Here is a 144,179-nt window from a genome sequence, read left to right as displayed (position 1 = left end):
CTAAAGCTAAAAACAAGGGGGGTTGTTGGGGGGAGAACATGTGGCTTAAAGAGCAGTACATTTTAATGGATAAGCATGAACTTCGGGGCTTTGGGTGGACGTGAGTGGTAAGACGACCGAAATCACGGGGAAGCGATTGTTGCAAAGGTCGGGACAGCACTTACTTTTCTGAGAGTTTGGGGAAGTGAGTTTGGGATATGGACAGGGCAGACAGAGGGGCTTCCGAGGTCCCTGGCAAACTTTTATGTCTTGACTTGCAAGGTGATTCCAAGAGTGTGGCCTTCTGTGATTAAAATAAAAATAAGTAAAATAAAATAGAAAAGCGGGTTTTTTGTTTTGTTTTGTGTTGGCTTGGCTCTCTGTACTACCCTCCTGCGGTCATCAGTTTTTATTTACTCTTTATGTGGTGTCAAAGGTGGACCCTGACAACTCTATTTGCAGTAAAATACTAGGCTTGATAAATTCAGCATGTTCTAGGACTGTCTGAATGGCTAAAATCAACAACCTAAGATGTTGGCGAGGATGTGGAGAAAGGGAACCCTCCTGTGCTGTTGGTGGGGATGCAAGCTGGTGCAGCCCCTCTGGAGAACAGTGTGGAGGGCCTTCAAAAAAGTTGAAACCGGAACTACCCTAACCCAGGAATTGTACCATTAGGTATTTACCCAAAGGATACAAACATAGTGATTCGAAGGGATCTATGCACTCTGGTGTTTATAGCAGTATTATCCGCAATCGCCAAATTATGGAAAGAGCCCAAACGTCCAATGACTGATGAAAGGATAAGGGGGATCTGGTATATATACATACAGTAGACTCTCCCCCAGCCATAAAAAAAGAATGGATGGAATCTCGCCATTTGCAATGACATGGGTGGAGCTAGAGGAGCTAAGCGAAGTGAGTTCAGAGAAAGACAAATACCATAGGATTTCACTCATATGTGGAACTCAAGAAACAAGACAAATGAGGAAAGGAGAAGGGAAAGGAGAAAAGGAGAGAGAGAGAACGAGAGACAAACCAAAAAACAGAGTCTTAAGGATAGAGAACAGGCTTGTGATGAGCACCTGGTGCTGTAAGTGATGGGTCGCTATATTGTACACCTGAGACTAATATTACGCTGTATGTTAACTAACTGGAATTTAAATAAAAACTTAAAAAATGAACTATGCAGTGAAAGGTTCTGTTCTTGATAGTATATACTTAATAAATGGATGCCCATATATTCAGATATTCAAAATATTTCTAATCTATTATAAAACATTCAAATTTTCCCCAAGAAGTGAGCAGGGTCACACAAACATATACACAAACATTTTAATTGAAGCCTTCATCGAAGTATAAATAAGTGAGTTGATTACTCGGTTATGCAAGGTTATTGCATATGCATATATGACATATATGAAATAATAATGACGATAATAAATAAAATATTAGCTTATTCTTATACAGCGCTGTGACATGCCAGGTACTGTTTTTGCATGTTTTACTAGGGTACTGTTATTATTCCTACTTTATAGACAGAGAATATGAGGTACAAAGAAGTTAGATGATTGCTCAATGACACATAATTAGGGAGTAGGAGAACTAGGATTTGCATGTAGGCAGCCTGATTCCAGAATCACTTTAGTTTTCTAAAAGTAAATATTTCAATATTTGTTGGAGATGTTGTGGCGTAATAGACATTAAATGAATGCCTGTATATACATATATATTCATTCCAATCCTGAAACTTTGCTTCTCAAGATCCTCTTTGTCTTGACTCCTGACAGGAAAGTGCATTTTGATTTGTATTTTTAAAAACTTGGTCTTAATTTAGATATTGAGGTAAAGCCATGAGCAGACAAGGTGCAGGAGCAGAAATTCCAATTTATAAAGATATTTCAAGGAATAGTTTCACACATCCTATTCTGTCTGTATCAACTGTGAAATATTCCAAAGGTTAGCTGGTAACATTTATTAAATGCCAAGTTGATAATGTATGTATATGTATATATATATATATATATATATATATATATATATATGAATGAGTATTTAAAAATACGTACTAGGTATTATCTTTTCCCTCTATACACCTATATTCATATGCATATGGGATACATATGGAATACCCAGGGCATTTGAATCATCAATGGCAGTTAATTTATTTTGTCTTCTGTGTGCATGGCATTTAGATAAATCTTGGAGGAAAAGCTCTTGCAGGATCACAGCAGGATCTCACTATGAACATACTGATCTGAGTGGTATATAAGTTACAATTCTCTTAGCTGCACGTGGCAGAAACATAATTCAGTATAAAATAAAAGGTTGACTTTTTGGGGAAAGATTCTTCGGTACAGCCAAAAAGGAATGAATGATCAAGGAAGGACTAGCATTTGACAAATCTTTAAGAAGAGCAGGATTTGAAATGTTGGAACTTTTCATCTCCCATCTGTACCACTTAGTGTATCTGCATCAGTATTTTGCTCTCAGCGAATTGAATTCTTTTCACTGTTCTGGATCATAGGGCTGCTGGCGGCTTTCAAAATCAACATATTAAAGTCTCAGGCACTAAAAGGGGTGAGCTGAATCTCGTGGAAAGGGACTCACTGACCTAGGTCTGCTGTGAGCTCCTGAACCCATCACCAGTGGGGTGGGGGTGGGGGCAGTTCCTAGAAACTATAAGGATGGAATGTGAGTCTCGTCTTGGGGAGAATGGACCTTCCTAGGAGAAGGTGTTTGGAATGATATGCTCAGAAGAACGGGATGGTGCCAGAAAACAAAACAGTTGTCCACTCTAGAAATGAAAAATAAATATCAGCATTTAATGTGACTGTTGCCAGAAACACCATTGTGACTCTAAATATGATTTTTATCTGATGCATTCAGGTATTGTTTACAGAAAGTACAATTCAACATTTTAAGTTAGTTTGATGGGATTTAACAAATGGATATACTTGTGTAACAACCACCACAATAATGATGTGGAGTATTTCCAGCACCCCAAAAAGTTCCCTAGCGCCCCTTCATGTCAACCTCCTCTAAATTATTGAATGCATTGGCCTAAGTTGTTTATAATATTACTTTATTTTTCTTTTAAAGTATCTCTGGTGATATACTGTTTTTCATTCCCGATATTGGAAATACTCTTTTTCTCTTGGTAAGTCTGACTAGAGATTTATCGATTTGGCATTTTCAAAGAAGCAACTTTAGAAATAAATTAGGTAAAACCTTTAAACTTTAAAAATCCTTAAAAAATCTTAAAAAAACCCCTTTATGGTAGAAAAATTAAGAATTTAAATTAAAAATTAAGAATTTAGACTTTTGCAATTAAACTTTTGATAGAAATATGGAATTTCTGAATTAAAACATTCATAGCATGATGCCTCTGAAAAGATAGTGGGATAAATGTATAATTTACTGTTTTTTCTATTTCATCTTTCTATAAATCAAACACAACACTGTTATCTTTATATATGTATATGTGTTTATTTATTTGAGAGACAGAGAGAGAGAGTGAGCATGACCGTAAGTGGGCGGGGTAGGGGGCAAAGGCGGAGGGAGCAGCAGACTCCCCGCTGAGCAGGGAGCCCAATGCAGGGCTCAATCCCAGGACCCTGGAATTATAACCTGAGTCAAAAGCCGACGCCTGACTGACTGAGCCACCCAGGTGCCCCAACACTTACCTGTAAAGTTATTTTTCTACTTATTCCATGTACCATTTGCTAACATTTTTATAAAATTCAAAAACAAAGTTCCAAAGCTTCATCCTGTGTACCTAGCATGGTCAATTTTTCGAGATTTTCATACTTTTACTTATACGATCATCCACAGAAGTGAAACATTTCCTCTTCTTGTCGAAGATGTTGCATCTCTTCCTCTTTAAATTTCAAGGCAGGCTTAACTGACTTCCTTGAAATGTCCGTGCCACAAATAATTCAACTTTCTTTCAAACCTCCAACAAAATCTTTGACTCATTTAATTTATTTGAAATTCTTCCCATAGTGGTTTGTGCATCCGTGTGTGTGCATATATATACATATATGTTTGTGTATAAGACAAGAGCTTTCCTTGCCAGGTTGCCCCAGATATACTGTCTTGGAGAATATAAGAGATTCCTGTAAGAGCTCTTTTTTATAAGTAATGTCAAGATATTACTTTAAATCTTTTGGATTAAGGGAAGATAGATATTTAGAAATTATCACTTTTAGAAATAAGGTCCTTGGCAGTCCAATGGAAATATTTTAAAGGAAAGTAGAGAAGAGGGAAAGGAAATTATTATACAAAATAGCATTTTATTATATATTATTGTATATTATTATATATTATATATAATATAATTGTATATTTATATACAAGTAATATACAGTTTGCATGATTGTATATTATTATATAAAATCATATGATACATGCCTATTTTGTATCATATTATACAATATGATTTTCGTATAACATAAATTAGTAACTCCGTTGTGAAGGAGAGGTTTGAAATGAAGAAAACTACTTTTCTTTCTCTTTATAGAATTATGGTTCTTAAAAATAATTTCCCTTTGAGATATGTGTTTATATGTGGTGTGTGTGTGAGTGTGTGTGTGTGTGTATCCATGTATAACTTGCGTCGGAAGGGAACTGCATAGAAAACCAAACCTGGAGTGCGCGTGCTGATCCTGGACTGTTTAGGGGGACCTGGACAGCCAAAGATCACCATGAGTTGTCCTGCTGGAGCACCAGGAATGGTTAATGGATTCACTGGAAAAAATAATGAACATCTTGAGAGAGAAGAATGCATCATGGAATATAGATCAGTTCCAGCGGGTGTGAGGCAGCAGTTCCCTGAAAGGAGAGAGGGTTGTGCTACTGTCTTAGGCAGCATAGACCACACAACAAGGGAGCAAGATGGGGACCTGGGTAGGATGACTATGACATGTTGCTCGCCTTTCCCTTGTACGATGGAAGAAGACACGTTGAGTATTCGCTTTAAATAGTTTTAACATCGCTTAACCAAACTCTAGTAAATTCTGACTCATTCATACAATTGCGTAGAGTGAATTTGTGGATAATACATGGATGGGAAAAGAGACGGCCTGGAAGTAGGAAGTAGGCTCCACCTCCATTCAGCCAGCGTGAGGGCCCATGTGGCTGCCAAGAATGCTGTGTTCCGGAATTTGCAGGCATCGGGGACTGAGTCCTGGTTCATGGCACAGCTGACGTCACAGGAAGTAGAAGACTTAGAGGACCACCTTTAGGGTGAACGACTCATGAGGGCAGTAAGAACATCCTCCTCCTAAGTCTTCCCTTTTCAAGGGTGGATTTGTGAAGAACAGGGTGGGAAACTTTACTTTTGACACACACACACACACACACACACACGCACACTAAACACTCTTGCTTTTATTGACCTATGTGCCCTAGTGTTTATCCCTTCCATTGGACTGTAAAATTCTTAGATAGAAGTCTGTGGCTTTTATCTAATGTGTAATACAAATACTTCTGTATACTCTGAAGTACTTTAATATATACTTGTTTATTGAGTAACTGTTCTTTATTGTATTTGAGGAGCCATGTAGTTCATATTCAGGATTTCCTTCCTTCCTTCCTCCCTCCCTCCCTACCCCCTTTCTTTTTTGAGTTTTTTTGTCCTAGTAAAGGAGAGCATTTTAAAAGTCTTTTTCCAGAGGTTGCAGTTATGTGATTTTCTAGCACATCTCTTGACTCAAGTAAGTAGAATTGCCTTTAAATAGGCTATTATTTGATATCTGCCAAAGGCATTGGAGGGTCTTAAAATTGTAGCCCCGTGAACTCTCTTGCCTGGTATTACACCAATGTTAATCCACAGAAAGTAAGAGAGTTTCCATGTGTAAATTTGACCTTAAATGAAGTTTTATTGAACCCACCTCACCCTAAATTTCTTGGCTTGAGAGACACCATATGAATCTGTTTCCCTTGAGAAAAAAAAAAGAGTGCTCTGAACGGAAAGAAATTTATTTTATTCTTCAGAATCTTACTTGTGCCCTGGGTATTAAGGACGGCGAGCTATAGTATTCATTACTTGTATGGTTTGATACTTTTGCGAAGTAAAACGTTTTCAAGATAAAATTTACAAATATCCTAATATTTAAATTCAAACGTTAAACATTTTTTTGTATAATAATATTTTAATCAATACTTTCCTCTATAAAAACATATTTTTATGGTTGATGTGGGCACAAGGAAGTTTGGGGAAAATGCTTATCTCAGTGCTGGCCCAGCAACAGTGGGATGTAAGGAGAAAGTAATGGCCCACTATTAAGTTCAGGCTATGCACGTTAATGAAATCCTGACCCGTTAAAGGGAATTTCGATCTTGGGGGTCATCGTGCAGCACCTGTAGGTTGGAGAGCTGCCGCAGGTTGGGTCATGGGTGTGTAAGTGTGGTTTTAATATTTGAGTGGAGAAAAAGCGTGGTGGGAATGACCCCTCTGTTAGCTGCAGGCAACGGAGAGTCCAGTTGTCTCACTTGGAGAGGAGTGAGAGAGGAGACTCCCTGGAAAGGGAATATGTGTCACATTCTGATAATTAAGTCTTTGAAACAAGAAGTCCATTATTGGAATACCCCTCCATCATGCATGCATCCACTCATTCGTGTCATCCATTCATTTGTACATTTTCTCATTCATTCACTCATTCAATTGCTGGCAAATTTGCTCATAGCTTTTTTACTGTTAATCCCCAGAATGAGTTGTCATCTCCGATTAACCAATGTTCTGCTCTTCCCTTCTTACGGAATCTCAAGCACCTGCTTTCCTCTCCTTTTAACATTTAGAAATATAGATCTTTAAAATTATGAAAGAAATCCATGTTTAATATCATAAAATGAAAAATAACTGAAGTATTGAGAAGCCTTTGGAAAAAAAATGTCTACCACAGCTCCCCTGCACAAGTAATAAAACAAAAACATGGCTAACATTTTTTTTAGTCTCTCTTTTTAAAGTTGCAATTGTGCTAATTACATAAGGGCACAAATAATAAATTAGTGGTATGTCAGCTTTTGCCTTAGGCTCTACATTCTTGGGATCCCAGGTAAGGACACATAGCTAATTTAAGCAGAAAAATAATTTATGAAAGCTATTAGGTTGTTCACAGACTATCTTGGAGAGATGGAGAATCTGACTTGGATGCTACACAGTTGAAAACAATGCTTGCATCACACTACAGGGCTGTTCTCTTAGAGATCACGTGGTTGCCACCAGGAGCTGATGCTGCAAAGTGTGTCCGCGAACCTCTGTCAGGGTTATTTCTGCAGTTGGGTAGAGCTGCTCTCGTCTTACTGGAACAGGTCCTATGAGATGGTCCGTTTCTGCACATTGCATTTGAATCGCAGATTTGCAGTAGTGATGCTGAGCGTCATAGACAAATTCTACGTCTGTACCCTGACTGCAGGGGAAACGGGGGAAATGAGTTTCTGACATGGACTCAGAATGTGCCAAACTCCCTAAATGTAAGAAGAGCTTCAGAAAGTGCTAGAGAACCCAAAGCATGAAAAATGTCCACAGGATTCCCCCTGGCTGTGCAACATCAATATACCCTGTTTCCTGTTTTCTAAGCTTTCAAACAAGATCAACAACAGCAATGACCAAAAGTTCCAATCTAACTTAATGCTACAGACTCCCGAACAAATAATACTTGAGGTACCCTCTCTCTCTAAAAGCAAGACAACATAAAATCTCATTGGTTTTTGCATCTAGTTTTATACCCAGTGTCTTTAGCTTATAGAATTTCTCCTTTAATTTCAACATGGTACTGTCTTGCTATTTTATAACATGGACTAAATTATTAAGTAAAACACAACAATATGCCTTAGATAAAAAAAAAAGTAAGAAAAAAGGGAAGAGAAGAAAATGAAAAAAAAACCCTTTATATATCAAAAAAGAATGGGAAGAAATTTTGGATGTACATCACAGTCCTCATTTCTGCAAAAGATTATAAGGCAATGATATTTTGCTGTCCCACTTCTCCACGTATCAGTGATGGTAGTGACGTTACCTGCTTTGTTTTTTAACATCACCATTAAAGTGTGAGACTGAGCCCTTTGCATATTCAGAATCTTAAGATTGTTCCTGAATCAGTTTTGGCATTTTGTATCCTGATAACGCACAGGAAATTTTGCCTGTGTACGTTCTGTGACACATTCCAGGAATGTCTACTGTCTTTAATTGCAGTCCTGAGGTATGACTACCTTCAACAGTCAGAAAACTACCTTTACTGCTGCATCGTGGGCAATTCTTTGAAGACAGCATAGCAACAATCAGAGATCCACGCAGAAGTTAAAACGGCCTGCTATGGGGCTACTCGTACCAAAAACTTCAGTTGGGGGTGTAGTCAGAAGAGGGGTATACTGGGGCATCTGGGCGGCACGGTCAATTAAGAGTCTGACTTTTGATTTTGGCTTAGGTTGTGATCTCAAGGTTCTGAGATTGAGGCCCCCATTGGGTTTCACACTAAAAAGCATGGAGTTTGCTTAAGACCCTCTCTCCCTCTCTCTAAAATAAATCTTAAAAAAAAAAAAGAAAATATATGTTGCATGCATGGCTTAGGACTTGTATTGTGACTATTTTAATTAATCCTTAGTGATAATAGGCAAATCTCCTTTGCAGTTAGGTAAGATCTATGCCAAGTGTAGATCATGTGAAATCTGGAAAGGATGCATATAACTAAGATAACTCAGGTGTCAAGGCTCTGAAATTAATATTAGTATGTTTTATCCATCCTTACCTCTACCAAAAATCCTTTTTGAAATAAAGGGACACAGAGTCCACACAAAACTTAATTTTAAAAAGTAAAGCCCCCTTCTGCTCATGAAGATGGACTATGGCTCATAGGAAAGATTGAGCCAAGAGTGTGTGACATGTGGAACTTTCTGAGTCCATGCTTATGAATCAGACCTGTAGCAGCTGAACTACATATGGTTCTTGGGGAAGCCACATGCAGTGGGAAAGGCAAGGGCTCCAGAATGGGGGAGACCTGCAACTCGATCCTGGTGCCCCCCAATAGGTGTATGCCTTTGTGCGAGGTATTTGACAGCTGTAAGCCCCAGTTTCCTTATTTTTAAGACAGGGTCTTCATACCCTGTTCGTTGGTGACCTGCAAACATCATACGAGGTAGCCATGTACGTGTGATGCCAGGAAGAGTGCCAGGAACCCGACAGACACTTGGAAAGAATGGTTGCTGAACTACTTTACCGTCTGGTTCCTCATTCTGTCTTGCGTAGGTCCTACGTGATCTACCTCCCAAGGCCGTAGCGATAGCAGGGGGTCTATATAGTACTTGGTAGATTATGTTCTACTCCGGATAGTCTTTAGGAAAAAATGCTACCTCTTTTTCGTCTCAACATGAGGGGTTAATTATTTATTATATATCAGTGCCGCACAACAGTCACCATCAAAGTTAGCAGGAAAACAGCATAGTTCCTTGAGGGCAGGGCAAAACGGAGGCGCTGACAGACAGTTACTAGGTGAGCGCCGGGGAAAGTGACGGATGTGAGCGAGCCAGGCTGGAGAGGGTTAGAGAGGAATCGTACTGGGGAGGCTGACTCCACAGGATTCTTCAAAGGTGCAGTAGATCCTTGACCTCACGCACGTAGGCCCCGGTGATGAGCAGCTGTCTTTGTGAGAATTAACTATTGAGGCCTTAGAAGGATAATGGGGCCAATTTAGTCTACAGGGATCCTCGTCTACTCCATGGGATCTTTATTTTTCTTGGGAAAGTGATAGAGGATAATTTGCTCAGCTGATCCAGATGACTCATTTGTTAGAAGCTGATACTTAAAAAAAAAAAAAGGATTTATTTACTTATTTTCAGAGAGAGAGAGAGAGAGAGAGCATGTGCAGGGAAGGGCAAGGGGAGTGAGAGAGGAGAATCGCAAGCAGACTTGCCACTGAGCACGGGGCCAGATGTGGAGCTCAGTCTCACGATCCTGAGATCACGACCTGAGCCAAAATCAAGAGTCGGGTGCTTAACTGACGGAGCTGCCCAGCTGCCCCAGCGAGGCTGACGCTTCTGATGAGGAAATTATCTGTATGCTTTTGGGCGGAGGGCGGATACTGCCATTCTCTGGCTTCCACTGGGGCATTATTAAAATAAGAACACGTGCCGATGAAGCAATGCCGGAGATCTTTCCAGACACAATCCCCCCCCTCCTCCCATCCCTTCCTGCAGCCTGAGCATTGCCAGGTGGTCTCGGTCGGGAGGGATCACCCATTGTATGAGTTAGGGCTCTTTGGAGGACAGGGGATAGAAACTCAGTTTGAAGTAAGTGGGCCAACAGGTGAACTTGCTGGTCGTGAAACTGGAAGGGCAGGAGTACCACCGACGGTCAGAGCCAGAGGCTATAGCTCTAATTCTCTCTCAACTTATGTCTGTTTCTCTACAGTTGGTGATTTCATTCTCTTCCACCGCCGAGGGGTGAGGGCCCAAAAGGTTTCTCCCTTCACTTCCATTTGAAACATCCTTGGGATGGACTGTGATTTCGGTCACAGACTTAGGCTTCGACCACATCCTGTGCGGCGGAGGAGATGAGGTCAGTTCGTATCTGGACTGCATGATTCAGGGTGGGAGGACTTTGTTGCCCAAAAGTAGGGAGTAGTCGCTCCCTAGGAAGGGCCGCCGGGAGTTTACTGTGAGTCGGGTGATCTGCATCCCCAGTGTGGGATTTGTTAGCGTGTCGTAGCCAATCCTCTCTGATGTCTCGGTCCCTGTACGACCTGCGAGAGATGAACCTTACGCAGAAGGCCCCCCTCGTGTACGCGTTGAGTACTTCTCGTGGGGCTGGTTTTGAAAGGGACTTGGAGATACCAAGTGATGGTCTCTATCCTCAAAGGACACATGCACACGCCTTATAAATGGGGAAGTGCAGACACGATACAACCATTACTGCAAGGCCCTGATTAATGTTTTTAAACTTAACTGTGTAATTAAACTACTGTAATTGTAGCTTTAATTTATTAGAATTTTCCGTTCAATGTTTCTCCGTTTAGTTCTCTGTAGATCAAATTAGACTTAACTGAGCTTAGAACTGTGGAAGCTCAAGGGTTGAATTCTCTACTTCGCCTGTAGCCTCAAGTAGCTCTATGTCCATATAACAATCTGCAGGCTCGTTGCCCTGGTAACACGTGTGCATTTTGCCAAACCCTCAGAAAGATGTGATCTCTAATTAACCTTAAAATTAACAGGCTAACGGCAAAGATTTCATAACAACTCGGAAGAAGAGGCAGAAAATATTCTAGAAAATGTAAATCTGAGGTGACACTTGTAAACCCGCTGAGATCGTAAAATATTATGGGATTTCAAAAGGCGGAGAGACTACAACGCACCAACATCAGAACAGTAATTGAGTGTGTTTTTTCCTCCGTTCGATCCTCACATCTAAGTGCTTTGAAGGACATTAGAAAAAATGGTTTAAAAATGTATTTAGCCCAATGTCTTTTCGAGTGGCTGGTAGCGTAGGTGTAAGATCTCATTGGAAATGGAATCTACTCTTAAAGAATTATTAATTGCATATTTTGACCTGTCTCCTTCCTGTCTTAGGGGTTCATTGGACGAGGTTTCTCCAAACTACTCTATTTTCTAGTGAATAAATAAAAAGTGAAGGTCTTTTTGTGAATACCTCATCATTTTGTGTTGTAAAATTGGGTGGGAGAAGCATTTTTTTTTTACCCCAGGCTGGGACATAATTGACATATAATGTGGTATAATTTTATGGCATACAGTGTAAGGACCTATTTTGTATATTTTGCACAATTTGATTGCCACATAAGGTCAGTGAACATCCTTACCTCACATAGTTACAAGTTCTTCTACGTACTTTTAAAATCTACGCTCTTAGGAACTCTCAAATATACAACGTAGCATTGTTAGCTGTAGTCACCATGCTGAGCATCACACCCTCGAGCTCAGTCAATTTATAACCGGAATTTCGGAATTTCGTAGCTTTTGACTACCTTCGCCCATTCCCTCTACCTTCCCACTAACCCCCACCCCCCACCTCCCGCCGCGACCCAACCACCAATCTATCTGTTTTCTGTTTCTGTCAGATTGGTATCTCTTGGAGATCCTGCTTTGGCTATATGCCCAGAGTGGAATTGCCAGGTCATGTAGTGGTTTTATTTTGAAGTTTTACAGGAACTTCGTTTTCCTGTAGTGGCTACACCAATTTACACTCTCACCAGCAGTTTACAAGCCTTCCCTTTTCTCCACACCCTTGCCAGCACTTACTATCTCTCGTCTTTTTGATGATCTTCATTCTAACAGGTGTGACTTGATATCTATCATGGGTTTGATTTGCATTTCTCTAATGATTAGTGACGTTGAGAACCTTTTCATGTACCTGTTGGCCATTCGAATGCCCTTTTTAGAAAAATGTCCATTTATGTGCTTTGCTCATTTTTGAATTGGATAATTTCTTTATAATTTGAATTGTATATTACACATTTTTGATATTAACCCCTATCAGATATGTGGTTTGCAAATATTTTCTCCCATTCTGTAGGTTGCCTCATTTTATTGGTCATTTCTTCTGCTATGTAGAAGCTTTTAAGTTTGATGTAGTCTCACTTGTTTATTTTTGCTCTTGTTTGTTTGTGCTTTGGGTGTCCTATCCATAAAATTGTTGTCAAGACTCATGATTGAGGAGCTTTCCCCCTGTGTTATCTTTTAGCAGTTTTATGGCTTTAGGTCCTACATTTAATTCATTTTGAGTTAATATTTGTGAGTGGTGAATTACATTTCAATCTTTTGCATATGAATATTGAGTTTCCCCAGCATCATTTACCGAAGAGACAGTCTTTTCTCCATTGAGAATTCTTGGCGCTCTTGTCAAATACGGGTTGACCATATATGCATGGGTTTATTTCTAGGCTTTTGATTCTGTTCCATTGATTTATGTGTCTGTTTTTATGCCAGTATTAAGCTGTTTTGATTACTATAGCTTTGTAATACAGTTTGAAATCAGGAAGTGTGATGTTTCGGACTTTGTTCTTCTTTCTCAGGATTGCTTAGGCTATTTGGAGTTGTTTTGTGGCTCCATATGAATTTCAGGATTGTTTTTTATAGTTTTATGAAAAATGCCATTGGAGTTTTTGATCAAGATTTCATCAAAGCCGTGTATCACTTTTGGTAGTCTGGACATTCTAACAATACTAATTCTTTGAATTCACAAAAACAGAATATTCTACCATTTATTTACGTCTATCTCTTTCATCCTTTTTATAGTGTTCAGTGGATAGATATTTCACCTCCTTGGTTAAATTTATTTTTAAGGATTTTATTGTTTTCTATTACAGATCCCTATTGTAAATGGGATTGCTTTCCTTATTATTATCTTTTGGGGGGGGATATTTTGCTGTTAGTACATAGGAACACACCGAATTTTGTGTGCTCATTTTGTATCCTGCAACTTTACTGCGATCATTGAATAGTTCTAGCAGTTTCTTTGGTGGTATCTTTAGAATTTCTTTAGGTAAGATAATACCATCTGCAGAGGCAATTTTGTTTCTTTCTGATTCCAGTGCCTTTTCTTTCTTCTTCTTGCCTAATTGCAAGAACTTCCAGTACTCTGTTCAATAGGAGTAGGGAAAGTGGGCCCCTTGTCTTGTTCTTGGTCTTAGAGGAAAAAGCTTCAACTTTTTAACTCAGTGTGATGTCAGCTATGGGCTTGTCATATATGGTTTTATCATGTTGAGGTATATTTCCTTTGTTTTTTTTTTTAAGCTGTTAGTATTTATTTTTGGAGATAGCGCAGCATGCTCACGAGCAGGGGGGAGGGGCAGAGGGAGAGAGACTCTTGCAGACTGTGGGCAGAGGTGGAGCCTCCCAGGTGCTCCGTGTCACCACCCTGAGATTATGACCTAAGCCAAAACCAAGAGTTGCACCACTCAGGCACCCTGAGGTTTATTCCTTCTATACTCAATTTGTTGAGAGGTGTGCTTTTCTTTTTTTTTTTTTTAAATCATAAATGGGGCAGCCCTGGCGGTGCAGCAGTTTAGTGCCGCCTGCAGCCCGGGGCGTGATCCTGGGGACCCGGGATCCAGTCCCACGTCAGGCTCCCTGCATGGAGCCTGCTTCTCCCTCTGCCTGTCTCTGCCTCTCTCTCTCTCTGTGTCTCTATGAATAAATAAATAAAAATCTTAAAAAAAATCATAAATGGATGTTAAGTGTTGTCAGACGCATCGCTACGTACCTGTGTTGGAGTCAGCACAGGTTCTCTCCCAGGCTTGATAGATTTGCTTTGCCGGGAGCGGCCTTTCACCGTGAGCCCAGCTTGGGATTCTGGATGGGTCCCTGGGAGTGCCCCCGGGCAGGCCGGGCCGCGGCTGGGTCTGGGGCAAGGCTGCTGCCCTGCTCTGGGGTCGAGGGTTGCCCTGGCTGGGGGCCCACGCGCTCCCTCTCCCTCTGCGGCTAAGCTGTGAGGTCAGCTGGGCCCCCGGTGGGCTCTGCACCCCCCCCCCCCCCGCGGAGCTGCGGCCCTGCTGGGTGCCCGGGGGGCGGGGCCTCCCCCAGCAGCAGCAACAGGTGTCGCGGGGGGGCAGGCTCGCTCAGGCCCGGCTCGCGGTGACCCCCAGCTCCCGAGGGGGCCGTGTTGTGCCCAAGACTGCGAATCTGAGCGACCCCCGGGGCCACCGCGGCGCGCGCAGGGGCGGTCCCTCGCCAGCCGGGCTCGACCCGCGCACCCCGAGGCTGGGGGCGCAGCAGCGCCCGGGTCGCCCCCGGATCACCCCCGGGTCGCCCCACACCGAAGGCCGCGCCGCCACGGTGCGCCCTTTCCTGGCCCTTTGAGCATCACTCAGGGCGCAGCCGGGCGCAGGTGGGGCGAAGGGCGGGCTTTACCTGGTCCTGAGCCGCATCCCGAGGCGGCGAGGGTGCTCAGCGCTCCTAAGCCCTAGGGGTCATGTGGGGTCACGCAGGGGGGGGGCGGGGGGTAGCACAGCAGGGTCAGGCCTGCTCTGCTCCGCCGGGGCTACGGGACTTTTGTTGAATTGCTTGGGTCCCACAGTCTGCCCCCCCTGCTCATCGCCCCCCCACCACGTGAGAGAGAGCCCCGCTGGGCCTCCCCCCAGCCCCCCTACCCCCCTCCGCCCCTCTACACCCCTCCAGCCCCCCCAGGTGAGAGCCCCGCCAGGCCTCCGCCCTCTGGCTCGCTGCCCGCAGACCCTGTGTGGGGCCTCCCCCGCAGCCCCCCTAACCCGCCCTACCCCCCACCCCTCTTACTCCCCCCGGCCCCCAGCCCCCCGCAGCCTCTCGGCGCCCCCTCCCCCTCCCCTTCTTCGGGGCCCAGCTGAGGGGTGCTGAGCCATGCCCTGCATAGCCGTGGGGGCCTCCCCCTCCCCCTACGCCCCAACTCCCCCCCCAGCCCCCCATCCCTCCTACTCCCCCCGTCCCCCCCTTCCCTCCTCCTCCCCCCTCCTCCCCCCTCCTCCCCCCTCCCCTTCTGCGGGGCCCAGAGGAGGGGTGCAGCCGTGGGGCCCCCCTGCCCACGAGCCCGGCCGGGGCGATCTCACACCCCGCGCCCCGGGTTTGCCGCCGCGGCTGCCAGTGGTGCAGTCGCTGTGGGGTGGGGGTCCGCCCGCGGAGCCCCCTGGTGAGCGGCCGGGAGGCCTGGGAGGCCTGGGAGGCCTTCTGCTATTAGCCGGGTGGAGGGCTCTAACTCCCCCGTTAGAGCCTCGGAAGCTCTTTCTTGTTCTCCGGGTGTTCTGCTCCCACCTCTGTCCTCTGTCTTCTATTTGCTTCTCCATTTCAGCGCAGAAGGGAGACGGGAGCGGCCCCGAGCTGTGAGTCCTGCCTCCCTAGGGGCGGGTGAGGGTCCCCGGCTTTTGTGACACCCTGAGGGTCGCCTCGGCCCTGGGACATCTGTCCCCTTGCGATCCAGGGTCGGGAGGTCACTGCCCGTGCGCCCCGCCCCTGGGGCTAGTGCGGCCTGCGGAGGGTGCGCCGGGCCGGGTGTGGCCAGTGGGGCCCCTCCCTCGCGGACCCCGAGATTTGCACACTGTGTCTGACCAGTTCCAGGGAAGACCATTTTTTTTTAATTCTTCTACTGTAACTCACAGACATCTCCCTTTTAAGAATTAATATTTTCTTCTTCCTGGCTGGATGGGAAATTGCTTCTTCTGCAGAGCTCAAAGGTCACAGCGTATTATTGTCATTTGTCCTGAGCTGGTGGTAGTGCTGCCTTTGCTTTGCTTCCTGGCCCATTTGGGCATCAGAGCTTTGGCACCGCTTCTTGTTTCACCGCATGCATCATTTAGCCATCCTGATAGGTTTTTTTATGTAACTTTTTCTTAAGTGACGTATAGGTTTATTTTCTTAGAAAAAATAATCAACCTACCATTTTTTAAAGGTTTTTTAAAAATTTATTTTTTAGGGGATCCCTGGGTGGCGCAGCGGTTTGGCGCCTGCCTTTGGCCCAGGGCGCGATCCTGGAGACTCGGGATCGAATCCCACGTCGGGCTCCCGGTGCATGGAGCCTGCTTCTCCCTCTGCCTGTGTCTCTGTCTCTGTCTCTCTCTGTGATTATCATAAATAAATAAAAATTAAAAAAAATTTAAAAAAATTTATTTTTTAAAAGTTAATATGTGCATACAAGGAAACTGAAAAACACAAGAAGCAAAGAACAAAGTCATCCATGATCACATCTTTAAATTTTTATTTATTTATTTATTTTCAAGATTTATTTATTTATTTATTTATTTATTTATTTATTTATTTATTTATTTATTTATTTATGATAGACACAGAGAGAGAGAGAGGCAGAGACACAGGAGGAGGGAGAAGCAGGCTCCATGCCAGGAGTCCGACGTGGGACTCAATCTCGGGACTCCAGGATCGCACCTTGGGCCAAAGGCAGGTGCTAAACCTCTGAGCCACCCAGGGATCCCCAATCACATTTTTTAAAAAAAAGATTTTATTTATTTATTCATGAGAAGAGAGAAGCAGAAACACAGGCAGAGGGAGAAGCAGGCCCCATGCAGGGAGCTGGACGTGGGACCCGATCCTCAGTCCCCAGGGTCACACCCTGGGCTGAAGGCAATGCTAAACCGCTGAGCACCAGGCTGCCCCAGCCCACCGTTTTTATAGAAGAATGAGACAATTAAAAAAAATTAAGTTTAATAAACTGGTAGACTGACAATTATAAACTTCTAATAGGACTATATAACCATTTTCTCTGGCTTTTTTTCTCCCCACTTTGAAAGACCGGCGTTATTAAGAGTTTGGGTACTGTCACAATATTCTCTAGGCTTTCAGAAGTTTGCTAACAGTTTAATTCAGTTGTTTAATTACCCTAAAATTTAAGTTAGAATTAGACAGAGGTAATTTGATGATCTTAACCTAGACATATTCCAATTTTATAACAATAGATTCAAGTGTTGGCTGCTTTTCTGTTGCGAGAAATAAATGAGCTCTTAGTGAAAATCAAAGTCAATAAAATGCTAAGCATTTAAACAATTTTTATGCTACCTCCGATTTAAAGCTTCTTTTCCTATCAGGTACCCTGTTTTCCTGACGTGTTTTTATGCCTACTACTCAGATTCTCCAGGCCCCAGAGAAGCGGCATGCGGAGACCTCCCAGGATGCGCTGGAAAGGGATCCGTGATAAACACAGTCTCTAATTCCTTATCTGCACTCTGCTCTCCTCTCTTACCTTCCTTTTCACCTTTTCCTTCTCTCCTTGACCCCGAATTCTTTTCTCATCTGGCTAACCGCTAGAATTCCTGCTGCTAAGTCTCAGCTAGAGGTTGGGTTTCCTGCAGAGGGCAGGAAATGTGGCTGCTCCTCCTTGATTGATAAGAGGTGCAGAGCCCTGCTGAGCAGCTGCAATAAGCCAACCCCTGCTTCCCAGATGTGGCTGTTTTTAAGACATTGATCTCCACCTAGGAGCTTGCCTTTCTTGGGAGGCGTCAGGGAGGATGACCTGGCGTAGGGACATGGTCGCTGGTCAGTCTGTGGTCATATCCCCCGTGGAGCCATCATGCCCAATGGGAAGGGGACCATTAGGCGCTGAGATTATGGCATTCAAGCCTGATTTATGTTGATAAGGACAGCTACATTGCCATAGTGGCCTTTATATTGAGTTGTTTTTGTTATGACTATTATTGTTCAAGAATTGCATTTTCCAATTAATGGAAGCACTTTAGGTACATTATCTATAATAATCATTTTTAATGATAACAACGAATATGGAAATTAGGCCAGAGCATAAAATTAAGGATATTTGAATAATTATAGTGCAATCAAGTCGAAATTACTGACGTCTTTATTTGATGCTGGATTATGTGGAAAACAGCACAAGAACATACGTGCTTTGGAAGTTGAAAGTACATCAGATTTTGACAGCACATCTGCATAAATTACCAAGTAGTTTGGGTGACTTTTTTTCCTCCATAAATCTTCATGTATAAATAATATTTGTAAGGATGAGTTGTGAACTAAACTGGAGTGAGTCAACTAAAATTGCAAGTAACTTCTTAAGCATGTTTGCTCTTTGAAAGCATAGTTGTGTAAACTATGTTTGACATAGTGCCTAGGCAATAATGAAATATTGTTCTTAATTTTTTTTGAAATATTGTTATTAATGTTTAAAGATGTGCCATATGACCAACAGAATTGACTAGAGGGAAATGTGGTTAATTGGGTCAATGACTAAGCATATAAAATATATTTGCGGGGGGCGGGTGCCTGGCTGGTTCAGTCGGTACAGCATGTTGACTCTTGATCTTGGAGTTGTGGGTTTGAGCCCCATATTAGGGGTGGAGTTTCCTTAAAAACAAAAATGTATTTGGTTGAAGGGGTTGGTAGATAAAACAAATGATGTAGTTTTATATGTCAGATATTTCTTTTTTCCATGTTAACAATGGAATATATTATCTCAGTGGATTTAGAAGCATATGCCTTGATTGGTAATGTACGTGATGATACAGATGAAATAAGGAGGAGTAGGCTATGTATGAATATTTGACTTTCTTGAGACCACAAAATGAAGTGAGTCAAGGACATAACTGGAATAAGACCAAATGGGATAGAAGTCCAGGGCGAGGAGGAGCTGCATGCATGCACCACTAGTTTCTTTAGTAAGCGACCTCTCTTTGCACGTTACTATATTAAAAAATTATCAGAGATAATTGTGATTGTTCAAATAATGCCCTTCTTTCCAAAGATATCCACTCTTTAATCCCTAGATCCTGTTTCATATGTTACATTAAATGTCATAAAGGATTTTGCAGATGTAATTAAGGTTATGGGTCTGAAAATAAGGAGATTATACTGGATTATCCAGGTAAACCCAATGTAATCCCATGAGTCCTTTAAAGCAAAAAAGAAGGTAGAAGAGTCAGTCAGAGAGATGTGGCTGATGAGGGAGACAGAAGAGATGCTGTAGGGGAAGTCCGAGAGATTCCACACCTGAGAAGATCTGATACATTGTCCGTGGCTCTGAGATGCGAGGGCTCTGCACAAAGATGGAAGGAGGCCCCAAGAGCTAAGGATAGCCCCTCGCTGACAGCCAGCAAGGCCTTGGGGACTGCAGTCCTAGAATAGCAAGGAGCTGGCCTCTGCCCACAGCCTGAGTGAACTGGGAAGAGGATCCTTCTGAGACCTTCCTGATACGAGCCTAGCTTGCCATCGGTTTGATTTGGGTCCTGGGAAACCTGCTACAGAGAAACCAGTTGAGCCAATTTGGACTTCTTACCTATGGAACTCTGGGATAATACATTGGTATTGTTTTAACATCTTAAATTTGTGACTGCCTGTTAGGGCAGTGATGGAAACTAAGACAGTAACATGCAGTAAGATGCTCAGGTTTTCAGTTTACATCTTGATGAATTTTTCTCCATCTGCAGTCCCATGTAACCATCACACCAAGACGGAATATTTCCAGATCCTTACAAAGCTCCCTCATGCTCCTTTCCTGTTGGTACCCTCTTCTCACTTGCCCTAGAGGTAGTCACCATTCTGACTTTAGTACCACAGGTTACTTTTGCCTGTTTTTGAACTTCATCTGAAGGAATCATTATGGACTCTTGGGCCTGGCTTGTTTTATTCATTATATGTCTGTGAGGTTTTCCATATTGCTGTACACAGTAATAGCTTGTTCTTTTCTATGGCTACCCAGTAACACGCATCTGCTGTGCGGCTCTGTAAATTGCTATTCGTGGTATGAATATAGGACAATTGATTTGCTCATTCTTCTATTGGTAGATATTTAGATCTGTTGTGTTTTTTGACCATGATGAATGAAGATGTGATAGACATCTTTGTGCATATCTTGGGGGGACATACGTACTCATTTCTCTTGGGTCTATAGCAAGAAGGGAGTGGAATGGCTAGGTTATATGATAGGTTTATCCTTAGTTGATATTACCAAACAGATTCTGCTTCTTATTCTCTACCGAATTTGGACTTTCTCCAGGGAGCACCAGTGGAACAAAGGAGAGCCCAAGAAACAGAAACACATATTTATGCTTACCTAATTTATGGTGAGCAAATCATTGAAATTCATTGGGAAAAAGAAAGTCTTTTCAATAAACGATGCTAAATCGATTGGATATCTGTATGGGGAAAGATATGAATGTTGTTCTGTAGCTCATACTACTCGCCAGTTATGGTTCAAATTGGATGATAGAACTAAATCTAAAAAGAAAAAAAAAGTAAAACTTAAAGAAGAAAATGTAGAAGGAGATATTCATGACCTAGAGGTAGGCAGACGCTTCTTAAACAGGATATTAGAAAGCATAATTCATAAAAGGAATGGTTGATAAATCTGACTTCATCAACATCAAGAACTTCTGTTTACTGAAAGACATCATCAGGAAAGTGAAAAGGCAAGCCTTAGACTGAGAGAAGGTGTTTGTAATGCATATATCAGCATACGACTCAACTCGTATCTGGAATATGTAAAGAACTCCTTGAAATCTTTAAGTAAAAGATGAGCAGTTCCAAAAATAAAAAAAGGGCAAGTAGTTCAATCTAAAGGGGGCAAAGGCTTGAATGGGCATGTCACAAGAATGGATACACAAAAGGCCAATAAGTCTATAGACAGGTGCTGAACTGTTTGGTCGCCAGTGTGATGCGATAGGACAATGAGACGCTGTGTAGACAGCAGCACACAGAGAGCAGAGTGGCTAGAGTGATGAGGAGTGCTTTCAACAAGGATGCAGAGCAACCGAAACTCTCCTCTTCCTGGTCAGAGCTAAATTGGTGCAGCCACTTTGGACAAATGTTCCGCAGTATCTCTGACACTTCCGTTAATATTTTAGGAAGTCAGAATTTACCAGAGGGATAAAAGTAACCACGGTGGTGCTGGGAGAGATTTTGTGAACTCTCTTCTCTTAGGAAGAACACTGGGGTGGTAGGGAGGTGTAGACAAAAGCCCCGGAGAGGTAAATAAAGGGATATAGTGCATCTGTGTCTTTGAGGGAAGCTCAGACACTGTGTAAGCTTGTTTCCTCTACCAGCAGGGCCACGACCATAATACATCAGACGTTTGTGAAGCTACGTGGCCTCACTACCTGGCTCTTCTCCTTGGCCACAAAACAGGATTCAGAATTTGTGAGCTGGTCGGTGAGTGCTTTTGTGGGTTGGCTCGGTGGGTGGGTGGCTCCCCTTTCCCTGCTGCTGCCCAGGGCCTGGAAGGGGTGGGGTCTGCTTCAGCAGGAAGGTTGCTAATCAGTGATGTTTTTCAATAGAAATAGGAGAGAGATGTGGTCTATGTATACAATGGGATAGTCCTCAGCCATTAGAAACAACTAATACCCACCATTTGCTTCCACGTGGATGGACCTGGAGGGTATTATGCTGAGTGAAATAAGTTATTTGGGGAACATAAAAATCAGTGAAGGGAGAATAAAGGGGAATAAATAAAGGGGAGAGGAGAGAAAATGAGTGAAAGTATCAGTGAGGGAGACAGAACATGAGAGACCCCTAACTCTGGGAAACGAACAAGGGGTGGTGGAAGGGGAGGTGGGCGGGGGGTTGGGGTGACTGGGTGACGGGCACTGAGGGGGGCACTTGGCGGGATGAGCACTGGGTGATATGCTATATGTTGGCAAATTGAACTCCAATAAAACAATAAAAAATAAAAAAATAAAAAAGAAATAAAAAGAAATAGGGGAGAGTTTTACCAGAGCGGTTTCACCTTCCTCTTAAAATACTCTCTAAAATGGATCAGTGCATTTTAAATGACTATACAATAAAAATGTTACTCTTTCCAGAGTTACCATTTTCCCCTGTAAAGCCAAGCTTTAGGTGTTTAAAAATTTTTTTAAAGATTTTATTTTTAAGCAATCTCTACACCCGACATGAGGCCTGAACTTATAAGCCAGAGATCAAGAGTCCCATGCCCTACCACCTGAGCCAGCCAGGCGCCCTGATGTGTTTTAGTTTTGAAGGAGACATTCCCAAAGCTAGAATTATTTGCATCATGAGATTTCATGCTTTTTGGTGCCCTCTGTTAAGAGGCAATTCTTCTCTTTCTCAGGACTGCGCTCCATACTATGTTCACAAAAAAGGTCCATTCTGAGGATGACGTGGGGCCCAGAGAGATGAGGACAGCATCCTTAGCTGTCACTGGCACCTGTTCTGCTCTTTGTCCTGGTGCTGTTGATAGATTGCCCTAATTCCTGCTTGTTCACCATCACCTACTTTTGCCTTGTTATAGACACCACCGTCAGGCATTTTAATGTTGAAGACCTTTTGTTTTCCCCCATGTCCGTTTCTTCTACGATATAGATGAATATAGACTCTAATACTTTTCTGTTGTTCTTTATTAGCCAGAGGAGAGTAAACAACTTGATTGTTCTCAGAACCTGTCTCATGCCTCATTAGGTACTGGGGGTAAGCAGACGGCAGCAGCATTACATGGCTCTGCAGAAACATCTGATTTATTTTTATGAGCAAGTTATAGTCTTTAAGACATGAGCACCAAAGTCACAAGTGGTGCCATATACATCATAAAAATGAAAGATGTTTTCTTACATGTCATGAAATAACCCATGCATGTAATTCCTTCGAGGGGAAAGAATAAATAGTCGCTTAGAACAAATTGATTTTTTCTTAAAACCATGTTATATAGTTGTCTTTCCAAAATCAGTGATTTGGTTGCCTTGGCAAAAATTAAAAAGCACAAAAATGTTAGCATCTGTATCTGAGAAGAGTGTGAAAGTTCAAATTTTTCCTGGCTTAAAGCATGGTCTTCTAATCCTGTTTTTGTAGAGAAGCTTCTCCATTTGGAAGTTGCTCTTCCTGAGAGCAAAATTCTTTTGTTTAGAAGTGTGTATCTTTAAGTGATTTCATTGATGATGAATGAGCACAACCAAATATCCTTTGCTAGCAGAAGGGCTGGGTTTATTATTTTGGATTTATGAGACAATAATAATAACCTTGCATTTTCCAATATTTTATCATTTACAGATTGCTTTTTCTCAATAAGCGTGGCAGGTAGTTTTCAGTCCCTATTTTTCAGGTAAGAAAACCATGACAGAAGTTATTTTATATGGTTATTAAACGACAGAAAAATCAGGTTAAAATTCAGTCTTCCTACAATGGGGTCCTACAGTCTAAGTCTTAATTCTTTTTTTTTTAGATTTATTTATTTATTTATTTATTTATTTATTTATTTATTTGAGAGAGAGAGAGAGAGAGAGAGAGAGAGAAAGAGCAAGCATGTGGCCACAAGCAGGGGGAGGGGCAGGGAGAAGGAGAGAGAGAATCCCAAGCAGACTCCATGCTAAGCACGGATGCTGATGTAGGGTTTGATCTCAGGACTCTGAGATCATTATGTGAGCTGAAATCAAGAGTCGACCACTTAACCAGCTGAGCCACCCAGGCACCCCCTAAGTCTTAATTCTTTTTTTTTTAAAGTCTTAATTCTGATCTTGGTTTTACTTATAATTGCTTTTATAAGACTCTCTGAGAAGAACTGTTCCTTGAAGGCTTAGCAGACTTTGAGGATCAAACTCAGAGCTGGGAATCAAAGGCCTTGAGTTCTAGTTTGGACTCTTAATTCAGAAAGCATGCTACCTTCAACAGGTTTCTTACTCAGCAAACAGCAAAATATTTCTCAGAGACCTACGGAACTCAAAGTCTATTAGGCTCTGTGGCACCAACCAACAAGTGGGAAAAATTCTTTCTCTCTAAAGAACTTACACTTGGCTTTAGGAGACAAGATTGATTTAAAGGTTCAATTCATGCTAATGTTAGAGTGGTATAGGCAGATGAAACTTTTTTTTTTTTTAAGAAACCTGGGAGTTGAGATACGGTGGTGAATGGAACTGAGGAATGGAGTGGAGTGGGAGAGCTTTGAGAAACACCTGCCTCTGGGGGAAAGGAGGTGACGAGAAGGGCCAGTGCAGGTAGTCTAGGAGTAGCCGGGAAACAGGACAGTCAGAAAAGTATAAGACAAAAATCCAGTTTCAAAAAGAAGGAGGGGGCTGATTTTAACAAGAGAGTAAAAATGCTGTATTTTAGAAGTTTTCTGTTGCAAGAGTATTAGGAAGAAATGTAGTAATCTTTATAGAATGAGTCCAGGAAGTCTATTAAAGCTTGTTTCCCGATCTTGTAGGGGTGTGTGGGTAGGAGACATTTCTAGAACTTGGTCTGGTAGTTTTCTATATTTCCTAAAAGATAAAGAAACCCACAAAAATAAACAAAGCCCAGTCAAACAAACAACTTTGAATAGAGGTGCAAAAATACAACTTTTTGTTGATGGAAGTATCAATTTCTCATTGATTTGTTTCATCCTCATTTTTATTTTATGGTGTTCAATTTTTAGTGTTATTATTTCTCCAAGTGGTTGACTGTATGTATGTATGTATGTATTTTCAGTTCTAATATAGCTACCATACAGTGTTATATTGATTTCAGTGATTCAACAATTTTATGCATTACTCAATGCTCTTTAAGATAAATATACTCTTAATCCCCTTCACCGACTTCACCCATCCCTTCACCCACCTCCTCTCTGGTAATCATATGTTCGTTTTCTATATTTACTATTATTTTTAAAAATAGAATTCCTATTAAGAGTGTAAAAGAATTGGATGAATGTTCTTTAATTTCTCTGGGAAGTATCACTCCAAATTAAAAACAAATAGATTTTGACAAGTAGACAAAAGAGATTTATTTTCAAAGAGGACCGACTTAGTAATTATAATTTAGATGATTTGAAACACAGTATCTTCATTTCCTAAAACAGTTTGGAAAAAAGAAAAGATCTTTAAAAAGTGTGTTTAAAAGCATTTTTTTTTAATTGATGAGAGTAGAGAGAAGTGTGAAGTGTGTTACAGCTTTAGATGTGTGGAGAATTTAAGAAGGTTAGTAGGGTTACTGTGAACTTTCATTTTCTTTGTTTACGTCTGTTATCAGAACATACTTGGAATTAATTTCTACAGCTTTGCTTGCCTTCCAGCTTCCTCCTGTGCTTTATGCCTTATATTTACTATGAAATGATAGAAGAATATTTAATACACAAATTATGTTAGACATCATCATGTAAGTCAACTGAAATGAAATTTATTTTCTACATTTGTAAATAACTTCTTAAATTTTACGGACTGCTTGTCAAGACTGAAAAAAATAGACTGTCAAGATTTTTGGAGATGACATCTAAGAAGTTTTTAAAGATCAGATACATTTATCAATATTTTGTTCCATTTTTCTGATTTATATTAGAGTTATTTTTATAGCATTGATTCTTTGTATGATGATATTGAATATTATTAAGTACTTAAATTCTTTAGGCATGTAGTTTGTATAGTAGATCAACAGATCTACTATAGACTTGAAACCTGGACCCCTACATCTAATGATAACTTTATTCTTTTATATTGCCATAATTTTATCTCCTAAAATTTCCTAATTTTCTTTCTCAGAGCCTTGACATCAATGTCTTTTTCTAAATGAAAATGGAAAAAGCCCAAAGTGAGGATGTGTAGAAAGAATTTTGCCAGGAATGTTTAATTTGACCTATACTTCATACCTGCATGGCAAGCATATAGCAAGATTGAAATACAGTATCTCCCCAAACATGAGACCCCGATATAAAAATTTGTGATCAGATGAAATTATTTGGTAGCTCCTTCTGGCAACTGAAAGATTTTTGATTTCATCGTATGAGAATTGTGAATAATAATTTCTGGGGATATTTAGAAAAAAGGCAACTTGGAGTTGGGAATATTAAAAAGAGAAGTCAAGCTAATGATGGAGAAAGAACAAATTTGTATAACAACTGAGACAGACACTGAAAGATATCTGGTAGAAATACTGGGCCTTGGAAAAAATTCCTCAGTCCTCTCTAGGAGGAAGGGAGGCTACTTGGTTGAGGCTTCAGTGAGCAAAGTGCCTGGGGCTTGGGAACCTGGAGAGACCAGGAGGCTGGTGGTGGGGGTGTGGGAGTCCATTCTGAGTCATAGACTTGAAAGACCATGGTCATTTAGATGTAGTCACAGACGAAGAGAAAAGATGCACCCTTGGCAGAGTCAATGACAATTACACGGGAGACGTTAACAGTAGCGGGGATGCCAGAGTTTCCAGATGAGGAGACCAAAGTAGGATATTGTAATATTGTCAGCACACTTGTATCCGAGGACACTAACCCCCGAGGTATCCCTCAGTGCTATTTGTGCAGATTTAGAGATGAGACTCAGAACTGTGGAAACGTGGTTATTAATTTGGCTGTTCAGGTGTGATCAGTTATATTCAAGGGCTGGTACATCTGGGGACCCATAATGGTGTATGGAGCCTCACCATTATGTTCCAAGACTAAAAAGGTTGTTGTTATTGACTCTGCTAAGGGTACACGTTTCTATGTGGCCAGTGCCACCAATACTCTTCCCTTACACATGCTTAGGGTTCAACTTAGATGTTACATTCATAGGGATGCCCTCCTGGTCCCTTCTCTCTCTGCGCCTTTGTAGCTCTCTGGACTACTTTTTAAAAAAGACTGTTTGTTTGTTTGTTTATTTATTTATTTATTTATTTATTCATTCATTCATGAGAGACACACAGAAAGAGTGAGGCAGAGAGACACAGGCAGAGGGAGAAGCAGGCTCCATGCAGGGTGCCCAATGTGGGACTCGATCCCAGGCCTCCAGGATCACGCCCTCGGCTGAAGGCAGCGCTAAACCACTGAGCCACCTGGGGATCCCCTGGACTACTTCTTTGTAGACTTGCACATGTGTAATTATTTAAGTTTTTTCTGTATTTCTTCAATTTTAAGACATACCCTACCCCAATATTTTTAACATTTTAAAGTGCATGATGTGTCTTATAACTAAAAAGAATCATTTTATGTGATTGTTTTTTTTTGTTGTTGTTTTTTGATCATGGAGAAATTATTGAGATGATAATATCCCTTATGATTGAGGATATCTTGCAATTTGCTTGGAATCCCCTTGGGAATGTGATTAGGTATGAATTATTAATTACTTATTCTTTTAGATCCAGCCTTACTTGGCATTAGGAATCTGGGGAATTTCTCCATTAAATTATGGATGATTTTGCTTATAAAAACTACTACTGTACAATTGTTGAGATACAAACTTTGGAGTCAGACCTGACCCTCTGAGGTTTGGTATATGTAATTGGTATGTAGTACAACGTGGTATTTAATTGATTATGTATGTAATTATGTATATAATTGATTTTTTTAAGTTAAATGTCACAAATTTTAAAATGTTAAAAATGGAACCAGTAATGAATTACAACATTATTGGGTAAGTGCTTGAATAGAGGCGACTCTGAAATGACACAGTAGCATAAAGGGGTGTGACTAGCTCCCTGGAGGAGAATAGAAAAGTTTCACAGAATGGGTAGCTTGCAGGTGGACCTAAATGAATATTTAATAAATTCATACCCAGTCACATTCCCAAAAGAATTCAAAGCAAATTGCCAAATATATACAATGCAACAAAGTAAACAACAAAAGACAAATCTAGTATGAGTAGAAAATAAATTTTAATGATAAGATGGAGTCAGAGGGGAGACTCTGAAGGCAAAACTATGTGCTGTAAGGTCCTACACAGTAGCCCATTCTATTTAGTGTTTTCTCTCTCTCTTTTTAAAGAGGGGATTCAGAGAGTGGGGAATGGTAAGACAATCTGTTTTCAAAAATGATTTCTTTAAATTGAAGTATAATGAGCATAATCTTTTTTTATTCAATGAACTTAATCTTGTATTAATTTCAGGTGTACAACATTGATTGGACAATCCTGTACATCCCTCTGTGCTTACTGCAGTAAGTGTAGTCACCACGTAATGTTACTACAGTATTATTGACTTTTGTGTGCAGAGTGGACTGAGAGTGGAGGTAGGGAGCAAGGCTGGATATAGAGAAGCCAGGAAAACTAAGAAACTAAGAAGCCCTTGAATAAGTTAGTCATGTGTAATGAGGGTATGAACTGGGGCAGTGGCAATTGGGGTACAATGAGGAGGCCGATTCTGATTCCATTAACATCAAGACTGCTTTATTTCTGGGATTTTGTTCTTTTTGCGTTTTTTAGGTTTGTTTTTTTTTTTAACCCTAATGACCATACCTGTTGTTCAATAGATACTACTAGGGGGACCACAGATTTGACGTTCTGGTAATGTATGCATTACATTTTGGATTCTAGCCTCAGTGACAGTTACCACATATCAATCAAAATAAACTATGGGAAGCTGTGTTCGTCTGGTGGCACTGCTTAACAGAGGCAGAGTTTTTCAAGGTAATATCAACTTTGATTCTTACCATGAGATCACGGGTCTTCTTTTGATCTCCTTCAACTAAGTACATAGTTTTGCTTAATCTCTGGGATGATGAGACATGGACACGGACAGATATCCTGTTTGTAATTGCTGGGAGGCTATGGCTTGGTAATACTGAAATTTGCAGTTATAATTTAATGGCTTGTTGAGACTTAAATAGACATCTAAAGAGGAAGGAAAATGTAGATACTGCCAGTAGTGTATGTAACACACAGCATAAAGTGACTTCAGTTTAGGAGATTTGCCAAAAATTGGTTAATGCATCTTCAGGTGGGACGAGCCTAAAAGGAACTGGTTTAAGGGTCCAACAAAGTTCTCTTGACGGGTGATTCTTCTCATCATCCCACTTTCCCTCAGTATTATGCCTTTGTTCCACTTTACTTTGTCCCTTTCCTTTATAAGCATGAGTGTGTCTGTACTGAATTTAAATTGTGAAAAAGTTACATGAAGTTTAAAGTGTTAATGACTTGCTAAGCCATTATTTTGAAACAGGAAAAAGAAAGAAAGAAAGAAAGAAAGAAAGAAAGAAAGAAAGAAAGATAGTATTGCACAGTAATTTCCTGACAAAAGTGCCTCTGTTTTATGATTTATAAAAGAAGTAGGAAGCGTTTTCATTGAAAACTGCTAATTATTTTGGTTTTCCATGATGAAAACCCGTAATGTTGTTTAAATGTCTCTGTTCATTAGTTTACTCTGCGACACTGGTACATTTGTTTGCTTTATGTGTTCTCTCACTTCTCCACACCAAATAAGAGTGATACCATGATCCAAGAGCATAAAGTTTTTTGGAAATTATGACAATAGCCTCTTGACCATGAGAATCGTTGACTTTTAAGTTGTGCTACTCAGGATGAGAAGAATGTTCCAATCATCCTTTTTGGTCTATTATTTCATTTATCATCATGTATCTTGGAAGACGGCTCTTTTTTTTTCTGTTTTGTCAGAAACATCTACAAATCAAATAATTATTGATGCACACTTGGTGACTTATGTCTAAAATAAATTTAAAGGTTACTAAAGAAATTAACCTTGGTAGCAATTGTTTTTGTCATGCTAATGGCTCTTAAGGAATGATTTAATTGTGCATGCCTGTGGCAGGCGGCTCAATGACACTGCGGTTCAAACCAGAAAAGGGACAAGGTTGTAGGGTCAAATACCAGAAATAGCATGTTCCATCACTCTCATATTCAACAAGTTCAAGAGTTTTTGAAGCCCAGAGTTTTCTTAAGTTTGATCACAATAGGGATTGTGAATTTATGGATTCCGGTATTTTCCTTTTTTTTTTTTCCCTTTTTCTTCCTGCTGTCTGCTTTGCTTTTGCTTGGTGCTGAATTATTGCTGCTTCTTTTCTTCCCACAAGCCCTTTAGTACGTGGTGGAGGTATGCGGGAGAGCCTGCAGCTGGGCTCATAAACGCTGCCCTCCGGAGTGCGCGCTGCAGGTTTAGGTGTGCTGATTGATCTCCTATCTCGAGTCCAAGGCCTCTGTACCCGTCCAGCACGTTCTTTCTGCCCTCTTCGACTGTTTTCTCGCCCCTTACCCAAATGAACGCAGAATGCCATTCAGCAGACAGTGCTTGGTGTCACAGGGCCGACCCCAATCTGCCTCAGAAGATATACCATCCAGGTAATCCGGCTCTCCCAGCTGTGTGACCTTGTTTCTTAACACTAACTCTTTGGCATTTACTCTAGAGTTTATGGACCAAGACCTCCTGCTCATCAGGTCCTTTCAGAAATGGCGAAAAAATATTAGCAATCAGGGAAGAATAAATCTGGGCCATAAATGAGCGATTCCTCTGAAACTAAGTAAAATAGAGATGGGACAGTGAATACTTATTTTGTGCTGGGCTCTGTGCTTTTTCAAAAAAAAAAGTCTCATTCGAGGGATACCTGGGTGGCTCAGCGGTTTGGCACCTGCCTTTGGCCCAAGGCGTGATCCTGGAGTCCCGGGTTTGAGTCCCACATTGGGCTCCCTGCATGGAGCCTGCTTCTCTCTCTGCCTGTGTCTCTGCCTCTCTCTGTGTGTCTCTCATGAATAAATAAGTAAAATCTTTAAAAAAAAAAGTCTCATTCGAGGCATTCCCTTACTTCTCTGTCTTTTCACTTTGCTATTCTCTCTGCCAGCTTGCTCACGTCTCAGATCTGCTGGCCTGCTTGCTGTTTTACACGTTTGGCATCATCCCAGTTTAGACTGTCTCCAGGAAGGCCTGAGAATTTTCTAGGTAGAATGGCAACGTAATTAGTAAGGAAGGAAAGGGAATTACCACAAGTCATGGTTTTGCTAATGCACAGAAGAAAAACGTTAAGTAGGCATTATATTTCTTAGATGAACCCATGCGTGCACCCCTTTCTTCGCGCTAAGAAAGGCAATTCTTTTCCCTTTCCCCATCACGCGTCTACATAGTCACCTTGGCTGGCTAATGTGATAGCTGCCAATTCTGAAACGAGAGTAAAGTTGTACTCCGACAAGAGAAGAAGACTGCCTTTTACAGATTTCAAAACACCAAAGTGGCACTTGCAAGATACTTTATTTATTGCAAGAGACATTGCAATCAGTTGACGCTGGTTCTCACTGACTCACTGTTGAATGTAGTCTACACTGGCCCTCAGATCTGGGTTCTCTGGCCCCTGCAGCTTGGGTTCCGTGGTCCTTAAGTTAATGACCGTACAGGAACCTGGAGACCCTGTGCAGAAGCCTTCACAGAACTTCCTGGGGGCATTTCTGATAGTCCTAGCTTGGGGCCTCTGGGCCTTCCTAGGGCTGGGTGGGCTCACCAGAACCCTTGAGCCAAAGCAGGTTACTATGGGGAGAGTGATTCCCCAAAGGAAAAATGTACTAGGTAGACAGACGAAAGGTCTTGTTCAATAGATGTGGTGAAAATGGAGATAACTGGCTAGGGTTATTAAGAACAAAATGAAGTAAGAAAAGCTTAAACCGGACTTTGCAGCTGATACGAAGGTGGTCTTGCTGTAGGTTGTTTTCTACCCCATTGTAATGAAAAGACTCACGGTTTTAGAGGACTCCAAATGAGAACATTTCTTTTATCTGATATGGAATTTATGAATAGCATTTCAGCTTCTACTTGCTGAGTGTTTTTTTTTTTTCTCCTCTAAGGCAGTGGTCTTCAGATGGAAAAGTAATAGATTAAGGCTTCCAAATTTAGATAACACAGAATTATTAATTTTGTTTGACTTCTGTAGGCTAGAAAGCAGATTGATACAAAATGAGAAAATATGTCTTGACAATTTCCAACAGTGAATGAGGATGGCCAGCCTTATTCAGTATAGGAAAGGCAGATCATTAATGGCTAGTTAGTAGTTATTTGCATTTGTAAATGTTTAAATGCGTTCTTTAAAAATTCTACTAGATTGTAACTGTCCTTGTGGAGCAGGCAACTCTTATTACACTTATACATATGCGCACATCACTCAGAGTGACTGCTTCCTAACCTAGTAAAGAATAGGAATAGAAAAGTTTTGTTGCTTAATTCTCTGGGAAGGAGGTGACTGGGGGGACAGGAGGTCCCCTAGTGATTGAGCTGCTCTGAGAGGGTAGGAGAAACGCCACTGAACTTTCCATCCCTCGAGAGTGTCTCCATAGCTCCCGAGTCACAGCATACCGTTTGCAAAGCACTGTAAGACCAAGGATGGGATTCGAAGCACTTTATAGCATTACTCGCAACTAATTCTGTGAGATGGGTACTCATCTGTGTTTTTCATTCATGTACATGTAGAGATGGCACTAAGAATATTTGACGGTTAAAAAAAAAGGAAAAAAAAGAAAAAAAAAAGAATATTTGACGGTTGGTAGTATAGGCCTCCGTGTAGTACTGACCAGTCAGAGCAGCCTGCATCTATAAACATCTGAGACACCTGATAGGTGCTTCAACCAGCCTACCTCTAAGGATATCAAATATGCAAAGCTGTGCAAAATTCCTATTAATAAGTATCTTTATCTGTTAAAATGCATCCTTTAGCTCTGTTTCAGTCTATTTCATTAATATCAAAATCATTTTTTTTCAGAATCATTTCTAGTATAAAGTTGTATTGGGAATTTTACAGTTTCCTGGCTGTTGAAAGTATGACATATATAATTTGTATGTTATTTGTATTTATATTACTTAATATAGTTAAATATGCTACCTACCTGAAGACTGCCTTTTTGGGACATAAATTATCTAAGTAACTAAATGATTTATCCAGGCTACAGTTTTGTCCAATCAGCTGTAATGCTTTATACCTCATGTGTGTGTCTTATTTGAGGGCAGCGGCATTATCATCGCGTTATTGACACCTTGAGTAACGTCTATCACGCATGGATGTTAGGGGTTTGTGGTACTTCCTGCCTCTCCTTTTTTCTTTCTTTCTTTTTTTTTTAATTTGGGGTGTACACAAAAGGCTTACTACCCAAACGTGAATAGTATTGCCTTTGTTACTTTCTTCCAGTATCTCAAACAGACTGGATTGGGGAATGAGGCTTGGATCAAGAATTTTATGAGGGACTTCCTCCTCCCTAACCATGGAATTTGATGGGAGTTCTGTATCATGGGTCTCACCCTATCATTCAGTCACAGGGAAATCAGCAATAAACCACAGGGCTGGACATGGGTTGTGAAAAACGTAAGAGGAAGGAAGGAAGGGGCCAACTTCTTGCCTTAGGCATAGTAGCCCTGCGCACCCAGTAAAACATGAAATGTCGTCAGTGAATGTCACTGTCAGTGAATGTCAGTTCTGACCAGTCTAATTAGCCATCCCTTTTTTATTGCTAACATGATCATCTGCAAACACATTTTCTCAGCATATATATCATTATATATACTCAGTAATGGAAAATCCGCAAGTTCCATTGAAGCAAAGGCTGGGGTATTGTACATTGTTGGATGGATGATTGGATTTGATGATTTAAATTGCCTTCTAGCCCAGACACTCTATGCTCCTTTTATCTTTGACATTTCTTTCACCTGAAATTATTTAGTGTCCTTGGGATTGGGTAGATCTGGATCAGAGGGCGTTCTAGTTCATGGAAAGGGATGAAATCTATGGGAAATATCCTTGCTCTTAAGTTTGTTTTCTTTCACTCACTATTTGACCTTGCGGCAGGGTACGGGTAGCCTGGTGCAAATTGTAACCAAGCACCGTAGGTAGCGATGTATATGCATGAACACTGAAGCAGCTTTTGCTCTGTGAGAAGCTATGAGCCCTTTGGTTTATTGGCTGTGGTCTGATGACTACCAAGCTGTAGGACTGAAGTTTTAATTACTTTTTTTCATTAGATATGATCTCTCTAAACTGTCAGATAATGCTGATTGTGATTTTGGAGACTAATCTAAAATAGACAAATAAAATTGATCTTCTGCCTGAAAAATACAAAGTTAGATATTAATTCTTTAAAATATAGCATGTTTAGTGAAGATTGGGGATAAATGATCTCATCGATTGCTGTGTACTTAGCAATTTCAGATGTAGTAAGACATGAATATAGTAGGAAAGAGTAGTGAGTCTTTCCTTGAAGATGTATAGCAATCACATTTCTTCTTGCTTATTTATTCATTTATTTATTTGTAGCTGTTCTATTTAGGGTAGATTGATGGGCACTGAGGGATCATGAAGTGAAGGAGGGGTGAGCTAACATGCCAATCCTACCTTTGGTGTCTGCTTTTGTTTTTACTGAGAATTATTTTCAGTATTTATGTTTCAAAGTTCATTTTACTTTTATTTATTATAGCAACAGATGATATTTTTCTGGTATTGCTAATTCAGTTTTTTAATGGAAGTAATTCTAGATTTGTTGTTGGTTGTATTACTGTAAATACAGTGATACAGAGTGCAGTGAAAATGCTAAAGCTACAAACATTATGGCTTAAACTTGCAGCAACACTATTTTATAGGAAATATGTAAAATGTTATATATCTTTTAACATAAGTTAAGAAAAAAATATTCTGTTTCAGAGGAATTTCAGGTTAGGAAATTGAAATTTAGCAATTTTGAGGTAACAGAATTGAGCAGTTTGACATACTCACTGTCGGAGAATTATACAACCTTGTAAAGTTTCAAGATCTTGCTTCTTATCTTTTGAAAAATGTTTATGTAGCTGTAAAAAAAAAAAGGGACACCTGGGTGGCTCAGCGGTTGAGCATCTGCCTTTGGCTCAGGGCTTGATCCCGGAATCAGGGATCAAGTCCCGCATCAGGCTCCCTTCGAGGAGTCTGTTTCTCCCTCTGCCTGTGTCTCTGCCTCTCTCTCTCTGTGTCTCTCATGAATGAATAAAAAAATGTTCACGTAGGAAATATTTTTCAGAAAGATGGAAAACTCTTTGGCTCATTATGTATTATTGTATATTGTCCCTCATGGCCTTATCTAATTTTTTTTTGGATGACTCCATTGAAATTGCTTTAGCAAACTTGCCAGATAAGAGCTTCTCATAGGTTGATGATAACCTATAAAGAAAAGTTCTGTAGTGGACATATCTATGCTTGTTTTATTTGTTTAATTAAAAATTATCTTTATGTTATGAGATATAACAATCATAGGGACGATTGTAAATAACATCAAAGTATAGTGTAAAGAATTGTTACAAAACTATAACATGACCCACCATTTGCTTCAACGTGGATGGACCTGGAGGGTATTATGCTGAGTGAAGTGAGTCAATCGGAGAAGGACAAACAGTGTATCTTCTCATTCATTTGGGGAATATAAATAATAGTGAAAGGGAATATAAGGGAAGGGAGAAGAAATGTGTGGGAATATCAGAAAGGGAGACAGAACATGAAGACTCCTAACTCTGGGAAACAAACTCTAGGGGTGGTGGAAGGGGAGGAGGGTGGGGGGTGGGGGTGACTGGGTGACGGGCACTGAGGGGGGCACTTGACGGGATGAGCACTGGGTGTTATTCTGTATGTTGGTAAGATGAACACCAATAAAAAATAAATTTATTATAAAAAAATAAAAAAATAAAAAAATAAAAATGAAAAACAAACAAACAAACAAACAAACAAACTATAACATGTCCTAGGTCAAACATTAGAACATCTACAGCTTTCAAGATGCTGCTCCTCCCACGTATTCCCTGTTTTAGCTACACTCTACTGACTTTTGGAATCAACTTGCCCTTGCTTTTCTTTATATTGTTTAACCACGTATGTCTGCATTCCTAGGCAATGAAGTTTTAAAAATATATGCAAATGGAACTACCCTACATGTAATATTTTTGTGCCTTGTTCTTTTGTTCAAAATCATACTTAAAACATTGATCTTTTACTCCGTTTTGAGAAATTTTAATTGTCTTTCATGTGAAATAATTATCTGGATTGATCGAAATTTATTCTTATGTATCATTAACAGGTATTTGTCTCACTTCTTTTCAAGTTTTGTTCCTCTAGTTGATTGTTTTAATGTACAAGTACATATAGACTCTCATTTACTTGCCATGATCTTGATTCTTTTGTAGAGGATTTTTGATTGCTATTTTTTCTAGTTCTTGGATTATCATATCAATTTATAGAGTGCAAAGATTTTAAGCAGAAGGGAAAGGAATAGATGTTGCCCTTTGAAATGACTGAATAAACTTACTAGAGAAGCATATGGTATGAAGCATGGCATGAAAAGAGCTGAGTGGTAACAACAAGGTTTCAGGGAATAGGGTCTGTTTAGTTTCAAGAGGAGAATCAACAAAGGAAGAAAAACAGTTGGCATCTTCATGTTTAGTAACCTTTTGGCTTTATTGCTTGGAAAATTCAGCATTCTGCCAAAACCATTGCAAGTTTATGACAGTGTAGAGAAGTAAGTAATTGTGATCGAAGGATTTTTTACCTAGAATCCTTTCACATAAGGAATGTGATTATGTTTGGAGCCTAAATATGTATGTTACGGAAAAAGAAAAGTAAGAGCAGGTTTTTATTTTTATTTTTTAACTGGGACAGTCCTGTTGTTGACAGCAACTCGAGTCCCCAGATCCACAAATATTTCACCCTACATATTTTGAGATGCTCCCTGTGGAGTTCCAGCATAAAGATTTGGCTGACACTTCAATGACTGTTCAATTAAGTGAGTGATGTAAACAATATTGGAAATTTAGTTGAAAAAAAAAGGGCAAAATAAAACATGAGATTTCATTAAAATCAAGTTATTATTTTTTCTTTGAGAGAAAGAATGTGGGAGTTGGGGGAGGAGGGGCAAAGGGAAAGTATCTCAGGAAGACTCTGCACTGAGCACGGAACCCGACGTGGGGCTTGATCTCATGGCCCTGAGATCATGACTTGAGCTGAAATCCAGAGTTGGATACTCAACTGACTGAGCCACCCAAGTGCCCCAAATAAAGTTATTGTTAATTGAGTTCCAACTTCTCTTTAGTCTCTACTTTCGTAAGTGGAACTACCACCCACCCAAGTCCCTCAAGTCAGAAATAAGGAGTCAAACTCACCTTCTTTGGTTTATGTACTACCAACTATCAAACTCTATTGCTTCTTTCTCTTAAACGTCAGTATACTTCCTTCATGTTCTCCATTGCCATTACCTCAGTTTGGGGAAGTATTTCTCATCCAGTGGATTGTAATTTTTTTTGCCTCCTTTTTTTTTTAAAGATTTTATTTATTTATTCATGAGAGACACACACAGAGAGAGGGAGAGACACAGGCAGAGGGAGAAGTAGGCTCCATACAAGGAGCCTGATGTGGGACTTGATCTTGGGACCCAGGATCACGCCCTGAGATGAAGGTAGACGCTCAACCGCTGAGTCACCCAGGCATCCCTTTTGCCTCCTTTCAAAGATCCTTTACTTAGGTATTTTCAGAAGGAAAATTCTTTTTTTAAAATTTAATTATAATTGGCATACAATATTATATTAGTTTCAGATGTATAAGATAGTAATTCAGTATTTTGACACCTTACAAAATGATCACTGTGATCTATTTAGTTATCATGTCACCATATAAAGTTATTACAATATTTATTGGCTATATCCCCATATGCTATATAATACATTCTGGTATTCTGGAATTACTTATTTTATAACTGGAAGCTTGTACCTCTTAATTCTCTTCACCCATCTTACCTATCATCCATCCCCCTCCCCTCTGTCAACCTCTGTTGTCTGCATCTATGAGTATATTTCTGTTTTGTTAGTTCATTTGTTTTGTTTTTATATTACATATATAAGAGAAATATATGGTATTTGTCTTTCTCTGACTTATTTCACTTAGCATAATACTGTCTAGGTCCATCCATGTTGTTAAAAAAGACAAGATTTCATTCTTTTTTATGACTAATATTTTATATTATATAGGTATATATATGTATATACAGATACTAATATTATATGTGTACACACACACACACACACACACACACAAGTTTTGACACAGGGTGGCCTGAGCATGCCTTCCAGTGTAGGCTAGAGGGTGAGCACTAACGATGACACCCATTGTCATCAGCGATTAGGATGAGATCGCACAATTGGCATCTAGCATTTCTGTTAAAGTCCCTGTTGTTTCCTGCCTCTTTGATATCTACTTTGAAATTAGTGTGTCCCCCTTACTTATGGTCTATTCTGTTGCTTTTGTGCTGGATCTCGGGGGGAATGAGTTTGCTCATGAACCCTTTGAGACTGGGATCTCCATTCTCTACAGTTCTATGATTCTCCTGGTCTTATTCCTTATAGACTTGCAAGACCAGATGTATTGGGGCTTGCCTTTCTGGTGCCAGCCCTCAGGGTTGGGGTCCCTGGTGTGGGGCAAAATACCTTCACTCCTGGAGGGAGTGTTTCCTATTTTTGGGATCCATCTCACTTGTGGGGGTTACTTCAGCTGGAGTGGGTCCTGGCAAAGCTCTGGCTCTGACTCTTTGAACCTTCTCCATGCTTCCCTTTTGTCCTTTGCTGTGAAGGGCTGTTTATCTAATTCTCAGTTCCCTTTCATAGGAAAATTCTTCCAAATGTAGGTGTAAATTTATTGTGTCTATGGGAGGAGGTGAATTCTGGTCCTTCCAATGTTGCCATCTTGAACCCTGTCTTGCAGGGAAAATTTCAAATTCTTTTTTTTTTAATTTATTTATGATAGTCACAGAGAGAGAGAGAGGCAGAGACACAAGCAGAGGGAGAAGCAGGCTCCATGCACCGGGAGCCCAATATGGGATTCGATCCCGGGTCTCCAGAATCGCGCCCCCGGCCAAAGGCAGGCGCCAAACCGCTGCGCCACCCAGGGATCCCGCAGGGAAAATTTCAAAGTAATCTTAGCTGGATACTTCTTTGTTTAAAATCAGTGTTGCCTGTTTCAATTCCCTCTTCACCTTCAGGAAAAAACCTCCAATTTTGATCTCCTTGGCTGAATAAACAAGACTTATCCCTTGTTAACTCTCCCTTCCCCACCCTCCCCGTCCACCTAAGTGTCAGTCATATCCAAGGCATTGCCATGATCTTTCTTACCTTAGTGCTGTTGTGCATCCCCTTTAAACATCCCATCTCTTTCTTTCACTTGACCAACTCTCACTCATCACTGAAGACTGAAGTCAAGGGACTTTAGGTATCCTGTTAACCATTCAGTTGGTCTTAGGAGCACCTGCTTGCATTCCACATTTCCTATAAAGTCCATTATGAGGCTTTCTATGATATCATCGTTAACTGTGTGTTCTTCCTCATGTCTGTAGCTGTGCCTTGTCTGTGAGCTTCTGGAGGTCAGCCTATATGCCGAGTGTTAGGTTCCTATATGGGATATAGCAGATATTCAATATCCACATGCAGGAGTCTGGTGAATGCATGGAAGCAGAAACATCCCCAAGCATGAGGAAAAGACCTTCCCCAGCCAGAGAGCTGTGTACCTTTGAACCCTTTTGGAGAACAGCCTTACCTCTTATTATCCCAATTCACAGAAACATTACTGATTATTATTTTTTTCCTCTTTTTTTCCTCTTTTTTTCTCTCCCTTTCTGGTTCTACTCAATTTACTAAATGGATCCTCTGCTCATGCAATTGTATTTGAAATTGTCATTGAAATTCTTAAAGCATTTGGAAATGACCTGTGTTTTTTACATAACATGCTCAAACCTTGGAATGTGTTCACATATGATGTTATCTTTATTGAAGAAAATACTTTAACATTATCATATAAATCATTACCACTCACATTGTAATTTCATCATTTCTGAAATCAATATCTAGAGCCATACAGCCTTTAAAGATCTTATTTTCATATTTTCCAATGCTAGAATATTATAAAGAATGAAACTTGTGCTTTGATTGAGACCCAGAAAACAGTCTCTAGAAATTGGTATTGGAATTTTTTACGTAGAAATCTTTCTTTCCTACTCATAAAAATATTTCTCTTCTACTTTCTTTTTATTTTGGTGGAATGTCACTTTTGTTGCATACTTACATGCTGTTTTGATTTAGGACATTTTTTTCCTCTAAAAACAAAAACAATATTAAAATCTTATTATAAGATAAATTTAGATTTATTTGGTTTTTCTAATCAGCTTTACCTAAAATTATTAGTAACAAGCAAAAATTCATACAAAATACTTTAGAGAGCTCAAAATTGTTAAAATTATGTTTATATTCTGTCAAAGAGCATGATCTGTTCTTTTTACTTAACTCTGCTGGTACAGTTTACATTTTGCCTAAATTAATTTTTTTTTGACATTAGATGGCACTGCCATTAGACTGATTGTAAGATTAAGTTTACATGTGTTTCAGTAAGATACTTTCGTTTTGGCCATATCAAGAAAATATCATGTACAATCTCTGAAATATATGCAAGAGTATTATCACCAAAAACACGATTGTGGCCATGTCTTCTTGGAACAAATTTACATTATGTGCTATATACAGCCAATAGAGTGCTTCTGGATTTTTGGTTCAAATTCTGGCTTAAATGAATTTTCTTTATCAACCACAACTATCCCAGGCTTGTCATGGACAATATTTTGAATCAATGACTAAAATGGAAGACCATTACCTAAATTGCAATTTGTATGTTTTTAAAATTAAGTTTTTAATTTTAATTCCAGTATAGTTAAGATGCAGTCTTATGTTAGTTTAAGGTGTACAATAAAGTGGTTTAACAATTGCGTACATTACTCGATGTGCATCATGACAAGCATACCATTTAATCCCTATCACCTATTTTACACAACCCCCTACCACCGCCCCTCTGGTAAGCATCAGTTTGTTCTCAGTAGTTAGGAGTCTGTTTCTTGGTTTGCTTCTTTCTCTGTCCTTCCCCCCCCCTTTGCTCATTTGTTAGTTTCTTAAAATCTGCAGGAGTGAAATTATGTGGTATTTGTCTTTCTCTGGCTTAAAATGCTTAGCATTATACTCTAGCTCTAACCATGTCATTACAAATGGCAAGATTCCATTCTTTTTTATGGCTAAATAGTATTCCATTCAAAAAATCTCTTTTTTTATCCATTCATCTATCAGTGGGTACTTGGTCTGGTTCCATAATTTGGCTATTATGCTGCAGAAAACATAGGGGAGGATGTATACCTTTGAAATAGTGTTTTTGTATTTTTTGGGTAAATACTCAGTAATGTGATTACTGGATCCTAGGGTAGTTCTATTTTTAGCTTTTTGAAGAAACTCAGTATTATTTTCCACAGTGGCTGCATTTTTACCAACAGTACAAGAGGATTCCTTTTTCTCCACATCCTCACTGACCCTTGTTTTTTATGGTTTTGATTTTAGCCATGCTGCCAGGTGTAAGGTGATATCACATTGTAGTTTTGATTTGCATTTCCCTCATGCTGAGTGATGTTGAGCATCTTTTCATGTATCTGTCGGCCATCTGGATGTCTTGTTTGTGTCTTCTGCCCATTTTTAATTTGATTATTTATTTTTGGGTGTTGAGTTGTAAAAGTTCTTTATTATGTTTTGGATACTAATCCTTTATTGGATATGCCATTTGCAAATCTTTTGCCATTCAGTAGGTTACCTTTTAGTTTTGTTGATTGTTTCCTTCATTGTGCAGAAGTTTTTATTTTGATGTAGTCCCAATATTTTATTTGTGCTTTAATTTTCTTTGTCTGAGGAGACATATCTAGAAAGAAATTGCTATGGCCGATGTCAAAGAAATTACTGCCTGTGCTCTCTTGTGGGATTTTTATGGTTTCAGTCTCTGTGCCGAGCATGGAGCCTGATGGAGGGCTCAATCCCATGACCCTGAGATCATGCATGACCTGAGCCCAAACCAAGAGTTGGATACTTAACCAGCTGAGCCACCCAGGCACCCCAATAGGGATTGCTTTGAATGTGTATATTGCTTTGGTTAGTAGAGACATTTTAACAGTATTTGTTCTTTTAATCCATGAACACGGCATCCATTTCTTTGTGTCGTCTTCAATTTCTTTCATCCGTGTTTTATAGTTTTCAGAGTATAGGTCTTTTACGTCTTTGATTAAGCTTGTTTATAGGTATTTTATTATTTTTAGGGAAATTGTAAATGGGATCGTTTTCTTAATTTCTCTTTCTGCTACTTTATTGCTAGTGTATAGAAATGCAACAGATTCCTGTATATTAATTTTATGTCCTATCATGTTACTGAATTCATTTATGAGTTCTAGTAGTTTTTCGGTAGTCTTTAGGGTTTTCTATATATAGTATTATGTCATCTGTACAAAGTGAAAGATTTACTTGATCCTTACCAATTTGGATGCTATTTATTTATTTATTTATTTATTTAGTCTGATTATTGTGGCTAAGAGTTCTAGTACTTTGTTGAATAAAAGTGATGAGAGTGGACACCTTTGTCTTATACTAGACCTTAGGGGGAAAGTCCTCAGTTTTTCACCATTGAGTATGATGCCGGCTGTGGCATCATATAAGGTCTTTATTATGTTGTGGTATGTTCCCTCTAAACCTACTTTGTTGAGGGTTTTTATCATGAATGTATGCTTTTTATGCATCTGTTGAAATGATCATATAGTTCTATTCTTTCTCTTGCTGATGTGATGTCACATGAATTGATTTGAGAATATTGAACCACGCTTGCATCTGAGGAACAAATTCCCCTTGATCATGATGAATGCTTTTTTCAAATGTATTGTTGGATTTGGTTTGCTAGTATTTTGTTAAGGAATTTTGCATCTCTATCAGAGATATTGGCCCGTAGTTCTCTTTATTTGTGGTCTCTTCATCTGGTTTTGGTATCAGAGTAATACTGGCCCTTTAGAATGAATTTGGAAGTATTTCTTCCTCTTCTATGTTTTGGAATAGTTTGAGAAGAGTAAGTGTTAATTATTCTTTAAATGTTTGCTAGAATTCACCTATGAAGCCATCTTGTCCTGAACTTTTGTTACTGATTCAATTTCGTTGCTGGTAATTGGTCTTTTCAAAATGTCTATTTCTTTGCGCTTCAGTTAGGGTGGGTTATATGTGTTTACGTATTTACCTATTTTTTCCAAGTTGTCCAATTTCTTGACATATAATGTTTCATCATATTCTCTTACACTTGTTTGTATTTCTGTGGTATTAGTTGTTCTTTCTCCTCTTTCATTTGTGATTTTGTTCATTTGAATCCTCTCTGGTGACTCTGGCTGGAGTTTTATCAAATTTGTTGATCTTTCAAAGAATCAGCACTTGGTTTCATTGATCTGTTCTATTGTTTTTTTTTTTTAGATTCTATATAATTTATTTCTGTTATAATCTTTATTATTTCCTTCCTTCTGCTGGTTTTGGATGTTGTTTGTTCTTTTTTTATCTCCTTTAGATGTAAGGTCAGGTTGTTTATTTGAGATTTTTCTTGCTTCTTGAGGTAGATCTGTATTGCTATCAGCTTTCCTGGTAGAACCACTTTTGCTGCATCCCAAAGATTTTGGACCATTATATTTTAATTTTCATTTGTTTCCACATAATTTTTTATTTCTTTTATTTTTGGGTGACCTAAAAATTGTTTAGTAGCATGTTGTGTAACCTCCATGTATTTATGCTCTTTCCACACTTAATTGTGTTTGATTTCCAGTTTCACAGCATTGTGGTTAGAAAAGATGCATGTTGTGACTTCAGTTCTTTTGAAATTGTTGATACTTTTTTTGTGGCCTAATGTAATCTATTCTGGAGAATGTTCCATAGCACCTGAAAAGAATGTGTAGTCTGTTATTTAGAATAGAATGTTCTGAATATCTGTTAAATCCATCTGGTCAGTGTGTCATTCAAAGCCACTGTTTTCTTGTTGATTTTCTGTTTGGATGATCTGCCCATTGTTGTAGGTGGGGTATTAAAGTTCCCTACTATGATTGTATTGCTATTTATATTAGTTCTTTTTTTTTAATCTTTATGTATTTGGGTGCTCCCATGTTGGATGCATAAATATTTACTATTGTTGTATCTTCTTGTTGGATTGTCCCTTTTATTATTAAATACTGTCCTTTGTCTCTTGTTACAGTCTTTGTTTTAAAATCTGTTTTGTCTGATGTAAGTATTGCTGCCCTGCCTTTCTTTTGATATCCATTTGTATGATAAATGTTTCTCCATCCCCTACCTTCACTTTCAGTCTGCACATATTCTCAGGTCTGGAATGAGTCTCTTGTAGGCAAAGAGATGTGTCTTGTTTTTAAATCTACTTTGTCATCCTATGTCTTTTGATGGTGGGGTGTATTGTCCATTTACCTTCAAGGTACTTATTCTCTCTTTTTTTCTCTGCCATTGTGGTATGTGCGGTTGACTGTTCCTTGTCATATCTTCTCATAAGACTGTTAGGATCAAGGTGTTCCTGGCCAAGAAACAAAAGCAGAATTTTCTCATTCCCTAGTGAATTTGGATGAAAACTGGTAATAAAATCAGGTATAACTCAAAGAGGTGGCATTGGAGAATGCAGCTGGGCTTAAAGGGATTGCAGACATATGTACGCTGCATGAAGGTGCTGTGCTTGTATACTATCACTATGTAAACATCACTACTGCCTGAACAATAGACGTGTTTTATCGGGGAAATGATTCTTCTCTGTTACTATACTTCTGCACCAGTAGGTTGGTTCAGTGATTACATATTTATGTGAGACCTTTTGTTTGAAAAAAAAGTAATTATTGATAAATATGTATTTATTGCCATTTTGATACTTGTTTGATGGTTGTTTTTGTAGTTTTTCTTTGATCCTTTCTTGCTTTCTTTTATGATTTTCTGGCTTTTTTAGTGATGTACTTGGATTCCTTTCTCTTTATTCTTTGCATATCTATTAAGGATTTTTGATTTGTGGTTACCATTTGGTTCATATATAACATCTTCTGCATATAGCAGTCTATATGAAGTTGATAGTTGCTAAATTTAAACCTATTCTTTATTCCTCTTTCCCCCATACTTTAGGTATATGGTGTCATATTTTACACCCTTTTATTCTGTGAATCCTTTGGCAGATTTTTATAGATATACTTCTTTTTACTGCTTTTGTGTTTTCTGCTTTCATACTCTCACTTATGTCTTTTCTTTCCGTTCAAAGAGTCTCCTTTAATATTTCCTGTAGGGTTTAGTGGTCATGAACCCCTTTAGTTTTTGTTTGTCTGCAAAATTCTTTGTCTCCCTGTTCTGAATGATTGCCTGCTGAATAGAGTATTTTAGCTGCAGATGTTTCCTTTTCAGCACTTTGAATATATCATGCCATTCTCTTCTGGCCTGCACAATTTCTGCTGAAAAAAATCCACTGATTAGCCTTATGGGGTTTCCCTTGTGTGTAAGTGTCTTCTTTTCTATTGCTGCTTTAACTTTTTTTTTCTTTATCACTACATTTACCATTTTAATTACTGTGTGTCTTGGTGTGGATCTCCTTGGGTTGACTTTGCTGGGGACTCTCTGTGCCTCCTGGATATGGATATCTGTTTTCTTTTCCAGATTTGGGAAATATCCAGCTATTATTTCTTCAAATAAATTTTCTGCCTCTTTTACTTTCTCTTCTTTTTCTGGGATCCCTATAATGCAAATGTTATTACATTTGATAGAGTCACTGAGTTCTCTGACTCTATTCTCATTTTGCATATTTTTTTCTCTTACTTGCTCAGCTTGATTACTTTGTAATTCTGTCTTCCACATCATTAATTTTATTCCTCTGCTTTCTCTAGCCTGCTATTTATTCCATCAATTATATTTTTAATTTCAATTGTTGTGTTCTTCATCTCTGAATAGTCCTCTTTTATCTGTGTCTTAAGGGTCTCACTGATGTTTTCTACTCTTTTCTCAAATCCAGTGAGTATCTTTAGGATCATTACTTTAAATTCTCTATCGGGGATATATTACTTATCCCCCTTTGCTTAGGTCTCTTTGTGCTATTCTTTCATTTGGGACACACTCCTCTCCTTATTTTGCCTAACTTTCTGTGTCTTTTTCTGTGTTAGGAAAATGAGCTACATCTCTTGCTCTTGAAAGTAGTGGGCAGGGCTCTTTTAACAAAGTGGCATGGGTACTCTTCCTCAGGAGGAGTGTGGGCACTGCAGAGGCCCAGCCGGCTGAGGCCCCTTGGCAAAGTGTGCACAGGCAGGGATGCAATTTTAACAAGGTGCCTGTATCCTGCACGAGAGATCCAGGGGGACTGGAGTTCAGGAGATGCGGTGTTGGCGAAGTTTGCACCAGTGTCCTGGGAGAGAAGACCTACACTGACAGGACTGAGGTAGGCCTCGTTGGAGGGGTTGGGGCTCATGGAGTAAAGAAATTAGGTAGTGAATGCCAGCCCTGCCCTGGCCCACAGGCAGCAGTGTGATTACGCTGAAGGGTGAGGAGAGTGAAAAGGCATTTGCCAACTCCTTTGTTCCTGGAGAAATTCCACAGCCACTCTAAGATTAGTAATTAACTCTCCCTTCCATGTGCCCCAGGCATTTTTTTCAAATTGCTGCTTGCTGTGCTGTTTCTTTAAGGCAGGAATTCAGCTTCCTATTGCCCTCCAGGCTCTCCCAGAGCCAGGCCACTGATTTTAATGCTCCAGGCTTTAATTTCTGCTAGTTGTAAGGACTCAGGAAGTTTGGCCCCTGTGATTTTCAAAGCCAAATGCTGTGGGGATTCATCTTCCCTGTGCAGGCTCCCCAGTGTGATCTTCTGTTTCTGACCCCTCTCTGTGCCTGTAGCTCCCTCCCTCCAGTGGCCAGACCCTTGGATTTAGCTCCCCACTGCGTCTCTGCCCTTCAATGTGGCCTCTTCTCTTAGTTGTAGAGTTTGTTCTGCTAGCCTTCATGTTGTTTTCTGGGTTATGTGCACTGATAGGAGTGTTATGTAGTTGTATCTGTAGGATGAAGTGAGTTTAGCATACTCCTACTCCACCGTTTTCCTGGAAGTGCCCTCACAATTTGTACTTTATGTGAGAGATATAAAAGTGATGACAAGCTACAAAATTTGAACTTCTCAAGAATAAGGCTGTGGGAGTGGATCACTCTGTATGTAGGCTATAAAGGGACGCATTGTCTTTAGAGGATTCAAAAATAACAAAAGTGGCTAAAAGTTAGTGTCCTTTTTCATGGTCACCATGCACCAGCAATTCTAATATCATTGGTAAAATAATCTCTTAGAAAAAAAATTAGTCTTTTGCTTACCTAAATAATTGTTGCAGTTACTATTCAAATTTAATAATATATAATCAAATTAACATGTTTTATTACTTTTCCTTTAGTAAACTTTGCATTCTACATGGAAATTCATTTCAGAACTTTTGATTTTACTGTTGGTTCCTGACATATGAGTTGACTCAACTCCGTGCTTTGAGAGTTAGTTATCAAAAGTTTGGAATTGTTCAAACTGCTTTAGACTCTGTCTCTCCCCACCCCTTCTTTTTTGTCTTCCTACTTTCTTATTGAAATTTGCTCTTGGGAATAATTCTGGAACCTTTTCAAATTAAAGATAAAACGATTGATAAAATTTTGCAATATGCTCAGGGCTATTGATATTTTATCAAGTTACACCAAAGGAATGAATATGATTTTTAGAATTTCAGATGTCATTTAGTTGGGTGAATAGAGTAGATACTTACAGGAGGAGCAGGGCTCTTCTTGAAGTAACCTTGAACTATAATTTATTTCACCGCTACCATGTCTCTGCTTGCTTTTAAGGATTTTTAGGATTATGTAGTTTTCTCCAGCATTTGTATGCACACTATAGAAATTATTTTACCTTTTATTTTAAAGGCCATTCTTGCTTGAGCATTGATAATACTGGCATAAGCACAGTCCAGGGAAATCTTGGGGACCCAAAGCCTAAGATAATGAGAATCTACTCTGAGATTCCCTGTGAAAGTGACCTAATGACTAAAAAAATATATATACCTTTTAATTAAAAAGGAGGTATTTATTGAACGTTATCAGAGACACCTAAAGGTCCTAAAGAATGATATTTGTGTACAAATTATTTCAGAGAAAAATCACCCACTTTCTATAGGTGAAGTTTTCAAACTGTAGTTCCAACCCAAAGATTCAGTTCATCTGGGAAAAGTACACAAGGCAATTGAAGACTGTCCCTGTTAGGTTCCATCTCCGTCATCTATTAATAGATTTCAGGGTCATAGAGAATCATCGAAATGAAGTTGGGGATCTGTTTATTTTACAATTTATATAGAAAGAAATGGAGAACTTCAGGAATTTTTTGCTTAGGGTGGACAAATTACTATATCACTTTTTGATGTTGTAAACTACTTGGTGACTGCTTCATTCTTGGAATTATTAAAATGAATAGTCAACAGGAAGATACTTGAGTTTTTAGATTTAATGTAGAGAAATTGTGTATATTTCTTAACTAAGAACATTGTTTCTTCTTTCTGGTTCCAGAGAATGTTTACAAAAGCTCATTGTGTTCACTTTGAATAACAGGCCATAATGAGAGAAATCAGCCAGAAACTGCAAGCCAAATGACAGAGATCAAGAGCAGATACTTTAGGATAATGACATCTTTGATAAGTCTGTTACATTGGTACCTTTGAACCATGGGAAATCTCCATGGGGAATTAATGAATGAAGGGTAATAAAAATTTAAACAAAGAACTTTCAAGAGAGAATCTTTTATGGTAGTTGGAAACAGAATTAAAGAGCCCAAAAGCTAGTTTCTGTGCCAGGTCATATTAATAAAGGCCAAAAATAGGATCAAAAGGACCAACTATGTGAAGTTTTCCGAGAAACTGGAGAAGAGAGCCAAATTCAACAGGGAAGCTATTTGCGTTGTAAACTACAAAAATATTGAAAAGTTACATTTGAGGTGCATAGTGAAACATATATATCTGAGACTTTTAAAATATCAGTAGAAAAGTAACACAGACAGTAAATATCCTCCTTAATTTTAAATCTAAGGAACAAATTTTCTTGTAGTGTTTTTCATAGACCTATATTTTTCTGTCGGATATAATCAAAACTACATGTTCTCAAATATTATCTACATATTCAAAATATTAATTAAGAGCCCAAAGTATAAAATTCTTTTTAAAAAATATTTATTTATTTATATGGGAGCTAGAGAGTGTGCATGCGTGTAAGTGGGAGGGAGGGGCAGAGGGAGAGGGAAAGAGAGAGTCTCAAGCAGACTTCCTGCTGAGTATGGAGCCAAGAAGTGGGGCGGGATCCCACCACCCTGAGATCATAACCCGAGCCAAAATCAAGAGTTGGAGGCTCGATGGGCTGAGATATCCAGGCGACCCCCAAAGTATAAAATGCTAAGATTATGATGATGTGATGTGTGACGATTATTTAAAAAAGTGTTCTAAAATAAATAAATAGATAAATAAGTGTTCTAAAACATTTAAAGTGTTAGCAGAAAAAAATTTTATAATAGAAATACATAATTTTAGCTCTTTTTTAAAAAAAGATTTTATTTATTCATTCATGAGAGACACAGAGAGAGCAGCAGAGACACAGACAGAGGGAGAAGCAGGCTCCATGCAGGGAGCCTGATGCGGGACTCGATCCTGGGACCCCCGGGATCACGCCCTGAGCCAAAGGCAGATATTCAACCACTGAGCCACCCAGGCATCACTAATTTTAGCTCTTAAATGAATGTTATACTGTAGTAGAAATGTGTGAACCCCAAAAAAGTAACACATTTTTATTGATTGATAGGAATGTTTTGTAAATTATGGACACTAATATTTTGGGTGTTGTATGTATTACAATATTTCTTTATTAATTTTTTTGGCAACAGTGGGTATTTATGGGTTTAGTACTTTATTAAGTGCTAGGGACTCTGCTTAATAATGGAGCTACATCAATGAGCAAGGATCACATCTGTTAATCTTATAGTCAGATTCCTTCCCTACTACTTTCTTATGAACCATCCACGGAAAGCCCTTTCCCATCCCAAGAGTCAATACATTTTTATCTTTTTTTTTTGTCTAGTACTTGTATGAATCCAGTTTTTACATTTAAATCTTTGACATGTTGAGAATTTTTTTTGATATATGGACCATTGACCTTTTAAACAATTTTAGTAGCCTAGCTTTAGCTTTAAATAAAGTGTTATACATTTATAAGTAAAATATTTAGAAATATTTAGAATGTTTTGTTTTATTTATTTCTGAATAATATATGCTAATATTTCCCCTCCTCAACCTCTTCCTCATTTTGTGGTAATAAATTGATATGGGGTTTTTGGGAGAAGTAGTCAATAGAAAATTGGAAAGCTTGACTCCAGCTAGAAGATGTAATTCTCAATACAGAGCTGGAACATCTTTAAAATGCAGCTACTCCTGAAAAGTTTAGCTAATGTAAATGGTTTTATTAGACATGACGCTTGAAGACTAAATTGGATTTCATTCCTCATCTTGATTTAGTAATCTCATGTGCAAGTTTATGGTGCCCTTTAGTGTGATTAAAGATCTAAATTAAACTTAAGTGTTTATTATTTAATGAGACCATTTTAACAACTAATATAGAGCTCTTTACTGATCTCAGGGTCATACAATTCAATTGTTGTCTTCCTAAACCAATTTTTTCTTTTAAAAATGAGAAGTGATTGAGCTTTACAGGGTATATAAGCATATTATGTGGCATCTCACTAATCTGGTTTAATGGTGAAGAGAAAAGGAAGACAGCACCAAGTTTGAACCAATTAAAAATCTGAGTTTAATTAATAGAAAGAAGCATCATAAGACTTAAAACATATCTGATAGACCCTTGACTTTGAACAGAACATTTAACCTCTGAAACTTAGTTTCTACCTATATAGAGTGGTGATCTTACCAGCTTCCTGGACTTTGGTACCATGCCAGTCCTTTGATAAATGAATAGGATAATGCATATGATGGTCTTTTTAAACTTCAAGGTTTTGTATGCATATTTACTATTGATAGTATTAATTTAAATATAGACAGTAATCAAAATGAGTATTATTCATTATGTGTCTGCTTTAAAGAACAGATAACTCACATAATGCTTGTAAGTGCATTTGAATACAGAGTTTTACAATGTCTGGCTTTCTAAACAGGCTGAAGATTCCTCCATTATTTATTATTTATTTCTTTTAAAGATTTTTAATATATTTACTCACGAAAGACACACACACAGAGAAAGGCAGAGACACAAGCAGAGGGAGAAGCAGGCTCCATGCAGGGACCCCAATGTGGGACTCGATCCCGGGTCTCCAGGATCATGCTCTGGGCCAAAGACAAGTGCTCAACCACTGAGCCACCCAGGCGTCCCAAGATTTCTCCTTTAATTCTAATTATTCTAACATGTCTTTTTTTTTTTTTCTCACATGTCTTTAAACTAAGTCACCAACTTTATGAGAAGTTTAAATGAGACATCAAGAACTATTAGCACATGGTATTTCAGTCATCATATGTATAGTAATTTAGCATAAAAACTCATTACTCTCATTTATGTGTCTGATGTGTTTGGTATTTTTATTTCTGTTCATTTTGTTTTTTGCAACTCTAGTAGGATAATGAGCAATCTCTCTAATTTTTCTTTTTTTTAAATTTTATTTATTCATTCATGAGAGAGCGAGAGAGAGAGAGATTGAGGTAGAGACACAGGCAGAGGAGAAGCAGGCTCCATGCAGGGAACCCGATGTGGGACTCGATCCTGGGTCTCCAGGATCACGCCCTGGGCTGAAGGCGGCGCTAAAGCACTGGGCCACCGGGGCTGCCCTAATTTTTCTATTAAATACTTTTCCATGAAATAAATCATGGTTCTATATATGAAATTTATTAAAACCAGGAGAAAACATGGTTTTCTCAGTCCATTTTGAGTTCAGATGTATCCTTTGCAACTGCTTCTGTTACATAGTACCTCTGAAATTTTAGGCAAGATAGTTTTAACTGCTTTATGCCTTAATTTCTTCATCTTAAGAAATGAGGGTAGTAATAAGACCTACTGCATTGGAGTGTTGAAAGGATTAAATTATACATTTAGAATAATAGACTGAGAAAATACATTTAGAACATAGACTGAGAAAGAGTAAGCATTCGATAATTTAATTTTTATTATTTTATTATTTTTACTCTTAAGAGTTTTAGAACTTTATAAGTTGCTTTGTGTGTGGCCTGTAATTTTGAGTGCATAACAAAAGAATGTGTTCATCTTTAGATGAAGCTAATACAAAATTTCAACTTCAGTGTACACATACATAGGTGAAAGTGGTCTTTAATGAATTATAGATTGTTAGCTGAGCAAGTAAATAACTATAATTTCTGTATACTTAGTTGGGAAAAGAAAAGCAGATTTATTTTATTAGTTTATACTTATCTATGCTAACCACCTGTCTGGTGGTATGCACCTGTCAGTCAACAAGAACAGCACACTTGACCCTGGAACAACCCAGGGGTTAGGCTTTCCAACCCTCATGCAGTCAGGAATCTGTGTATAATTTTTGACTTTCCAAAAATTTAACTGTTACTAGTCTACTTTTGAGTAGTCTTGTCAACAACATAAACACTTATCACGTATTTTGAATGTTACATGTATTATATACTATATTCTTACATTAGAGCAAGCTAGAGAAGAGAAAATGTTATCAAGAAAAATCATAAGAAAAGATAACACATTTACAGTACTGTACTGTAGAAAATCCGTGTCTAAGTGGACCTGCATCGTTCAAACCTATGTTGCCTAAGGGTCAACTATATTTGCTAATTCATATTGTGTATGGAGTCCACTCCTAGGTGTTCAGATGAGGCAAGAATCAGGCTATTCTTAGGGCCATGTGTGTAATTCAGAAGAAGAATTACATTGAGCTACAAGTGGTGTACACCTTATCTGGAGAGATATTATTTATTCCTAAATTATATGATGTAATGCCTTGGTATGCATAGAAAGAGAAAATGAGTGTGAACTGCACTAGTCAGGACTCCACACATAGGGTGGGCTAAAACAACAGACATTTATTCTCTTGTAGTTTGTAAGGCCAGAAGTCCTAAATCATGATGTTGGCAGGAATGATATGATGGGAAATCTGAAGGAGAATCTGTTCCACACCTCTCTCCTAGCTTCTAGTGGCTTCCAGCAATCCTGGCACTCCAAGCTTTGTAGCTGCCTAACTCCCATCTCTGCCTCTGTCTTCACTGGCCAATTTCCCGGTGAATGTGTCCTCTTCTCATAAGTACACTGGTCATATGAGTTCAGGTGGTACCCTGCTCCTAACCAGTATGATGGAGTAGGGTACATCATCTGGTATGGTCTCATCTTAACTTGATTACATCCACAAAGAATTTATTTCCAAATAAGGTTATATTCACAAGCACTGGGAGTAAGAATTTGAATGTATCTTTTTTTTTTTCTGAGGGGGTGGAGTATGGTTGGAGGAGCACAATACAACCCACAACATGCAGACAGAAGAATGGAGAATATCCTAGGCCAGAAAGATAGTATGAATAAAGACAAAACATTTTTGAACTTTCCCTAATTGTTTCTATTGTTTACTGGAATTTGAACCCCCTTTTTTTTATGGTGTCTGCGACATTAACAACTCTGAGTGCTTTCTTTTAAAGAAAAATACGAAATTTCATTTTATTTATTTATTTATTTATTTATTAAAGATTTTATTTATTTATTCATGAGAGAGAGAGAGAGAGGGAGAGAGAGAGAGAGAGGCAGAGACATAGGCAGAGGGAGAAGCAGGATCCACGCAGGGAACCCGACGTGGGACTTGATCCCGGGTCTCCAGGATCACACCCCGGGCTGGAGGCGGTGCTAAACCGCTAAGCCACCTGGGCTGCCCCTGAAATTTCATTTTATATTTAAATTTCATCACTTAATTGTTTTTTGGCACCAGGATATGATTTTGATGAAATTTTATTATATTTGAATACTGTAAAATTGTAATGTAATTCTTACTTAGAAGAATGCTAACAACAAAATTGAAACAACTCCATTAGTTTGCATAGTGGTCCCAGGGCTAGCATTTCCTAATATTTTGGGACAAGATTTACATTGAATTTTTTGATCAGTTCTTCCTAATTTCTCTGCTAGCAGAGGTTTCTTGATAAAACCAAGTAAATGAGCTCCTAAATACCCAAGGAGAAACATCTAATCTGAAGAATTAAGTTATTAAAAGAGCAAACATTATTTAAAAAGAAATGCATTGAAATTGACAACTGATGTCTAGTCAGAATGAAAGCAAGAACATGTGACTTCTGTACACTTAGAATTGGGAAATCAATGACAAAATGGCTTAATTTGACTGGGTGTCTTAGTTATCTAGTTATTTCTCCTTATTTACAATAGCAAAATGACATTATAGAATTGAGGGTGAGTCTTTCCTTCTGTCTAGGTTAGAATTGCAGGATAATTTGTCCACATGCCCTTAAAAGATAGTGCGAACATTTGGAAAAACTGAATGTGGAAAGAAACAATAGTTAAGTCAATAAATTACTTTGTTTAGCTTTTTGTGTGTAATAAGCATTCATATCAGATAATCATATTTCATGAACATCTGCAATCACAGAAATAATCACATATTTCATGAGCTTTTGCAATCATAGAAATGCATATTTATTTTCCTTAGGCAATTTAAATCTTTCTTAAACCATTGAAAATCTTCAATCAATGCATTTAAGGCCATCTATGAATAATAATCTAATTAAGGAGGAAAATGAGCAGTTAATAAAGGTCAATGAAACAATTAACTATTCAATTTTACTCTTGAAAAAGTCATATAATTCTTTTTTTTATAGAATATGGAGCAACTGATAGCAAAAATATTAATTATCATCAAACAGCTAAAGGAAAAATACACTAGGTTTCTGATATCCCAAGAGTACATCAGTATGTTAATCAGAATATATCAACCAAAGTGAGATAAATTTAGAGAAAAAAAATCAAAGATAGACTTTCTTAGACCATTTTGAAAGATAGAATTCAAAAATGAAATACCCTTTATCTGTGGAGTGAAAAGATTGTAACTGTTCCAAGCAACAAACTAAATTAATGGAAAATACCTGCCCCTATACTAAGACAAGAGATTTTACGAGGTGCAATAGCTTCCCCAGCTTCACTTTATCTTATTCCCGTATATCTATAATTTACATGGAAAGCACTTTGAAACACAATCTGCAAAGAGTGAGCTTCTTAGAGGACGCTCTTGTCTCCCTGTGAAAAATGTAATCATCCATAGCAGAACCACATCTGTCTACAAGTCAGTCATTAGAGCTGGATGGTCTTAAGCCAAGGGCAGTTTTTTTGTTTTTAGTTTTTCAAATATCACCCATCTCAGTTCTCATCACTTTTGATTAATATGATATGTGCACAAGTTAAAAAAAAACAACTATGGGCATATTTAGATAGACAGTGACCTAAACCCTAATATGGTTTGTCTCTGCTACATAAAACCAGGCATGGACTTTCAGCTTGCATCTGGTGCTTGCAGGCATGGGTGGGGTATAACAGAGGATCTCCAATAATGAGAAACCCTCTAGCACAAAATTATCAAGCCTTTGCAGTCTTTTGAACAGAGGTACAAGGTACCTAAACTTTTGGGTTGCTGTTGATTTTTTCAGGTTTCAGACAACAGAAAGGTACTTGAAATGAAGTGTGCTTCAAGGTCTTTTTTTTTTTTAAAGCTAAACTACTTTGAGAATTTGCTAAAAACAAGGAGTAGCTAATAATTTGGATCTTAGATTTTGTCAACACTAACTTAAACATAGAAGTGATGTTAGGTGTGTGTGGGAGGGTGGGTGGAGGGAGGAGGGAGAGCTGTGATAAGATGTTGGGATAGTGCACAAAATCTTGAAAAAACCCATTAATTCCCACCCCCACTCCCTGTCCCACCCCCCCCTCCTGCCCAGATACTCTGTGGTATAGAGCATCCTGAAGAGCCTTTTACCTTTTGCCTAGGGTCTGATTTTGCTATTACTTACTCTTTCTACCTTCACTTGTTCCCTAAATCACTCTTCTGTGTCTTCTGTTTACTGTTTTCTTGTTCTTACAAGGCCATTTACTAGTTCTCCCGGTTTAGCATTTACTATATAGCCTCTTGAGCCTGTCAGAGTAAAGCACTAAGTAAATCTTGTAAACAGCCCTTTGGTATGTGCAAAAAAAAAAAAAGATTCTGGATTATAATTTCTTCTCTAAAGTTGAGATTTCAAAATTCCGGGCATATAAAATGTCATATAAACATGTAGTTGGTATTCATATGATATACTCCTCACGCTTTGTATTTAACAAAGGAATTATTGCCAGTGATTTCATTGTAGACAAATCTCTTCACTCAGTGATTTTATGAAACTTGAGTGCTCTTAGTATTTGCTAGACTTATTATTTCCTTAGGAAAACTCAAATCATGACATCACGCTTTATAGTTGTTTCTTGGACAATGAGTTTTGAAAAACGAGATAGAAAACCAATGTGAGAGTACTCATTCGAAAGGAAATCTTTCAGTGGTTTTACCGTAGGACATCTGAAATAGCAGTTTCTTTGCTACTTCATGTCTATACCACAAATGGTACCTGGCCAGTTTGGAACGCCCATGACTACCCAAACTAGATTTTCGATGCTTACCTTTTGCTGGATCTTTACATTCATATGTTCAAGCGCCTGCTTGACGTATCTGCCTGGTTAGTTAGAAAGATACTGAACTAAGCAGGACAAGGCCAAACCTTCTTGATGGTCCACTCCCTCAATCCATCTCCCATCTCCCAGGCTTCTTTATGACAGTAAATGGCACCAGCGACCCCCTGCTTGCTTAAGCCCCCAAATCTGGGAGTTATCTTAGATTTTTCTGACCTCTTCCTTCATGTCCATTCTTTAAGATTTGCCTATTTTACCTCCAGAGTATATCTTGAGTCAACCCCATCTCACCATTTGTGTGACCGCCTGTCATGGACTACTGCACCACCATCTCTTGCCTCGACTACTGCAATAGCCTCCTAACTAGTCTCTCCCCTTCCACCCTGGACCCCTTGCTATCCATAGTGGTACTTCTTAAAAACATACATCCTACTATATTCCTTCTCTGTTTAAAATCCTCCTATAGTTTCTCATTGCTACTAGGATACAACCCTAATTCCTTACCCTGGTTTACATATTCTGGAAATGGCCTACTTACTTCATCCACTATAGCTCACCATTTTACTCCTTGCCCACTACTTTTTAATTAAATGGGCTTTTCTGTTTCTTTTTAACATACTAATCCTGGTCCTTCTTTAGACCCTCTGCAAAACAGTGTTGTACCTGAAGTGACCATCCCCTGATTACTATATAGCACTGGCTCCATTTAATCATACAGAATTTAGCTTAAATATTACCTTCTCCAAAAATATCTTTCTGAACAGTTTGAAGTAGCCACCGAGTCACTAATTCATGCTTCAGAGACTAACAGGGCGTAGTGGTTCCTGCCCAAGGAACAAGCTAAGTCAGGTCAAAGTCCAGCCTTCCAGCTAGTACCTCAGAATGTAAGGAACCTCATGAGAGAATTGAGTGAGAGTGGCTAACCCTTACTCTGGAATGAAATTTGGTTAGTATTCATCAATTTAATGGTAACTCCATTGTTTTTGCCAGTGATTGGCTTAGGTGTGAGGAGATGACATCATCTGAGCCAATGAGACAAGTGAAATCTTCTGAGTATTTCTGAGAATATTTTTGTCATTCTTACCAACTACACAAATAGGGGTCTTGCCTTGTTTCAGTTGTTTGTGGTCATAAATGACTCTATGACAAATATATTTGATTGAGATATCAAGATTAAAAATTCATTCTTCCCAGAATAACAAATAATTGCAAAGCTTTTCACATATAAAAGTCTCAGAATATTCATTCGTTCATTCATTTACTCTTTTAAGAATTAATGAGCACTTAGAATGAGTCAGATTCCATCGTTTGACCTACTGGACATAACTAACAAGCTATTTCAGGTGAAATTGAGATAATTTTTAAAATGTGAAGTTAAAGTACTAATTAGTGGAGTGAGTATTTAGCAGTGACCTTGAAGGAGGAAATATACTTGCTAAGCTTTAGGGTTCCTGAAGGACCTTCTTAGAAGTAGTTTCAACTACTTTCCTTTTCAAAGGAGATAAATTCAAACTTGGGAAATTATTATAATTTCTTTGGTCAGTGTCTGAAATTTTAAAATCATGCTAATTTGCAGAGATGATGTGGATTTAATGATTTTATCTTCTTAGAGATAATTTGCCTCTGGTCAGTTTCTGTCACAGTTAATCAGTATGTTTTGTGCCATTTTCTAATATATAAACATGATTTCCCACTATTGTACAGGGCATAAAATATTATTAATAAGCATATAGGTATAGGTATAGGTAGATGGGTAGACCTTACAGGTAGAGTCTACTACTTAAAGGCAAATGGGATAAGCTTTACAAATTCTGCTGGTTTCATTTTTTTTTTTTTTAGAAATTCCAGGCAATGTGATCAGTTGGACTCATTTAAAGTCAGTTTACCCATTTAAAATATTGCCCATTTGAGGTAAGACTGGGTCCTAGTTTCACTTCTGCTGTATATTATTAGTGTGACATTGGCAAATTTCAGTCTTCGCATCAATTCAATAGGGATGAGCTCAGTTGCTCTTCCTACACGATAGATGAGATGATAAAATGAATATATGTTAAATGCCTTTGAAAACTCAAATGTGATATACAAATTTAAGTTTTTGAAAATTATGATTATTGTAGTAGATATGATCTAAGAGTTTCAATAGTGATGTTCAAGCATGGAATAGGTTTCATATTTGTTTTTCGGTCTCGAACCCCTCTTCCCTTTGTCACTCATTTCTAGTTTAAAGCAGTTTCATTTCAATCAAATTGGGATACTGTCAGTGTCCATTTCAAAGACTCTTTCCCAGAATTTGGGCAGAGCTCCCAGGCAGCTGCAGAGTCCCACTGACCAAAGGAATACTGGTGTCTGAACTTGGCCCCTTCTCTCTTCCCAGGTCATTATATTCACACAGCTGCAGAAGCTGGTGGTGTGTGTGTGTGTGTGTGTGTGTGTGTGTGTGTGTGTGTTAATGTCTGCTTTTATGAATGACCATGACTGGTGATAGCTTGTGGTCCCCTCTTCCTTTGGGCATTATTGTTTCTCTCCCTAACGCCAGCTGCCCGCTGGCTCCCTCTATGCCTCTGGCATGTCAATGTTGGCTCTCTCATTATCATATTTGTTAGTTCTTCTGGGGAATCTGCATTGACATCCCCTCTAGTATGGATGATTCTTTTTCCAACTGTAACCACTTTTTATCCTCATGATGGAGAATCTTGTAACTGGAGTCTCCCTACTTCAGTGGGTAGCCCTCATAGGTTGCTGACAGATGGCTTGCCAGCATGCCTTCAGGAGTACCTAGATATCCATGTAGGCTAAGCAGTGGGATTACAGAATGCCTTTGCAGATCACCCTGGGCACTCTGGCTCTTAGTTTCACACCTGGAATTTCTCCATGTTCTGATAGAACGAGGTCTGTTAAAAAAAAAAAAAGAATGGGGTCTGTTTGCAGGCTTGTGGCTTTGAAGCTTGGGGATGGGGGGGCAAGACAACTCATCCCAAAAGGAAGGGAGGTAGAGGTGGGTGGACAATCATTGGTGACTCACAAACTCTGTACACATGGGAGGAGGGGCTGTGTTTTGCCAGAACAATCCTTTGGAAAGTTAATACTTTGAAAACTTTATGGAGGAGGTACTTTGCTTTTCATTGGATTTAGGAAGTCAATCATGCACTTTTGGTTCTTAGCTCTGAACTGTTTCTGGTGTAGTCTCTATCCCAGGTGGAAGCCCAGGGTGGCGGGCTGGGGGGTGCGTGCGGAAATGTTCTTTACATCCATCTGCAAGTTCCATTTTTATGAATGCTTAATTGTCCCGTCCCTATAACATCTGGTCTGCACCTGATGTCAAGGTCCTTGTCACATTGGACTGTCTTACCTGTTTTACCTACCAGTTTCACTGGCTCCACTGGGGCTTCCTGATTGTGGCAGCTGCTCAGAGGCTGGTGCATGGTAGGTTCGCAGTAATGTTTGCTACATTGATGAGTAAAATAGATGAATGAGTAAATGAAGGAAACTCTGGCAATGTGAAGGTGTAGTATCTTCCGTTTAATGACTAAATGCCCATGCATGACTGATTTTATAAGTTCACGTCATTGTACATCCAGTTGTCATATACTGAGTGCAAGGCAACTGACTATCCAGAAAAGTTTTCTTTTCCATATAGAAAATGTTTTATGTCACATCTCCCCAGAAGCCAGCAGTAGGATGACTAGAGCTTAAAGTAAGTAATAAACTAAGTTTCTTCCCTGTCAACCTACTTACATGCCTAAATTAGTATGGATTCATTTATTTATTTTTCTCTTTTTAAGCAGTGAAATCTAGAAGTGGTTTCCAGGAGCTAACATCTTCTTACTTTTTGAGAACACTTGGACTCTCCTGCCCCAAGCTCGTGTCAGAGTTGTGTTCCATTAAATAATCCCATGACCTTTTAGCAAGTCTCATTTTATAATTCCATCCTTTGAAGGAATCATTTATTTTGCTCATCTTCCTCTTAATTTTGTGGATATTTGTCCTTTCATTTTAGCATATAGAACTAATATTAACTTAAAAAAATGGAGCTTAAGGGAAACCAGAATAAGTTGTTCAATTATCCTTGACATTTCAGTAGCACTGAAGTGTAAACTTTTTCACAGAATTCACAGCGTGTCCTCACCTTACTAGCTTAGCTGTTCAGTTCATGTCAATAAATTTGTCGGCTCTGCTCCTCAGCAGATGCAAATATTCAGTTATTTGCATAGTTGAAAATGAAGTCTGATTCGTGAAATCCCTGAATTCGTCCATGTTCTTGGTTATGGAAAGTTTTCTGAAAACTATTCCCATATTCTGAAAAATTTCCAGTAGCTTTGCTTTTGGTGTATCTATACTATTTCCCATATTCTTAAGAGTTTTCATTAGCTTTGCTCCTGGTACATCAAATCTTTGCTTTCAAATACGGATTTTGTTTTCTCACTCAACACATAAGTAGTGTAGGTCGGGCAGGAAGCAAAGTGTCTGTCTTAAGGAACCCATCATGGAGAAATAAAGAGGCTAATATTTCTAATTCATTAGGAACAGTATGGTGACAGAGGAGTGGAGAAGGTGCAGGTTGGATGGATCTGTGGTTGGGTGTTTGTAGGCAAGATGGGACCAGGAAGGCCCTGAGGGGTAGGCCAGAGTTGGGAATCGGCAAGAGAACTGTTAGTTGGGCCTGTATTGGGAAAGGGTCTAGGCCAAATGAAGATGAGAAGCCAGTATAGTATGTAGATCAGGGTAAAAATCATCCAAATAATGGAGTGGAGAATTGACATGGATGATTCAAAATGATATATATTTTACTTGGTATATTAGCCTGTTAGGGCTGCCATACTATAAATTCCACAGATTGGGTGATTTAAACAACAGACAACTTATTTTCTCACAGTATCTGGAGGCTGAATGTCCAAGGTCAAGGGGACAGCAAGTTTGGTTTGTCCTATGGTCTTTCCCTTTGGCTTACAGTTGGCCGCCTTCTTGCCATGTCTTCTCATGGCTCTTCCTCTGTGGGCAGGCATCATTGGTGTCTCTCTTCTTTTTCTTTTAAGGACACCAGTCAGATTGGATCAGGGCCCACCCTAACTCTCATTTTAGCTTAATCACTTCTTTAAAGGCCCTATCTCTAAATACAGTTACATTCTGAGGTACTAGGGGTTAGGGTTTCAATATATGGATTTTGAGGGGACACAATTCAGCCTATAACACTTAGAAAAATGTATTTTAAAGCTACATCAGGTATGAAGTGAGTCTGTGATCCTAGAGTAGTGGTTTCCAAACATTTAAATGCAAATTTTGAGGTTCCACGACGTCCCCTTGAATTTCTGATTCAGTAGGTCTAGGAAAGGAGCTGAGAACTTGCATTTGTAACATGTTCCTAAGTGATGCTGACGTTGCTGATCTTAGGACCTCGCCCTAGTGGGCAGTTAGGGAAATTTACCATACGGTGTGACCTGCTGCCAGCTTGTAAGAAGGAAATGGGGATTCCATAGAACTGAATTCTGCCAATAACCTGAATAAATGTGGAAGAGGATTTATGCCCAGAGACTCTGGAAAGGATTGAAGAGCCTCGACTTTGGCCTGTGGGGTTCTGAGCACAGAACCAGTTGAGCTACCCTATACCCTGACTTCTAACCCACTGAAACTGTGGGATAATAAATGGGCGGTGTTTTAAGACACTTTTAGTGGTGATTTGTCTTGGCAGCAGTAGAGAACTAACAGAAGAGATCATAGTTATTCTGTAAAAACCATGTGGATAGATCACTCTCCCAAAATATGTGGTTATTCTATACACATAGGTTGGCTTACATTTTATCGAGTCTTTTTTTTTCATTTTATCGAGTCTTAAAAGGCAAAATAAATATCTCATAAACTATTTCCCAGAATAAGTTCCATGGAGAAGGCTGCATGGTATATATCTCTCTTTAGAGGAGTCACAATACACATTTTCACATAAAGGCTCTGCTAAGTCCTGCAGGTAAAAAAATAATTGATTTGTCTACCTCAATAGTTTTTTATTTTTACAAATTTATTTGACCACTGAGTTCTTTAAAAATAAATGTTTGTGAATCTACCACCTAAAACTCATTAAAAGCATAGAGTCTGCTGCTCTAGGGACTGTTGATATTGGGACTCTTTCATGCTAGCCATGTAGAAAATAATTCCAAATCCCATTTCCCTGGGCTCAAGTCCTGGAATGTCTATTTTAAGAGATAACATCTTTTTTTCTAGTGAATTTAATAAAAAATAAATTCCCTCTCCTCACAGTCCATATCTAGATGTTGCAGATACCTACAGGCCAGGCCGATAATATAAATGAGTGAAGTGGGCTGATTGTAAAAGAATAGGAAGTCAGGTGGCTCATGCATACATATTAGAATTTTTCTGTAGTAGATATCTTTAGGTATGGTGGCATCTGAAGATCTTAACCTTTATTAGGTATGGCCAAGTTTCTTTCCGAGGTACTTACAGCAGTTTTCGCTCCCACCAGAAATATTTTAAAAATTCCATAACATTTTATTTCTTTAAAATACAAAGAAATTATTATCTAGCAAGTATAATAAAGCATGTTAAATCAAGTGGCAGGTTGGGTAGACATGTATCTCTTTTCTTATGGGATAATTTTGTTTATTTGAAATATTTTATAATTAATCATAAAGATTTAAAGCAATAAGAAAAGGAATAAATCAGAATGCATAGAGAGTTTTGGAGACTGCGCAAGCTGGAGAGCATGACCTACATAAAGCATGGATTCTCTGCTCCGCTCGAGCTAAACATTGCCATGTAATATGGCATTGTGAGATCTGCTGAGTTTTTAAGAGAAGCCTCAAATTCGAACTTTTCTGTGAGGATTTCCAAAGTTGAAAATAAGGGGGAGACCAAATGAGACACATTTGTGCCTGGGATTTGGCTGGTGGGCTTTTGCTCCTTTTCCCTAAGTCTTTGAAGGAGTTGCTCTGGCCACACTCTTCCTCCCTATAAGAAGTGAGGTTCTGAGCTCCTTAACATCTAGAATAAAAAGCCATAAGCATTCTTGGCTTGAATGGTTTTTTGGAAACCAGAACCAAACAGATCGGCTTCAGTGACTTCCTTTTGTCCGCAGAATGAAATGAAAACATAGCCAAGCACTTAAGCCCTGTTTTACTTTTCTCTTGCTTTATTTTTGATGCTCTTTCTGTTGTACCCTTTGTTGAGGCCAAACTGAACTTGTTATTTTCTAGGGAAGGAATATAACAAAAATTTAGAGCAGAGGCTCTGGAATTGAATTTACCTGGGGTTAAAACCAGGCTTCATCATTACTTGCTGCATGATGTTGGGCAAGATATTCCATTGCTCTGATCCATGTTATCTTTACTAGAAAATGGGGACAATCATATTATTCGTATTACAGGTTTGTTAAGAAGACAAAGTGGGAGCATGTATACGTACAAGTCCTAAGAACGATGCTGGTCACGCAATAAGCATCTGGTACATGTTACCTTATGTTATCTTCTGTAAAAGTGGGATGATAACAGCATCATTATGAGGGTGGAATTAGATAATATTTGGGGAGTGCTAAATGGGTGCCAGGCACAAATAGTAGCTAGAGTTATTCTTTGCGCTTTCCCACCTATCTGTACATATGCCAGTCTCTCTGATTTAAAGTTCTTTTCCAGGGTCTGCATGTTCACATTCTACCCATTTTCAAATGTCATTTCAAATGCCAACTCCTCCAGAGAGTGGTCATTCACTCATTCAAAATATATTTATTAAGAACCCTCTTCTGAACCCATATCCTTTTATCGTGGCACTTTCGCTTTTATTCTTGTAGCATGTTGATTTTTTTAAAAATAAAAATGTCAGTTTTTGGAAGGCAAGATATATTTTTTATTCATCTTTATGTCTCCCACCCTAATGCAGGATTAGACACAGAGTAGGCAGTCATTTTTTTTTTCTTTACCAAAAAAGCAAGTAAACCTTTATGGAAATTCTCCTTCCCTGACGAGGGGATCTAATTATTATGGCAGATACGCTTTCATCAAAAGACACAGGAACTCAGTCATATGAGATCATGCTCACTGAGAAATGGTACCTTTAAATTTTTCTTTTTGCTACCTATCTTTATCCACAAAGATTTTTCCCCCCACATATCCACAAAGATCGACATGTCCAAACAACCAGAACTATTCAGAGGCTGGGACTTTGTATCATCAGAATTGATAGGATAACTCACTTGTAAACATCTCAGTCAAGAAACCAGAACTGCCATTTAAAAGCAATAGATTAATATGCTTAAAACTTCCTAAATTATTTAAATTATTTGGTAATTCCTTGACAAAATAGAACATTATTTTATCCTATTGATTAGAAAATTTCCTGGTTGCAGGAGGGTTACATTGACACCTCTCTCCCTAACTGGTTGCGTGAATTTGAACAAATCACCTTTCTAGATAGGATTCCTTATGTGTGTAAAGGGACAGTTCGTTACCTTGAGACTGTTCACTATCTTCACGCTGTCCTAATCTGTGAAAAGCAAATTTTGTAACTGGGAGCTCATTTTTACCTCATCTATTCCTTCTAAAGAGAATTTTAAAGACTATTTGGAAAAAGTCTAAGGGCAAGATAAAGGAAGAGAAAGGAAAGTCAGACTTATTTGGTGGGGGCTATTTCGGACAAGATAACGGTACCGACTGGAGCAGCTGTGGGTTGTCAGAAAAGGGATAGGAGGATATGAATTTGAATGGATGATGTTGTGGGTTATGCGTTCACATGGAACCAGATGTCAGTGCCACCTCGTTTTGCCTCGAAGTTTTAGGAGAGGCCAAAAGGCTGAGGGCACTTTTGGGGACTCTCACATTCTGAAGTGAGGTGCTCGGCGACCTAGGTGGCACTTGCAAAGGGGGTGGTCAAAAATAAATTTTCCTAGCAGCAGTCCATCACACATCCTTATATCACAGAGGGTGAGGCTGAAGAGGTTGAGAAAGAGGATTTATTGGAGAAAGTGGTCAGTGTGTTGAATTATTCTCCTCCGCCAACCATGCCCTGAGTGAAGGCCATGGGTAGAAGACGCTTTCTTTTTACTTTACACCCAGGGGAAAGTTTGTGCCCTTTAGAACATGAGGGGCTTCCAAGGTGGATATTTGACTCATGCCTGAAGAAAGTTGACCCTGAATCTTCCTGATTATAGAGGAACGAAGGCTGTAATAGAAGCAAACTGCATTTCCACCAACAGTGAGGCAAAGGTGAGGTTTCTCAGAGACAAATATGGAGCCCATGGGTGGTGATAGTCAGAAACTTCTTAAAACCTGTCTTGCCCAAGAAGACTATTGGACAATGAACTCCAATGGATGGTTGCAGGAAACCAGCTGGAGGAGAGGCTTGTATGTGCCACTGGGATTGTTGACTTGCTGTCCTAGCTCCTTAGGGAGGGAGGCCTCTGAGGTGCCTGCCAAAGTTTCCCCATTTCCATCTGGAGAAAAAGGACTAGCTTTGCTGCACATCTGCCATGTACAGGACACCAGTCCCACATCCTCCAGTTGAGTGAGACCCATTCTGAAGTCTCTCCTCTTCTTTGCAGTGCTCTGACCCGTATGGGAGAGGAAGCAGGGCAGGCTTACCATATCCCATTCCTCACTTGGGGTTCCAAACCGGGGTCAGATGTGATCTGAGGGAAAGGAGAAGTTCTAAACTGAGTTTTTATTTTTACGCTGAGCCAGATAGACTTACTTCATTTTAAACCAGTCCGTGTTTTTTTAAAAATGCCCCAAACAAAGCTTCCGTGTATTTAATGTGTAGTAGTGACTGGAAATATCGGGGGGTCTATCTGGGATTCCATCCAGAATGGGGAAAGAATGAGTCAATGAAGCCTGTTTAATGAGGAGCAGTAAGAAGACTATAGTTGCTTTCATTATTGAATGAGTCCAGCTCCCAGTCAATGCATCAGTTATGACGGTTTATGAGAAAAGTAAGGATGGAATTCAAACAAGTTTTTACTTTTGATTATTAACTGAGCTTTTAAAATATACCCCTGTTCTGAAACCGATTCACATGAGACCCTGGATTTATTAGAATTATATATATAAGATCAGAGAAATGGATTAGGTGGTCTTACCTGTCTCCTCCAAAACCGTGTTTCCATGATTGTAAGAACTGACATGGTGCTTTGGAGTGAATCTAGGAAAGAGACTGCTAAAAGCTAAATACCCTGGTGTGGAATTAAAGTATCTTCAGACCAGGGGATCCCTGGGTGGCTCAGCGGTTTAGCGCCTGCCTTTGGCCCAGGGCATGATCCTGGAGTCCCGGGATCGAGTCCCACATCGGGCTCCCTGCATGGAGCCTGCTTCTCCCTCTGCCTGTGCCTCTGCCTCTCTCTATGTCAATCATTAATAAATAAAATCTTTTAAAAAAAAGTATCTTCAGACCAGTGTGTCAGTATATATTAGGACTGAATTTCATGTGGGAATTAGATTCCAAAGTTACCATGGAAAGCAAAAATCTGGCACATCAGGAATTGCCCCTGAACATCTTTTTTTTTTTTTTTTTTTTTAAGATCTTTTAAGCCATTCACAAAATACACCTAGTGGTTTCTTAGGAATGTGAGACTATATTTCTTGGATAGTCCATCACCCATTTATTCAACAACCCTGCACATGGTTCAAACTTAAAGTTAGATGCCATATCCTCTGGAAAGCCTTCTCTCTATTTTTGCCATAGTTATATGCTCCAAAGATGGTCTGAAATTCCTTCTTCTAGCAGTTAGCACACTCTACTTTATTGTAACCGTCTGTTTATTATTGTAGGATGTTTAACGACAGAAGAATATCCTAGTGCAAAGAACCATATAAACATTTTCAGTTTCTCAAGGGATGACTTACTTTTAAGAATAACACCTCACCTAGCATTCCTGGAAGGAATACATTCTGGATTTGGTAGCCTCATGGTCTGGATTTGGATTATAGCTACTTAAGAAGATGAAAATGAAAAGGTGAAAAGGAAAATGATATGTTTTTAAAAATTGAATGTTTCCAAGTCTACACAATTAAATAGCTTTTACAGCCTGATTTCTTTCTTCCTTTTCTTTTTTTAAAAATATTTTATTTATTTATTCATGAGACACACACACACACACACACACACACACACACAGAGAGAGAGAGAGAGAGAGAGAGAGAGAGAGAGAGGCAGAGACACAGGCAGAGGAAGAAGCAGGCTCCATGCAGGGAGCCTGACGTGGGACTTGATCACGGGTCTCCAGGATCACGCCCTTGGCCGAAGGCAGTTGCCAAACTGCTGAGCCACCCAGGGATCCCCTAACTTTGCTTTTGATGGACGTACTCTTGCCTTGAGATTTGCCTTGGGAAATCAGCAACCCAGCTAAAATCTAATCCTCTAATTCTTTAATAAACACTTATATGTAATATTTGACTCATACAAAAGAATACAACTTATATTTAAGTTATGAAACATAATAATGCAACAAACCCTCATGAACTCACCTCCCCACTAATAATTGGCAAATTAGCAATAACATTGAAGCTACTTATATTCCTTATTCTATTTCTTTGCTATCTTTGACAGCAATAATATTTAGCATTAAATTGCTTTTTAAAAATATTACTGCATATAAATAATATATTTTTTCTTATTTTTGGCTATATTCAATGGTATACTATGTTAGTATATGTGTTTTGTGTTAGTGTTTTGTGACTTTAAAAAAATTAATATTATGCATATGAAATTCATCCAGTATTGTATGTAGTGTATATTGGTGGATAGTTGAGTGTGTTGTATATATTGATTTGTTCATTTTCACTGCTAAATAATATTTTATTATATGAGCATTCTCTAATTTATTCCCTTTTTGATGGACACTTTTTTTTGGACACTGGGTTTTTTAAAATCAATTTCTTTGCTACATAAATACCTATCACCATTTTTGAACATCTTGGGGAACATTGCAAGAGTGTTTATAGGGTATGACTGTGTTTTGATGGGGTTCAGGACATACTACCCCTAAATGTGGCATCTTGGCATATTACATATTTTAAGCTGAAGAAATTTGGGAAGTGGCATGTGCACAAAAGCCCTTCCTCTGAAGCAGGTCATAAAACTCTTAGGTGACGGGTGCTCTCCCTATAAGGAAAGGAATATTCTTATCTCCAAGATACTGGGAAGAATCTGAATGAACAGACCTCGCTGTTTCCCCCACTATATTACATTTACTTATACTCTTTCTTTTGCCTTTGCACATTTTTCCATGTCTCTCTACTCTCCATCAAACCTAGCATAAACATTCAGATTTAACCACTTCTTTGGGTCTTTGTTTCTTTATATAGGTTCCTGTGTCTTGTGAACCTTACACTAAATAAATTTGCATGTTTTTCTCTGTTAATTTCTCTTTTGTTACAGGTGAGAAATTGGCAAGGTAGAGGAAAAGGATGTTTTTCTCTCCCGTATTGTATATCTGTATCTGCATATGTATATCTATATTTGCAAAAATACACACATATAGGAATGAAATGATTGAGCTGTGGTAAATTCATATGTTCAGATTTATTTATTTATTTATTTATTTATTATTTTTTTAATAAATTAATTTTTTATTGGTGTTCAATTTACCAACATACAGAATAACACCCAGTGCTCATCCCGTCAAGTGTCCCCTTCAGTGCCCATCACCCACTCATCCCCACCCCCCACCCACCTCCCCTTCCACCACCCTTAGTTCGTTTCCCAGAGTTAGGAGTCTTTATGTTCTGTCTCCCTTTCTGATATTTCCCACATATTTCTTCTCCCTTTCCTTATATTCCCTTTCACTATTATTTATATTCCCCAAATGAATGAGAACATACACTGTTTGTCCTTCTCCGATTGACTTACTTCACTCAGCATAATACCCTCCAGTTCCGTCCACGTTGAAGCAAATGGTGGGTATTTGTCGTTTCTAATGGCTGAGGAATATTCCATTGTATACATAAACCACATCTTCTCTATCCATTCATCTTTCGATGGACACCGAGGCTCCCTCCACAGTTTGGCTATTGTGGACATTGCTGCTATAAACATCGGGGTGCAGGTGTCCCGGCGTTTCATTGCATCTGAATCTTTGGGGTAAATCCCCAACAGTGCAATTGCTGGGTCGTAGGGCAGGTCTATTTTTAACTCTTTGAGGAGCCTCCACACAGTTTTCCAGAGTGGCTGCACCAGTTCACATTCCCACCAACATTGTAAGAGGGTTCCCTTTTCACCGCATCCTCTCCAACATTTGTTGTTTCCTGCCTTGTTAATTTTCCCCATTCTCACTGGTGTGAGGTGGTATCTCATTGTGGTTTTGATTTGTATTTCCCTGATGGCAAGTGATGCGGAGCATTTTCTCATGTGCATGTTGGCCATGTCTATGTCTTCCTCTGTGAGATTTCTGTTCATGTCTTTTGCCCATTTCATGATTGGATTGTTTGTTTCTTTGGTGTTGAGTTTAATAAGTTCTTTATAGATTTTGGAAACTAGCCCTTTATCTGATACGTCATTTGCAAATATCTTCTCCCATTCTGTAGGTTGTCTTTGAGTTTTGTTGACTGTATCCTTTGCTGTGCAAAAGCTTCTTATCTTGATGAAGTCCCAATAGTTCATTTTTGCTTTTGTTTCTTTTGCCTTCGTGGATGTATCTCGCAAGAAGTTACTGTGGCCAAGTTCAAAAAGGGTGTTGCCTGTGTTCTCCTCTAGGATTTTGATGGACTCTTGTCTCACATTTAGATCTTTCATCCATTTTGAGTTTATCTTTGTGTATGGTGCAAGAGAGTGGTCTAGTTTCATTCTTCTGCATGTGGATGTCCAATTTTCCCAGCACCATTTATTGAAGAGACTGTCTTTCTTCCAGTGGATAGTCTTTCCTCCTTTATCGAATATTAGTTGACCATAAAGTTCAGGGTCCACTTCTGGGTTCTCTATTCTGTTCCATTGATCTATGTGTCTGTTTTTGTGCCAGTACCACAATGTCTTGATGACCACAGCTTTGTAGTACAACCTGAAATCTGGCATTGTGATACCCCCAGATATGGTTTTCTTTTTTAAAATTCCCCTGGCTATTCAGGGTCTTTTCTGATTCCACACAAATCTTAAAATAATTTGTTCTAACTCTCTGAAGAAAGTCCATGGTATTTTGATAGGGATTGCATTAAACGTGTAAATTGCCCTGGGTAACATTGACATTTTCACAATATTAATTCTGCCAATCCATGAGCATGGAATATTTTTCCATCTCTTGTATGTTCAGATTTATAGGAAGATGTTAAAATGTTTTCCTGATTATATCACTTTTTACTTCTATCACTTTATACTTCTATACTTATTTTTAAATTCCTTTTGCTCTTGTCAGCCCTTTATACTCTCAGATTTTAAAAGTATTTACCAATATAGTAAGCATAATATTAATTTTACCATAATGGAATTTCACTGAAAATCTTTTCATAGTTTTCCCTATTGGCCATTTTTTTTCTTCTGTGAAATTCCTGTTCATATCATTTTCTTATTGATTGTAGAAATCCTTATATATTCTGTAAATTAATCTTTTGTCATTATGTCATTATAAATCTATGTCATTATAAATCTTGTCTCCTCATTTATGGCTCTTTTTTTCTTTTAGTTTTTCTAAAAAAATTCTATTTTCATGAACAAAAATTTTTAGTGCTGAAGTTTTCAAACTTATCTTTAAAAAGAAAGATGGTGGAAACCTGGGTGGCTCAATGGTTGAGTGCCTTTGGCTCAGGTCATGATCCTGGAGTCCCAGAATGGAGTTTAGCACTGGGCTCCAGGCAGGGGGCCTGCTTCTCCCTCTGCCTGTGTCTCTGTCTCTCTCTCTCTGTGTCTCTCATGAATAAGTCTAAAAAAATCTTTTAAATTTTTTTAAAAAAGATGGATACTTTTAATGTTTTGTTTGATAACCTTTCCCTTTTTTGAAGACATGAAGATAATCTACTAGATTTTCTTCTAAAAATCTGGAAATTCAACCTTTTTATATTAAATTTTTAGGCTGTGATAGATTTTTGTTTGGGGTGTGAGGTAGGGATTTAGTACTTTTTCCCTGAAGAGTAACTAATTTTGCCAGTTCCATTTATTGCCTGGCTTCTAACTGATCTGCAGTATCATGTCTTCCATATAACAAGTGCCCTTATTTGTATTAAAATAAAAGTAACCTAAATTATATATGAACATTCCCTTGATTTTGAGCTTCTGGAAGGCAAGATAGTGTTTTTGGCAAAGTGTCTATGGTAAGAAAAGAGAGGAAAAATCAATCAAAATTGATCTCTATTGGGGCCTCTGAGTGGCTCAGTTGGTTAAGTGTCCAGTTCTTGATTTCAGCTCAGGTCATGATCTCAGGGTCATGAGAGTGAGTCTCAAGTTGAGCTTCTGCACTGAATGTGGAGCCTGCTGAAGGTCCTCTCTCTTCTTTCTCTGCCTGCTGCATGCATCAGCCCACACTCGGTGCTGTCTCTCTGTCTCTTAAAAAAAATTGGTCTTTATTAAGATCATTAAATGATAAATGACAGCATAATACTTTTGTTAAAAAGGTTTTTTTGTAACTTGTTTACCAAAGTTGATATTCCCCTAGAGGAAATCTTAAAAAAGGTTTAGAATGTCATAATAAAATTTGCCTGAATTTATAGACTTTTAAATTTTGAATCTTGGGAGAATTTAACTCTCTCTAGCACAGATTATAGAAACAAACCAAAATGCTTAATATTTCTAGAGTATGGAAAATTTGAATAAAATTCAAATTGATTGCACATAAATCCCATAACTTCAAGCAAACATTTATGGTTTTAGGTAATAAAACAGTACATTTCTAGATAGCAGATTTCTCCTGGTTCTTTTTAACCTGATAAAAAGAACTAGGGTGCGGTGGGGGTGGGAGGGTAGCTGCTTAAGATAGAAACCTTGCATGGAGCTTGTTCATGAGAGATGCTTGAACTGACTACACAGTCAGAATCTTGGCAAGCTTCAGAGAAGCAGTCAAACTTAAATGTGTTTTTCTTAGAATGGATTTTTTTTATAAAGTGTGTTCCAAATTGACAGTGTTTAGAGAAACCACAAGTTCTGCCCTTAGTAGGCAGTAGATTTAGATTGGGACTCTTTAATTTCTGAAGTATTTCCATTCCTCTGGATCAATCATTTCTCTCCCAAATCAAATGAATGTATTTGCTGAGTGATAAGATGACAAGTTTCATCTTCCTCCTATGTTGATGAGATGGGAGGTATTTTGTCTTATTGTCTCTTCTTTGTGTCCCTGGAACCAGCAACTATTTTACTACCTCTTTTTTGGGCCCTTCCCTGTACCTCTTTCATTCCAAGGCTCTCAGAGGCTCCATTCTCTTCTGTCTTGTCTTCCAGAGAGCACTGGGAGACTTGAGATCTCTTAGACCTGGGGGACCCTTCCTATAGAAATAATACAGGATGCCCAGTTAAATTTTAGAGCTTTGGATGAACAACAAGTACTATTTTACTATGAGTATGTCCCTAATATTGCAAGGAACATACTTACACTAAAAAAGGTTTTATTTTTTAAATCTGAAAGTCAAATTTGGCTAGTATCCTGCATTTTTATTTGCTATGAATCTATAAACTTTCCCTTTCTCTCCAACCAGAATATCCAAAAACAAAAACAACAAAAAATACCCAAAAAAACCTCAAAACAAAAAACCCACCACTTAAATCACCTGATCTAAGCATATGCTACTTTCAGCTTTTCTAGTTTTAGAGTCCCTTCACAATCTCTACAAAAGTAGCCTGATGATTTCTGTCCATAAATATGGGAATAGGAGAGAAGAGGGGACAACTTCCTTTCTATCTTCTACTGAACTGATTGAATCCTAGCAAAGTCTAATTCCTTTATTGTTCTTTTGCCTGTTTTAGATTTTTCTCATGGCCATTGGGTCTTTTCCTTGTACTACCCTCTATTATGTGTCCTAGACACTTCTCAACTATTGGAACTCTCTTTGGGAAGAAGGCTGAGGATAAAGCATGGAACAGAACAGTGAGTCTGTAAAGGGACTGGATGTGAACTGTGATGTGAGTATGGAAGTTCTGGAGCCAATACCACTCTTTCTTCCTAAAATTCTGACTGCTATTACTCTGGAAATAGGTCAAAACATTGTGAACTTTAGATTAAAAAAAAATCCTTCAGGTTGCTGCAGTCTTGACCACTCCTGACCAAGTTATATTAGTTTAATATTAATTAATCAAGAAATTAAATGCAAATGATTTTATTTTGGAGGTGGTTTGGCTTATTATATCATTTGTAGTACAAGAAGTGATAAAATGAAGTAGTGTATAAAGCAGATCAGTCTGTAAAATAAAACATGAATTTGAATCTGTGTCCAATGGTAAAAGCAAAAAGCAGTATTTAGGTCCTAAAAGAGGGTTTTCAGTGGCTGTGGGTAGTTGTTTCTTCATTGCAAGGGGAAATAAATATGGAGAGTCTGAAAAACCCAGTTTTAAATAAATCACCATAGTAAAGATCTACATAACACAAAATCTTTTTAAAAATATTTAAAGGAAAGGAAGAATTTGTTTTCAATAGAGTCTCATGAGATTTATATTTCAATACACAGAAGCACCCTTCCTTTTTATTTTTCTATACCTTCAAATGAAAGATTTCAATAAAAATCCAGTGGGACTCCATGATAGGGCCATTTTGATGTCATTATGTTCTGTCATTATATGGGAAAATAATTTAAAGTATTTCATTAGAGAAATGCCTTGATGGGATTACAAATAGTTTGGAAGGGTGATACATTACATTAAAAAAAATCAGTACAAGGATATTGAGAGAATTATCATGATAATGCAAGTTACTTTCACTTGAAAAAACAAATGCTCCTCTCTGTCAAGAAAATGTAGTTCTTATTTCACAATGAAATTCATGATAATTGGAATTATATTTTTAAAGACGATAACAATATATTTACTTGGCACCAAATCTTCAGCCTTAAAGTCAAGCAGAAAATGGAATAATTGACAATGGCTATTTAGACCAAAAAGCTGCCTTTATTTGAGTTAATTATTCAGATAAAATAAAAGAACCAAAGTCAGTCATCACTCGATAGTTTGAGAGAAATGCTGTCTGCCCTTTGCAGAACTTCCACAAAGGCCAGTGGCTCAATCAGATGCTTGATAAGCTCCAGATATCATCTCAACTTCAGGACCTTATCTAAAGTGGCTGCTTTTTTTTTTTTTTAACTTTTGTCATTTGTCTACCAAGCATTAGCAATTGAACTTGAGTCAACTGAAAAGATTTAAAAATAAGTCATTTATATGTGATTTGGCCCTCTCAGAACAAGTAGAGTACATTGTTTTATTGTGTCTGGCTCTAAGGTTTAAAGCAGTGGCTTTCAGACTTGAAGGTGCTCAAGAGTCTCTAGGACGCCTGCAGACTTCCTTGGGAGATTTCCTCTTAGTGGATCTGCATTGCTGTTATAATAGAATTTTGACTGTTAACAAATAGATGATTCTGATGCTTATGGTCTAAAGAGCTTACTTTTTTTAAAAAAATATTTATTTGAGAGAGAGAGAGAGAGGGAGGGAGAAAGCTCATGAGGAGAGGGATGGAGGGGGGGCAGACCTCAAGCACACTCCCCATTGAGCGTGGAGCCTGTGGCAGGGCTCCACCCCAGGACCCTGAGATCATGGCCTGAGCCGAAATCAGGAGCCTGCCATTCAACCCAATGAGCCACCCAGGCATCCCTGAAGATCTTACTTTGAGAAACACTGACGTACTTTTAGTTGTTTGCTACATTTGCCATTCTTCTCTGCCTCTACTTAAGCCCTAAGCAGCCTAAGACAAACATGACCTGGGTGTAGGATGCGGGATCAGAACACATTGCCTTTCATTCTAATCTGTCCCATTCCGTGCATTTCCATTAACTTCAGCAAATATTCATTATGCCACAGAGGGGGGATAGACTAAGTACTTGAACCAAAAAATGCATTTTGCTATTGAACTTGCAAACTTGAAATATCTGTATAATAAGGTAAAATAAAGAAAGAGAACTTATTTTGTTCTCTAATGTGTCCCAGGCACTTAACATAATGCCTGTCACTTCACACACGCTTAATAAATAGTTGCCGAATGTTTAATGAACGAATAACAAAGCAAAGTAAAATGAGAGGATGTAAAGACTTAAGCAACATTCTGGAGTTATATGGAGCAGGGTAGGAGGCTAGTGACGGGGTTATTACTGTTCCTAAAATAGTTTCAGTCCTATAATTTGCTTCCTTCCAAACACTACTCCTCATTCCTCTCATGTTACTACTCACGGAATATGATAATTTCACCAGCTCGTAGAATCTTTAGTGAGAATTTTCTGATCTAAGTGTCTAAAACGGGCACTGTAGAAGAATGGGTTGGCCATTGGAAGCTCCGTGGCCTGATCTCAGATCTACCAGCAAGATACCATGTGGCAAAATGTCCTAATTTCCCTGTTTTGAGGGATTGGAGGGATGATACAACCTGCCAGGTTCACAGAAATGGTAGATGATTGTTGAAAACAGAGCTAGGGAAGTACTTTAACAGTTGAGAGAGGAAAAAATGAGATGTAAAATTAGGAGTTCCTTAGAGCAGACTTCACAAAAGTATTACCCAGGTGACTCTGTCACTTATTTCCCTCCGTCATGTCCTCTAGCTGCTTAAGACCTTCCCATTATGTTCCTTTCTTTTTCTGGAGATTAACTTCCAAATTTCCACACTCTTTCTTTTAACTCTTAGACAACCCATTATGTCGAAGCCATGTTTCTATCGAGGTTTAAAAAAAGGAATCAGCTCTCTGAAAATTTTAGTGGGTTATTTTACTTACATGTTTACGTTTTAATAGAGTTTTTCCAATTAGAATCTAATAGAAATGATTCTGATTATAGAAATTTCTGGTACTATGGTAGACGAAAGGAATACATTTTTTTTAAGGAATACATTTCTATTCATAGACCTCTTTAATGTTCTAAAATAATCTAATCTGTTCATTCATTTAAAAAAATGTGAGTACCTGTGCCAAGCTCTACTTTAGGAGCTAGAGATGTATCTATGAATAATATGGGAAAGTTCTGGCTTTCATGGAGCTTACATTCAGTAAATAAGGAAGGAGGTAAGGGAAATATCAGCCAACGACAAATACCCTGCGGAGGTTAAGCCCGCCAGTGTGATAGAGAATGACAGGGTGCTTCTTTTAGGCTGTGTGGTCACAAAAATCTCTCTGAAATGCTCACATTTAAACTGAAATCTGAACCACCAGGGGAAGTCAGCCAGATAAAGATCCAAATGAGGAGGATCTCTAGAAGGGAACGCCAGCACCTCAGTACTAAGGCAGGAATGTGCTTGGAGGGTAAGTGGGGGAAATAGGGACATTGAAGTGGAGAGCGATAGAAGATCAGAGGGGAGAGGTAGGCATGGTCCAAACTGTGAAGAGCTTTGCCAACTGGGTGAGAAGTTTGGGTCAGGTTTTAAGTGCAATGAAAGGACATTGGGGATTTTTAAACAGGAGAGTGTATTGTATCTTAAAAAGGTCAGTTTGACTCCTTTGGGGAGAATGGCTTGTGGGAGGTCAAGAGATAAAGCCGCGAGACACACTGTCCGGGTGATAGATGATGGTGGCTTCAATGGGATGGAGGGAAGTGGTTAGATTTATTATATGTTGGTTTGGTGACAGAGTTAATGGAGCTTGTTTATGGATTAAACGTGGTAGCCCCAGGAAGGAGATGACATACACTGTGCTCTTGTATCATACGGTTTCTGCCTAGGCACAATGAAGGTAACTTTGGGAAATAAATTATCTTTGGCAATTTTGGCTGCTTTTTGGTTGAGCAAGTTATTTTTCCACCTGGGCACTTTATTAGTGTGGGTTGGTTGCTATAGCAAAATAACATGCCCTGGATGGCTTGAAAAGCAGATTTATGTCTTACCGTTTTGGAGGCTGGGAAGGCCAGGATCCAGGGGCTGGCTGATTGAGTTCTTGGGGAGAGCCCTGTCCTTGGCTTGCAAGTAGTTGCCCTCTATCTCTTTCTCTTCTTATAAAGCTACTAATTCCATGGGAGGGCCCCACTCTCATGACCTCCATCCAACCCTAATTACCCACCAAAGGCCCCATCTCTGAATATCATCGCACTGGGGGTTAGGGCTTCAACCTATGTACTTTGGAGGAACACAATTCAGTCCACAGTTGGCACCATAAAGATCATCAAAACTGAGTACGTCCTTGTCAAATCAGAACCCCTGGCCAGTTATTCCTGGTAAAATTGCCAGCAAAGATTATACTAGAATTACGTGCCTAAGATTGCTCTATTGTTTTCTACTTCTTCTTATCCAGTGTTATTTAAATCAGGTAGATTATTTGTAAGAACTCTCCAATCTGAGATTCGTAATTTCGGGCAATGTCTGTCATTACTAGAAATATGAATTATTTTTGTCGACCGTTGACGTTCAGATTTAAACACCAAGAGTCTTTTGAACAATTAGGGAAAGAGGAGAAAGTAGTCACAGGACACTTGTAGGAACCCCACTGTTCCTGAATTCCACCTTTGCAGGTTTGCAGCACTCTCAGAATTTATGACATGCTGCGTGAAATGGCCCTAACTTCGAAAACCTCTTCCAGCCTCCAATAGGCAGAAACAGAGAAGGTCTGTATACCTGCTGGCAATTTCTATGTCTTCTTTGGAAAATGTCTATCAGGTCCTTTGCCCATTTTTTAGTTGGACTATTATTTTATTTGTTATTGAGTTCCTTGTATGTTTCAGATATTGACCCCTTATCAGATATATAGTTTGCAAGTATTTTCTACCACTTAGTGGGTTGGTTGTCTTTTTATTTTGTTGATGGTTTTCTTTGCTGTGCAGAAGCTTGGTTCATCTGTCAAAAATTAATTGACTATATCTGCATGTGATTATTTCTGGGCTCTCTATTTTATTGATCTACATATCTATTTTTATGCCAGTATCATACTGTTTTGATTACTCTTTGTAATATAGTTTGAAATCAGAAAGCGTGATGTCTGTAGGTTTGCTCTTCTTTCTAAGATTGTTTTGATTATTTGGATTTTTTTACAGTTCCACACAAATTTTCGGATTGTTTTCTAGTTATGTGAAAAGTACCACTGGGATTTTGATTGGGATTGCGTTGAATATGTATATTACTTCGAGTAGGGTGGACATTTGAAAAACACTAACCCTTGCTACCCAGGATCATGAGATATCTTACCATATGTCTATATTTTCTTCAGTTCTTTCATCCATGTCTTAATGTTTTCAGATCTTTCATTTCCTTGATTAAATTTATTCCTGAATATTTTATTCTTTTTGTGCTATTATAAGTAGATTGTTTTCTTAATTTCTATTTCTGATAGTTCATTGTCAGTGTATAGAAACAGGACTGATATTTTTATATTGATTTTGTATCCTGCAACTTTACTGAATTTGTTAGATCTAACAGGTGTGTGTGTATGTGTGTGTATAGTCTATAGGGTTTTCTATATATAATGTCATATCATCCACAGAGAGTTTTACTTTTTCCTTTCTGATTTGGATGGTTTTTATTTCTTTGCTTTGCCTAATTTCTCTGGCTAGGAGTTTTACTCCCATGCTTAATGAAAGTGGCAAGAGTGGGCATCCTTTTCTTATTTCTGATCATGAGGAAAAACTTTTCACTCTTGAGTATGATGTTGGATGTGGGCTTGTATATGGCATTTATTATTATGAGGTATGTTTTTTTCTATACCCAGTTTGTTGAGGTTTTTTTTTTTGGCATCATGAAAGGATGTTACATTTTGTTAAATGCCTTTTTTGCATTGATTGAGATCATATGGTTTTATTTTTTATTTTGTTATTGTGGTGTATTTTATTGATTGATTTGTGGATGTTAAACCATCCTTGCATCCCTGGAACAAATTCTGCTTGATTTTGGTCTATGATTATTTTAATATAGGTTTAAAAATATATTTTATTTATTTGACAGAGAGAGAGAGAGAGAGAGAGAGCAAGAAAAAGCAGGTGGAGTGGTAGACAGAAAGAGAGGGAGAAATGGACTCTCCTCAGAGCAGGGAACCCTGGGATCATGACGTGAGCTGAAGGCAGACACTTAACTGACTGAGCCACTCAGGCTCTCCAGTTTTTTTTTTTTTTTTTTAAGATTTTGTTTATCCACTTGAGGGATTGGGGAGGAGTAGAGGGAGAGGGACAAGCAGACTCTGTGCTGAGTGTAGAGCCTGATGTGGGGCTTGATCCCAGGACCCTGAGCTGAAACCAAGAGTCAGACATTTAACCAACTGAGCCACCCACATGCTCTTTCTAATGTATTGTTGAATTTGGTTTGCCAATATTTTGTTGAGATTTTTACATCTATGTTGATAAGGAATTTTATTTTGGCCTGTAATTTTCTTTTCATGTAAGGTCCTTATCTGGCTTTGGTACAGGGGTAATGCTGGCCTTGTAGGATAAGTTTGGAAATGTTCCCTTTTCTTCTATTTTTTGAAAGAGTTTGAGAAGGATTGATATTAATTCTTCCTTAAATGTTTGGTAGAATTCACCAGTGAAGCCATCTGATCTGGGACTTTGTTTTTTGGGGAGGTTTCTGATTGCTGATTCAATCTCCTTTCTAATAATTGGTTTCTTCGGATATTCTATTACTTCATGATTCAGTTTGGGTAGGTTGTATCTTTCTAGGAGTGTATCCATATCTTTTAGGTTATCTGTTGACATATAGTTTATGAGCATATAGTTGTTCATAGTAATTTCTTATAATCTTTACTATTTTGAAGTTATCAGTTGTAATATCTCATCTTTCTTATTTTATTTGAGATTTCTCTGTTTTTTTTCCTTAGTGTAGCTACAAGTTTGCCAATTTTGTTTGTTTTCAAAAATAGCTCTTTCTTCATCTTTAAAAATTTTTTTTAAGTCTCTATTTCATTTATATCTGCCATGGTCTTTGTTATTTCCTTTCTTCTACTCGCTTTGGGCTTAGCTTGACCTTCTATTTCCTTCTGGTGTAAAGCTAGGTTTATTTGAGATCTTTCTTCCTCTTTTTAAAATTTAGGTATTTATCACTATAAATTTACCTCTTAGAACTACTTTTGCAGCATCACATAGGTTTGGGAATGCTGTAATATCTCAGAATATAGTTTTATTTACCTTTTGATTTTTTTCTTTGACTCACTGGTTGTTCAGGAACACAATCTCCATGTATTTCTAAATTAAGAAAAAATTCAATTAGCCAATATATACATTATTAGTTTTAGATGTTGTGTTCAACAGTTTATATGAGCACATATTTGTAAATATGTTTTAGATGTTGTGTTCAACATGTTATGAGCACATATTTGTAAATTTTCCAATTTTCTTTTTGTGATTGATTTCTAGTTTCATTCCATTGTGATCATAAAAGGTGTTTCATGTGATTTTGATATTCTTAAATTTTTTAAGACTTGTGACCTAACCTGTGATCTATTCTGTAGAATGTTCCATATATGCTTGAGGAGAATGTGTATTCTACTGCTTTGGGATAAATTGCTCTGTATATGTGTATATATATATATATATATATATATATGACTTGTATGTGTTCTATATATGTATATTTGATTAGACCTATTATTATTCACTCCAAAGGGTCTGTAGCAATAATCCTAATTCCTGGCTGTCATTGCCTGTTTTGATGTGAATTTATGGAACAATAGCTCCTACCTGTCTCATCTCTATCTGCTGCCTCAAGTCTGGCCCAGCTCACTTCACCACTTTCTCCTTGGTTATTAGCAGTTCAAAGAGTGATGATACCACTTGCTTTGATTGAGTAAATGACTAGGGGTACTTTGATGATGGCTTTTCAGTTCTCCACACCTGTGCCTTTGAATAAACCAAGAAACCAAGAAAAGTGTAAGTCCACCCAGCATCTGAGTATCCACATCTAAATTCTCTAAATTCTCTCTCTTCTTTGAATTCCTGATTTAAAGCAATAAAAAGTCAATAAAAGTTAAATAATGCCTGAATCTATCATAAGCTGGAAACCATTTCTGCTAAAACACGTAGTATTTATATTATAAAGGAATCTTTTTGAGGGGCACCTGGGTGGCTAGGTTGGTTGACTCTTGATTTTGGCTTAGGTATTGATCTTAGGGTCATGAGGTCAAGCCTGGCATCAGGCTCCTTGCTCAGCAGGGAGTCTGCTTGAGATCCTCTCTGTCTCCCTCTGTCCCATCCCCCACCCCCACATTCTCTCTCTCTTTCTAAAATAAATAAACAAATCTTAAAAAATTAAGAAATCTCTTTTGTATAATTGCAATAAGTATCTTACTTAAAATATTGAACATTAAGAAATTCATCAGAATGATCTGAATGGATAAGGAGTTGATCATACATTCATATTTGAACCTAATATTTTAGTGGCCTGGCCATGGAACTAAAACAGTTGCCCCTTTGGCATTTCTTATTGGACATTCCATAGGTATTCACATCACTATGTATGAAAGTGACTTGAGTGCTGGGTAATGTAGCATTGTGTATCATCTAGATTTCTATCTCTTACATACCCTTTAATATCCAAAATCATATCCAATAAATCACTGACTTTAAATGATTTCTTTTTAATAGTTTTTGAATGTTCCCTAACCATTGTTCCCTGAGCCTGCCACCTTCAGGCTCTTCAATTTCCATTTTCATTGACTTAGTTCAATTCTTACTTTTATTACTTCAATAAGGTTCTATTTGGCATCCTTATCACCAGTATGATCTTCGTTTCAATGAGATCTGTCATGTATATTTTCATTGACTGTTCATGTATATTTCATTTATTTTACTTATACTTATCCTGGCTTAAAGGCAAATATTTTGTCAATAATTCCTCTAATTAAATGTGTGTGTGTGTTTGTATACATTTACATGGGATGTATAGAGTATACTAGTATAAATGTTAACTTGTATTACTTTTTGGCATATTTGGTATTAAATATTTTATTTAGGATCTTGAACAAATGCATAAATGGCTGAAACCATAATTTTAAGGTAAAAGAAAAATATAACTACAACTGAATTCTACATGGTACTTTGGACATAATTTTGTAATTTTAATTTCTGTGTACCTTGTTATTTAAAATAGTATATAAGTAGGGCTATCTGGCTGGCTCAGTTAGTAGAGCATGCAATTCGATCTCAGGGTGTGAGTTCGAGCCCCAACTCACTCACATCTTCATTTAAAACAGAAGATCCTTTGCAAAGCATCATTAAATTATCCTAAATTGAGTGTACTATCTTTTTTTTTGTTATTTTTGAGACTTTGATGGAAAAAGTTACATGCTTTTCTGAAATCTTCAGACCCAAAGAAATATAATAGCCAAACATGATTGTTTTAGTTCTTAGTGATTGGTATGATAAGAAATCACTTTTCATGATTGACTAAAATCTCAATAACTTACATTAACTTGTGTTAAAAAGAAAACAATAAATAAGAATGACTAATGGGCATCTCAGAAGCCACAGGTCTATTGTAGAAGTAGAAATCTCCACATTCAAATTTCTCCTCTGCATTTCCCAGACCTCTTGAAGTTAGGTGAGGCCATACAACAAGTTCTGGCCAATGAAATACAAATCTGGGTGTTTTGTAGGGAAGAGCCCATGCATGATTCTCTGTCTTTCTCTCTTCCTCTGGCATCTGAGGAAGTTTTGCGATTCAACAGATACACTACAACATGGGAGAACGTCTATCATTTTGAGTCTCAGAGGGATGCTGTAGAGCATAGCTTTCTTGCTGACCTGTGTGGAGAATGTAGGTTGGGAGGAGAATACATATTTGTTATGTTAGAAGATTTTTAAGAAAATATTTATTTATTTATTTGAGAGAGAAATAGAGAGAGTGGGAGAGAGCAAGGGTAGGGAGGGGCAGAGAGAGAGAGAGAGAAAATCATCAGCAGACTCCTCACTGAGAAAGGAGCCTGACATGGGGCTCAATCTCAGAACTCTGAGATCATGATCTGAGCTGAAATCAAGAGTCAGATGCTTCACCAACTGAGCCACCCAGGTGCCCCAAGTTACTGAGATTTTGTGGTATTTATTCCCATAGAATGATTGGTCCTTTTCTAATACAAGGACTGTCAGAACGCTTGAAAACCCTTTCCTCCAAACTTTCTTCTCCCTGGGCTTTTCCACAATAGTAAGTAGCACCATATCATATTAATACATTAAAGAATTTTTGACTTCTCTCTTTTCAAAGTTTTTAAATTTTTAATTAATTAATTAATTAATTAATTAATTAATTTGCTTTCTTCAAGGTCATTTTATTATTTTTAAAATTTTAATTCCAGTATAGTTAACATGGAGTGTTATATTAGTTGCAGGTGTATTATATAGTGATTCAGCAATGCCATACATCACCCAGTGCTCATCACAAGTTCATTCCTTAATTCCCATCACTTATTTTACCCATTCCCCTCTGGTTACCATCAGGTTGTCCTCTGTAGTTGAGTCTGCTTCTTGATTTATCTGTCTCTTTCTTTTTTTCTTTGCTTACTTGTTTTATTTCTGAAATTCCACAGAGTAAAATCATATGGTATTTATCTTTCTCTTATTGACTTATTTCACTTTGCATACTACTCTCTAGCTCCACCCCTGTTATTGCAAATGGCAAGATTTCATTCTTTTTTATGACTAATATTCCATTGTATACATATACCACCTCTTCTTTATCTAGTCATGTGTCAGTGAACACTTGGGCTGCTTCCATATCTTGGCTGTTGCAAATAATGCTGCAATAAAAAAAGAGGTGTGTGTATCCTTTTGGATTAGTGTTTTTTTTTTTGGGGGGGGGTGTAAATTCCAGTAGCATGATTACTGGATTGTCAGGGTAGTTCTATTTTTAACTTTTTGAAGAACCACCATACTATTTTCCACAGTAGTCGCACCAGTTTGCATTCCTATCAACAGTACAAGAAGATTCCTTTTTCTCCACATTCCCGCCAGCACTTGTTGTTTCTTGTGTTTTTTTTTTTATAAATTAATTTTTATTGGTGTTCAATTTACCAACATACAGAATAACACCCAGTGCTCATCCCGTCAAGTGTCCCCCTCCGTGCCCGTCACCCATTCACCCCCACCCCCCGCCCTCCTCCCCTTCCACCACCCCTAGTTCATTTCCCAGAGTTAGAAGTCTTTATGTTCTGTGTCCCTTTCTGATATCTCCCACACATTTCTTCTCCCTTCCCTTATATTCCCCTTCACTATTATTCATATTCCCCAAATGAATGAGAACATACACTGTTTGTCCTTCTCTGATTGACTTACTTCACTCAGCATAATACCCTCCAGTTCCATCCACGTCGAAGCAAATGGTGGGTATTTGTCGTTTCTAATGGCTGAGTAATATTCCATTGTATACATAAACCACATCTTCTTTATCCATTCATCTTTCGATGGGCACCGAGGCTCCTTCCACAGTTTGGCTATCGCGGACATGGCTGCTAGAAACATCGGGGTGCAGGTGTCCCGGCGTTTCATTGCATCTGAATCTTTGGGGTAAATCCCTAACAGTGCAATTGCTGGGTCGTAGGGCAGGTCTATTTTTTATTCTTTGAGGAACCTCCACACAGTTTTCCAGAGTGGCTGCACCAGTTCACATTCCCACCAACAGTGTAAGAGGGTTCCCTTTTCTCCGCATCCTCTTCAACATTTGTGGTTTCCTGCCTTATTAATTTTCCCCATTCTCACTGGTGTGAGGTGGTATCTCATTGTGGTTTTGATTTGTATTTCCCTGATGGCAAGTGATGCAGAGCATTTTCTCATGTGCATGTTGGCCATGTCTATGTCTTCCTCTGTGAGATTTCTCTTCATGTCTTTTTGTGTTTTTGATTTTAGCCATTCTGACAGGTGGAGACAATATCTCATTGTGGTTTTGATTTGCATTTCCCTGATGATGAGTGATGTTGCACATCTTTCCACATATCTGTTGGCCATCTGGAAGTTTTCTTTGGAGAACTGTCTCTTCATGTCTTCTGCCTATTTTTAATTGGATTATTTGTTTATGGGTGTTGAATCATGTAAGTTCTTCATATATTTTGGATACTAACCCTTTGTCAGATCTGTCATTTGCAAGATCCTTTCCCATTCTATAGGTTGCCTTTTAGTTTTGTTGATTGTTTCCTTTGCTGAGCAGAAGCTTTATATTTTGATGTAGTCCCAGTAGTTTATTTGCTTTTATGTTTCTTGCCTCAGGAGAAATATCCATAAAATTTTATTACTCTTTCCTTTTCTTTTTTAAAGTAGGCTCCATGCCCAGCATGGAGCCCAATGCAGGGCTTGTTGCCCAAATTCCTCGGTGCCCCAATTCCTCTATTTGTCTCACCTCCAGAAACACAATCCATTGGTAAGTCCTGTGTGCTCTGCCACCAAAATATATCCCTAATGTATTTCTGATGTTTTTTTTCAATCCTACGCTGGACGAAGTTGCCATCATTATTCTCCTGGGTTGCTGTAATAACTTTGTAACTGGTTACCCTGTTTTTGCTTTTGCACTACAATGGTTTTATATCCACAGGACAGCCTAGAGATCTTTTAAAAATATAAATTGGATGTTTCTTTCTTGCTTAAAACCATCGATGGCTTCCCATTGTGCTTAGAAATACCTGCCCAATCTAAAGCAGCATCATCCCACTCAGACCAGTATCATTAATGCCCTCTTTAGTTTGCTCATAGCACCAAATGCTGACTGAAATGGTTTTTTAATATATTTGTTTACTAATTTGTCTTCTGCCTTCTAGGATAATTTAAATTTCATTACAGCGGATAGTTTTTCTGTGTGGGTCATTTTGATATTCCTAGTAACTGAAACAATACTTGGCACAGAGTTAGAACTCAGTAAACATTTGTAGAAAGAATCATAAATTATAAAGGAAAATGGTCTAGGGCATGTTTGCTAACCTTAATGCTCTATTTCTATTTTTCTTTTATTTTATGTTTCTACTTTCCTTTCAAATTTATAACTAGAAAATTAAAATCTACCACAGTCAGACTCCAGGCCCTAGGAAAGATTTAATTCAACATCACATTAGCCAGAAAGAATAAATGAGGTGAAAACATTTTGTTGTGTCACTTTTCCAAAACAGCTTTTAAGAACACAGAGTCACCACATGAAGCTATTTTTGTGTCAATTACTGCTGCAAAAATGAAAAGTTCTATTGTAGTCTGTGAATATACTTAAAGTGGCCAAACAACTCCAAATTTATTATGGATTGTGTTCTACATAGTCAGCTTAAATACCCACACTATCTTTGAAAAACCTTCACTGCTGCGGAGACAGTTTTATAGGATTGTTTATTATTCACCATGATGGGGCTAAACTCTAGGGTGTGGAAGCCTTGTGATAGTCCTGAGGCATTATGGAAATCCCCTAGATACTATATTTTAGGACTTCCAGGCATAGTGACTCATTTTTATCCAAGGCATAACTCAAATAATTTCCCAGAATGCCAGTCATTTACTAAAGAACTACTTCATCTCTTTATTTAGTTAGGAATTACTCAGGTACCTAATAGGATAGCCCGCTAAACTGTTTATACCCTTGTGCACAGTTTATAGAAGTTTCTATTCATTTCCTTTCATGGCTGTTTTTTCAATATGTAATCTTCCTTGCGCCAGGCATGCTAGATATAATTAAGGAATTATTGTCATTAAGCACCTGAAAATGTTCTGTCAAAGTTCTCTGTTGAGATGGGAAGTTTGATTATTTTACTTTCTAGGCCTTAGTACCTTACTAGGTGCTTTCTGGCTTTCCTTGTTAAACTCTGCATATACCATATATTTGGTACATTTTAAGGATAGATGTTGCTCATTGGGTCCAATTACAGCATGTTCTAGTTCTAGTAAAATACAGAAACAGTTATTTATCTTGAGGAATGAATCAGTAAGGGAAACAAATGCCTTAGAATGCAAGAATGCTGTTCTTATTCATATAATTCATATTTAGAAGCTCTCTTCCAGTTCTTTAGTTTAAATGGCCTGTTTTATGTTAATGGATTAAAACTGAGTAGTGTTCTTTCCATACCTCTTATCAAAAAGATAAATAGAATCATTAGAATTTAGTCACTCATAATAATTAATTTAATTAAGCAAACACACAAAAAAACTATAAAGAAATCAGCAAAATTGCTGGAAAATACCTCCAAGTCATGAATCCTTATTAAGAGTGTACACTGGGATGATAAAACTATCTTAAATCACCATACTCTGAAAGTTATTACCTGTAGCCAAATATAAATGTTTAAGGAAGTAATAAAGGGCAAAGTGATATGGAATTATTAATAATAGTTAATTTAGTAACTATAATGTTTTATGGACCTTGCCATAAGATGCTAACAATTTAGAAAGAAAGCAGGTAAATTACACACACACACACACACACACACACACACACACACACACACACACACCGTATTTGAATTATACAGATGTCAAGGAAATAGCTTAAAGGAATAACAGTCACCAAACCATATGTGGCATTTGTAGATTACATATACTTAAGTCCCTTAAACTTTGCCCTACTCTCCCGAAATGGAGGGAGTTTGCAAATGAAACTTTTGGAAAAATTACTCTGAATATTCTTTGACACCTTGTTTTGGTGTGTAACTGTATACTAATTATTTGAATTTTCTTTTCTTAGATTATTGGCAAAGATTTTATAAGAAAAATAGGGTAAAGGAAAACATTTTCCTAAAGTTTTTATTATTTGAAAAGAAATATCCCAAACTAATACAATATTATATCGTTACTTAACAAAAACTTAATTTGGTAATATTTAAGATTAATGGATATTAATCTTAAGATATTAAGATAAGATTATCATATTTGATTAAACTTACGTTAAGTTCCAAGTTTCTGATGAGCAATATCTATTGTTTACAGAGCTCACTGCAACATAATTTTCATCTTAGAAAAAGAAGGAAAGACAAAATGTGTTTCTCAAACCATTCTCTTTAAAGCAGAAGCCATAAATTATAAAAGGAAACATTGCAATTGGAGGTTGAAAATAATTTTTGATGTAAAATGTGAGTAGATCTAGCTGCACTGAAGTTCTGGGCAATAGAGAAGTCATTAAAAAATGCCTTCTTGTCTGGAAATTCTCTACTATATGTAGAAGCACATTTTATTTTTTTCAAATTTTTATTTAAATTCTAGTTAGTTAACATACAGCGTATTAGTTTCAGGAGTAGAATTTAGTGATTCATCACTGAAATATAATATCTGGTGTTCATCATAACAAGTGCCCTCCTTAATACCCCTTACCCATTTTAGCCTTTGCCCTCCTTCTTCCCTCCATCAGTCCTGTTTGTTCTGTATCATTAAGAGTCTCTTTATGGTTTGCTTCCCTCTTTCTTCCCCCATCTCGTATGTTCATCTGTTTTGTTTCTTAAATTTCACATATCGGTGGAATCATGGTATTTGTCTTTCTCTGACTGATTTATTTCACTTAGCATAATATACTGTAGCTCTATCCGTGTTGTTGTAAATAGCAAGATTTCACCCTTTTTAAGGGCTAAGTAACATCCATTGTATATATATATGCTACTTCTTCTTTATCGGTCGATGGAGATTTGGGCTCTTTCCATAGTTTGGCTATTGTTGATAAAGCTGCTATAAACATTGGGGTGCATGTGCCCCTTTGACTCAGTAGATTTGTATCTTTTGAGTAAAAACCTAGTAGTGCAATTGCTGGGTCATAGGGTAGCTCTATTTGAACTTTGTTTGTTTTTAGAGAGAGTGAGCAAGAGTGAGTGGGGGATGTGGGGGAAAGGGGCAGAGGGAGATGGGAGAGCAGGTTCCATGCCCAGTGCAGAGCCTGACATGGGGCTTGATCTGATAACCCTAAGATCATGACCTGAGCTGAAATCAAGAGTTGAACACTTAACCAAAAGAGCCACCCAGGTGCCCCTATTTTTTAACCTTTGAGGAACCTCCATACTGCTTTCCACCAATAGTGTAAGAGGGTTCGCCTTGCTCCACAACTTCACCAACATCTGTTGTTTCCTGTGTTGTTAATTTTATCCATTCTGACAGGTGTGAGATGGTATCACATCATGGTTTTGATTTGTATTTCCCTGATGATGCGTGATCTTGAGCATCTTATTACATGTCAGTTAGCCATCTGGATGTCTTCTTTGGAAAAATATTCATGTCTTCTGACCATTTTGTTTAAAATTTTTTTAAAGATTTATTTACTTATCTAAGAGAGAGAGAGAGACAGACAGACAGTGTGTATATATGGGGGAGGGGCAGAGGGAGAGAGAGACTCCCTGTTAAGTGAGGAGCCCGACATTGGGCTCCATCTCATGACCCCGAGATCATGACCTGAGCTGAAATAAAGTATCGGACACTCAACCAAATAGCCACCCAGGTGCCCCTCTTCTGATCATTTCTTAACTGGATAATTTTTTTTGGATGTTGAGTTTGATAATTTTTTTAAACATATTTTAGATACTAACCCTGTATGATGTATGTCTTTGGCAAATATCTACTCCTGTTCCATAGGCTGCCTTTTAGTTTCGTTGGTTGTTTCCTTCACTATGCAGAAGCTTTTTATCTTGATGAAGTCCCAATAATTCATTTTTGCTTTTGTTCCCTTGCCTGTGGTGAGGTGTCTGGTAAGAAGTTGCTACAGCCAAGATCCATGAGGCTTCTGCTTGTGTTCTCTAGGATTTTGATGGTTTCCTATCTTACATTTAGGTCTTTCATCCATTTTGAGTTTATCTTTGTGTCTGGTGTAAGAAAGTGGTCTGGTTTCCTTCATCTGCATGCTGCTGTCCAGTTTTCCCAGAACCATTTGTTGAAGAGACTGTCTTTTTTCCACTGGATAGTCTTTCCTGCTTTGTTGACCATAGAGGATTAGGATTAGTTGACCATAGAGTTGAGGGTCCATTTCTGGGTTCTCTCTTCTGTCCCATTGATCTAGGTGCCTGTTTTTGTGCCAGGACCATACTATCTGGATGATCACAGCTTTGTAGTAGAGCTTAAGTCTGGAATTGGGATGCCTCCAGCTTTGGTTTTCTTTTTCAGGATAGCTTTGGGCTATTCAGTGGTCTTTTGTGGTTGCACTCAAATGTATGACTTTTTGTTCTAGCTCTGTTAAAAATGCTGGTGGTATTTTGATAGGGATTGCATTAAATGTGTAGATTGCTTTGGGTCATATAGACATTTAAAAAATGCTGTTCTTCCAATCCATGAGCTAGACTATTTTTCTATTTCTTTGTATCCTCTTCAATGTCTTTCATAAGTGTTCTGTAGTTTTCAGAGTACAGATCTTTTACCTCTTTGGTTTATTCCTAAGTATCTTATTGGTTTTGGTGCAATGGTAAATGGAATCAATTCCTTGATTTCTTTTTCTGCTGTAAAAGCACATTTTAAACAGCCTGGTCATCATTTCTATTTGAATATCTATTTTAGGTTTTCAGATTCAGTCTCCCCAAAATTCTATATGAAACGGCACATAAGTTGGTCTGAGGGCTGTGGGTTATTGTTAAGCTGAAACGGCACATAGTCGGTGCTCACAAGTATTTATTGAATAAATGAATGAATGTATCATCCTCAAACTTTCTTTTGAATTTCTTATGTAATTGCTCTTAAAGTCTCAGAATCCTAATTACCTCCTCCTTTCTTTTCCATTGTTAATCAGTTTCATAGGTCTGCCAGCATTACTTCTACTGTATCTCTTAAGTCTGCTTCTTTTATTCAACAAATATTTATTGAGTGTATACTGTTTGCCACAAAGAAGAGTGATATGGATCATGCGACCATGGAGCTTATTTTTTGTTTTTATTTTTTTTTTAAAGAAAGCCTGCAGTCTCATGCTGGTTTTCTTGGCGCTAATCTAAACCTACATTTCCTCTCATCTGGACTGCTGTAATGTACTAGCTCACCTCTTGGCATGTAGTATCTCTCTACTCCATTTTATTAATCTTAAAAGCATAACACTTATCCTTTGTATAACATCTTAAACAACTCCTCTTGTCACTAGCTAATGTGGAAATTCTTTAGCATGGCCCAGCTAGCTGTGTTCATGAACTTTCCTCTTGCACTCTATTTTGCAGACAAACTAGTCTTCTCATTAGTCCTCCAAAATCTTACCATTTCTGTATCATTTATTCCCTTCTTTTCCCGGAATGTTCTTTTCTCCTGTTTCTGCTTATTAAAATCCTACTCATTTTTCAAGTCCAGTCCTGCCACTCTTTCTGTATTCCTTCACATAGAAATATTTCCTCTCTTTTTTTGAACACCCATGGGAATTTCTTTGTGCCTCTTGTTGCACATATACAAATTTTAACATTATGTTGTAGTTTTATTGTTTATGCCTTACCTGCTTGAGGAGATCCTACACAGAGCACATTGCATCATTATTTACAGCAAGTTGCACAACACAGTATCTTGCACACAAACTGAATAAATAAAGAATGACCTGGCAAATTAATTGGCTATCTTGTGATGTTATGTAGCGGGACCTATGATCTAATCTAAAGTAATGTAATCACATCTTAACTGTGAGTTTTGATTGAATCTCTTGAATTTGCGTAAATTCCAACAAATTTATTTAATAAAAATTATATTTAAGCAAGGCAGAAATTCTTGGCAAGTGATTAAATTGTGGCCAAGTCATTAGTTTCTTTGTGCACTAAGGCAATATATTAATACTTTTTCACACTTACTAAAAATCAACTAAACTAAAATAGATGTTGTAATTTAATGTCAGATCAGAGGGTGTCAAATTGTAATATTTTCTTCTGTTAGGGAATTCCCTAGATGGCATTTAGCTATTTGTAAACACACCTCCAAACTTACAGTACTCATAATTGTTCAGGCTGAAAGTGCCTCCTGGTGGTTTGGTAATTCAAAAGCTTTTCTCAGGTCTGCCCTTTCCCCCTTTCCAGGTGCCGAATTTGACAACCTCAAGCAAGGTAGTAGATACTATAAATGTTTTGACGAAAAGCATCTAAGTGGATCATGTTGAGGAATGTTGAAGCCTATCCCAAGATAGTTTCTAGGCTTGTCCAAAATTCATATGATTTTGAGAGGATGTGGATAATATTGTATTGAGCTGTGGAAAGAAGATCTGACAGAAGGAAAGTACTGCAGAGGACAAATGAACTGCTGGGCAGGTCTGTCCCCGGGAGCAGGCACAGTGTATGCCATGGGACATGTTTGTAATTACTTTCCCATAAAACTCGATTGATTCCATCATTTGGTGGACTCTTCCCTGTGGAAACACACATATGATTTTTATAATGGATGTTTATAACAAATGATTCACTTTGCCTTTATAAACTGTTTGGCCTAACATAGCTATTCCATAAAGTGAGAGATACCACATTGCTTGGTGAGATATATTTCTTATTACATGTTTTACGTTTAATAACAATTCATCCCTTGGTTCCCCTAGAAACAATGTTGAAACTAATGCTTATGTCATTGCCAGAATGCTTTCCTTCCCCCTGAGACTGAATAGCTCGTTTCTGTGAATTTGCTTCCATACACTGAGGGAATGATCGAAGCTAACTCCTCAAACAGACTTCTGCCCAGATGCACAGTATGTGATGCCAAAGCCACATGGTCATCCCATGGGTAAGCACATTTGTATCGAAACAATCATATTGCTCTCATTCTTTATTAATTTATTCATTGCTATGTTCCCTTATCAAGGCAATCAAAGGGAGCATTAAAAAAAGAAGCAAATGGATTCAAATCTTGAAGAAGCAGGCCTTTGCACTTGTTTCAAAAACACTAAAATGAGTTGGTTAAATGAACAGTTGTTTGAAGAAATACTTTTCATCTGGGGAAATGACTAGAAGGCTTCTACACTGAGGGAATCCTGGAAAATATGAAAATCTCTGGAGCCGGTGTCTAGGCTTCTACGAGCCAGGGACTATTCCTGAGCTGTTTGGTTTAGACATTTCCAAGAATCCATTCTGGTAGAGATGCTTCAGGTATTTAAATGGCCAGGAGGTAGGAGCCCATAATACTTCTGAATGCTATTTCTAGATGTTTCAAATTACTCTCTGGCTGGGATTAGGTTCAGATTAGTGGAGCATTCCAATTTTTAACGTTGTTTAAAGGTATAGATAGTTGTAATTCCAGGGAGACAAAGTTAAAAAGATCCAGAATTGGGAAAAATCCATATAGGATCATTGATGAAAGATAAGATAATTTTTCAATTTTTGTTGCTTGGCTAAGTTAACATTTTTTAGGACAAAACTGATAAACTTTATTTTCAGTGCTTCCTGAAAGCAGTAGCTGCCCGGAGTGCTGTTTTGAAAAAGGAGTGAGGAGTGCATTGATCAATTAGTGATGTCTGTCACAGGTGAGGCATAGAGGAATAGGAGAGATTCACATTTAATAACTTGGTATGGGTCTTTTAAATGACTTATTATTCTTTATAATGAAGGCAGAAATATGATTCATAATGGCTTTTTTCTTTAATTTCATGCAGTACCCATAGTGAAGCTTTAAGAAGCCACCCCAAATATTTGTTCATCCCAATAAAAACCTTTGTTCAGCCCATAGTCAACCAGTAAGTTAACAACTAGGATGAGATTATGGAAGTCCTACGTTCCTTATCATTTATACAGCCAAACTGGGGGTCCATAAGAGTTTAGGATACATATTTTTCAAAGTAATGAACTATTCCGAGGCAGCATTTAAAAATCTTTCTACAATATGGAAAGTAGTAATGCATTAGGTAATTTCTAATTTTAAAATCCTAATGTCTATAATCATGAATAAATTATATGGAACACGCAGAATACATTTCTCTCTTCATGCCTGTTTCAGACTTGAATTTAAGATAAATATATGTCTTCATCAAGTTGGAGGCATCAAAAGAGACAGTTTAAATAGTAGTAAGAAGTTGGAGAGGAGGAGAAAAAAATCACTGTATGGATGAGCACACTAGCTTATAGGATAATTACACTCTCAGTAATTTCAAATGTTGTCAAATTGGATTTCTTATATTCAGAGAAAAAATGTTAAAATGTCTATTTATGCAAGTGTTTCATGGTCAGATCCAGAAATTCTGTTAAATGAAATATCTCCATTATAGAGAAATTTTCAGAGAAACATATAATAGGTATTTGTTTATTCTTATCTTACTCATCTTCATGCCTTTCCTTTTCCTGTTAATGCACCCTGACTTTTGAAAGGGGAGCCACTCTACCCATGCTCTCATTCCTGTGGTCCATCCAGGTCTGGGTTCATGACCAAGACCCAAGTAATCACAGTCACAGAGATTGTTTCAGAGGTTTATGTCTTAATTTGGGTCTGTGAAGAGCAGGCATGGGGCTTCTCTCTAACTATAAGGAAAAGCTCAGTCTCATTCTATTGTGGTTTCTCAGTCTAATTTGCTTGTGTCCATCTAATGGGGAGAGAAGGTAACTCAGAAAAAAAGAGGAAATGAGAGATAGAGACAGATTCTAATGACATTCTACACTGAGGGAATCCTGGAGAATATGCAAATCTTTGGAGCCAGTGTCTGGGCTTCTACGAGCCAGGGACTATTCCTGAGCTGTTTGGTTTTGACATTTCCAAGAACCCACTCTGGTAGAGATGCTTCAGATATTCAAATGGCCAGGAGGTAGGAGTCCATAATACTTCTGCTTTTTAAGTAACTTGCTCTTGCACAGTTCTGGAGTCAGTTCTATCCTTGCACTTCTCATCTCAATGTCAACAAATTCCTTTTTACTTAAGCCAGCTTGAGCTGGCTCTCTGTCACTTACAACCAAAAAAGACCTGATTATACAGTGTCTGTAACTCTACCATTCTATAAAAGTTGTTATAGAACTCAACTGATGAATAATTCAAACTGACAGAGATCCTAGACTTTCAGGTATTCTTACTGTCATACTCATATATTTGGAGGATATAAAATATTTTTACATATACATGACATACTGGTATGCATACAATTAGGACAACCATTTAATATATCTAAATTGACTTTATATTTTCCAAGATCAGACGAGATCAGGCGCGTTCAGGATGGTATGGCCGTAGACTTGACTTTATATTTTAAAAGATTATGGTATTTATAATGATTTTTAGCTATGGCTAGGATGATCATGTGACAGTAGTTGAAAAGGTGATTGTGATAGAGATTGGATTTTGGCACTATTACGGTGTTATAGCTAGAGATCTGTAGTGTCCAGAACTCAAGTAGGAACTATGCATAAGAAAACTGGCAATCAAAATGTAAGTTTATTGTTATCTATATCAAGAGCTCTTAAATCTGCACTTGAAGGGCTGTCTGGTACACTCAGTTGGAGCACATGGCTCAAGGCACTCCCTCCATAAATCTAATTTGGTACACTAAAGCATGTCTGCAAGGGAAAAAGAAAAAAAAAGGTGTGGATATTCAGAGATGGCCCTTACCCAACTGATGGCATTGTTGGAGCTGTAGAGGAGGAGAGGTAAGAAGTTGAAGTTTGGCATGGAAAATAGAAAAGAGTGCCACGTGGATTTGAGTGTTGACTAGAAGATCCAGTTACCTCAGCTACTAGCAAACCATGGCGCAATGAATGTCTGGCCTCTGATTTATCAGATTATGGCTCCTCCATCCTTGGAAGGGGCTTCAATTAGCAGGAAAGTGGGCAGAAATTGGTCTGGAGTAAGAATGGGGAGGAGATATTTCCTTTTTTTCAGTATGCTATAGGGCCACAGGTACTGTGTAGACTCGATGAAAGAAATTAATTATTTGAAGAATCAGTTGTTTATGGATCTTTACTAGAGTTTGGTTTCTGGCTTTGCTGAAAGAGTTATCTATTACTTATAGTCATTCAGTGTGCTGCACTCCATGCTGCTACTATTTCCCAGGGAGGTGTCCCTGTTTCTCTTAAACATTATTTGCTCTCTGTGCTTGTGACATTAACACATCATGTCATCACTCGGCAGCTACTTGAACATCGTTTTACCATTTAGTTTTCAAATGTCACTGATACAGCAGAATTGCAGCTAACTCATTAGAGTTGTATCATTAGGATGCTCTGGGATACCATGGGTGTGTCATGGTGGTTTGTAATTTAGCCTACATATGTGGATTTCTTAAATCTGGATTGATGTCTTTCACTGGTGGAAAATTCTTGGTCAGTATCTTTTCAAATATTTCTCCTTCTCCACTGTTTCTGTCCTTCAATTTTTACTGGGCTTTAACTGCACACAGTTTGAGATCCTTTTTCTTATGTCTCACAGGTCTCTAACAATATTTCCTAGATTTTTCATTTGTTTTTCTCTCCCTGTTTCCGTTCAGAAATTGGTCAGTCTTCTGGTTCACCAATCAGGTTTTCTACTGTTTTCTAACCTGTTGTTAACCTCTCTTTTGTGTTCTCAATAACAGATTTTTTTATTCCAGAATTTCCATATGATTATTTTACAGGTTTTGATTTTGTTGTGAAAAGCTCTATTTTAATATAATGTCTTCATCTTTTCCTTTTTCCATGAACCAATTAACCGTAGTTCCTTGAAAGCTCTTGTCTGCTAAATCAATACCTGGGTCACTTAAGTGTCTACTTTTATTGCCTGTTTTCCCCTTGGTTGTTATTCTTATGGCACTGTCTCTTACCATGCCTACTGATTTTGATTTAATATTAAATGTTGTTTATAAAAACTATGACTTATCCAGATGATGATGTCTCTTACCAGAGAGTGTTCACTTTTTTTTTCTGCTGGGCAGAGCAGAAGTTGGCCACATTGATCCACTTGGCAACTGAGCTGTGCTAAGGCTGAACTGTGGTTATTTATTATTTAGTTTTCAAGGCAATAGTCTCCCTTTTATTTTATCTTGTTCTGAGGGTATAGTTCTACCAAGCTTTGAACTAAGAGCCTGGTATGTTCACTGGTAACCTTTTCCTTGGTGGGTCCTTAACTGTAATCTGTAGCATTCAAAGCTTTGAAAGACTCTAGAAAACATTCTTCTTGTGAGAGGTTTCCTGTAGCCCTATGTGCCTTAAATTTGGCAAATGTCTTGAGGGGATATGGTTGTTTTGAGCCATCTCAAGTCTTCAGTTTTGTCACCCTAACTCCATGGCACTCTGCCTGAAGCCAAGCCTGTATTTTTAGTGTTCTGCCTAAGGCCAGAGTTAGTAGGAAAAAAGCAGCTTCAGATCATAGCTCACCTTTCTGAGGCTTTCCCTTTAGAATTTTTATTTCGATAGTTTGAACTGCTTCCTCAGATCTCTGATGATTATAAACATTGTTTTCTCTGGCTTTGCTAGGTTGTGTGTGTTTGTATGTGTGTGTGAAATTTAGTTTTCTACAAATGATTTAGCCTACCCAAATTGGAAATTTTCTTGTTTACATTTTTAAGAGTCTTTCAAAGAAGCATTATATTATAATTTAAGTGAAATAAATGCATGCAAATAAATAAATCACAGGCAAACCAGTTTTGTTCTTCATACACAAAGTAAACATTTTACAAGTAATTTATAATTATGACTTGGCTGTGATGGCCGGACTGGGGAAAACCGCAATCCAGAAACCAGATGAAACAACCAGTAGAAAAGCCTTCATAAAATTTACAAAAAACATCCAAATGCAGGGAGCACAGGTAGAAGGACATCTCAGCATTTTTGTAGAGAAAACCTAGTTGATTCGCCATGGAAAGGCTGACTTGAACCAGGGATTTCCTGAAGCTCAGGCTCCTTCTATTTCTGCTAAGTGCCTGATTGCCTTCAGCTTAGGGCAGGCTGGAAATTCTCTGTCTAGAATCCCTTCTCCTTTCCCTTTCTGTCCAACTAACAAAATTATATTTCAAGTTTTTCCTCTTCTTTGGAGCCTTTATTGACCCATTTCTCATCAGCTTTCCCTGAATGAATTGACTACTCCTTCTTTGTCTCACCATTGAATATACCTTTGTATAGACTCCTTCACACTTTTTTCTTTTTCTTTAAACAGGTCCTGGTGATTTATTAATACACAAAGAGTAATAAGAGAGTTAGTTGGATTATCTAATGACTAGAGACATAAAGCTATGATAGCTTGATGGATTAATCTCCATACCTGAGATAGACTTGCCAATGAGACAGTTTTTATCATCCAGGAAGAGCCTGGGAGAATTAGAAAAGGATATCCAGAAGCAGAGAAGTTTTGGTTTAATGCTGACCACCTGAAATCACCCATCATTGGGTTTGATCCTTGAGATGCAAAATCAAGTGCTGTAAAATCAGCCACTATTCTAGGAAATCATCCTTCTTCAATTTCTTTTTAAAAACTATTTATTAGCCACATTTGAGATTCTCAGTGTTAAACATGATGAAGGATAGCTGGGTGCAGTTGAAAGCACTGAGCTTATGTAGACCAGAGAAGACTTCGATAGACCTAGGAGCTGCCTGGAAATATCACGGCCTCTCTCCTTTGGCTACAGTAGATTTGACAAGAGGCATGGTGAGGACTGTTTGGAAGAATTTAAAGAACAAGAGATTTTATCTCATGACAAATTGTAGCAGTTCAGTTATAAAAATTTAATTATACAGAATCACATATAGAGATACTGTGTCTTGTTCATGCCTAAACAAATGAATGTATTTTCCTCTTTTTTTCTCCCAAAGTAGTTATAACTTCCTTTGAAATCCAGGTTTTTCTTACTCTCCAGGAAAAATTAACAAGTCAAAGCTCTGGAAAGCAAACAGAGTCAATTATCTGTGAGGGGATCCAGACTGTACTTAAAGAGTTGACTTAGAGACACTGTTGGATCGTGGGCTACTGGGAAAAGAGAGGCTGGTATATTTTCTGCTGAACTTCATTTTTGGATCCCCCATGAATGCATCAGCTCTGGTTTGGTAAGACCTCAGGGCTTGTGACTGGTGAGAGGCAGCGAAGGACTTGGTGCTAAGTGTTTGGGTCTCAGAGAAAATCTGCCATGGCCAGTTAAGCTGCCAACCCACAGTGAATCATGTGACTGTATCTTCTTCACATAGAGCTATGGCCTTCACAGAAGATGGAGAAAGAACGGCAGCATGGCTGAGATCATGTTTTATTTTTACTTCGAAATAAATTGTGCGTGTGTGTTTTCCATGCAATGACTGATAAGGACTTTTTTTTTTTTTTTGCCAATGTTAGTGAATTTGTTTTAATTTGATTTTCCTGACTCCAGAAATATGACATTATTTGTGCCCCCGATATTCAGAAACAGTTCATACCTATCTCAAATAGAATTTTAAAACAATTTTATTAGCCCCAAAATTGAATTGGATACCTGGGATATTACTAAATTTCCTGTTGCTGAATCTAGTTAAAGAAACTAGCTTTCAGGGACATTTTAAAGATAGAACTGTGCATTGATTGGGAGGTCAAAACATTTTCTTATTCATATTTGTACCTCTAATGTCTAGGAAAGCTCCAGGCACATAACAAGCATGCAGTAAACATATGTTGAAAAATGGATGAATAGATAAATGCATTAGAGTGACCCCCAGTATGGATATTAGATGAATATATGGATGGACTAAACAGTTATTAGAATATAAAATAGAATATAATTTATATGGATGCTCTGTTGAGTATGTTATATATTTCTAGGGAAGATTTAAAGAAATCAATGCTTAAATCTATTCATTTCACTTGCAATAATAGTTCTTATTGATATTACAAAACTTAATCGAATTATGAGTGAATCCTCAGATAGGAGCCCGCTTACCTGGAACTCATTTGAAATACGGAGCTCCTCTAATTTTGCCCCTCACCTAGCAATCATTTGCTGACTCCTTGCCTTTTTTGTTCATTTTCCCCCACACCTCTGTCATCTGGATTAAGTGGTTCTGTTTCTCACTCAGGTGGTTATAGGTGGGCTTTTCCTCCCCAGGGATGACCACCATGCTGGATAGAGCATAGGACAGGAACATTTACTCATTGTGTTTTGTGCCCCTTAAAAACTCAAACAAAAGCCCAAGTATACTAAAAAGATGAACATTTTTCAATCATTGTTCCTTCAGAGACAATATTCAGTGATGGTTGATCATGCATGTTCCTTGTCTGCCTTCACATGTCTAGTTGTTCTGTCCACTGACAGAAGTGTTCTTCTTTCTCTGTGCTCTTTGCAGCACAATTGCTGCACAGGGTCTTTTATTTAGATCAAGCAAGGTATAATATAAAAAACACTGGTCTGGAAATTCTGGCTGGAGTTATGTAACTTGTCCTTCAGTTTTTACCAGCTAGATCATTCTATCTTAGACATTCTGTCTTAAACGTTCCGTGATGTCACCATACATTTGACACATTGTGTTTCTAATTGTAGACAGACATATAAAAACAAACTTGGGTGTAATATAGTTTGAACTAGAAAATAGTTTTTCAATACCTAAGGGATTTTTTTTGGTATATATTTAGGTTTTGAAAACCTGGTTCCAATTTGTGTATGTTAGACATTGTACATTGCAGCATTACAATATTATTTCTTTTTTCTAAATTTCATCATGTTTCCTATTTTGAATAGCTTTTAGAAAATATTTTGTTTTAACGTGTGTTTTAATATAAGTGTGTCAACCTTTGCATTTCTCTGAATAATACCAGAAAATGACATTTCCTCCTGTAGTTATTAATTTTTTTTAACCATTGGAGTATGGGCTGGTATATATAAGGTGGGTATAGTCATATATACTAACGCTCACAATGCTCACAGCCAGAGAAGATAGCCATGGAGATGTTTTTTTTTTTTTTTTTTTGGAAAAACACTGAAAAATGCATCTTCTAACCTTATTCTGAAATTACCCCAGCAATGTTCTTGAAATTTAGTCATCCAAGTTTGATTGAATATATTCAGTGAAAAAAAGTGTATGGCGTTTTAAGACTTCATTTTCATTTTAGAATACTCTAATTGTGAGAAAACCTTCCTTTCCCTTACACTGAGTTGAAAACTGCCTCTTGAACTTTGATACTTTGTTTTGAGCTCTAAAATTTGGAGCTTTCCAGAACAAATCTAATCTCAACTTTTGTATGACAGTCCTTCAAGTAAGGTTTTTAGTGCTTCCTCTTCCTTTCTTTTTCAAGACTAAATATAATCTGGTTTCTTACCATTTTCATCATCCTCTGGAGGCACCCAAGTTTGTATCTTTTAACGATTTTTTAAAATTTAATTTAAAAATTTTTAAAATATTTATTTATTTATTTGAGAGAGAGAGAGAGAGTGCACATGTGAGCAGGGGGAGGGGCCGAGGGAGAAGAGAGAGAGAATCTCCAGCAGACTCCTTGCTGAGCGTGGAGCCAGACACCGGGCTCATCTCACCACCCTGAGATCATGACCTGAACCAAAATCAAGAGTCTGATGCTTAACTGACTGAGTCACCCAGGCGCCCCTCTTTTAACTTTTTATTATGAAATAATGACAGATTCACAGGAAGTTGCAAGAAAATGTGTAGGGATGTCTTGTGCACCCTTTACCCATCCTCCCCCAATATTAGCATCTTGTTTAAGATGCAGTATAGTAGCAAACCCCCGCCTTTGACATTGGTACAGACCATAGAATTTATTCAGATTTCACTTGTTAATATGCATGCATGTGTCAGTGTAGCTTTATGCATTTTTACCACATACGTCACTTTGTGTAATCGCCACCACCTTTTTTAACCTTTAAAAAAGAATAAATATCTTAAATATGGGGTAATCTATCATTCCAACTAATCTAATATAATCTAACATAGTCTAATATCCATCTCTACAATTTTGTTATTTTACCAGTTATAAAAGTATCCATATCTTTTAAAAACTGACAAAAAATTAAGAACTGTCTCTTAATTATGTCACTATGTAGTAGGCAGTTCTCATAAGTATTCATTCATACAAGAATGAATACTTGTATGAATGCCCTGATTCCCTGGTTTCTTAGGAGGCAATGTTGTTCTCAGGTTCAGAGTTCTAGAAAAGACTCTTTTAGGCTCTTTCCCAGATCAGAGCTGACTTTCTTTCAAGGCTAAACCTTTGGTTTTCAATACTTAAAAAACAAAACAAAACAAAAACCAATAAGGCATAAATTTCAGGACCCCAAAGACATAGAGAATTATCAATCTCTGCTTAGGAAATCTTTTGAAATTTCATTTCTGACCCACTCTGGCTTCCTAGCCTTTTGGGATGCAGACAGAGCTCTTTTTACCAGAGCTTAGTGGTGTCTGCTCCAGCAGTTTCTGGGGCCTCTATAACCTTGTCTGGGAGCCGATAGCACTCATGTGCTGATGTCAAATGAGAACTTTTCAAATTAGGAAGATAAGCAGCAATGAACAGAAAGCTGGCAACGTTTGAGACAAAGATTTTTCTTATGAACCTTATAATCATTGAATATCGATGTCTTCGCTAAGACAGTCTTACCATTCCCACGAGTTTGGCTCAACCTCAGACAGGTTTCTTCTGGACTCCGGGTCTCTGACCTCCCTTTCCTTAGAGCATTTACTTTAAGAAACCTGCAACTGTAAATTCTTTCTCTCTCTCTCTCTCTCTTTTTTTTTTTTCTGTGAGATGTGAATCTCCTACAACCCAGGAATGTCTTTCTTAAGGAGCTGGGAGCCATCCCTTTGAACGGAGTCATCAAGGAAGATAGTGCCAGTCCTCCCAGTCTCTCCAGAAGGGTAGGAGCCTAACTTTGATAAGCACCAATCAGCAAACATGATGACACAATCAGATTGAATCACCCTCCTCCGTAGCTTCCTCTAGTATTTTTCTACTTGCTTTTACCCCAGGGCCTCCAAACTCTCCCACCTTTTGTTTCAGCACAGTTGAGTTCAGTCTCTCTCCTCTATTGTAGGAGTCTGAATAAAATAAAATTCAGGAGTCTGAATTCAGGATTCTGAATAAAATGTCTTCCATTTGTTTTTTTTTTAATGTCTTCCATTTGTACATTGTTTTTTGGACCTTGCAATCAAATATTTCTTTCTGACAACATCACACACTCTTCTGGCGGGAGTAACTCGAGTATAAGAGTTAACAGCCGTAATCTGTTACTTCTATATATTTTTTTCTGCAAAAGAAAAAAATTGTAAATGTATGGTGAGGTCAGAGAGCTTCAGGCTCATAATGGGGGATTTGACCAAAGGATTTCCAGAACATAAATCCAGGGAGAAGAGATGCAGACAATCGCCTTCTCATAGGCAGATAAAGTTAATACATTCACTGGTAGCAGGGACTCTTGGTGCTTCTCACCTCTGAGGGGGGCTGACATGGGTGCTCTATCAGAACCAGGCTTGATTTTCCTGTTGAAATGCTTTATAATTAGAGCTGGTTTGGGTCTTAGATGAAGTTACAGTGGGATTAAGACACAATATGGTATATATAACACACTTGGGGACTCAGATCTACTAGAGGCTTCTTTGAGGACTGAGGGCCACTGTGAGGACATGTATATCGAGGGAGAGGATAGTCCTACTTGATAAATTTCCCTTCTTCCATTTGATGGGGCCCCTTCCATTCATCTGATCACTTCTCATTATGTTCTGCATTTCTGCTGTAGTCTAAGCTACCAATATCTCTCTGTGGACCATGGAAATGGCCTCCTAGCTAATCTCCATTCTTCCTCCTTCGTGCCCTAGCATTTTTTCCCCTCTTGACTTCCGCAGTGATCTTTTGGAAATGTCCTTTAAAAAGGTCACTCTTCTACTTACAGTTCTCTAATGATTTCTCAACATGTTCTGAATAAAATCCAGAGTGATCCCCAGAGTAATCTTGCAAGGCCTTACCGACCAGGCCCTTCTTGAACCTCATGTCCTACTCTTGGCCTCTTCCTTATGCCTCTTTACCTGCTGGACCTTCTTGCATTTCCTTGAGACTTCTAAGCTCAGTCCAGTTAAGGGCCTTTGCAGTGCTGTTCCTTCTGATTGGAATGCTTCTCCCCAGGTATTCATTTTGCTTACACCTACGCTTTAAGTCTCTGCTCATCTGTCACCTTCTCAGAAAGACTATCTCTTCAAGCGTACCCCATTATTCTCCTTCCCCTTTTCTGTTTTTTTTTTACTCCTTTGTAGCACTTTTCCACATGTGAAGTTATGAAGTACTTCTTGTTTATGATCTCTTTTGCCCAGTAGTCTATAAACATGTCTTGTCATTGTATTTGAAGTACCTAGAATGGTGCCTGGCATTTAGCAGCAGGCAATGCAGTCATATTCATGTATTGAACAAATGAGTGACTTTAGACCTACAGGCTGATAAATTATGTGAATAGAGACTAATTGTGCACATCAGTATGTCTGGTTCTGTGCCTCAGATAGATTGCAACTTGGGTTGCAGTGGTTTATGTGTGATAGAAGCACTAAATTCAATACATAACATTTATGGAAAAATTCATTTGAGTTCCAAATAAGTAGCTTATGTATGGCTTTTTGGAACACAATATATTTAAGTTGTTCATAGCTTGGCTTTCCATAAACATAGCCCAAGATTTCAATGATGCATTTCGTAATAGTAAATGTTGTTACTAAGATTATGCTGTTTCTAAGAGAAATTTTATATTTTCTGGTAGTCATGGAGCTCAATAGGTGAGCAAAGTAGGAGGTTCTTGACAGCAGTATTAGTCAAAGTTTTCAGGCAATTTGTTCATTTGGAGTAGGACCCTCACCATCCTTTAAGGATGTCAGGGGGAGGTGTGAATTTCTCTGCCTCCTTAGAAAAATAATTGGCAAGAGGTAGGATGAGTGTCAGTTGTAGGAAGTAAACAGTGCTCCATTTTCACCTGGGAAAGTGTGCTCAGTCGGAACAAAAGCAGAAAGCCCCACGGTGATAACTGGAATTGGGTGGAAGCTACAATGTGGTGGGTTTGCAGAGGCCCAGGATTTACGTAGGCAATTGTGATGTTAAAAGTACGGCAACTGTAATTACGAATCCCATCTCCACCCGCCCATGTCTTGCCCTGGTCGGCAATACTGGAGGGTTTGCAGAAGGGGTGTGGAGGGAGGAGCTGACGCGCTGATCACTGGCTGCGTGGACACTGCCACTGGACATGGTTGTTTCTGCAGTAAAGCTGCCAGCAGCCCTATGATGGGTGCTTCTAGAATCTCCATTTCATAGATGAGGTGGCTGAGGCTTGCAATGGATACGCAGTGCAGCAAGGACGCTGTGCTGGAATACTAATCCAGGGCCGTCTGACTCAGAAGTCAATCCTGCTTTCTGTGACATTCTGTGATTATAGCTGCATACAGCTGGGGAATAAGCAATCGATGGCGTGGACTCTGAGGGCAGCATTTCAGAAAGTTGTCAATATTCTTGTATTTTTCTCAAAAGCTTTTAAAGTCATTGTTAGGGATTTAGGGCCAGATTGGAAGGAATTACAAGACAAGAATAAAGCACACATTCATTCCTAGGTCTCATAGTTCCTATGTAACTTTTTTGGGGGCGAGGGGGGGCGGGTGGGTGTCAGCATTTATCCCTCTGCAAGAGCATACACACTAAAAAGAACAATTGAAATCACCAGTTTCTATGACTATCCATATGCATGAATTCACAGCCAGTCACAGAGCATCATCTCTGCTCTGGTGGAGTTTGAAAGTTCTTATCAGTTTAAAATATTTTTATTTGCTTTATTAAACAATGAATAGCTATTGTGATGAATACAAAACCGAAAAATGGGAGCAAGAAAATGGGTAAACGAATGCTCCATGTAAATACTATAATAATTAAAAAGTTATCTGCAATCTTCAAACCACAAACTATATAGGGCAACTGTTTCTGAGGCCAGAGGTCTGTGGGTCCTTATGGAAATGGGAGTGAGGGAATCCTGCTTTGGGGCATAGAGCATAGAGGGAATAGCTTCTCCTGCATTCTTATTTCCATAAGAAACCTGATTTGAGGCTTTTGGTTTCAGGTCTGGAAGTCTGAGATTCTGAACTTTGCCCTGCTCTTAGAGTCTTACATTATTTGCTTTGTTTAAATCATTTAAGTTTCAAAATAATCTGTTTATAGAGACATTTGCCTTTCTGCCTGCAGGAAGACTTTACGTGGGTGTATGTTGTGGTTTGCTCACACCCACACTTCTAGTCCCTTACAGCAATAGCCTTACTCAGGAGCTCCCACATAAGCTTTCTGTGAAGTGTTAAAGAGCATCCTAGTGATGAAAAATGGGGTGGGAATGTCCACAGTTGTCAGAAGTGTCCAGAAAGAGCATAGGTGCTTAAATAAGTATTTGATTAATTAATAAGCAACAACAAATCTCTTAGTTCCCTTTGCAGTTCTACCCAATTTATGCTCATGAAGGTACACACTCAAATATATGGTTGTCCTTAAATAAAAAACATGTCTAGATATATTTTGATAAGGGTTGCAGATCTTGAAAATGTTTAACTTTGTATTTATAATTGGCATGTGCTTTTAAATTATTATACAAGAAACTTTCCATGAGTTCCAATTCACAAATGATTTAATATAACCATATAACAAATATATCATTTACAATGAATGCTACAAACAGAGCAGTGACAGGTCAGTAAGGTTGCCTGGAAGCTCTGTAGTCTGCTTGGTCGTTGAGGCTTCAGATGGGCTGAAATCGCCGGCACTGACCTGTGCTTGTGCCCCTGTTAGCTGGCCTCGGCTAAATGAGGAAATAGGCAAAGATGATGATGTTTCCATTTTGCTGTCCAATCCCTCCCTACTGCTTTCTTCCCCTATCAGAACTTGCTTTCATGATACCAAGAGAACTAGAGATTTAAGTGATCATCCCAAGAGTCTGTGATGAACGTGATGTGCAATGAAAAAGGAGCTCTAATGGTGAGAGTTTGTACTCTCAGGAGGGAGGAAGGTCTTTTTCCTCCCCTTCTTATGTGTGCTGTTCTGTATTCCTAAATGAACTCAGTCATTTGGTCATTTGTAAGCCATTAATGTACCCCAAATCATCAAAATAGTTTCTCCATTAGGTTTTTTTTTTTTTTTTTTAGGAAACCATAATTACTAGAGTTAACATCGATTAACAAGCATTTCGCTTCTGTCTGGTTGACAGTCTGCCTTGTTTTTTAAGGGTTAGGTCCTGTAGAAATACAATTTGAGTTTATAATTATAAAGAAAGAGAGATGAAACGAAGCAGGATTGATTGCTTTTCCATCAGGCTTACCTTACATTATATATATTTAAATTGTGTTTGTAATTCATCAAATATTTAATAGTATTTTCAGAAGTGAAATGTACTGTGATCTTCATGCTATGGATACTTATGAAAAGAAAGCAAATGCTTATCAAAATGGTGAAAAATATGTAATAGGCAACGTGCATTGATTCCACAAACCCAATTCTAGAGGAAAACATTCTTTGGCAAGCAGTCAAACAATTTTAATGTACAATTTAATGCAATAGGGGTGACATATTTTAGTACAAATTAATTAGATTAGTGAAGTGAAATGGTCTGAGTCAGAACAAATAAAATGAGCTGCATAACACGAGGCACTTTGCAATAATTCTTAGGCTATCAATTCTGTTACTTTGCAATTTGAATTCTATTTAGATCATCAAAAATTATATAAAACCAACTCCTGTTTCTTCTGGTTGATTACATAAAAATACAACAATGAATTCCATTTATCTGGAAAATGAGCAGAAGATCACTTTCTTCAATAAAAAGTTTCCAATTTGTAAAATACCTTTAATTGTTTCTTTAATTTTGTTCTTGCTTGTTTTTGTACTGTGGGCCTTCTGAAAAAGTTCTACTTATTTTGGGCTAATTAATTTTATTTTACTTTGTTAATTTCTTTACACTTTGGCTTCTTCTGCAAGTAATCTGGTGGTTTATTGTAACAATTAAAAAGGAAAAAGAAAAGTTGGTATGTGTGAATATAATAACCATGACAAGAAAAAAGTAGAAAGACCGATGGGAAAATGTGACCTTTATTTTTTTATTTATCTATTTTTTTTGAAGGCAACCTTTGGAATGGCTTCAAATGATGTGATAAAGGGTTAGTATCCAAAATATATAAAGAACTTATAAAACTCAACACCAAAAAAACCCCCAAATAATCGAAATTAAAAATGGGCAGAAGACATGAACAGACATTTTTCTTTTTTTTTTTTTTTTTTTTTTTTTTTTTTATAAATTAATTTTTATTGGTGTTCAATTTACCAACATACAGAATAACACCCAGTGCTCATCCCATCAAGTGTCCCCCCTCAGTGCCCGTCACCCATTCACCCCCACCCCCCGCCCTCCTCCCCCTCCACCACCCCTAGTTCATTTCCCAGAGTTAGAAGTCTTTATGTTCTGTCTCCCTTTCTGATATTTCTCACACATTTCTTCTCCCTTCCCTTATATTCCCTTTCGCTATTATTCCTATTCCCCAAATGAATGAGAACATACACTGTTTGTCCTTCTCCGGTTACTGTGGCCAAGTTCAAAAAGGGTGTTGCCTGAGTTCTTCTCTGGGATTTTGATGGAATCTTGTCTCACATTTAGATCTTTCATCTATTTTGAGTTTATCTTTGTGTATGGTGCAAGAGAGTGGTCCAGTTTCATTCTTCTGCATGTGATGTCCAATTTTCCCAGCACCATTTATTGAAGAGACTGTCTTTCTTCTAGTGGATCGTCTTTCCTCCTTTATCGTATATTAGTTGAGCATAAAGTTCAGGGTCCACTTCTGGGTTCTCTGTTCTGTTCCATTGATCTATGTGTCTGTTTTTGTGCCAGTACCACACTGTCTTGATGAACACAGCTTTGTAGTACAACCTGAAATCTGGCATTGTGATGCCCCCAGATATGGTTTTCTTTTTTTAAAATTCCCCTGGCTGTTTGGGGTCTTTTCTGATTCCACACGAATCTTAAAATAATTTGTTCTAAGTCTCTGAAGAAAGTCCATGGTACTCTGCGCCTTTTGATGGGGTCATTAAGCCCATTCACGTTCAGAGTTACTATTGACAGATATGAGTTTAGTGTCATCATGATATCTATTTAGTCCTTGTTTTTGTGGATTGTTCCACTGACCTTCTTCTTAAAGGGGAGTTTTAAGAGTCCCCCTTAAAATTTCTTGCAGAGCTGGTTTGGAGGTCACATATTCTTTCAGTTCCTGCCTGTCTTGGAAGCTCTTTATCTCTCCTTCCATTTTGAATGAGAGCCTTGCTGGATAAAGTATTCTTGGTTGCATGTTCTTCTCATTTAGGACCCTGAATATATCCTGCCAGCCCTTTCTGGCCTGCCACGTCTCTGTGGAGAGGTCTGCTGTTACCCTAATATTCCTCCCCATGAAAGTCAGGGACTTCTTGTCTCTTGCTGCTTTAAGGATCTTCTCTTTATCTTTGGAATTTGCAAGCTTCACTATTAGATGTCGAGGTGTTGAACGGTTTTTATTGATTTTAGGGGGGGATCTCTCTATTTCCTGGATCTGAATGCCTGTTTCCCTTCCCAGATTGGGAAAGTTTTCAGCTAGGATTTGTTCAAATACATATTCTGGCCCTCTGTCCCTTTCGGCGCCCTCGGGAACCCCAATTAAACGTATGTTTTTCTTCCTTAGAGTGTCATTTATTTGCCTTAATCTGTCTTCGTGGTTCTTTAATTGTTTATCTCTTTTTTCCTCAGTTTCCCTCTTTGCCATTAACTTGTCTTCTATGTCACTCACTCGTTCTTCCACCTCGTTAACCCTCGTCGTTAGGACTTCTAGTTTGGATTGCATCTCATTCAGTTGATTTTTAATTTCTGCCTGATTGGATCTAAATTCTGCAGTCATGAAGTCTCGTGAGGCCTTAATGCTTTTTTCTAGAGCCACCAGTAGCTGTAGAATAGTGCTTCTGAATTGGCTTTCTGACATTGAAGTGTAATCCAGATTTTGTAACCCTGTGGGAGAGAGGGCTGTTTCTGATTCTTTCTTTTGAGGTGAGGTTTTCCTTCTAGTCATTTTGCTCAGTGCAGAGTGGCCAAAAACAAGTTGTATTGGAACACGGGGGAGTATCACTGGTCCGTCCAGCTGGTCTTCTGGGGGAGGGGCCTGCTGTGCTGATTCTCAGGTGTTAGCACTTGGGGGAGCTGCTCTGCCCCTGCCTGCTGCCGGGCTCAGCGGGGGTTGTTTACCCCGTCAGGCCCCAGGAGGATCAGCCGCAGTTGCTACGGCAACTCTGGAAGCCTGGATTCAGCCTCCGCAGGAACTATGGGGCTCGGGGCTCTCCGTCCCGTCTGCAGGGCCTGGAGGCTCCGGGGCGGGGCCGCTGATCTGCTCAGCTCGGGGCAGGAGCGTCCTCGCTGTCCTGGGCCCTCCCGGCCTCTGCCTGTCCCGGGGGAGGCCGGATCCTGGGCTGTGTCCCTGCGCCCTGTGCTCCGGGGCCTGCGCTGTTGGATTTGCGCTCCCGCCCCTGCAGCCCCCTCCGCGGAGCCGCCGCCCGAGCCCCTCCGAGCTGCTCCGGGTCCCGCCGTGCGCGCTGCAGCCCTTAGGGAGCTCGGCGCACTCTCCCGGGGCGCAGGTGCCTGTTAGTGTCCCCGGGAGCCCGAGGGCATCCCCGCCCTCCTGGGTCCTGCTCCAACTCCCTGCGAGCCCCTTTCCGCCCGCCCGGGAAGGTTGGTGCAGCTCCTGCTCCTCCGGGACGGGGCTCTCCTGTCCTGGGGACACTCGCCCCGGCCTCAGCCCGGCTCCTCCGGGGCCCCTCCCCCTCGGAGGCCTTTTGTTCCTTTATTTCTTTTTCCCCGTCTTCCTACCTTGATAGAAGCGCGGACTCTTCTCACTGTAGCGTTCCAGCTGGTCTCTCTTTACATCTCAGGCCGAATTCGTAAATTTTCAGGATGGTTTGAAGGTCATCTAGGTAATTTGGTGGGGACAGGTGACTCGGGGACCCTGCTCTTCCGCCATCTTGCCCCTCCCTCCTGAACAGACATTTTTCAAAGAAGACATACAGATGGCCAACAGACACATGAAAAAGATGCTCAACATCACTTGTCATCAGGGAAATACAAATCCAAATTGCAATGAGATAGCACCTCATACCTGTAAGAATGGCTAAAATTAACAACACAGAAAACAACAACAGGTGAAGATGGAGAAAGAGGAATCTTTTACACTGTTAGTGGAAAGGAAACTGGTGCAGCTGCTCTGGAAAACAGTGTGGAGGTTCCTCAAACAGTTAAAAATAGAACTATCCTACAACCCAGCAATTACACTACTAGGTATTTACCCAAAGGATATAAAAATACCGATTTGAAAGGTTACATGCAAGCAGCATTATCAGCAATAGCCAAACTATGGAAAGAGTCCAAATGTCCATTTAGTGATGAATGGATAAAGAAGAAGTGGTGTATATAAAAAATAGAATATTACTCACCCATAAAAAAGAATGAAATCTTGCCATTTACAGCAATGTGGATGGAGCTAGAGAGTATTATGCTAAGCAAAATAAGTTAGTCAGAGAAAGACAAATATCATATGATTTAACTCATATGTGGAATTTAAGAAACAGACCAGATGAACATAGGAGAAAAAAAGAGAGAGGCAAACCATAGAATGGACTCTTTAACTATAGAGAACAAACTGAGAATGGCTGGAGAGAAGGTGGGTGGGGGGCGGGCAAAATGGGTGATGGAGATCAAGGAGGGCACTTGTGATGAGCACTGGGTATTGTATGTAAGTGATGAATCACTAAATTCTACTCCTGAAACTAATATTATACTATATGTTACGTAACTGGAATTTAAATAAAAGTTGAAACTAAAACAAACAACCGCCCCAAGCCCCTTGACATTTTAAAAATGTGACTAAAAAACATAGGCCATATGGCTTATGTGATTTTTTTGTGACTGAATTTCAAATTTGAGTCTAAATTCCTGGTAGCAAAAAGTGAAACATGATGAGTTATTTTATTGTCTTAATTATGAAAGAGAACACTATTAATTGTATGTGTTAGAGTATTTTAAGTGTGGAATAATTTTAAGAATGGAAAACCCAATTCAAAGTGGCCCTCAAGAAACTGAAAATATCCCTACACAGGGATCTTTTTGATTTAACCAGAACTTCATCTGATGGGTTGAGATGTTCTTGTCATTTTTATTCTTTTTGTGTTGATTTCATCTCAGTCTTATCACAAGATGGCAGCAGCAGTACTAGGCCTCATAACCATTTACAACGACATATGTAGGTTGTCTTTTCTGCCTTTCTCTCAAGACAGGGAATCTTCATTTCCATTTTGTCTAGTGAATTTCCACTCACACTGTACTGGCCTAATCATTTGATCCATAACTTGCAACCAAAGGAATGCTGTGGGCTGATTGGGGTAGGCCTACTTTCCTGAACCAGTCATGGCAAGGAAACTTGATTATGTCGGACCACTCAGGGCCATTTCTGAAATTGTGAGTGTGATCTGATATAGCTCGTGAACTATATGGTCAGAGAGGGGTATGTGAACAGATACCAGAAATTAGGAAAGGGAAAACAGGTGTAAGCAACAATGTCCTCTGAACAAGTTACCTGAGGGAAATGAAATCTTTTTATTATTTAGGAATTTAACCTTCTGGATTCATTTATTAGCTACAAAGGTCTGTTTGGGATTTGCATTCAGAGACAGTCATGATATTTGGAAGATTTTAATGTTAAGTAAAAATAAATCAGAAGAAATAGCTATAATAACTGTATCTCCATTGTAGGGTCTTCTGAAGGTAGCTGACTTCATAAACATTGAACTTGATGGGGCTGACCAGTTCCAATTTAAGCTGTGTAGTTTTGTTTCTACTACATTCTCCTAATATTTTTCTAAATAGAGGTAAAAATCATTGACTCTCAATCAAAATGTCTTGATTTGCAAAACTTTTCTCAAAAAAGAAGAAACCATTATTAATTTTTTGGTGGGCAGAGTGGGGATGGGAATGAGTTGAAACAAGAGGGGAATCACTGTAGTGCTGCTAAAAGTTTTGGATTTAAAGTATGTCCCAAGGTCAAAAGTGCCATTACTTTGGTGGTTAAGATTTTAGATAATAATGTGCCTGTCCCTTGTTTTCTCTCTCTCTCTCTCTCTCTCTCTCTCTCTCTCTCTCACACACACACACACACACACACACACACACACACACACACACACACTTTCTAGTAATTTGAACCATGATCTCGAGGAGACTTATTTTTTAAGTGGTATTTTTCTCTCCAGAGAATCTATGGGATTTTAAATAATGTAAATGCTATTGCCTAGAGATGGAGGATAAAATTAATACTGAAAAATATTTTAAAATAAAAATAGATCAATTAATGACAATAATTATTCACCTTGCTTCTCTGAATTTGACTATACTACCTGGCTTTTCTTCCTCCCAGTCTTTGTGGACAGTGTCTACATTAAGACAACAGCTCCTAATTTTCCGGCTCTGCTTTGCTTCAAGATAATCCTTTTCTTTATAGACAGTTGTCGTGGCAGGTAAATCAATTCCCGTAAGTACAGTCTCCTGAAATGAAGCCAGGTTCATTGTCCTCTCTGGGGGCAGCACCAGCCAGTATTTTATTATCTTTTCCAAATCATGACACTCAATGAAGTGTGGAACTGATAAAAGATGAATTTACTTTAAGGTCCAAGAGAGAAAACATAACAGAAAATGAGAAGTTTCATCATAAATGCATCAATGAAGTTGCCCAGGGAGACTTGGTGTTGGTGAAACTATCTCATAGCCACAGAAATTGCATCTCACCTTATTCATGACTGACACTCTAATGGAATCTCTGACTGTCTCAGCATACTGTCTGGACCTGCTTCATTTTCTCTTTCAGGTGCAAAGCAGTGTTTCTGGTTTGACCCATTGTCCCAAGATAGGCAGAGAGTTTCTTTGGCACTGTCCCAAAGGACAATAGGGAAGCGATCTAGCTAAAATTACATATTGATCTCCCCTTCAACCAGCATCCTTTCCAGTTAAATTACCCTGCTTCTTCCTGAAGGGATGACTATGAGTTTTCAAAATGCACTCACCCAGCTTCTTAGGTGATAATTTTTCCTCTTACAGTCTTCGGATTTAGATTCTGATATATTTAAATAATTGTTATTTTCACAAAAAGAATACCAATTTTAGAGTGTTGTAAGCACAGACATTTGGTAAACAACAATCCTATAAGTAGGGCAAATTAAATATTTGCTGATATAAACCTTTGGGAAAAAATTTCATTACTATGGAAACTTGAATATTCTTCCTTTTTATTTTTCTCACCTAGCACATTTCCCTACAATCAGTTTTTCGTACTGCTGAATTCCATACTTAAATTCTCCTCCTTTATGAATTTTTACTAATTTTTAAAATTCTTGAGGCTGGAAGCAATGTAATGGTTATTTTCATATATATTTTTTCTCAATTCAGATGCACAGATTTGAATTAAGTATACTCCTGGGTTGCTGGCACACTTTCATCAGGCCAAGAAAGGTGCATCCCTGATTGATACAGTAGGTATTCAACAAATAGTGTTCATCACTTGAATAAAGTCTTACCACTTCAGAAACTTCTCCAACGTAGGACATGGATAAGAGGACTGAAAATTGATTAGAACTATTTCCTTGGGATCCCTGGGTGGCGCAGCGGTTGGGCGCCTGCCTTTGGCCCAGGGCGCGATCCTGGAGACCTGGGATCGAATCCCACGTCGGGCTCCCGGTGCATGGAGCCTGCTTCTCCCTCTGCCTGTGTCTCTGCCTCTCTCTCTCTCTCTGTGTGACTATCATAAATAAATAATAATAAAAAAAATTAAAAAAAAAGAACTATTTCCTTTACCACACACATTAGAGGTTATTGAAAGTTTCTTAGTCCAAATTGGAGTCTGACAAAAAAAATTGAAGTCTGACATGAGAACTATTGTATATTCTTTATATTTTATTGTATATGAATATTAAAGGGTAAATCATTGAATGCGATTCAACTTTTGCAGTTCTATAGTAAATTAACTAACTGCTTTAGGTATTATTATAGGTAAATATTTGATCTGATGAACCCTATCCACCTATTGTAGTCGAGAGTCAGATGTTGGATACCATCAGGAACCTTTTATGGAATTGATGGAATTCTGTTTTAGCAAGGCTCAATTCTGTCTGGATTCTACAAATGTAATCATCATTTACTAAATCTTACTTGACAGTGTGCTTGATGTTTCACCATCCACTGGGTGGCCAGGCTGTGCAGCCAAGGTAAAGAGTCAGGGAAGAAACCAGTGCATGATTTGAGGTTGCTGAGAACAGACAAGACACCTACGAGGCTCGAGTGGCTTAGCAAGAGGAGAGAAAGTGCTAGTATTTAGCCTTTGCAATATGTGGGTCCCCCACGGCCAGGAGAACCACTCTGCAGCCCGCCAATGGGGCAGGGTAGCCTGCACACTCCACTTCTTGCTGCAGCTGAAGTCCCCTGACCACTCCCCTGTGGGGTCTGAGTTACAGAAGGCAGGGACCTGCGTTAGGGGATCGACTCATGCACTTAAGCAGAACAAACGAATGCACATCGAGCTGACACAGGCAAGGATAATCCCACCACAGTTGGGGGTAAGCCTGGCACCGGTTGTGAGGACTCTATTTCTTGGTAAGGAAGTGTTCCAGGCCCAAGGGTGATTCTGAAGTGGCCCAGTGGGGTGCGGAAAGACTGCATTTCCACACTCAGGAGACTGGATTTTCCAACACTTGATGATGACGATGATGATGAAGCAGTTTCTATTGCAAACAGACTCAACCATATATACTTTGGGGAAAAATACTCCCTTGGCAGTATTACTGACTTTTTTTAAGCATACGATTTCTAGAACAGTGTTTCGCTTGTGTGTTTGACGATAACCAAGAAATGCATTTTCCATATTGACCCTTGACATGTGTGTGTATGACTAAAACAGAATCTCCAGAAACAACACTTTCCATTATTATGTGTAATGCACTCTAATGTTTTTTTGGTTTGATTCTATTCTATTACGTTAAAAAAATCGATCCACTTAATTGACTTCATTAATGAGTCCAAACTACTGTTGGAAAAATACTGTTCTAGGAAATGGGCCATACAGAAACTACAAAGTTTATAAGAACATTCAATGGTTTGAAAAACAAAGGGGAGGGGTGAAAAAAAGAGTAGCAAGAACTGCAAAGCAGAGAGTAATTTCATTAGTGTGGCTGTTACATAAATCACATCTATCTTCCCTGCTACAATAAACATGTGGCTGAAAAACTTTTGGAAGAAGCAACTTAAATCTTATGCATGAAGGAGACAGAGATTCTCAGAGTCTGATTATATGATTATTCTGGTAGAGAAAGGATTTTTTTATTTTAGCAATCCATAAGAAGAATTGGTAGTCAACTTAAAATTGTATTATTATACCTATAATATATAGGAATATAGCATTATATTATTGTATGTGTACTCTAGGAATAAATACAAAAATTACTTTTTATGATAATATATCCTTTTAAAGTTATATTATTGTATGAATTATGTATATACACACATAACTGTAAAGCTACATACATAATAAATATTTTAATCACACATGGATATATAATCTACCAAGCATTAAACAGCTTACATTATCATAATAGGCATTAAACAATTTGCATTTTACCTGTGTTCTGGGTTCCACTTGGCTTCCTTTCTGTTTCTCTAAAGGGCAAGACCAAGGGCTTGGGCATGTCATTTGCTCTGCTCAGGATGCTCCCTTCCATGCCTTTCTCCTGCTTCTCTCTCTACATACTCTAATTTTCATTTCCTTTAAATCTCATCACAATTGTCATATTCCCAGGCTTATCTTTGCTCTCCCAAGACTAAATCAGGTCCACTTCTATTAAGTTTTTACAGCATAGCTTTCCTTAGAGCCTTCACAATGTCATGCTCATTTTGGCTCATCAGTGTTTCTTGAGTGCCCTCCGCAGTGCCTGATACACTTGAATATTTGTTGCATGACTAAATCATTCTAATAATGAAAGTTCCAATTACTTTAAAAAAAGGGATGTGAATCAGCATTCACAGCATACTGAATACTTTCCAGATCTCATAACTATCTGCTTGAATCATTATTTTTGTATAGGAATACATGTATTCCTCTTTCCTACCCTTAACTGGTACTGACTTGCATGTGATAAATGCTAAATAAATGATTGTTGAATTGATTCTTTTACGATATATATATAATATACGTATATTATATATATATATATTTCATGTAATGAAACCTGTAGAAAGGGGAATATATTTCATAGTAGAGCAAATTTACATAATCATTACGATTGTGTTTATTGATTTTCATCTTTTAGAATCAGTCGAATGAGAAGCAGAAAAAAAAATTGTTCAGTGTTAATGTGCTTATGTTACAAAGTGTGTTCAAGAGGCCCTGTGGAAAGTCAATGTAATGAGAAGTATGTGTTTGGTATGTTATTTATAGTTAATGGTTAACCCATATAAAAGCTAAAAATAACAATATAAATGTATAACACTGGGAAGAGAAGGGGAGGAGGGAACAAAGTAAATGAACTCCATTCTCACATTTCTTATGATGGCAGTTAATAGATATTGTCTAAAGTTAGTAAGTCAAGATAATGAAAAGAAATAACCAGCAAAACCCCTAGAAACAGAAAAAGTTAAGAGATATTATCCTTGGAGAATGTCTGTAGGAGGGGAGGGATTGGATGAGAGATGTTGCTTTTTTTATCATAGATCTTTGGTACTAATCAGACAAAAACCTAGGAGAGAATGTTGTATGGAATTCTCCTTAAAGTTATTTTTGAGAGCCATGCACTTTTCCTTGCCTCTGGCTGTTCCTTCATATCTTACTATGAACTGATTATAATGATTTTTTTTTTAAGAGCAAAAGTGTTGAATTGCCGTGATGGAAATTGTTGAGGCTCTCACACTGAAACACTGTTATGGGTAGAAATCTAGATCCCTATAGAATTGTCATTCACATACTCTACTAGAGGTTAGAATTTCTGTGAAACAGAAAAACATTAATACTTCCCAAACTTTCTTATACACAGAGGCATTATTGAGCCTATTTAGTAGTTTTTATTTTATGTCATCATAATGACGTAAATAAACTGAGGAAAAAGAACACACGAAAATTGAGCAGCAAATATGGAAAATTCCCATTTACTGTTTCCCTCGACTTATGCTGAGCCTCCAATTATCAACATTTCTCACCAGAGTGCTGCATTTGTTACAGTTGATGAGCACATCATTGTCACTCAAAGGCCGTAGTTGACGTTAGGGTTCACTTCTGGTGTGTATATAGGTTTAGACACATTTATATTGGCATGTGTTTATCATTTTCGTATTGTACAGAGTGGTTTCACTGCCCCCAAGCCCTCTGTGCTTAGTTTTTTTTTTTTATTTTTATTTTTCCTCTGTGCTTAGTTTATTCATTCTTTCCTTCCTCTTGACTCCTGGAAACCACTGATTTTTTTTATTTTTTATTTTTTTTACTGGCTTCATACTTCTGTCTCTTCCAGAAGCTCATATAATGACATATGACATATGTTTGTTCACCATCTAGATGTTTTCTTCAGTGAGGAGCCCGTCAAAGTCTTTGATTCCTTTTTTGATTGGATTGCTTGTTCTCTTGTTGTTGAGTTTAAAAATTCTTTGTATATTCCGGATAATAGTTCTTTACCAGAAATGTCTTTTGCAGATATTTTCTCTCAGTCTGGGGCCGGTGTTTTCATTCTCCTGACATTGTCTTTCGCAGAGCAGAAGTTCTGAATTTTAATAAAGTCCAGCTTATCAATTTTTTCTTTGAGGGATCGTGTCTTTGGTGTTGTATCTGAAAAGGCATCATCACCATACCTGGGTCATCTAGGTTTTCTCCTATATTATCTTCTAGGAGTTTTATAGTTTTGCATTTTACATGTAGGTCTGTGACCCATTCTGAGTTAATTATTATGAGGGTTGTAAGGGCCTTACATAAAATCTTTTTTTTTAAATTTTTTTTTTGCATGTACATATCCAGTTGTTCCAGCACCATTTAGTGGCCTCTTTATAGTGTTAAATTCTGGCTGATTTTTAAAGAAGCTTCATTTAGAAAATTTATGAGAAAAGAACATTAGGTCAAGTACAAGGAATTGATTTAGGCTGGCTTCACAAGTTAAGAGTTTATTTTTCCTCATGTGCTAGAATTCCAGGGGTTGGCATGCCAGTGTCTATACCACTCCTTCATGCCAGCTCCTTTAAACTTTCTTCTCCCTCTTTCTTGATACATGGTCTCTATCCTTGGTTTCTATCTTCATTGGCCTCTCTTTTTATGGCTACATAATTGCTGCTTCATTCCAGGTAGGAAGAAGGAGAAAGAGAAGAAGGGCACCTGCCAGATGAATAATCAATCACCTTCGGAGAACTTCCCGAGCAGCTGTACCTTAAGATTTTAGCTTACATCTCATTTGGTAGCCTTTCTTGCAAGGGCAGCTTGGAAATTTAGGGTTTTAGCTGGAAACACTGCTGCCCCAATCACACAGGAGCAGGGGAGGCAAAGTTTTTGCGGTCACCTCTTCCAAAGCTTCATCTATGCCAAAGTTTTGGCTTTAAGTGACTTACCCTGTGTAGTAGAGGAACAGGATATGGGTCTGCAAAATGCCATAAGTTTGTTTTAATTATCTTACAAGATACAGGGCTGCAAAATGCCACAGATTTGTTTTAGTAGATTATCTCAGTTGTCTAGACATTAGGTATAGAACTTTTCTAAGCAATACCCAATGTAGAGAGGGGACTTGTAGAGAGATCCCTAGCGTGTCTACCTAACTCATTATTTCTAGCACCCAGGAGAGCTATTGCCATATGGGTGATAGTATTAAGTTTGTGTGCATGTGGTGGCTTTTTTTTTTTTTTAAAGATTTGACTTGAGAGAGAGAGAGAGAGAGAGAGAGAGAGAGAGAGAGAGCTTGAGTGGGGGGGAGAAGCAGACTTTCCTGTTCAGCAGGGAGCTGGACATAGGGCTCCCAGGACCCTAGGATCCCAGGACCCTAGGATCATGACGTGAGCCGAAGGCAGATGCTTACCTCATTGACTGAACCAGCCTGGTGCTCCTAGTGTTAGTTTTCTATTATTGCTCTAACAAATTACCTCAAACGTACTGTCTTAAGGCAACCCAAATTGACTATTTCATAGGTCTATAGGTTAGACATCTGATAACTGGTTTCACTGGGTTGAAGTCAAGATGCTGACAGGGCTACATTCCTTTCTGGAGGCTCTAGGGGACAATCCTTGCCCTTCCTTTTTCCACCTCCAAGATGCAGCCCACATTTCTTGGCTCATGGCCCCTTCATTTACTTTCAAAGCCAGAAACATTGAATTTCTATGCCTACTCTTCCACAGTCACATCTCCCTCTGACACCGTCCATCCTCCCTCCCTTCTCCATTTTTAAGGACCTTTGTGATTACATTGAGTCCACCTAGAGAATCTAGGACTTTCATATTTTAAGGTCAGCTGATTGTCAGCTTTAATTCCACTTGTAACCTTAATTCCCCTTTGCTGTGTAAGGTGATGTATTTACGAATGTGGGGAATTGGGAAGGACATCTTTGAGGGGCCATTACTTTGCCTACCAATGTGATGCTGGATAAAACTTATAGTAACAATGAAAAATTATAAACAGTTAACACACTGTGCTTCATTTTATCCTTCAACAAATCTATGAAGCGAGAAACTGGGGTTTAGAAACTTGGATTAACTTGCACAAAATTGCATGATATGAAAACTCGTCCTCATAAACATGGTGCTACATACACTCTGCCTCCTATTTAGGCATGAAAGTATGAGGCAAACCTGATTCTATGACAGGGCTCCACGTTTTGCATGAAGACTAGTGCTAAGTCAAGCTAAATATATTTTAGAGTCTCAATCTAGGTGGCTAACCCCCCCCCCCTTTTTTTTTAGAGATTTAATCTATTTATTTGGGAAAGAGAAAGAGAGAGCACAAGTCTGGGAGGGGCAGAGGGAAAGGGACCAGCAGACTCTGCTGAGCAGGGAGCTGACGTGGGGCTCTATGCCAGGACCCTGAGGTCATGACCTAAGCCAAAGGCCAACTAACAGCCACCCAGGTGCCCCCTAGACTGGTCAGCTTTTAAATGTATGATTGCGACATGAAATAAAACATTTAAGTTGTTTTATGGTTTAGAATTTTTCTCACCTTCTGCAGTCTGTGATGCCCCAAACTTGTATAGAACCTGCTAACAAGAATTATGGATGTTTTCATCTATGTTTAGTCATATTACCTAGACTTGATCCTTAATATTTTAATTAATAATTTTCCCCTTGCTTTTTGTTTTTTAAGCCTTGTTATTCCTATGAATGAGAGGAAGCTCAGATGTTTTCAGCACTGGACTATATTTGAATACCTTTTATACCATCAAGAAACCACACTAACCAGGAATGGTATGAGGATTTCTGAATGTATTTTCACTCACCTCATCCTTCCTTAATTTAACACTCACATAATGCCAACCATTATGCTTGATGTAGGTTGAAAATATTTAAGGGTGTGAGAGCCTGTGCAAGTTTATTACCGCAATTGAATACTAAAGTACAATATCTGAGAAGTACATATTATTTTCAATCTTTTTCATGACACATTATATTTTGAGCTGCTAACATGTAACAAAAACATTTATTTTTTATGAGTATTAAAGGAGAATCTCTATTTTTTGAATATGGAAGTCTAATAAAACTGTTGATTAAAATTTGAATTTAGCCATGTTGAGAAATGAACTTCAAAAAAAAATTATCACACTCTAGGCAACAAGTCTTTAGCAACAAGACTTCGTATGGTGCTAGGTTCTGATTCTTTATTGATATGGTAAGTCATCTTATTCAATAACTGAAATGCCCTCTAAGAAAGAGTGTAATAAATATTTGTGGGTTAAGTAATGTTTTATTTGGGTCGTGTTGAAATCATTCTTCTAAGTATTGGTTTTATGTAAGCCCCAAATTCTCTTTTCTTACAAAGTGTTCAGAATGCTCCATGATTTGTTACAATAAATTCTATAAAGAATGTTTGAATTAGGAAGATCTTCTAATTAAACTAATTTCATATAATGATCGTCTCTCCACATGATGAAATTCTATGAATAAATTGTATGGTGTTAGAGGCTCATTTGTTTTATAGATGGAAGAGAAAAACCTGAGTATAATTAAGTTAGATTTGTTTTCTGCAGGATTCTCAGAAATCTGGAAATGTACATCCTGAGCTTCAATATTTATGGTATGTATATGCAAGAAAATTGTAGGCTTCAGTTTGATTCTCATTGCTTTGCATATGGTGATACATGAATGTGGGATAAGAGGGATAGAAAAAACAAATGGAAGAGGGTTATTATTAAACATTTTGCCATCCCAAGGATTCTCAGCGAAGTTGCCATACAATGGCCATGTTCACCAACATTCTCCACAAAGAATCATTTTCTTTATGCCATTTGGCTGGAATTCGCAAGTGGTATTAACACAGTAGTTTCAAGATAATCAGTTTTTGAAATGTGATCATTATGAGTAAAGTTCAACTGTGGTCCTCATAGGCAGGACTCTCTTATTTATCTTTTTATCCCCCACTGCTTATCCTGTGACGTGGTGGGAGTACTTAATACATGTTTGTTGAATGAAGGAAGGAGTGAATTAAAATTCTTTTTTCTTCTAGTAACATAAAATGTTTTATTTAATCTTGCTCATCTTTGTCATCTCATGTATCAATTGGGAACCTGGACTAGATGGTCTCTAAGGTCCCTCCAAGCATCAACATTTTGTTTCTCTGTGATTCTTTTCTTCATTTAGTTGTGGTAGATAATAGGGTCTTACTCCTGTCTCCCTTGGTTGTTACCTCTGCCTGGATGGCAAAGAGGATAGAGACTCCTAGGTAGTGAGACTCCCAGTCTCTTCAGCCTCGCTGGTTACTTATTAATCCTAACCGTTGAAGACAGCAGTGTGAGAAGTGGATTTTGGTGAATGGTAAAGGCTTCTAGCAGCTTCCACTCTCGAGTTTCATGGTGATTGGATTGCTCAACATAAGGTTGTGAGCACTTTATCCTTTCCCCACTGAGCCTTCTAGAGGCAGTGGGAATGCTGAATGGCTCTTACAGTAGGCAGCTTTGTCAGGAGATTTATTCTAAACGACCTAAAACTGTTTTAGAATTACAGAAGATTCTCTCCTGCTGTGTCCTGAGGTTTCAGGTTCACTGGCTTTTTTTTTTTTTTTTGTAGGGTTGTCATCCACTCCAGTTTGCCCAGGACAGTTCCCGTTATTACCTGCTGCCTGCTGTAATTGTTAATGGTGCCTCTTTCACTCTCAAAGTGACCTACTTTGGACAATAAATTATAGGGTTACCTACCTACCACCTTGGCTTTTTTTTTTAAGATTTTATTTATTTATTCATGAGACACACACACACACACACACACACACACAGAGAGAGAGAGAGAGAGAGAGAGAGAGAGAGAGAGAGAGAGGCAGAGACACAGGCAGAGGGAGAAGCAGGCTCCATGCAGGCAGCCAGATGTGGGACTCAATCCCGGGTTTCCAGGATCACGCCCTGGGCTGAAGGCAGATGCTAAACCACTGGGCCATCCGGGCTGCCCAACTTTGGCTTTTTTTTACTCGTGTAGAGTTTACTCTCCCTGTATTGAGGGGTACTCATTCCTGGCAGTGCGAACTGTAGGTATCGGCAACAGTCCTACCTTCCTCTTCCTACACCACTTGTGAGATCTCTTGCATAAAGGCAAACTGAGTCTACTCACTTTCTTGTTTCTTGATGAAAAAGTCAACTGAACTTTTTTGGGTTAAACGTGTTCTTTTCTCCAGGAACTACTAAGATAGAGCAAGATAGCAACAGCAACAACAACAATTAGATATATAGTTCTTAAAAAATTTTTTGAAAAAAACTACTAGGTTCTAAATATGAAAGGCCATCACCGCAATAAAAATGAGGGCATTATAAGATACTTGAGATCCTTTTATCTTCTTGGAACCATCTTTTTCATGCATTTGCAAATGTCCCACCTTCATGGTTGTGAGCCTTCAATGATCTCTACAACTCTCCAGTTCAGGGCCATTATAATGCTCTGTATGCTTCTGTGATGCAGAGATGAAATAGAAACTCAAGTCTCTTATGGAAAAGTGTATCGAGTGAACACGTACTGTATTTGAAAAGGGAAGAGGACAAGGAACATGTCAGGAAAAGGACACAGGTGAAATGTTGCAGTCTTCCTAAGGGATTTAGAATTGGAGCTAGGTACTGAAGAATGGGTAGTATTTCTGCAGAATGGGGGCACAATGTTGGGAGCTGTGTTGTCTTCCAGGGGGCCTGTCCATTTTAAGCAAGAAGAGAGAAAAGTGAGAGAAAAGATGCCTGGGTCAGAAAGAGAATTTCAGATTCTGGAGGTGAAGTAGTTTGAACCTTCAGGTATTCTTTCCATGACATGCACCTTTATTGGAGTTCGAATATTATCTCAAAACTTTTATTTCTGTAGAGAAGTTTTACCCTAAAGACAGGCATGGATAGAGCTGAAAGCAAAAAAGTAGCTTAATGGTTCTCTAAATAGTTTTATCACTATCTCTTCTCCCTTTACCTCTTTGGCATATAGAACATGAGGGAGGAAAGAGGGAGAGAAAGTAGAGTATCTGATTTGATTGCTGCTGGCTTGCTTGTTTGGCTGTGTGTCCGCAAGCAGGCTCCAGGCTTCATTTTGACAGGAGGGAGGTGTCAGCTTTGGGTATACAGCTCTGGGTTTCTTTTTAGGAAGATGAGAATTCCCCTGAGACCTAGCTTCGAGCCCATGTGGGGGTTAGGGGTGAGGAGATTGAAGGTGTCCCTGAGTTTGCTTATTTTTAGAGGAGCCTGTTGGAAGCTTTTATTCATTCAACCGGAGGTAGCCTGAAGGCATTAATACCAGAAGGTTGGACCATCAGTCCCAGCAGACATAGGCGTCTCCTAAGGCAGGTATCCTGTTTTCTATTTTCTCTGCCTTTCTTCTTACGAACTTTTTCTGGACTCCCACTACTATAGGTTCTATGGATAATGTTTCTGCGGGCATTCTGTTCTCTTGGAATATAATTTACTTTATGGCTTCAGAGGATTTTTTAGCTTATGTCCTCTCTGTCCATCCTAAGTGGTTTTATAGACATGAATTTCTGTTTATATACATATTTGGGTTAGTAAAAATCATCCATTTATTCATTCAGCAAATGTTTATGGAGCTTCTCCTTATTTGGCCATCACTGTTCTAAGTACTAGGATGATGCATTCAACAAAAAAGGTAGCTTCTTGGAGCTTATCTTCATGGGGCTTGGGGGAGGGAGAAGTGTGGAGTTGAGTGATAAGCAATAAACATAACAAATGAGCATATTAAATTGTGTGTTAGAAGCAAGTCAATGCTATAGTAAAAGTACTGGAGAGCAGAGGAAAGGGGACAGTTGCTCTTATTAAGAATGATCAGGAGACGGGCACCAGGCTGGCTCGTTTCAGGGTCATGAGTTCAAGTCCTACATTGGGCATAGAGCTGACTTAAGAAGAAGGAGGAGGAGAAGGAGAAGGAAAAGAAAAAAGAGTGGTCAGGAGAGGCTTTATTGACAATGACATTTGGGCAAAGACTGAAAGGAGACAGGAGAACCGGCCAAGTAGTTACCTTGAAGGATGGTCCGCAGAGGAAAGAGCAGGAGTACCAGACGGAAGCAGGGGCCTATGTGGCATGTTCACAGAGCAGCAAGGAGGCCAGGAATTCTGAGTGAAGTCACTGAAAGGAGGAGCAATTGTATAGGAGATAGGAGAGGGTCATGGGGCCAGTCACTGGGGACTTTGGGCCTTTGCAGGGATTTTGTCTATTATTCTTCATGAAATAGTAGGCCATTTCAGAATTTGTGGCACCAGACTGTTATAATGTAAATTATGCTTAAAAGGATCGACTCTGGTTTTGTGTTGAGGCTAGACCATGGGTGGGGTAAATAAGGTCGGCAACAGAAAGACATGGAATGAGGCTTTTTCAGTATTCCAGGCAGGAGACGATGTGGTTTGGATTGAAGTGATAGCAGAGTAGTCAGATTCCTGGGATATATTTTGGAGCTAAAGCTTTTCTGATGGATTAGATGTGTGATGTGAAAGACAGAGAGGAATCCAGAATGACTGTCAGGTTTTTGGCTTGAGTATCTGAAGTATTGGCGTTTCCAAAGCAGTGAAACACTTTACGATCGTTAAATCTATTAATTCACAATCTATAATCATTCCCATGTTTTTCCTTTAGTTCTGAAATGGAGTTTGGGTCAGAATACCAGGGATATGGGATAGGCGAGGTCAAGGGTCTGGCTTAGTGATGGTTGTCCTGATAACCCCTACCTACCACATCCCACTAAAAGAGCACACATCAAATAGAGGGACCATGAGTTATTCCTCTTTGTACTTTTGGTACCTACTGTAGTAACCGTCATATATTCTATTTCATCCAGTAGATTGTTATTAGTTTTTAAGATAAAACATTATTTTATGCTACTACTAAGAAATGCCACTTATTTAAGTGATTTCTTACTACCTTAATTGGAATTATGCTTTAGTTTTATTGACATGATACTTATTGAAAGTTCCTTTAGACTATTTAGATATATGTGCTTATCATTCAGTGTTACTGTCCTTAGGGACATTTCTTAGTATGTGAAAGGCAATACTTTTCATGTATATCAGTAAAAAAAAAAAAGTAAAACCATACTATGGCTTCATCTACTTGTGGGTGTCATCCTTTCTTAGGTGTCAAAAAAGCATGGGTGTTACTTTGCAAGCGAATACGGAATTGCAGTCGTTCTCCCAACCATGAATAGGTGCTTCATTAATATTCAACAGATGCCCTCTTGCGTGGATTCCTTGTCTGCATATATAATGATATTTGGTTTTAATGGTGCATCATCGTTTAATCTTCTTGAAGATGTTTTAAGCAACAGTTGAGGTTTACAAATATAGCATAAACCATGCACACTCAGTTGAAGAGATGAAAATATGAAGAGTTATGACTGAGTTCCATGCAGACTTTGGAAACTATATCACAGCTGCCCCCTGGCCAAGAGCAATTATAGGATGTCATTCATTGTCAGACACATTCTGACATCTCAGTTTTTAAAACGTGGAAAATGTGTATCTTAGGATCAGTGAAATGTGGTAGTAGATGTCTCATAGATGTTTAACTGCTTAAAGTGTGGCTCCCACCCCCGATGCCCTGCGTGTGTCCCTGGCTCTAGGCTGCACTGCGTCAGACCTGTATGTGCCCTGCAAGTCCTGCTGCAGTCTTTGATGTATAACTTCTATCCCCACCTATGCCCTGTTGCTGTATTTAGCTGGGCTTGATTTCGACCGCTGCTCTCTCCAAAACAAGGCCGGGGGGTGGGGTACACACAACCACTCCGTCAGGACCTAGTCTGTCAGGGCACAGGGACTGGTTCAAGGATGGTCACATAAGCTAAACCAGGCCAGACCCCGACTTTTGTCAGAGCTATACCAGGAAACAAGCTTTCTTCTTTGAAATTATGATCTCTCGGGACCTTGAAACCCTTCGGGCCTTGAAAGCTTCTGGTGGCCCCCTTATTATTACAGGGACTGTCTACCGAAGGATAAGACCTACACGGAGGAAAAGTAAAATTGAGGTGGAGAGAAAGTTCTCTGGTAATCTCTGATTGTCTCTATCCAGCCATAACTGAAGTTAGATTTGTTCTTGTAATTTTTAGTTATGTGGCCTATATATATGTGCATATATATATATGTATGTGTGTGTATATATATATATTTTTGCCTCCTAAGGTAGGCTGGATCAGTTTCTTTGGTTTAAAACTGAAAATGTATTTACTAGTACAGAAACATTTTCCTATCTGCCCCTTCCTATCCTTTTTCACGATAAAAATTCCTTGTAGAGTATTATGGGCTGATACTCAGTTACTATCTTCAGTCTATGGCTCCAGGACTCAGAATTCTTACTCTCACCCATGACCCATTTCTCTCTGAATTATTCCATTAATCTAAATTGTTTTTGCAGTTAATTGTTAAAACCAGGTGTAAGTTAATATCTTCGCTTCTTCTAGGCCATGTGTCAGCTCGGTCTTCTTAATTATTGAATGGTAGGTAGCAGCTTCTTGCTCTCAGAGACTTTTGACTCACTTGGACTTTTGCTCCAGATAGAAGTGAACTCCTCCTCCCTTTTATCCAAAACCTAAATATGTCTTTGTGCCTCAAAGCTCTGGCATCTTTTGGTGATGAATACCTCCGGCTCCCATCTCACTGGCACAGAGGCCTATATATAAGGCCCCTAAATTTATCGAAAGGTTAAAACTTTTCCAGATTAGGTTACCAACTCCAGCTACTTTCCAAAATTCTTCCTGGTGACTGAGATATCCCCGGAGCAGAGATTAAAATCTTGCCCAGATTTCCTCATTAGATAATTGTATGAAGTGAGGCAACATTGTATTATGGGGAAAGGACAGATTTTAGAGCTGGAGACACCTGGGTTCAGATCCTTGTTCTGGTGTTTTTAGTTTTACAGCCCTGGGTAAACTGTTTTAACCTTCCAAGTCTTAATTTGGAAAATGGGGATAGAAAAATTGTCCCTAGCTCAAGGAATTGTTGTGAGTTGTAATGTATGTATGTTTTATCTCTATTCTATCTACCTTTCTGAATCTAACGTATCGACAGTACATTTTCATAAATGGTGGCAATCATTAGAAAACTGCATATCGGATGGTTTCTGGGTGGCGTAGCATCTGACTTGTGTTTTTCATTGGCTGTTACATCACACGGGTTTAATTGTTCTCATTTTCCTCATTCTTTCTGCCTTGCACGAGGCCAGAACAACCACACTGAATCTAAGGCAGCAGACTTTGGATCCTTGTAAACCAAAAATCCTTTTAATATTGCAGACAAATCCACACATCTGGCCCTAAAATAGAAATAGAGAAAACTGAAAGCAGAGTCAAGATGGGAGTAGAATTTATTACCTAAAAGACAGAACTTGGCCAAGGTCTGCCTTTTCTTACAGGTTCAATAGGTCTCTACAGGATTCTTAGCTGCAGATAAAGTGATCCTGTTTGATTTATAGGGCCCCACTGAAGAGATCCACGGAAGGGAGGTCCATGCCAAGTCTTTATCGTAGGCACTTCGTTGGCAGCGGCTTTGTGTCCAAGCAGATACAGGATAAGAGTATTTATATGCGGGGCTGTCTCTCCATGCGGGTTTCCTTTGCTCATCTCCTGCCTCAGAACGTGGTGATAATTTGCTGAGTTATATTAATTGGGGGTGAAAAACACAAGTTTTCCTGGGACTTGAGAAAGGTGCCAGACTGATTGCTGGGAAGTTTGGGTCCTCTTCACGTATCATACTTAACTGAACTCACTCTCTTTATGGACTACTCCTCATACTCATCAGAATTACACAGCCTTAGGAAGAATTGCTGTCAAATGTGACAAAGCAATCCTTGTGTTCCTTTATACTCTGAAAGAGGGGGAAGAAAAGGTGATTAAAGATTCAGACCTATGGTAAAATTATTAAGAATTATTTATTATAGGGCTTGATTCTTAACCTTTATTGGGTCATATGCCTCTTAGGTTTATGAGAGCTGTGGACACTCTCTCTACAAAAATGCAAAAGTAGACATAGGAAAGAATTCTGCACCTGATTCCCAAGATCTTATGAATCCTTTGAAGCTCATCCAGGTTTTAAGAATTTCCGTGTGACTTCTTAGAATCACAGAATCATAGACTAGTGCAGGGTGTTAGAATCCATTTGGATGAATCTCCAGTTTAACCTGGGGTCGGTCAGACTCAGCACTATGAGCATCTCGACCAGATATCTCCATGTCGTGTAGGATCTGTTCTATGTACTGGGGGATAGTCAGCAACATCACTTTCCTCTACTTGCTAGATGCCAGAGGAGGGGTCAGGGCAGCCATGAAAATAAAAAATGTCCCCAAGAGTACAAAAATCCATTGAGAAACACTAGTCTCACTTAAAAAAAAAAATCCCTCCCAGTTTGATAGCACGGGCTCATCTGGTCCCCAAGGGCCATGTTTGTTAACTCCGGTTTGGCCCACCTGTTTTGAGTCCCCAGAAAGTGGAATCTGAGATAAATCCTTGAGGCCAGGTAGTTTATTTGGGATGTGATTGTGAGAAGTACAAATGAGAGTGGAAAAATGTGAGACAGCGACAGGACAAAGCCGATGTAGTTTGCATTAATGAGGCAACTGGAGCACAGTTACAAGGGGGATTCTCTGATGGACAGTATAGAACCTACCTATAGAACCTACCTTAGAATTAGGAAGCGGAGGTATGTGTTCCCGTCTCCCAGCCCTCATTGGTTGACGTTACTCCGGGTAGAGTTTAATGCCCAGCACTCCCAGGCTGCCCTGCAGGTGGCTGGGTTAGCTCCTCGGAGGCCGGACAAAGGCCTCAGGCAGAGAAGCAGAGTGGAGGCTATTGAGGACAGACAGCTGTTCGTTTTCAGAGGAACTGTCTGTGGGCCGAGGGATATAGGACTTTCATTAACAGCATATGTACAACATTTCATTTTATGTTTCAATTATTAAAATAATGTGTTTTTTTGTTGTTTTTGAACTCATATTTGCTTTCTTATCAGGAGGACTCAAAATCTTAGGTTGTCATCTATAGCAGAATTCGGCATACTTGGCATGTGGGCCAGATTTGGTCTAATGAATTTCGAATTTTTCACGATTTTACGTTGTTGAAACAAATCAAAAGAAGAATATTTGTGACATGTGCAAATTATATGAAATTCAAATTTGACGGTTCATAAGCCCAGTTTTATCGAACATACCCATGCACATGAATTTCTGTGTCATCTAAGACTGTTTTCCTTTATGGTGGTAAAGGTGAGTGGTTGCAACAGAGTATGAGGCCCAAAATATTTACCTTCTAACTGGTGCACTACAGAAAAAGTTGACCTACCCTTGGCCCCACATATAGCCAACCCTTGATCTAAAGCAACAATGAACAAATCTATTTCCTAGGAATAGCAGCCTGGAAACATTTCAAAACATTTATTGTGTTTCCCTTTCTTTCTTCCTTTTTTCTTTTCTAAGATAAACTTTCCAAATTCCTTTACATGTTTATCACAACGCATTAGTCAAAGACCCTTCATTCCCTTGGTCATTTTTCTCTAGACGCGTGCCATTTTATCAATACTTAAAATGTGACTTTTAAAATGGCACATATTTTATAATACGTGGTTTGAATCGTCAAAAGAGCAGTGATGGTCTCCCTTGTGTTGGATATTCTGCTTCCTAAACGTGGCCTGACCCCCATTAGGTTTCTGGAAACTCATTATAAGTTGGTGTTCAATATAGGTGCATGATCTCTTTTTTTTAAATTTTTATTTATTTATGATAGTCACAGAGAGAGAAAGAGAGAGAGGCAGAGACATAGGCAGAGGGAGAAGCAGGCTCCATGCACCGGGAGCCCGACGTGGGATTCGATCCCGGGTCTCCAGGATCGCGCCCTGGCCAAAGGCAGGCGCCAAACCGCTGCGCCACCCAGGCATCCCAGGTGCATGATCTCTTGACATTAAGTGTGCCTCCTTTTTATATATTAGATTTATTTTCTTTGGATAAAGTTTTAGCTGTCATTTTAAGGATCTTATTTATTGCCTTTAAGTATTTATTAAAATTTAATATTCATTGTTATAAATGAAAATCTGTGTTTGAGTGATCCTGATTTTGTATCTAATTCTTTCTTTTTCTTTTTTCCAATATTTTTATTCACTTATTTTTAGGGAGAGAGAGTGAGCATGAGTGCATGAGCAGGAGGAGGGGCAGAGAGAGAGGGAGACAGGGCAGGGAGCCTGACTTGGGGCTCCTTCTCATGATGAACCTGAGATCAAGACCTGAGCCAAAATCAAGAGTTGGACACTTAACTGGCTGAGCCACCCAAGTGCCCTGATCTAATTCTGTCATAGAAAATAGTCTTAATCTGGAATCACAAGAGGTCAAATTTAAATTTCTGTACCATTATGTTAGAGAGTGGGGCCCTTTGGCAGATTGAACGGTTGATCCTCGTGTGTCAGTCTTTTGTAGTATCGTGCATTCACATTCCTGTTATGGCCTCATGGTGGGTGTGCAGTAATGTACTTCTCTGCTTTTTGAGTTAGAACGTGGCCATGTGATTTACTTTGACAAACGGGAGAGTAGAGGAGGCCAAACGAGCTTGCACAGCTGGGTTTGCCCTCTGGGAGATTCTGATAACTACCATGAAACCAACCAACCAACCAACCCATCTCTGCTCCAGGAAGGCACTGACCTACTTCCAGAACCAGAGCCTAATCAAGTGAAGTTTCTTTACTTTAAGGGACAGAGCAACATTTGCCCAGTATTATTTCGAAAATCAGTGGTTCTTATGTGACTACCATTCTTTCCATTTTTGAATTGTTTATTGCAGTTTTCCTGTCTCTCAATTGCTATGGAACTCATTTAAAAATTTTTTTTTTTAATTTCTTAGATCTACAGATCAGGAGTGGCCACATTTGGACCTGATGTAGTTAGGACGTTAGCTTGATGCTTTGCTTGCCCGAGTATTTGAGTATCTTGGGATGGGGGTGAATATATTTTGCTCTTAATAGGGATATGAATAGTTATAACCAAGAAGATGAATTGTGGCAGGTTAGTTTATTTGTCTTACTTTTTTTTTTAACTTCCCTATAGTGATATCATGGCCTAACAAAGTAGTGGGCAAACTATGGCCTATGGGCCAAGTCCAGCTGCAGCTTGTTTTTGCAAGGTCCTCAGCTAATAATGGCTTTCATATTTTTAAAGATTTTTTAAAAAAAGAAGAAAAATTTGGAAAAGAGATGTATGTGGCCTGCAAAATCTGAAATATTTTTATCTGGCCCCCTACAGAAAAAGTTTACCAATCTCTGGCCTAATGTAGGATAAGGTACATTCCCCAGCCTGGACTTTAGGCTATATGCCTTTTGACTTGCCTTGGCCAATGGTGTTATTAGCACGTATGACATGAGCAAAGGTTAGAAAACCGTTCAGGAGTTTGGATTTGACCCCTGGGACTGCCCCGCCCCATGCCTGCCTGCCCCAATTTTTAAAACTTTAAATTTTGAAACAGAACACATGTGCAGAAAAATGTACAAAGCAAAAACGTATAGCTCAATGGTTCATTACAAAGCTGACAGCTAATCATCCAGTTCAAGAAAGGAATATTGTCACAACTTTAAAAGACTCTTGCGCCTCCTTTCTACCCCCAAAGATGTTACTGAATCCAATATGTATCACTGACTTGCCAAAATCACATTTTTAAAAAAAGATTTATTTATTTATTTATTCATGAGAGGCCCAGAGAGAGAGGCAGAGACTCAGGCAGGGGGAGAAGCAGGCTCCCCGTGGGGAGTAGTCTGATGTGGGACTCGATCCCGAAACTCCGGGATCATACCTGAGACGAAGGCAGAGGCTCAACCATCGAGCCACATGGGTCCCTGCCAAAATCAAATATTAATCAGTATTTTCGCCTTCTTCCTGGGCAATGTAGAGACCTTCAAATTCTTTGATTCAATGTAGTGCCTCCAGGCTCATATCATTTTTGTCTTTGTCTTATATATATTTTAAACTTGAGACATTATTATGTTTTACATTTAAGATTCATTTGAATTTATCCACAGATTTATAATTTTTACTGATTTTTGTTTCTATGTCTCTGAGCTTCTTTCTAGTTTCATTTTTCTTGTGATATTAAACATACCTATTAGCGTAAGTCGGCTGCTGATGAGTTCTTAGACTGTATCTGAAAATGTTTTTGTTTTTCCTAAATTTCTGATGAACATTTTTCAGAGTCTTAGGTTAGCAATAATTTATTCATTGTTTTTGGCTTCCTCTGTTTCTGTTATGAGGGCAGCTGTAGGTTTTTTTTTTTAACAAAATAGTTTGTATTGATACAAAATAGTTGTATTGAGATAAAATCGACCATCAGTAAACTGTACATTTCTAAAATGTACAGTTTGGCAAGGTTTGATGCACTTATACCTCCATGAAATTATGATCACAAAGATAATGAACATAGTGGTCACCCCCCACCCCCAGTTTCTAATACCTCCTTATGCTCTTTCCTCCTATTCCTCTCTCTGCTCTCCTCTGCATCTAGGCAAAAGGGATCTGTTTTCTTTCTTATAGATTAATTTGCATTTTAAAAAAATTTATGTCAGTGGAATCATACAGTATGTCCTCTTTTTTTTTTTGGTCTGGTTTCTTTCACTTATGATTATTTTCAAGTTCATGAATATTTTAGTAATATCAAAACTTTATTGTTCTCTATTCCACCTGTGTATGAATATAGCACAGTACATTTATCCATTCACCTATTGCTGACATTTGGATTGTTCCCAATTTTTTATCCTTATAAATAATGCTTCTAGGAACATGTGTATGAGTCTTTATGTGAACAGTCATTTTCTTTTCTCTTAGATAAATTCCTAGGAGTGGAATGGCTAGATCTTATGGTAGATATATATTTAACTCTTTTAAAAAATATTTTATTTAAATTCAATTTGCCAACAGCTAGTATAACACCCAATGCTCATCCCGTCAAGTGTCCCCCTCAGTGCTCATCACCCAGTTATCCATCCCCCTACCCGCCTCCCGTTCTGCAACCCCTCTGTTTGTTTCCCAGAGTTAGGAGTCTCTCATGGTTTGTCTCCCTCTCTGATTTTTCCCGCTCATCTTCCCTCCTTTCCCTTATAATCCCTTTCACTATCTTATATTCCCCATATGAGTGAAACCATATAATGTTTGTCCTTCTCCGATTGACTTACTTCACTCAGCATAATACCCTCCAGTTCCATCCACGTCGAAGCAAATGGTGGGTATTCATCCTTTCTAATGGCTGAGGAATATTCCTGTATTCATAGACCACATCTTCTTTATCCATCATCTGTTGATGGACACCGAGGCTCCTTCCACAGTTTGGCTATTGGGGACATTGCTGCTCTAAACATTGGGGTGCAGGTGTCCCGGCGTTTCACTGCATCTGTATCTTTGGGGTAAATCCCCAGCAGTGCCATTGCTGGGTCGTAGGGCAGGTCTATTTTTAACTCTTTGAGGAGCCTCCACACAGTTTTCCAGAGTGGCTGCACCAGTTCACATTCCCACCAACAGTGCAGAGGGTTCCCCTTTCTCCGCATCCTCTCCAACATTTGTTTTTTCCCGTCTTGTTAATTTTCCCTATTCACCCTGGTGTGAGGTGGGATCTCATTGTGGTTTTGATTTGTATTTCCCTGATGGCAAGTGATGCGGAGCATGTTCTCATGTGCATGTTGGCCATGTCTATGTCTTCCTCTGTGAGATTTCCCTTCATGTCTTTTGCCCATTTCATGATTGGATTGTTTGTTTCTTGGGTGTTGCGTTTAATAAGTTCTTTATAGATCTTGGAAACTAGCCCTTTATCTGATACGTCATTTGCAAATATCTTCTCCCATTCTGTAGGTTGTCTTTTAGTTTTGTTAATTGTTTGTTTGTTTTGCTGTGCAGAAGCTTTTTATATTAAGTTCCAATAGTTCATTTTTGCTTTTGTTTCCTTCCCCTTCATAGATGTATCTTGCAAGGAGTTGCTGTGACCAAGTTCAAAAAGGGTGTTGCCTGTGTTCTCTTTTAGGATTTTGATGGATTCTTGTCTCACATTTAGATCTTTCATCCATTGAGTGTATCTATATTTAACTCTTTAAGAAACTGCCAAACTGTTTTCAGAAGTAGTTATAACTTTATACCTTTCCATCATCAGAGCGTGAGAGTTTCCTCCATATTCTTCCCAACATTTGGTATTGTCAGTCTTTTTAATTTTAGGTGTTCCCTTAGGATATAGTGGTATCTTAACCAGTTTTAATTTTCATTTACCTAGTGACAAATGATGTTGAATATATTTTTATGGTTTTATTTGTTATACATATATTTCCTTTAGTGAAATGTCCATTCAAATCAAGTCCAATGTACCAATTTGTTCTTTTACGAATTGTGCTTTTCTTATTATTGTTAAGGACACTTTGTCAAGCTTACAGTTAAAATGATTTTCCTATGTTTTCTTTTATATGTTTTATTGTTTTGGGTTTCATTTAAGTCTGTGATGAATTTGAGGTAATTTTGTAAAGTGCAAGATATGGATCAAGGTTTATTTTTTCATATGGTATCCAATATGTCCAGCATCATTTGTTAATTTTTTTTTCTGAATTGCTTTATATCTTTGTTGAAAATCATGTGCAGTTGGTCATGTGCATGAGGCTCTATTTGTGGACTGTTCCACTGATCTGCCTATTTTTGTGCAAAACCCACCCTGTCATGATTACTGTAGTTTTAAATGTCTTGAAATTTTGTAGTGTAGATGTACTTTTTGTTTTGTTCAGTAGTTTTGGTCATTCTAGGTGCTTTATTTTTTCATATGAATTTTAGGATCAGTTTGAAAATTTCACAAAAATGTTTATAAAAATGGCTATTGTGATTCTATTTGCAAATACATTGAATTTATAGATTAGTGTGGGGAGATTTGAAATCTTAAAAATACTGAGTTTTTTGCTTTTGGTATATTGGGATGTTTATTCATTTCTTTTGGTCTTTAATTTCTTTCAGCATTTTTTTTTGTTGTTTCCAGTATACTTGTGGTCTTGCACATCTCTTGTCAGATTTGCTTACTCCTATTTCTTATTTTTTATGTGATTGTAATTGGGATTATCTTTTTTTTCTTTTTTTCTTTTTTATTTATTTATGATAGTCACACACACACACACACAGAGAGAGAGAGAGAGAGAGAGAGAGGCAGAGACACAGGCAGAGGGAGAAGCAGGCTCCATGCACCGGGAGCCCGACGTGGGATTCGATCCCGGGTCTCCAGGATCGCGCCATGGGCCAAAGGCAGGCGCCAAACCGCTGCGCCACCCAGGGATCCCTGGGATTATCTTTTATGTCACTTTTTATTGTTTCTGGTATATAAATGCTCAGTTGATTTGTGCACATTGACACTGTGTTCTGGAACTTTGCTACACTATTTATTCTATTATTGTAGGTGGTGTTTCATTTCCTTAAGTGGAGGAGCCTGATAGGCTCTGCCCAGGTTCTCCATCCTTGCTCTGCAACCTGAGAAACGCACTCAAGGCCACCATGTGGCTCAGCATGTTTGAATTCTATTTAGCAGGCATTGCTGTCCTTCATTTCCTGATGTCCAGTGTCTTAAAAACCATTGTTTCACATATTTGTTCATTTTTGGTTGTTTCAAGCAGATGGGTAAGTCTAATCCCTGTTACACCATCTTGTCTGGAAGAGGAAAGTTCTGGGAGTTATTCATCTCAACCGTGAGGTGCTCTAGATAGCCACAGCTCTTCCCGCTTGGGCGCCAACAAGAGATACATGGAGTAAGACCACCTCAGCCCATTTGCTAATATGCTGCCTGTAGTGGAGCCACCTCTGCTGAGTAGTCCTGTGAACATGTAAAATAGAATGGTTAATAAATATTATTTCCTTAGCTCACCCACAGAGATTCAGGTTTGATTGGCCAGATGGTGTTTGATGATTGTTTATTCTTATGTTTGCTTGTTTTTAATACCAAAGAAGTGAAGGAATAAAAATTTCCCAGGCAATTTTAACGTGTTCTAGGTTCTGTGATGAAACGCTATTCAAAGAGAATAAAGCAGATGTGGTTCTTATAAAGTTCTAGGTACAATAGAGACTATAAGCATATATGCCAGCATTTCTTTGGGAAAGGTGTTATGAAGAAGGAATACAGTGTGCTGTTGAAGCACCTAGGAAAGGCTGCTTACCCAGGCCTGAGAATCCTGTATGAGGTGCTCCAGATGCATGTGAATGAGTCCAGCTCTTTATCTTTGTGAAAGCTTGATTGGTTTGAAGTGAGGAGGAACTTTTATTTTTAAAGGGTCCTCCTGTTTATTTTTCAGTTGTTTTACAGATAAAATTAGAATTCCACACTTGGGAACAGATTGCTTCAGGTCCCCCTCCCCCAAAGGAAAAAAAAAAAAGCACTTTTTTGGTATGACTTTTGGTTATGTAAAGTAGAGCCAAGATTTGTTCCAGAATGGAAAGTTTCAAGACAATGAAGAGGTAAACCACTTTCTGTGAACATGTAAGTTTTTCTTTTTTGAAAGTGAGTTTTTGAAGTGAATTTATCCTCATCAGATTATTCTAACTATTGGAATTTGGGTAAAACACTGGACATAAGTTGAAAACTTATGTTTTCAAGCCTTCCTTGGTGGCTGAGTAGATTGGTGTTACTGCAGGGTGGTCTGCTGTAGAAAGCTAAGCCTTTGGATGCTAGGGGCCCTAATGGTCAGATTCAGTTTTAAGTATTCTTATAGAAGTTGCTATTCCTCTGAGTGTACTCAACAATTTATATTTTCTTTTAAATACCATAGCCACCTCTTGTCTGCACTTTGTTGAACTGAGGGAGTTTTCTCTTCCCAGGTATGGTTGGCACAATTCTAAGATGTCTCTCAATATCCTGCTCTGTGGTGTTCATACCTATTTAATCTTGGGTGTGGGTGAGACCTGTGGATATTATGATATATAACTCCTGTGACTGTTATTTTGTAAGGCAAAGGGATTTTGTAGGCGTAATGAACATTGCTAATCAGTTGACTTTGAGTTAATCAAAAGGAGGGGTCCGTGGGCAAGCCTGACCTGTTCCAGTGAGGCCTGAAAAGTGACAGGAGCCACAGATAGTCTCCAGGTGGTCTTGATGACGTAAGTTGCCATATTGTGACTGGATGGAGCCATGTGTCAAGGACCTGAGGGCAGCCTCCAGGAGCCGAGAGTTGTCTCTGGCCAACAGCTAGCAAGAAAATAAGTATTTCAAACATATGGCTAAGAACCAGTGAGCTGGCAAGAGGATCTCGATCCTCAAATGAGATGGCAGCCCCAGCTGACACCTTAATCATGGCCTGGGGCAACGCTGAGCAGAGGAAGGGGCTGGTTTTCTGTATCTGGAATCCTAATCCACAGAAAGTGTGAGATAATAAATGGTGTTGTTTTAAGCTGTCAAGTTTGTGGTTCTTTGTTAAGCAGCAATAGAGAACGAATACACCAGTAGAGAGCCAAATGATTTGGAACAGCGGCCTCCAGAAGCAGATATGAAGCAACAAAGGGAGAAGAATGATGATCTGGGGAGAAGACAGGCTGAGGGGAGAAGGAAGACAACTAGAGCAGGTTTATGGGATGTTTCTTTGGAGACTCAATACAAATACTTAGGGAGGAAACCCAAGTAGATTTTGTATTTCCTGCAATTACAGGAGATGGAGAATCTGACTCATTTGTTTGCTGAAGAGAAGTTTTCATATATGAATTTTGGAGGACTTGGTGATTTCCATTTCAGATTTTACGTGGCTGGCCCTGATGCTAAAAGCTGGGTGTTCATTGGTGAGCAGTACAGATGATTTCTCTGCCCTCATAGACTTACAATGTAGTGGGGGAACACAGTCCATTAACTGAGCATCACAGTAGACCATAAGTGCTGTGGTGGAGAAAGGGCAGGTTGCTATAGGAGGATGTAGCAATGGCACAGAATCTGCATTTAGAGATCCAAGAACCCTTCCTATAAGAAGTGAAATATCACTTTTTTAAAAATAATAAATTTATTTTTTATTGGTGTTCAATTTGCCAACATACAGAATAACACCCAGTGCTCATCCTGTCAAGTGCCCCCCTCAGTGCCCGTCACCCAGTCACCCCCACCCCCCGCCGTCCTCCCCTTCCACCACCCCTGGTTCATTTCCCAGAGTTAGGAGTCTTTATGTTCTGTCTCCCTTTCTGATATTTCCTACCCATTTCTTCTCCCTTCCCTTCTATTCCCTTTCACTATTATTTATATTCCCCAAATGAATGAGACCATATAATGTTTGTCCTTCTCCGACTGACTCATTTCACTCAGCATCATACCCTCCAGTTCCATCCACGTTGAAGCAAATGGTGGGTATTTGTCATGTGAAATATCACTTGATCCTTCAGAGAAGCTGGAGACGGTGAGGTGAACTGGGGATGGTGGCGCTGTCGCCTCGACAGAAGGAAGGAATATCACGTGTAAATGTTGAGAAGTGAGCCATAGCATCAGCATTGCTTTTGAAGAATGGAAAATGGTTCAATATGGTGGGAGCCGAGAGCTGGGGGACGATGGAGTAGCTGGAGATCAGCTGGGCTCAGATCACAGAGAGTTGGTGATAAGCCTTATCAAGTGATTTAACTTTCCACCAACAGCCAAGGGAGCCACTAAAAATTTCATTTCATTCATTTCATTTCATTATTTTATTTATTTATTTATTTATTTATTTATTTATTTTACTAAAAATTTTAAATGGAGATTTAAAAAAAATCTTGATTAAAAATTTTTTGATAAAATTTTTAATTGTAGTTAAAAAAATCATTTTGATCGTAGTACACAGAATGATTAGAAGTGTCTGTGACTGGAGGCAGAAGGACTAAAAATGTGAAGCTTCTAAAGTCCTTTCAGGGTAAAGCTAAGATAAAACAAAACAGAATGTGTTCTCATGCTAGTGATTCAGTTACGGATTTTTATTTTAAGGTAACTTCTAGAGTGGACACCTTTCTGTCTTAGCTGGTTCAGGTGTTTCGTACCCCGTCCCCCAAACCAGATCAAGTGGTAGCCGAAGTCCTCCCCAGTAGCATTAAGTACACGTTCTCTTCCTGGTATAAACAGGTCATTCTATGTGTGTCAATAGGTTGGGTTATGATTTTTTCAGGAGTCTCGTCCTGGCTTGTCTTGTCTTGATATGGAGCCAGAAATCCTGTTGCAGTTTATTCTAAAATACACGGCTTTTTTTTTTTTTAATGCACCGCTTCTATTTAGGGCTAGCTCCTTGGGAGAAGAGAGGAGGGGAGCAAAGGGCCACTCTGCTGTTACTTTGTGAACAAGGAGCAGCATCTGTCCTCTTCCCCACTCAAGACAGGCACTGGGGTAGATGAACCCTCCTTCTCAAACCTTGGAACTCTTCAATCATTTTTATTCTTCAGAATAGTCCAAATGGAAAGCAGATACTGTCCGCTTCCAGTCAGTTGTAATACGGATAGAGAGTCAGGATTTGTTTGGAAAAATACAAATAAAATTTTATTTATCAAATTACTATAACAGACATCACTTTACTAGATACGCAGTTCAACTTCAAGGAAGAAAGTTGGATTAGAACTGGAATGCCAAATATCTGAATTTTTTTTAAAAAAGTCTTGATCTATTAAGAAGAATTGATTGGCGTGATCCTTGAGAAAGATTGATGCTCTTCAGGAAAGATGGTTGTGATAAATGAGTGACAACTTCCTACGCTAGATCCTTTCTAAAGCAGCCTTCTAGATCTGGATTCTATGCTATTTACCTGAATAAGAAGAGATTCATGCTACTGCGACAAAGTTGAGGGTTGGACGGATTTTAGTATTCAAGACAAAAATGCCAACTTTCTTCAAATTCACAGGGCTTACATATGTGCAACTGGAGAATAATTTCCTACTGCAGTAGGAATGTCTTGGTCAAGAGAAATATGCTGGAGTCACTTCCAGCAAGGTGTTTGATGAGTCATAAGAGGTCAGGATTAGGTATAGAGGAATTGCCTTACACATATGCTGAGCACAGCATGGCAGGTCTCTCTTTATCACTTGACTTTGTTAACATTATTTATGAACTCCGTAGTAAATCAAATATATGTTTTTACTTTACCAGAGAGTCTTACATAGGGGAAGACAGAAAAGAACTATTTTGTAGCCAAGAAACATTTTATGGACCAACATGTAGGCTAGGATTGGCCCATATTCCCTTCTGATCCAGGGTCATTAGCCACAGTCTTTCCTCTGCTCGGGATGCCCTTGAACTTAATTGGATTTCTCCCTGTCTCCCTCCTTTCTTTACGTCATCCCTCCCTACTCTCTCCTTTTCTCCCCTTTAAATTGTTTGAAAAGGGACGCCTGGGTGGCTCAGCAGTTGAGCGTCTACCTTCGGTTCAGGGCGTGACCCCAGGGTCCTGGGATTGAATCCTGCATCGGGTTCCCTGCACGGAGCCTGCTTCTCCCTTTGCCTGTGTCTCTGCCTCTCTCTGTGTCTCTCATGAGTTAATAAGTAAAATATTTTTAAAAAATTGTTCAAAAGTGCTTAGGGCAGACTTCCCTCACTTTGAAGAATTGATCAGGTCCTTCTGCTCAGGTTCTGGTAATTCTATTTACTGTTCTTTCATAACACGTACTGCTGTTGTAATTATGTTCTTCTGTGACTTTTTGGTTAGGGTCTGTCTTCCCCTACTAAACTGCAAACCCCGCAAGATTGAATTTATGTTTGTCTTGCTTATGCTTGGGGCTCGGGCACATCCGTGGTGCTCTGGAACAATGAAGGGACTCAGTAAATACTTGTGGAAGGAGTGAAATTGATAAATTATTTTATTTTATTTTATTTATTCTTTTAAAAAGATTTTATTTATTTATTCGTGAGACACAGAGACCCAGGCAGAGGGAGAAGCAGGCTCCATGCCGGGAGCCCGATGTGGGACTCGATGCCGGGTCTCCAGGATCAGGCCCTGGGCCGAAGGCGGCGCTAAACCACTGAGCCACATGGGCTGTCTGATAAATAATTGTAATATGATGGGATCAGGGCAAACAGAGATAGTACCAATGATAGAGAAGTCTTCACCAGGGATTAAAAATCTGAGCTGTCCTGAGGGATGAGAAGGGGTTCACTAGGGGGGAGAAGTAGAGGCACATCCTGTAAAGTGGAGCTGGGCGCCGACAGAGACGGGGAGTGTGACAGAGAAGAGGGGAAATAACTGTATGAGGCCCCCAGGGGCTTGGGGGGACAGGGCTGGGATGGCCCGGGAGTCAGTTAATGAAGGTTCTGTGATTCCGCTGTGAGAAGTCTCAGCATTATCTTCCAGAAGGTGATGGGGAATGATTGAAGGATTTTAAGCACAGCCAATTTGATCACATTTTTACTTTAAAAAATTCATGGAGGGAATGAGGCTGGAGTCCGGAGCTGCGGTTAGAAAAATACTGCAGGCTTCCTGGCTAGAGATGAAAATAGCATTAACTAAAGATATGAAGTGGAACTAGAGAAAAGGAGATAAAATTGGGAAATATTTCACAGGCACGATCTACAGGATGTAGTGGCTGATGGGATGGGGACGGGGAGGTGTGTGTGGATGCCCGGGCCTGGGTGCAGCCCGGGTGTGGGGGGGTGGTAGGTGTTGGCAAAAGTCTGGCAGGGGACAGGTAGGACACTGCATTGGGAGCCTTGTACATTCTGTAAATGTTCATCATGCCCCTTTCTGTATTTTAATGTGGCTTTGAGGCATACAAGAAAAGTTATAACATGTAGACGAGGAAGGTTTCTAGTTGGGAAGAGAGCACTAAAACTAAATTTTACTTAGGCCTTTGACCAGGGCTTTTCCATGATATTTGATCAGAGATTTAACCATGTTTCTCTGATTATAAATTCTCTGAGGAGAATGAATAAATCATGGAAAACAGTTGAGATGTGACGATATACGCCAAGTTGCGTACAAGGCCGAGGCCGCGGTAGGATGGATGGGAATGACGTGCTTTTGACTTTGGTGCCTGTATTAGATAGAACAGAGTGTTGTTCTAAATGTCTAAAATTTGGTGGATGGTTTATTTTATATATATATATATATATATATATATATATATATATATTTGGTTTATTATATTTTAAACATCATATGAGGCTTAAAATCATGGTAAAAGACTATATGGACAATTGACCCTCGTAGTACCTCTGTCCTCAGAAG

This window comes from Nyctereutes procyonoides, unplaced genomic scaffold, assembly GCF_905146905.1.
Source record: "Nyctereutes procyonoides isolate TBG_1078 unplaced genomic scaffold, NYPRO_anot_genome, whole genome shotgun sequence".
Lineage (NCBI taxonomy): Eukaryota > Metazoa > Chordata > Mammalia > Carnivora > Canidae > Nyctereutes > Nyctereutes procyonoides.
Note: the sequence above shows the minus strand (reverse complement) of the source record.